At 41.6% G+C, this 144,179-nt stretch overlaps 2 protein-coding genes across 2 annotated transcripts; both read right to left on the reverse strand.

Moving 5' to 3' along the window:
- Nucleotides 1–18,570: 18,570 nt before the first annotated feature.
- Nucleotides 18,571–119,219, reverse strand: ntng1a (netrin g1a). The gene is given in 10 exon segments (XM_018698147.2): nucleotides 18,571–20,242; nucleotides 20,244–20,302; nucleotides 28,580–28,714; nucleotides 30,872–31,039; nucleotides 37,603–37,629; nucleotides 48,248–48,420; nucleotides 72,361–72,812; nucleotides 72,814–73,005; nucleotides 110,242–110,904; nucleotides 118,327–119,219. Coding segments are annotated over 9 exon segments (1,656 nt in total). The 5' UTR covers nucleotides 110,491–110,904; nucleotides 118,327–119,219; the 3' UTR covers nucleotides 18,571–20,041.
- Nucleotides 119,220–129,892: 10,673 nt separating this feature from the next.
- Nucleotides 129,893–132,119, reverse strand: prmt6 (protein arginine methyltransferase 6). The gene has a single exon (XM_018698187.2). The coding sequence runs from the start codon at nucleotides 132,046–132,048 to the stop codon at nucleotides 130,993–130,995; it is 1,056 nt and encodes a 351-aa protein (XP_018553703.1). The 5' UTR covers nucleotides 132,049–132,119; the 3' UTR covers nucleotides 129,893–130,992.
- Nucleotides 132,120–144,179: the final 12,060 nt, after the last annotated feature.

Genomic DNA, 144,179 nt, shown 5'->3' on the forward strand with positions numbered 1-144,179 from the left:
ATTTGTAGTGTAATGTTTAAAACATGCAGAAACATCAGTGAAGAGCACTGAAATAAAATGACCTGCTCAGCTGACTGAACTCGTTTCAGTGCAGTGCTGCAGTCATTTGCTGACTTTTCCCTCCATCTTCCTCTCCAAATCCCTGCATCTCATCAAATCTGCCATGTTTTGACTCCTGCGACTGCACTCCATATATTCCAGTCTATTTCTCACTCTGTCTCGCTCCTGCTTTCTCTGGGTTTATTGCTGTCTTTTGGGGCCATGAGGGAGCCATCATCATTGCCAGACGGTATGGCTGCTGTGTGTAAATATCAAGCAGCACTCTTTCCCCCCCTGTTTTCCTGGAGACTATCAGCACTGCATAAACACTGAGGTGCTGTCTACAGAACACATTCTGACAGCTCATCACCATAAAACACACACACACACACACACACACACACACACACTTGTTTTGGCTGTTACTGGCATCTTTCTCCACCACTTGCTGCTACATATTCCAGCCTTTAGTTTAGTTATATATTCATGCAGCGTTGATTCAAGTGAACGTATGTCCTCTATAGACCTGTGTGCATGGTGACATGTCCTGGCACTGCTCAGATGCAAAGTGTGTGCAGGGTGATTGCATTTATTCCAACTGGCAATCGGCATGATGTGAAGGCATACACTCATGCATACACTAGTGCACTTTTCAGAGCTGCAGCTCTCTGTTGTATCCATCTTTTTTATTCACACATACAGGCACAAACACACGCGAGCTGCACAGAATGTGTTCCCCACACAGACATGTATGCACGCATAAACACTGCTAACAGATGGAGGCACAAACGTTGCCTTCAGTAATAATCAGCATTATAAAACAGTTAAAAATGTATCATTTAATTTGCTGAAAGGCTCACACTAAGTTTTATTTAGCCACATTATACCTGCAATATTTAATACATTCTGAGATGGTGCATGAAGACTCAGTTCCTTACAGTGTTGTCCCTCTAAACACTTCTTCAAGGTTGTCAGGTAAAGAGCCAGCAGTGAGCTTGGTGCAGACCCATGTACATTTCAATTTAAATGCACTGAACAGTATCCTTGAGAAAAGCATCACAACAGGAGTCACATGAATAGATGATACTTGGAGCAGTTATATTCAGTATGAGCTGTAAATAATAACTCGGGTGTGATGACACCCCACACTTGAGTTTCTTCTTCTCTGTTTAAAGTGTGTGTGAGTCACACCTGTGTTCTTCTATAACATAACATAATATAAGGTAAAAGTACATCAACTGGTAGTATTATTGCATTTATTACACAACTGTTGCCCACACTATCAGCTAAATTATTCCAGTGTGCTGGCACATCAGTAACCATGGTTACGTGACAGTAAATTTTCCCAAAACTGTACAATGCTCTTTACAATGTGTATGAATGAGAAAGAAATAATACACCATTAGTGGTTGCTGCTGCATAATGATGCTCAGTATGAGCAGACAACATACTGAGTTAAATACACAGTGTGATCATATATTTCATTATGTTGCTTCATATACTTAACACACAGATATTTCATGAAGATTAAAGCCCATATAAAGTGTAAAGAGGTTACATGTTACATATTTATATGAGAACACTGATCATTTCTGATGACTGGTTGTTGAAGTTATAATCCATCCTTTTTGAAGATGTATATACAAAGTTCCCTCTATCACAGGGGTGTCACACTCAAATACACAGTGGGCTGAAATTAAAAAATTGCTACAAGTCAAGGGCCAGACAGGTTCAACATTTATTGAAAACTTATTGAAACAACCTTTTTGCAGATATTGAACCTGGAACTAAGAAGGCCTATAGATTATTGCCTATAAAACAACATTAATTATGAAATAAATGAAATAAAAACAATAAATAAATAAAAATAAAAGAAATAAAAACAGTTTCATTTATTTCTTATGGCTGTATCTGCAGTTTTTCGAGAATAATTTCAAGTGAAAACATTTTCTACAGGCAAACAACAGCCAAAAGTAATTTACTTCAAAGAAAAATCAAATGTTCTGTAGTAGCAAGAGAAAAAAAATTACCAAATAATAAACCTTCCTGTTGGTAGGCGACCGTTCTACCACAGCAGCCCCTGCTATTACTCTGCTTTAATCTCTAACCTGATGTACAGTCATTAGTAACCTTTGTATGCTAATGCTGCAAAAGAGGCAAACTCAACCATTCCTGTGCTGGACTGTAATGGTGTGCACATGCACAAGGGATTCTCAGAGAACAATTCATGCATTTAATGGACGAAAATTAAGACAATAACAGCTATACTACACATAATTTATGTGAATGTGTGTATGTCAAGTAATGAACAGCTGGCATCAGGCATTTTCAAGAGGAAACATATCTCTAGAAATATAAGTCTAGATACAGCTATTTTTAAAGACAGTTTTTTTGTGGCTCAGCAATGAGAGAAACTATATTTAAATAAAATACGTATAAAAATCAACAGTAAACATACCAGTACATAACAGTAAATGATGACATCCAGCTGTATTCAGGAGTGTCTGGGTATTTAAAGATGAAATTAAATTTTTGACAGATTAATTGTATTGATTCATGTTTTATTTTGTTCATTGCTTTGACTTCTCTAATTTCAGTTAAGAGGTTTTAATTTGACCCTTGTAGCTTTTCCTGTATAACTTAAGAAGCTAACTCATCAAAACAAAAATGTTGTGACTTCAGTCAAAGCACAAAATCTGTCAGGCTGATTTATTATTATTTATCATTATGTACATATATTTTTTTCTTCTTCTTCTTCCATTTCATGTGATGATGCAGCCTTAAAAACACAGTGTGCTGGATTTGAATATTTTCCTCAATATAAATGTGATAGTGCTCCGAGGCGCCGGTGGGACACAGATACAGAATATATACAGTATATGTGATGTTAGTTAACTGTGTGAAAAATGTGTTATCTAACTTTGAAGGAACCTTAGGGCAAATCTAAGAGAAATGTTGGGAACATTAAGTTTAAATTGGGTAAATGAACTTCAACTGCCCTTTTATTTTTACTCCAGGAGTGTTTTAAAACCAACACTGTGACTGTGACTCCGGTGAAATTTCAACACAGCAGCTGAGGTACTTGTACATGTCCAGGAGATCCTGGAAGTCTCCCCTCCCTTGTGGTTTGTATGGAATGCTGGAGCTCACACTGATCCACTCCAATTTGGCAGAGGAGATGAGGGAAACTATCAGTGTGTATGATAAGCTACTGTCTCGGTTACATTTCATTTGCCCCTGTCTTCCAACTGCATTAGCCCATCTTGCCTTGTGTTATTGAAGTGGGACTGGGAGGATTTTCCGGCAGCATAAACCTTGTGTTACAGGATCCTCACTGCTGAAATGACGATTGCAGACAGGCCATAAGCCTGACTTATCAATTATCTACATGACTATCACATTTCTAATTTGGCACATTGACCTGGTGTCTGCTCTTGGTTTTGCCCTGTTGTAAAATTTAATTTGGTCCTGTATAAGGAACTGTACTGATGTGAGAGTATACAGAGGCCTATATTTGTGTGTGTGTGTGCATCTTGTTTAAACGCTATATACACTTATTTTAGGTGCTGCTGGGAAGCATCACATCTATTATTTATCTGGACTGTTTGTGCAAAGCACAGAAACAGCAGTTCACTGTATGTTTGTGTGCATACAGTCATATGTAGACGCCTGGCCACAGTTGGCAATTACATTTTTGTTGATTTCTGAAGTGAAAGTAAATCCAACCCCTGCAGCCACATGCATTAAAAATATCTTCAGATGTTAATGCGCTGGTACTTTTAATTTAATCAGCTGAAAATTCAAAGTAATGAGCTAGTTTAATACATCAATCTTTAATTAAACACATTTAAATGTATCACATCAACTTGCATGAATTCCAGAGGCTGCAGAGGTTAAAGTAGGCTAGTTAGCTACCTGTTAGAACTACTACTGGTGTTACTTTATTTTAATCCATTACTATCACTACATATAGCTGCTGCCTTATTAATGTGGAATAATCCACTGATAAAATATTTTATAGAATACTTTGTTATTACAGGAATAAGTGGGTAAATTAGAACATCAAAATGTCAAATATGTCATTATATTGGGCAGTGTTTGTTAAATGTGTTACACGTGCTGTATAAAGACGAGCTAATGTGCTGATTAACACAAGGTCAACTGAGCTTAAATTCATGATTAGCTGTGTGAAATGTGTTGCCTGTGTCTCATCTGACACAGAGCTGCAGCCATATTTGATTGAGCTTTACCTCCATACTGTGGCTAGAGGTAGTCTAGTTGAGACTATATATCCATACAGTTCTCTATATTATGTATGCAGACCCCTGTTTCCCTCTGCGTGGCAGAGGGATGATGGAGATGTGGGAGGCAGAGCTTCTATTCTGGGGTCTTTGAGTTGAGCTCAGTCTTTGCTTTGCCTCTCTCTTTCTCTCCTAACCTTAACTGGCAATCGTGCCATTCGCAATGTGCCCATTCCCCAGTGTCCCCTGAAGCACCTCCAGATGTATTCAGCTTCCATTTGTCATTCCTGGGAATGTGGTGGCGTCAGCAGTTATGTCTCAACCTCCACCGACAGCACCACACCACCACTACAAGGAGCTCCAGCCCCGCCTGAGGTCACCCTACTCCCTTATTACAGTTTTATATCATCGACATGATGGATAATGATGATGTTGTTGCCCTATTTAGTCTGCTGTGGAAACCACGCTCACGCATCAACTGCTCATTCAGTTGCATTTCATTTATGTGCTGGCTCACCTCTCACAGATCTGTTATCTACACTGGTGCATTTAATGCTGAACAGAATTCCCATTTTAAACTAATAGCCTGTTTTCTGATTATCACTGACTACATGCAAACATAACTGAACCCAAAGAGTCAGGTGTTCAGTCTGACTGAAGGAGACAGGTGAGTGCAGCATGAATTTCCTGGCAGACATCTGACTTTTGGCTTTTCATAGTGGGAAAAGCACAACTTCCGTCAAGGACGACTCCATTCAAGTGTCTCACTAGGTCATGACCTTGAGTCATATAACCTCTGCCTCCAGGAAATAACCGCAGGCAGTTTCAAGTCCAACATGTCAAAGGTTCTCACCTTCTCCTGCTCAGCTCAGACATATGGAAGCATTGTGTTGTACATATATAATTACTACAAATCATATAAGTGGTCACCCAGATTATTTTTATTATATTATTCACTTGCACTTATTCTAGAAAATGTATGATAGGTTGGCTGCGGGTTTAGATGTCACTGCCATAGTGTCAAGTGTTAGTGGTCCAGGACCTGTACAAAGTCAGTTCAGTGGAAAGTGAACTTTGCTGAAGTTATGACACTATGAAAGTCTCAGGGGGGCATTTTTTACTGATTATGATTAGTAGAGAATCGTAGTCTGGTTTTCTGTGTAACTTGTCCTTAAGAAACCCAGGATATGACCTGAAAACTGTGGGAGTATAAATGAACGTCCTAACCTCTCAGAGGTTCCCTAGAGAAAATATGTAAGAAAGAAGTAAACTGTAAACTGTTTTGATTGATTCGGTCTGTTAAGTGTGGATGTCAAATGTTACGGTTATGCAAGTTTCCTGTTGTGCAAGAGCCACACAGAGTCAGACAGCAATCAAACACACATACACACACAAGAAACATGGTCATGGTCGAGCTGAGTTAGCCACCATCACTAAGACAGGTGATGTCAGTGTAGAAAAAAGTCATGAAGATGAGGGGTTGTAGTTTAAAGATCCTTTATCTGCACAAAAAGATCTGAGGTTGTGTTCTGCAGAAACCAAACTAGTTAAATTTCACAATACAAAACTACATAGTATAAACATCTGATTATTTATCCTCTCCCTTTGTTGCTATATAAAGTAAATACATCCTGTGTCACTTTAATAGCTAGAGTGTGTTTCAATTAATTTCCTAATATGGTATGAAGCTCTGCAAAACAGGATGTTTGCACAACAATATCAAGATAACACTTGGTTATTTTGTACTTTCCAGGAAGAGTTTGATTGGTTTTTGGCACTAAAAAGGGAACATGTTCTGGTCAGCGTGACCTGAACTCCACCCAGACTCTCCAAGGTCACTGCACACACTAATCCACAGTGAAACTAAGCAAAAAAATACATGATAAAATATAGATATTATGAGATTATGGATAAATATAAAAATATCAAAATAAGATACAATTGTCCACTACATCAGAAGTCAGGGCTAAACAGATTCATTCATGCACCAGAATCGATAGCTTTCTCACTCAGTGCCTGTTAGCTCGTTAGCTTTTTAGCCTGTTAGCCTGTGGATAACACTCCTGGTTTGTGTTGTCTGAGACTCACTGCTTTATTTACTGTATAAATAATAAAGATGTAGCACAAACACAGTCATCAGGGTAAGTTCAGTAAAGCTTTATTTCATGTAGCCTCAGCTTAATATTTTACCTCCACTCAACACTGACACATCATGTTGGTGTGACCTGCACTCTGTGCCACAACAACCAATATTCAAATACTTGATGTATTTAGGATAGTATGACCTGAGGTAAAACAACACTGCCAAAATTCTTCATCTGGTTTTATATTAGTTTGTATGGAAGTCAGAGTCTGACCCATTTCGTCACAGTCAGGCAGAGGCCGGAGAGTTAGCCTGAACAGAACTTTTAAATCCAAGTGGACACACATCTAATTTTTCTCTTTTTTTGGTTGGGATTGGGGCTTATTTGATCCCTCATCTTCCCACTCTACTCTTATGTTCTTCATTTGTATTTGTAATGACAGTATAATCATTCATACAGTGACAGATACAGAAACTGTTTAACAAAACATTTTAATGATGGATGAAAACATGCTAAAAAAGCTTAATAAAATGAGACACATTTTCCAACAGGAGACTTTGTTTTCTGTATTTAACTGATTTGATTCTGCTCACAAACCAAGAGATGTGATTTGTATGGAAGGATTACTTCACAATGAAGAATCACAGCCGCTGGTGAGAGGATGCTGAGGCCTCCAGTAACTTGTTGAGCAGCGAACAACGGCCCTCATTTGAAACTGAGTTGACAGCTCTGCTCTCATCCCTCGTAGCTACAACACTCACCGACGGAAACACAAAGGCCCAGCGGCAGCACACACTGCTGACGATCTAATAAATTAAACTCAATTAATTACCATGTTTAGCATAATTCTGGAGTTTAACAAAGGTCTTTGTGGTAGATGTATGCATTACAACAATTATTCATTTTGATGAGCAGGGATTATAAATGAGGCAATTAACACGCTGTCAGATTGGAGGGGAAAGAGCCTGGCTGCTCATTCTCTGAATCCTATTTTTTGCATGTAAACTTCAGACTTGAGCACAGTGGCGGCAGCGACTGGTGTCAGGCTGTCAGATGGGGAGGGCCGTGGGTCAGCTGGGCACTGGAGTGACCGGGACAGCAGCGTCTCCCACTGAGGACAGTTGACCCCATCAAAACACAGAGCGGCTGAGTTAAAGCGGAGATGCTGCGTCCTTCCATCCTCTCAGGTTAACCTGATTTAACTTAACAACAGAAACACACACACACACACACACACACACGCACACACACACACACACACACACACACACACACACAGGCTGCCAGCGAGTTAAGTCCCCAGGCGAGAGCTAGGGCTGCAGAGAGGGGGAACACATTAGCCTAATAAGGGCCATCTGGTGGCCATTCATTAACTTGACCATCCTTGAAGTCCCCGACCCAAAATGTCATTTTTCACTTTGCAGAGGAATCCGTTAGGTGACAAGATGAACTTGGGCCAAATTACCAAAGATGGAAAACATGAGCAAAGCAGGAAGACGGAGTGTGAGAGCAGAGTGAGGACGGATGTGAGGAAGACGGGTGATGGTGGAAGAGCTGATACTGTTTATACTGTGGGATGATCCAAAAACAGTGAAATGAAAAAACACTTTTTCACCGATCAGCCATCTCTTCATATCATCACCTGGATCAATTTGTGGTGAGACTGATTTTCCTAAAATAAGCTTCAGTTCCCTCGTCAGAACAGAGCTCTGAGCTGTGAACTTCACAGTTCTCTTTCTGCCTCTCGCCTCCAAACTCATTGTTTTCTCCCACAGTGATGAACCATGTGATCAGAGCTGATGCAGTGAACACTCAGGTCCATCCAGATCCACTCAGGTACTGGACACACAGACCAGAGACCTGCAGCAGGAAAACCAGACCTTACCTAACTGAGTAGAGTTTGGACTGACTTGGGTACTGGATGAGTCTCAGTTCCTCAGAACCAAGTGGACCCATGAACACCTGAAAAAAAAAAACATACTGGTGGAAAAAAAAAAAAAAAAAAAAAAGCAAACACTCCTTTTCTCTTCATGACTCTCTTCACTTTGTGGAAGGATTAATGAAAAGACACTGACAGATACCCAAGCAGGATCTCAGACCTTGACTGACATCATTTACCATCATAAGTGATTCCTAAATGAGTGTACGCTCACACACGTGAGCTGAGGCCTCCTCATGCAACAGGGGGCCTGCACGGCTTTAATCAAGCTGTCTGATTAGATGGCTGCTCAGAGAAGCACCTCTCTGTCTCATACCAAAACACCCCTCAAGGTCATATGCAAATACTCCTATTATTTCCTCACTGTCTTAAATTCTTTCAAGTGGTAATGTTACTCATCTGTATTTTTTTAAACCTTGGTGCTGAGCGGTCATTGCTGTAATGTTTTTGCTCTGCCAGCTCTCAGAGTTCAGCAGTGAGGGGATAAATGTGTTTTTATTTCAAACATCCACTGCTATCTTTGTTCAAGGTTGTTGTGAATTTATGGAACCATTTTTAACGCATTAGGTAATATAGTTTTTGTAGTGTGACAGTTTTACATCATTAGTGTTGTGTTGGGAGCCTCATGGAGGTAAAACTCTTTTTCATCTTTCCGAGACCTCTCCAGGATTCAGAGGTACATAACACAATCTGTCTCTCCAAACTGTCTTCTTACAGTGTCACAGTCTCTCAACATAATGCTTACATTAGCATATGGTGTAAACTTCTCTTATCTTCATTAGGATTACAGTACACATCTTGGCTTAGGTAACTGTAAATACCATATGGTTCTGTTTTTATGTGTATGACAAATGTACTTTCCTTAAAACTTCTCCTGACTTTGAACCCTTGTCTGTCTCACATTTCCAGTCACATCGCAAAGTTAAATCTATATAAACGTGCACTCACAGTAAGGTAAGTGTATGATTTGTAAATTAATAAATGTATGGACTAATATTTTCAGTGTGATTCAGGTTTAAATGACACTTCAGCAGACATTTTTTAATTGACCTCATTAGTCATGGTAAGACACTGATTTTTAAATGTGTTAATGGTGAAGAAGCCTCCATTTACATTTAGCGTTAAATGTGATCTGCATCTGGATGTAGTATCTGGAGACCCACACGGAGTATAATCAGATCAGCCAGATCACATCTGACTCAGTGTGACCAGATCTCAGCAAATGTAAATATAGTCTGAAAAAAAAAAAAAGACCTGTTCACCTGTTCCTGCTACTTCAGCTGCCAGGCATAAGTAGCTTACCATCCTTACTGACAAGTCTGCCAGCCTTGTTTAAATAATTTACATACTGAGATCTGATCACAATACAGACACATCATCATTATAATGAGAATATATTTTAACACCAGAGCCCTGTGGATCATTGTTCAGATAAAGATTACATTCATACCAGGTGCTTTAACTTTACTGATGTTTACTATCATACATTTATTCATTGTTTCCTGTTTTATTTTGATATACTCAACTCTCCTCTTGTTTCAGATACTTCACTTCCTGTCCTTTTGCATTTCCCTCCTGTGTGATTGTCTGCCTCACGCTGATTAGTTTCACCTGTGTCCCATTATCCTTCCCTCCTCTGTATTTAGTCTGTGTTCCTGTCTCTGTGTCAGTTTTCCATCTGTTTGTTTCTTTTTATCTCTGTTAGTTTTCCTGACCTCGTCTTTGTCTTCTCCTGAGCCAGACTTGTCTCTGACTGATCACCTGTGTACTGAACCTCTTTTGTCAAATAATTCAATTTTATTTATATAGCGCCATATCACAACAACAGTCATCTCAAGGCACTTTTCATATAGAGCAGGTCTAGACCATACTCTTTAAAATAGGTATTTACAGAGAGAGACCCAACAAATCCCACCATGAGCAGCACTAGGCAACAGTGGCAAGGAAAAACTTCCTTTCATAATTTTCATAGTCTCCAACACACAGCTTACACTACGTTTTATACTCGATGTCATTTGGACACTGCTTTAAAAATAGGAAATGATAGTTGTCATATAGGCTCAGATATATTTATATTTTCATCACTGAAGTAGCAGCAAACCAAAGCTGTGCAGAAGATTCCAGTGCAAACATGTGATGAATAATTATTTCACTCACACACCTGTTTGTCCCCTTGGGGATATGTGAAAGCAAAAAAGTATTTTCTACTGCTCCTTAATGAAGCTCTTCCTAGGCAACAATCTAGGTTACCAACTGCATTCACTCATCAGCGGAAACCAGACAAAAGAAAGATTCTTCACTGGTTGGACACGAGTTTCAGGAAACAAGCAAAAAAAGGTCTTATATCCTCTCCTTCCTTTTTTGCTCTGGATTTCAAAAATTCAAAGATAACGTCGCGCTGGTGTCAACACTTCCTGCACCGGGTCTCTACAACAAGTTTCTAACATGTTAATATTTTTTATTTTGGAAACATTTTGTGTGGAGTGTTTTTAAAGCATGGAGCAGGTGCAGTGAAGCAGGCTGAATGTGGCTTGCTCAAGGGCACTTTTAATTCCTGTAGATGAGAAGCAAAGAGGGAGGTTTTCATTTGCTTTGCCTGGTAGTAGCTGCCAACCAGCACGGTGCCATCCAAACCCTGGAGGTTACCCAGTGGTCTAGTCGCCAGGCCAAGGAACTTTTAGCCATGTTTGTCTCTTTATCATCCAATAAACAGCTTCTGTTTGATTCGTTGCCAGAGCCTTTGCAGAGATATTCCCATTAGTACGACTGGACCACAGTACGGCTGATTATCCTGTCCTTATTAAAGCTGCAGGGATGCCAGCAGTGGAACAAATTGTATTTACAGCACCAGAGATGCTCTTTTGTTCTCCAAATAAAGGGAAGTTGCAGGAATCTTGGCTAATGATGGCACAGATGACCATCGTGGCCCTCATTTGTAGTTAGCAGGCAGCGTAAGGCATCACTCTCTCCCTCAGCCCATCATCCTTTTATTCCGATCTCCCACTACATGGTGTACCTGCACAAACATCAAAGGTAGCAGGAATCAGCCTGTCTCTTTGAAGGTGAACAATACTGCAGTGATGCTAATTCTCTAACCTCCATCTCTTGTTCTTTACAGTCAAACAAACTTCAAATGAAAATGTCAGAATCTGTCAAGTGTGGCCTCATTTTGTTCAGAAAATACCAGAAAAACAAACTGTAAAATGAGGGATTACCAACGTGGCCAATCATATGAAAATATCACAATGACTGTTTTCTTCACTGACTGATTTTAAATTTGTAATTCAACAGCCAGTCCAGACCCCGCTGTCTGTCCTCAGTGTGGTTCACAAAAGCCAAAACTGTCGAGGCTCACATGTCTGAAACTGTTTCAGCACATCAGGCTATTTCACCAAATCAGTTCCATGTCTGATGAGACAGCTGCCTCTGGTCTTAGTGCAACACACACTGTGAACATTATGACTGTCTTTATGTGAATAAACCTGTTGCACCAACAAACTACTGTCAAAACAAATCCACCCTGACTGACAGTAACTTGACAGAGGTGACTTTCTCCTGTGTCTCTCATTCCTGTAATTAGCTGGTTACTGAGCACAAGAATGACTCTGACAATAAGAGGTTTACACTCTCTTTTACTTCATGTATTCAAAACAGAAAAAAAGACAGAAGAGGGAAAGACTCAGTTAAGGATTACTTAGGATGGAAAACATTCTATTTTCAGAGTTTTTTCTGTGGTGTAAGCTTTGTTACTTTTTATTTGACCCTGTGTTTGTTAAGGCTATCAGTGTATCAGAGTGTTGACCCTGCTTACACACTGTTTGTCCACAGCACACACATCTGTGGAAAACAGCCAGTGTGTTGATACCATACACGGTGCAGAGCATGACAAACAAACTGCTTGTTCAAATCTCAGCTCTGCTATATTTAGTCATTTGCTTTATTTTTGACCGTGTCGTGACAACAGAACGAAGTGTGACTGATTTGCTTCATCTGTTCTCACAGAGCTTCACAGTGGAAATCTATAGGGCAGAGGTTCTGTTCCTAAAAACACAATTTCTAATCATGTACATTTCTCAGTGAATAAGTATTGTAAAAAAAACAAGCCAAAAAAGGGCATCAATTCTCTTGGATCTCTCAATTTTGTCAAACACCACCTCTAAAAACAGCACTCTCAGCTTCTCTTTCAGACTGTGACACATGGAAAGTTTGACTATATGACTTCTGGGCTTTTTAAAGACTCTGCTCACTCAGGCTCCGCCCACACAGGTGTCACACTTTTACTTGATTAGACCTCCTCTCAGTGTGACTGTTTCCTCCTCACTCCTCCTCACTTTATTTAACATGTTAAGACAATTTGCACAACTCTTACTGGTTTGTTGATAACTGTGATCTCATGTTGTAGCCAGAAAAACTCACAACACCTGTGAGGATGAACAACACTGAACTCATGTTTCAATCCACAGGTCACACACAGGTGGTCGACATTTCCAGGAATTAGGTTTGTTGTTAAGATGGTGCAACAAATTCTCCAATACACAGTCCAAACATGATTTAATACATAATCAAGTCTCAGTTCAAACTTCACAGACAGAAGCTCATTAAAAATAAAATCCCAAAGAAGTAGATTGAAAAATATGTCTTTAATAAGTCTTTAAGATCAAACTGAACTGAATATATATTCTTGCTAGAAAGTATACAGTATATCAGTACACAGTGTGTCTGCGAAGTGTTTGTTTGCGTACCTATTTGGTCAAAATTATAATTATATATAATAATATTATAATTATCAAATCAAAGAAAAAGAAGAAATTGAATAAGCTCCCTATTATACAAATGTCTAGGAATTATGATATCCTTTTTCTGGGCTGAATGCATGTAATTTTAATTGAACAGAAAACAATGTGACTAAGCGTCAGTGTTTATACTGGTAGTTGGATTGGCGTGATGTCTGTGGGGGCAGGAACTAAAACTTACATCACCTCACTCAGCCTTTTTCACTGATCATTTTGACACGTCGCAGCAGGAAAAGCTCCGATGTAAATAATGAAATGAATGATGGCTGAATTCCATTTAGTTCTCAGGGTCAGTCTCAGGGTCCTGGTGTTGTTTGGGCTGAGCCACTGTCACAGAACCAAATAATTAAATTTGCTTCAGTGTACAGACAGTATGAGGATAATTTCAGTATCTCCTCTGTCGGTGCACATCAGACTCAGAATCAGTTTATTGGCTGTGTATTTCAACACATTTGCGGAATCTGACTCTGGTTTTCAGATGTTCTGTCCTAAATCACGGAGAATCAATTAAAACGACTGTGCAGGAAATGGGAAAGTAAAAACAGATCATATCTCACTGTGTGATCACACAAGCTGTGGGGTCTGTTATTGTATAGCAAAGTCTACAGAGAGGATTGATTGATCCGTATCAGGATCGCTCCATGAAAACAGCTTATATTTATTTACCATGTCTCCAGAGATGAGACTCTAAGTATTTACCATAATATCAAATGCTGCACTCTTCATTAATATTTATTTGATTTAACCCAAGTCATGGTTTGTTGTCGTTTCCACTTTGCATGTGCAGTGATAACATTACTGAGGCAGTCAGGCAGCTCAGATGTGATTATCCTTCAATCCTATTGTAATTCCATTCCCAGAAGCACCAGTTACATGTGGCTGTGGCTTCCAGTTATGGGTGCATTTATCAGTGACCCAGGAGAAGACATCAAACCTGCTCCGCTCATGTGATGGCGGCTGATGACGGTTCCCCTTCAATGCCATCAGAGCCGTGTTTGACGCCCGTCATCCGTGTTGAACCGGCGACAGGATTTCACTCTACAGATTAAACATTTCTTTGCTCATGAGTGTTAAATATCTCAGAGTACTGAAAGCATGATGGGTAAAACTTGAATCCCGATGGTTTCACTTTGCACCACAGCTCAGTGTTACCTCTTCAACAGGATGTCACCCTTTCAGTCTCACTTCTCCTTCACTTGTCTTCCATATGTTGTCTCACTCTGCTGATATGGCGGGGTAAACAGAGTGAAGCAACATTATGTGAATCACAATGAAGAAATCTTTTCATCTTTTCAAATCGACATAGTTCTGGTTCAGAACATAAAGATGTGTCGAAAGTTTTTTTTTTTTTTTTTTTCTAATAAAGGACACAGTGTAACACCAGTGCTGGATGTGTTTGTCACCAGCTCATTAAAACATCAGTAACTATCTGAAGATGTTTCTTCTGTCATCATGGTAATAAAAGGATGTCTGACCTTAACAATAACGTGCAATCCAAACATTGCAACACTACTTGACATTATAACCAAGAAAAAGAAAGGACACAATACCAATATGTTCCAGCTACATAAAAATCCTACATGTGTAACACTTAATCTCCTGCAGGGAGACATATTACCGTGGTAACATTACTGTGGAAACTCTCAGGTGTCCTGGTCTCCAAAGGAATCTGTCCCTTTGAAAAATGGAGCCTTGAAAGTATTCATTAGTTAAGCAAGCATTGAGATTACCCTGCTGATGCCAGTGTAATTTAAAAGGAGAGATGTGGGCCAGAGGGAAAAAAAAAAAAAAAAAACTTTTGATTTTCTCAAAAGAAGCATTTGTAGAGGAAAAAGGAATGTGGAAGTCAAACAGTTTCAGTGGAGCTGTGTGAAGGCTTCTGGCTGAGTTGCAGCTTTAGCATCCATTAATGGACGTAGTATATGTCTGGATTCAAGATTACCGGGCGATGGAAAAAAGCACCAACCACTCAGCACCCACTGAAGGAAAAAGAAACACTGATCAATAAGTGCTGCGTGTGGTTCAATAAGTGCATTGATCATTACACAAACAAACATCACAACCATAGCGGGAATAAGAGGGCCAGGGTGAGGTCAATACCTCTCAACCTGACCCGGTGGAAGTCTGCTTCGGCTGGTTTCCACGTCTCCTCAGAGTGGAAGAATTTCACCGACAGAGGATAATCTGTCTCCAGGAAACTGGAAATGAATTAACTGATATGTACATTTTGACACAGACTCTTGACTCTTCACTGGAAGAGTCAATAACATTATGATTTACTGTTAATTCTCTGACACATCCTGAGATAAAGGATTGAAAATCAAATTTTTTACTGAAGAGGATTAGACTATACTTTATACACACAATACAGTCTCATTTTACTCTGAACTGTCCTGGATAGAAAACCAAAAAATCTGACCATAATGAACAAACAGGAAGCCTGGACATTCATATTGAGAGTGAGGCCTAATATCAAGGGATAGTGGATGGAGAAAGTTCCCTGAGACATCAGGTGGTGACTTGGCTCTGCAGCAAATAGGAAAATCCCCACAAGTCACTAATTCACTGCAAACTGAAGCACTGAGAAAACCCTCTCTGAATGTAAATGGTCAAACTGTGCAGCTGCTGGTTTCTTGTAAATTTGACCTTTTTACCTGACGGATAAAGAGACCTGTCCCCTGGAGCTACGGTGGCCTGTGAGTGACACAGACGGTTGTTACATTACAGCAGAAATCTGGTTAATTACAACAAAGATCCAAAGACTCATTCATCGCCTTCGTGGCTGAAACTTCTTTGTTGAGTCACAGATAAATTCCACAGTGTTTTTGCTACAGGGTAGACATAAATAATAACACACACATTGGCCCTTTAAACACTTTTCACCAGTTATTTCCACAAAGCATATTACAGGGAGGAGATAATCCAGTGGCAGTGGATGGTTCGCTCCGAGGAATTTCGGCGATGCTTCATGGTTGGGTCAGCCAACAGCTGCTGGAGGTGAGATATCTAGGATGAAGCCCCGTCCCCAAACGACGTCAACTCTATTTTAATTCTCCACGCAGCATGGTGCATTGACACCTGGGCTGAACACGTGGTTAAAATTAGGGCCACTGTAGGGGACCTTGACAAACAAGTGACTTTGACTGAATTTATCAGGGCGTCCCCTGGAGTCACACACTCCTCACACACACACACACACACACACACACACACACACACACACACAGCAGAGACTGAGGAAACACAGCATGTTTGTCTTCTTCATTATTTCCAGCTTTAAACTGGACCTAAATGTGGAACAATCACTGCTGCACTTTTCCATTTTGTGTTAAATTGGCCACATTTTAATCACATTGTATATGTATAGTATATGCATACCAGAAATTGTACTGTATGAAAAATCTTCCCATCAATTTTTTTGAGAAATGTATGCTATGGAATTAATGGATACTGCCATATTCTCTATGATCCATTACAAATAAAGTGCCAGATAATTGAAATATTATATAAACTTTTCTTTTTTATTCAGACTAATCCTCTGCATTATAGAAGCAGAGCTCACGCAGAAGATCTCACTCAAAAGAAATTAATAAATAAAATATCAAAGAAATTAAATTAAATATCAAAGGAAAGAATCAGATATTTTTTTTAATTTGCAGCAGCATTTCCAGCTAAAATCTAAAGTCAGTACAATAAAGAGAGTCTTTTATTTTCATATTTGGCAAAAGTGCCACAGTTCACTGAGGTTTTCTGAAAATATGAAATTTGGAATTAAATTATTTTGTTGGATTTGGATGCGACAAAAACAAGAATATGAATATCTGAATCAATTACTTTGGCATATAAGAGACAATCTGCAAGGAAACAAAAATCTGGTATTCATTCCTCCTGCCCTATTAGATTTATTCCCTCAGAAATGACAAAAACCTGCACAGATACAAAACCTGTGACTGACTAAGCACATTTGGAAAAAGAAAAAAGATCTAAAAAAAAAAAAAAGTGTTTGTCATCTCTTAGTTTCTTAACATCATCTACATACTGAGTAACAGTAACATAACATAACATTCTCATTCCTCCAGATGAACAGTTTTTTCTCTTCTAAGTTCTCTTCCTTCCTCTGAGTCAAACTTTTAAAACAACAGAAGGACAGAGTGTGTGCAGCTGGAGTTGGGCCTGAATATTTCAGGTTATGGATGAACTGTCGAGTGTCTGACAAGACCCACTATATAAACTTTGAACACAGGCTCTCCAGGAGACATCGATAGTTGTAAATATTTAATTCAGTGCCTCCGACAAAACACGCCACTGAAACAAATCTTCACCAGATTGAATTCAAGATAAAGAGCACGGAAATATCACCAAAGCTGATACACAGCTTTTTATGTCATCATTTTGTCAGTGTGGCCTTGTTGGTGGGGGATGGGGGAGGGGGTGAGGGCGGGGGTGGGAGTGTTGTTCCACTGATCAGATCTTAGTTTATCCGGTGTGTCAGCATTTCAGCAGCATATTATACTGCAGGTGCAGCTGTGAATAAGATAACAGCACAGTATGTAAAGACTTCAGCTCACTTCAGTGATTTTTATAAGTCATAAATTAAGATTCAGTTAGTTTACCTTTATTTCTTCCATGTGAGAGTCATGTATCACAGACACAGAGACACCACAGTGTCAGACCCTGTGAATGGGATTTTAATGCAGTGATCATTTGGTTTAAAATCATTAAGAGCTTTATTCATCAGGACCATAGGAATCAGTGTTTGTAGAACTACCTGATTATTACAATCACAAACACAATTTTAATGAAATTAATCAGTCTAATTAGCTGCACTTAGTGTACTGTCAGTGTATCCTCAGTCTGCTGTGCAGCTGTAACATGAAGGAAAGGGTAAACAGACATTCACTGTCAGACACCTTCAACTGGTTCAACTCAGCTAATATCATAACATCAGCAGGTCATTCATTCAAATCAGAACATCTCACGTTTCTAAACCTCAAGTCTGAAAATCAAAACCAGAAATCATCATAAGTTAAACTATATATTTATACTATGCTACTTCACTTAACGTCTGATGTATTATAGTAAAACTTTCATGAGTTATGTCCTTTGGTAGAAATTAGAATAAAAATAAAAATGTCCTTGAGAGAAAAGCTGCATTGAAGCAGATATTCTCAGGTTTATTCTCAGTGAACACTGAGGGCTAATTTCACATTGTTCACCTGCTTCACACAGAGTTTCACTCTAGCTTCACTCTAGTATTTCATCTGAATTAATGATTTGAAATGTACCAACTAAACACTGTCTCTACTATCACTGTGACTGGCACCAAACTGTACAGTTGTTTTGAGAACATGGAAGAGGAGATGATTGGGATTTTTCTTTAAATCCACAAATTAAAGAGCTGGCAGACAGTGAAAATCTAATGCCTCCTTTAAATAACTTAATCATGTGGAGCACCAACCAAATGATCCAGGCCATTTAATTTTTAAACTTTTATTCACTTAAATTCTCAAGTGTTAAAGCAAGAACAAAACATTTATAATGTCCTTTGGTGGGATTTTATTACACTTTATTAATACTGTATATGTAAACTGATATTCTTTGATGCCAGCACGTTGCCAATACAAAGGAAAATCAACTGCACAACTAAAAGAAATAAGAACAAATAAAATAAGTGAATGAAAGAAACGGAGAGAAAAAGAAAAGAGAACCATAAACAGTTGCTTCTGCATTTGGATGTTTTAAATAGATACATTAAAGGTTGCCTTTTTTCAATCACAGTTCGGCAAAGATACAAAAGGACTACATGACTCTTTTTTTGTTTGCTCTGTTGAGAAAAGAACTTGCAAATACACTGATGGTTTTCTATGCACTTCTTGTCTGCTCAGGTGAAATCTATCCTCTGACCATGGTCGCAGGAGCGTGGTGGCTCTAAGATAGAAAAGAATCAGACAGATTTATTGGAGTATCTTTTTGGAAGAGAGGAAAGGAGGGAGGGAGGGGAGGGAGGGGGGTTCGTACACATGTGCATCACTAACATCGGACAAAAGAATCTTTCAACCAACAAGGGTTTACAGAGTAACGTTCACGAAAGCACAGGTCAGTGGCAGCATGGCGAGGGAGGGGGCTCAGCATGGGGGGAGAGGGAGGGAGGAGGATGAACAGGGGGGAGGATGAGATAGAGCTCTAAGGAGACACAGAAAGCTAGAGAGGGATTGACGTGGGCAAGGTTTCTGTGTCACAAAGTGGCAGTCCGGACAGATTTCCTTCTATCCACAATGCACTGACAGCAAAGAATGCGTCCTGTGTTTTCTCCTTGTTCACTTCGTCGTGTGTTGAAGTAAAATGTTTGTTTCAGAGGCCAATCTTTACCACTCAGCGGGGACAGTTTCTTTGAGATTTCTTCGGCATCAGTCCAGCCAACATTAACTCGCAGAAGCATCCCGGGGGGATCGGTGGCCGCTGTCGGCTCGTGCGAGAGCTGATTGGTTGCAGCTGTTGTTGCCGTGGCAATAAGAGAGGAAGTGAACAAGTCTGTCATCTCCAGTTATCCCTTCTCAAACTGGAAGGAGCTCAAGTACCTGGTATGGCTTAGAGGGGGAGGGAGGCTTACTGTTCTTTGCTCATTTTACTCTTGTTAGGCAAACGCTCAGTTTCTCTGTATTTTTTCATAATATCTGGCATTTTTAGACGTATATGTTTGTTCATCTCTATATATTCTTTGAAATTAAATGAAAAGTTTTTGACTCTTCTGTCTGGCACATTCCCATTTTGTCAGCGCGAGTATCCATTGAGTCTGGCGGCGGAGAAGCTCAGAACAGTACAGTCCAGAAAGCTCATGGTTGCTCTTGTTTAATGGTTGTTGATTATTTGAAAGGGGGGTGGGGTTGGATGGGTTAACGTGGAGGGGTTGGGGAGTTTATCACTCCCACCAGGTCATGGCTCTCTTCAGAGCACGGCGGGCCAGCAGGAGGCCTCTCTCAGCAGCGCTGAGCCCAGCAGCAGCAGCAGCAGCAGCAGCCTGAGGGAGGATGGAGGCGTCAGGGAGGCCTGGCCCGAATCTGCACCTCCGCAGCCCCCCAGCTCCGACTCGCAGCGGGGCTTCTCACACAGCAGGCCCGTGTAGGCTGAGGGACAGTTGCAGCGGACTGTTGTTGACACACACCCCATCATTTTGGCAGCGCAGGAGTTCGTTGTCACAGACCCGGGCTGCGGTGGGAGTAATGTAGAGACAGGAGAGACGGGTGAGCATCAGACAGACAGGAGAGATCAGGGGTGACACTTTACTTGATGGTTACTGTGCATCAACAGGATCAGATTAAAGTCATATGATCACTGTGGAGAAACTGAGAAATATCTCATGCTCTGATTCGAAACTTCAAGTAAAGCGTTACCACATTTTATTCTCTGTTAAAGGAACAGTTCAACATCCTGGGAAATACACTTCTTCACCAAATTCCAGGTAGCTAGCTTAGCACACAGTCTGAAAACGAGGGAAACAGTGCACCTGGCTCACTGATTAACACAATATATTTCATTTGTTTAATCCTTGTGAGTTGTTTCATTAACTTTGGTTTTGTAGAGATTAAATAGATAATACATAATATAATAAGGAGATGATGTGTTAGTCAATGAGCATTAGAGGTGCTGTTTTTTTTTATATCTTTGCACAGAGCTGGGCAGCAGTTTCCTCCTGTTTCCAGTCTTTGTGCTAATCTATGCTAATTGTCTGCTGGTGTACTGTACATTATGTGAGAGTGGTGTCAATCAGCATATTTCTCAAAATGTCAGCTATTCTTTTAACATTTTATGATGCAAAATACTGGATTTACAAAAAGGTTTTGATACATATAGTAGTATGTAACATATTCCATTTATTTTAAGACAAAAGATAAACTGCATTTAATAATTACAGCTGGTAAAATCAGGTTAGTGATGTTAGTGTAAATATAAAAGCATTTCATTTTCCCAGGGATTGTCTCAACTCTCTGCAAAGACAACTCATTCCTCCAGAATAATGACAAGATAATTACATGAAAATTTCACACACTGTGGTTTAAAAGGGGTTTTCTATCACACCTGGTATTCTAGTCTAAGGTTGTGACAAGCTGTCTATATTTCAAACATCCCATAATAATTTACTTGAACCTTTCTAGTATTTTTATAGTGAGCAGATTTTCCCTTGTTCTTTTTTTAAAATGTAACGTCTATAGAATTTCACATCCACCATCTAACAGTTCGACATGTAACTGAACATTATAGCACCTGACATTTAACCATGACAAAAGTGATGATTTTTTTTTCCGATACAGACTAAAAATATACACATCATCATCTGATAGTCTGAAAATACAACATAATTCTCTAACAAAACCAAAACCCCCTCTGTACAGATACCTGACGACAGAACAGTTTCACCTCATCTTTTTCATGTAAATGTAAAGTCATCATTCTGCCTGTACTCTGAGTAGATTTCCTTTGAATAATTTCCACCTCTGTAATAAGAACACAGATCAGATCAGTTCTGTTTCTCGACAGAAACCTACAGTTTCCTCAGAGCCTGTGAGGCTTTCCCCCCAAACAGCAGTGACTTTAGACAAACTGAACGTCAGGTGAAAATTGGTGTATATTTAGAGCTGGGACACCGAGGCCACTCTATTCCCAGCGGAGGCAAGCTGTCAAGCAAGCTGGAGGCAAACAAAGCAGCGGCGCACAAACTAATAAACCAACAGAGACAAATAAACAGTGATAAACACAGGGGCCACTTCTGCCCATTTCAGTCCTTTATGGGAGTGGAAAACAATGTGGTGAGCAATCTATGAACTCTATGGGACATAAATATCACAATAACAAATATCAGGCCTCTCTCTTAATACTCCGAATTGGAAGCATGCTGTCTCGCAGGAATAGCCAAATAGGGCGTTGATGGGAGGCTTGTTAAGAAACATTGACTCTGCGAATCCTATTTGTGCCACGTCTGTTTTGTTGGAGAAAAGGGAGATGCAGTTCAGCTCACTAAGTTCTGCTTCAGGCCACAGCTAACCAATTACCATGCACAACTGGATCCAAATGAGACATCTGAACTCTATCTTTGTCTTTTTTTTTTTTCCAGCTGACAGATCAATTTCATGACCAAGTCAGCCACTCAGCACAAACTAAACTAAAGACTCAATAAACCAAATTTCAACAGCTCCTTTCTTTGCAGAGCCTAAACTTAAAAATGTCTCCTCCAAGATGAAGGAAGGAAGAACAATCAAGTGTATTAATTAAAGAATCATGTTTTTCCCCAGGAGGCCTTGATATGATCAGAGACTCCTTTAATTAGTCAGTGACCTTTCATCTCGTCCATCTTATCCCTCCTCTGCCTTTATGATAAAATACTAACTTGTTGTGCTTTTCTCAGGATAATCAAAGTGGTTTGCCTTCCTTCTGTGCTCAAACTTTATCATGAAAAATCCTCGAAATGATGTGGAAGACATCATTGTGTGTGCACACCTCTTCAAAGTAAAAGCAGCCCAAGGTCAACCGTGTGCAACAGGCTGGAGCACGGGAGACACGGAGGCTGTGACAGTTTGATAAGAGATAGAAAATGACGGCAGCCTTCTACTGCACCTCAGAATAAAGGAGGTGTGACTCAGAAAGAGTCGTCTGACTGCACTATGTTTGATTTCCACCATACTCAGGGTGGTATTTCCAACAACCACAGCTGTGAATGGTAGGTAGCTTCAGCGGCATGGATGTCCTCCAGAAAGTAGGCTGAGCCCAAACACAGCAACATGTTAAATGGCTTATTTCTTCTACAGCCTGGACAGATGGGGGTATTTTTAAAGGCAGGGGTCAGTTTCCAATAAACTGATGTGTATCATGTTTACACACAGATATTTCATTTTAAGGTGAACCATGTTTTTAAAAATGAATCCAACACTGCACAGCACGCTGAGCAGACTTCAAAGGAGAGTTGAGGTAATGGCCGAGCCCCGCAGGCAGAGCGCCTCATTGGCTGCTCAAACACAGGTATTGATTATTTAAAAAAAAAGCATCAATAACAAGGTGTTGGGTCAGTAAGAACTGTGGCACTTTGAAGGGATGAGCCAAACCTGTGGGCACGTAAAGTAAGAGCATAGGGTATTATGGGTAATGATCTGATCCTTGTTCTATTTGTGTGGATTGAAAGTGTAATAGTTATACTAACTTTAAATATGAGTGAAGATTTGTGTTGAAAGCCTGAATTATTGTGGGAGCTCTGCACCTTTGTCTCCTTCAGTCCCTCACATTAACCATTTCTGTACAGATAAACAGAACCAGCACAGGCAATAAATGAGGAAATGAAGATTTGTTGCGTTTGCTTTTGATATGAGTGATAATATTTAGAGAGGGGGACTGATGAACTAGGTGTGCCTGTCTGGGACTGCGACATGTTTGATGAGAGATCTGAATTTTAATTGCGTTCGTCAGTCTGCATGCAGATAGAGTCTGGTCCACACACATAAATACTGCAGCAGCGGGGGACACCAGCGAAGGTCAAGACTACAAAGTTTTCAAACTCTTTCAGCCGTGGAATAACTCTGCAGTAGTAATTCCCTGGACAGGAATTATTTCAGGTTGTTTGCCATTTTAAACTTTTTGTGGAAAACATTTTGCGTGAAACTGAAACAGTTACTCTGGGTCCACTTATTAAGTTTCCTGTGGAAAACTGACTGTTTAAGTTACTGCCAGAGCACCAGAGATTTTCACAGCAAAAATAATCAACAAATGGAGTCCACAGTAGAGGCAAACATACTAATTTCTCCACTGTAGCCTCAGTAGACCAGAATGCATTGCAGTCAGGGCTTCCATCTTTGCTGCCTGTCCAGAGTCCTGTACACCAGACACCAAGGCTGCTGGTCGAATAGTCAAAATAATCTTCTTTCCCTAACCAAATACACACTTTCCTCTTATGGGAGCTTTGACCTTTTCCATACATTTGTTAAGTGGAGAAAATGATTTTTTTTTAGAGGGGGAAAGATTTTAAGAAGTTTCTGATCGTGTCATCAAACATAAAACAGGAGCTCTGTTGTGTCTACATGTACATGGATCTGCTGCTGTGAAACTACAACGGTGTCGTCGCTTTAAATGTTGCTGCTGCTGCAAGGAATCATGGGACATCATTCTCTCCTTTCCTTTGGTAAAGGAAGGTCCAGTGTCTCCTCTGCTGAAGGAGATAAGATAGGAAGCACTGAAGCTCCTTTCCTTAACATCTAGAGAACTGGACCAGCTCTGATCATAGCTGATACTTCAGGGTCATTTACCTCATTTAGGAACCTTCCATAAGCAAAAAGGACCATTGGATCACAGCCCTCATATAACACCACTCTATTCTCACATGTGCAGCACAGAGAACTCTATTGTTCAGGTGTTGTTTAATGGCATCCTGGGAAACACACTGATATGATGATAAACTGATATGAAAGTAGATTCAGAAAAAAGTGGCTTAAACAACATCTTCAGTACAGAAGAACTTGAGCAGCTCAAGGTAGATTTTTAAATTGTGCAGTACTAAACCTCTTCAGATCCGACTGCATGAGGAGGAAGAGTCTGACTCAGAGACAAACAAATACTTCACACATTAATGTTTGTTTGATTTTTTAATCACTGCTTCATAACTAATCTGACAAATAAAAATCACTGATCCATTAGGTTCTGCCTCTCTCTGTATGTGACTTCCCATCTGTTTGACTTGGCCTGCAAGAAAACTTGTTTTTTCACTTGTAAACATCTAATTACTGCTGTCGTCCAGGTCAGTATTCACAGTATTTCACATGGTGATGCCTCATGATTTATATGTACAATTATCATAAGGTACACCTTATCACACCTGCCTGTTGTGTAGAAACACATTCACATGATGACAGTATGTATTCACACTATACACACTGAATATATTTGTTAAAAACAGTGCATTTTAATGAATATCCCTCTCTATCAGGAACTATGAAAATAAAGTGATTATTCATTTTACACTGAATTTAAATCATAATGCATCTGACTTAACAGCACTTTTTATTTACACACTGCAGACTGACAAAGGCAAAACACTTAGATATTTACATATCTACAGTATATAATGGTATTAATTAAAATAACAATGTGTTGTTAAGCTGCTGAAATCAAACATCACAGTCCTCAGGCCTGTACTATGAAGCAAGTTCAACATACCCAAGATATCTTATTGTTATCTGGCTTCAGTAAACCTAACAACCACAGTCTGGTTAAGCGGCCTTACAACGCTGGTTATCAACTCATTAAGTCAACCCATGATTTCCTGAAATTTCTTGTGAAAGAGGCGGAGCTATTAGTTGAAAGCAGCGTTGTCAGAACCATGAGTAAGGCACCTAATATTATGTGATAACTAACACTGATAGCTGTATGTCGTTTCGGTTCTAGCAACATCCAGAAAAGACATTTAACAAGGGTGAAATGTGAACGATATAATCACATGACTAGAATACAAACACTAGAAATAATTTCCAATTATCAAAGTCAGGCTGAAAATTTATTGGAAAATAAGTGTATAAATGATTTTTTTTTACTGAGTGAATGTTTTTGCTCTTTAGTGAATTTCCTGTGCGGATTAATAAAATATCTATCTTTAGTCTGATGGTGATTTATACTGAGTTACTCTGAATATGTGATGCGGATAAAAAGCGACAGTAATGTCAGACTGTTTCTGAGGAGAGAGTTAATGTCTGAGGTCGATCTGACTGATATGTTCATTTATAGTCATCAGGAAATATTCAACAGTGTGAGGATAAAAGCATCTTTGCGCTATCAAAATGAAGATGTAATGTAACAGTCCACAAACTATAAAAATATTTATTGATCTTTATTATTTGTCACTTTATTGTAAACTCTATCCCTGTCAGGATCCTGTAGAAATGATGATGCTAGTTTTCCAGTCATCCGATTGGTCAGTAGTTGACAGGTTTTGATCTGATGTGCTGAAGTTAACCTGCCCAGAGCAGATTAGCTGTTCAGCATAAGTTACCATGGGGATTTATCCCACTAAGAAGTGAACCACTGACAAACTGAGTTACCTTGCTAACAGCAAATCCTGCTTTCAATTTCGATTATTTTGATTATTAATGTTCACATTAATGTTGTAATTCTCTCGTTGATAAAGCATTTTTCTCTCAAAACTCCCTTGTCTAGACAAAACACACTAAGTTGAGTGGTTGCAATGCATTGTGGTCTGCTGAGTCTCCGGTCTCTTTGTTTCTATGTGATGGATTTCTCTGTGTTTTGTTGAATATCAACAGCTCCTGCAGCAAGTTTGGAAAACTACCCATTTACCAAGTTGTTCAACATTATATTGATTATACCTGTATACTGATTTTTTTGTCCAATGTGGTATGAGAGCTTGTGCTGTCTGTTTGGAACCTTTAAAGCCTGTGCACAGTGGTGTTCTGTCTGAAAAACTCTCACATCCAAATGGTTCAGCTCTTTTTATTAACAGATTTATTGTAAGAACAGTCTGTGTAGTGGTGGATATTGCCCAGTTATCTGACGAAATATGCACCAAACAACAAAACTGGCTCTGTAATTACACCAATTTGTTGTTATTTTTAAAAGTTGAGTTCTACTTTAGTGTAGATGTTTGACATAGAGAAATTCTCAAGCTGCATTACAGTAGCCCTTCCTTTTCTCAGTAATCATACAATAAACTGCTGCAGGTTTAAATCATTGTACTTAAAAGATAACAGCATCCATTGTGCCCATGGCCAAGTGCTTCCTCTTGCTCGTGTTCCTCCTGATATATTTATAAATAAATGGGTAATTTTCCTCCAGTAGAGATGGCCTCATATTATTGTGAATAAATCAGTAAAAAGGGAAGCTATCATTTATCTTTTCTGAAGGTTTATGTTGTGCAGTTATTGTGCTGTGTCTGAGCTGAGTGTTTTGAAGTGACTGATCTTATTTGGAGGCGGCACATTGGTGCAATGATTAACACTGTCGCCTTACAGCAAGAAGGTTGAGTGGAGTTTACACGTTCACCCTGTGCTTCTGGGTGCTCCGGCTTCCTCCCACCATCCAAAGACATGCAGGTTAAGTTAACTGGTGACTCTAAATTGCCCGTAGGTGTGAATGTGAGTGTGAATGGTTGTTTGTCTATACATGCTGGCCCTGCAATGGACCTCTCACCCAATGTCAGCTGGGATAGGCTCCAGCCCCCTTGTGATCCTTAATGGATAAGCGGTATAGATAATGAATGGATGGATAAATGCTCTTATTTGGAGACTTCTGATTAGACATGAAAATATTTTAGACCAAATATTAGGATGAATACTTCATAGGAAGCAAACAAAACTTTTCACCAGTTGCTGACAGTCTTCATAATAATATTTCACACTGGTTATCACCTCACATCCACAGGAGGACACAAATGAATCTCTCAACATCATGCCACTGTACAGTGTTGGGTGCTGTATTTAGGATGCCTTTGTTACTCAGGACAGAGATTAATGTTGAGCTACAGGAGGCAGGCAAATAGATGTCACCACCTTGTGGAAAAGGTCTATAAATCTGAAGTAACCTAATCACAGTTACCAACAGAGATGGGTCATGGTTGGTCAAATACCAATTAGCAGCAATTATCAGCTGCTCTGACAATAACTAATAGTCTCAAGACAAGTAAGAGAGCTCAGTAATTTGTACCTAAACCGCTCACGCATTAGTCAGAAATACGTGTTGGTTTTATATCTGTAAAGTTCACAGAGTTCTTTCTCTAACTTGTCAAAGAGAAGTAAACACCTCATCATGAGGTGTGCACTTTATTTTGTCTACCTCCTGTAGGTTTGTCACTGAAGTTTGACTTGAAGGAAACAATGAAAAATTGGTGACATTTGAAAAAAAATGACTATGCGGGCCATGCATTGCAAAATGACCAGGGGCAATATAAAAGGTAGACAGTAATAAATGGTCTGGAACTCAGAATGACCTGCAATCCCCTTTGAAAAATGTTGGTTTTGGATGACATTGTCCTGTTGCGGACTACCAGGGGGGTTGGGGTGGGGGTGGGGGTGATGGCTACTCAAACAGATCACAGGCAGCCTGTCCAGCAGTCAATATTGACTCAGCTGTTGTGTTGTTGATGTGCTACATGGCTGGATAACTGAGTTACTGAGCAGCATGCTTCCCTGCCATGCCATTGCTTTCCCTCTACTTGAGCCATACAGTATGAGGCACCTGCTGACGTTACATTGTTAACGCAGCTGCAGCAAGTGTGAAAAGCAGGTTCGGTTAGTGAATCAAACGACTTAGTATATTGGGTTAGCTCATGTTGTGGGTTAGGTCTGCATTTGTCCTGCGCATGTGCAGCACACACCAAACCAGCCAAAGCTCAGGAATCACAGAGAAAGAGAAGAGGAAGGAGTCAGAGAGCAGAGAGACAGAGCTGAGGGGGAGGAAGACAGTCAGGAGCTGCGTGGGGAGGGTTGTAGTTCTACTTACATTTGCAGCCATCGTCCCACAAATAGCCGGGTAGACACTCCTGACACTTGGGCCCTGTAGTGCCCTCCTTACATATACAAAATCCTGTGCCATTACAGCGATCACTGACTGAGCCAAAGGGATTACAATTACACTCTGGAAAAACAAGACACACACACACACACAGGCTGGAGACAGGGTGGTGCTTTGACTTCCCGTCGCATGTTTTCACAGTGTGGACCACAGCCCTCGAGTTCAACTGGAAGCTCAACAAGGCGCTTTATTAGTTTTAACTGGTAAAAAATATGAATAGATTTAAAGACTCATACAGAAAAAATGCTACCATTTCAACTGTAATGGAGACAGAATGAGAAAGAATGAAGTTGACTCTAGATGCATGAACACATTGTTACATCATTACAGCATATTTGTAATTATTATAGAATTAATTTTAATGTTATATAGGTTCATAACGTGCAATGAGCAAATATGCAAAGCATTATCAGTAGCTTTGATTTACGATGGACATAATGAGCTAATCTGCACATGCTGTTCTAAAATCTGATTCATTCACACAGATAGATAGAGGAGGATGGAGAGAAGAGACAGGAAATGTGATGAGCACATATTACATGGATAATGGCAAATGAAACAAAGACAAAGAGTGGATGTGAAAGGTTTTAGAGTAATGAGAGAGCAATACATTGAAATGGGCATTGTCGTAATATGTTCTTTAATTCTCTCTAATTTTCTGATGGATGTACTTAATGTTATCCTTCTTAGTGAAATTCTTGTCTAAGAATTTTATATAACCTTCAAATGCCTCCTCACTACTAACAGAAGAGAACGGTCCTCAGCTGTGATTAGTTTGGAATATCCTTTAAAAACCTACTCTTAAAAAAAAAAAGAAAAAAAAAAAACACCTGTCAAGTCTCTAGTGTCCTACGCTCAACTGACCTTCCAGCTTTCCACAGCAACTGGAGCACTCTGCAGTCAAAGTGACACCTATTTTGACAGTCTCTGACCATCACATTGCACCTTCTGTGGCAGTGCTGGCTGCACGTGGCTGCACCCGAGTGACATCCGGGGGTCAGGCAAGAGGAGAGAGGAGATGGCAAGTGACAAACGGGGGGGTCAGCACGAGAGAGGCAGGGTGACAGTGGGTCTGGCACGAGGTAGCGCCTGGGTGACTCTTAACGCCTTGTGACGGGTTTCAGCTGCTACTCCTGAGGCCATCTCATGTATATGACATATGCACTTGCGTGGCACCTCCGACTGGCGGTGTGACTTCCCTGCCACATTTCTCTCAGAACTCTTGTTGCCTGTCAGACAGCCCCCTCCCCTTCAGGACTCACAAATGCACCTGGCACTGAGCGCTGTGAACTCACACTCCACATGCCAGCTAAAGAATCCAATGGGGAACTGAACTAGTGCCTTAGGAGCTATGTGAAATGCAATTTCCCCACATTTTTACACATAAGAAAAACTGAGTATGGCTGTCTGTATAAAGGTCATGGACAAAATAACAGAAACACCAGATGAAAATGGCCTTTAACTTCAAACTGTCATCGCAACTACGATCACATTCACTGAACTGATTGTACTGAACCAGTTAGTGGTCTGTAATTTTTTTTGCATAAGTTCTTAGAGAAGCATAAGGTTACAAGCTGAAGAGTAAAGTCATATGTCTTGCTCACAGTATGGCATTATGGGAAAGACAGAATGTGTTGCAATGTGTTGCAGAGCCAAGCTAGCTGTTTTTCCCTGTTTCCAGTCTTTATGCTATGCTAAGCTAACAAGCTTCATATTTACCGTATATTGCACATTTCTAAAAACTAGGACCAACATCCTTTTCATATATCAGGTGTTTCCATTAGTTTGTGCACATGCTGTATTCAGATCATTCAAGCTTTAAATCAATGTCTCGTTTTATGCTCTTTAAATACAAGCTACAAACCAACTGTGATGTGCTACATCAATAAATACAAACTATGACATATGGCATCAACCCCAAATCAGTCTGCACTGTTGCTGTCTGACTGAATCTTTATGTGAGTAGTGTCCTCTATAAAACGCTCATTCTTACAAGGGAGGTTAATGAGTGACACTGTTGTGCAAAAGCAGAAGAAGCAAAAGAGGAAGATGCGGAGACCACTGAGAGACATGGAGGGACGGGGGGGGTGCACAGTTGATGAAGCAGTGGGAGGATGACATGTGACACTTTCTCCGGTGAGTCAAAGACAGGAAGTGAGGCAGGGAAAGTGACTGTGTGGAAGCAGGGTGGCAGTGACAGGGGCCGGGTGGGGGACTAACCTATGCACACATTTTCATCGTCCAGTTCTGCCGAGGCATTGCGGTAGTAGCCCAGCTTGCACAGCTGGCAGTGCTGGCCCCTAGTGTTGTGCTTACAGCTCACGCAAATGACGGTGTTTAGCAGCTCGATGTAGCTGCATCGGTTGGAGTGGCCGAAGCATTCGCAGTCTTGCAAAGAGAGAGGAATTGTAAAGGGAAGAGAACAGAGAGAAAGAAAAAGAGAGAGAGAGAGACGCGGTAGGGAGTGTAGAAACTGTTGCTGTTGCTGCGAGTGCTACGGCGGTGGGGTTAGCAAGAAGTTGAGCGAGGCACCATGGCATGCGAGGTTAAAAATGGAGACTGCGCTGTGAGGGAGGAGAGGGAGATGTTGGGGGAATGATGAGAGGAAGGGTTGCCATGATTAGTCTGGCATGGGCACAGCCAGAGTTAGAAAAAGACATCACATAAAAAAGCAGAGCGTTAGTAGGACTCAGAGAAGTCACATCACTTCAAGCACACCACAACACGAGACGAGGAAGATTCTGAAATGATGGCACAGAGACACGGTCACGTCAGGAACACCACACAGCGTAAGGCGGGTCAAACCATGAATGAGATGGATCCTTCAACCCAGGGAATGGTGTGGGGGAACTCTGAATTTTTTTGTGTAATTGAGCTCTGAAATGTCATGGCATATCTGGTTTGAATTGACGAGAGAGAGGATGAGATGAAACTTTTAATGCTGCATCATGTCACAAATCTGTGTAAAAGAAATATCTGATACATTTCTAGTCTGAGAAAACTTCACCTCATCCAATAAACACGTCTAAAATATGTAGTTGTTTTTAAAGGCCTGTTGCAACCCAACTTCTTCGGACAGCAATCAGCGAGTCAAGAGAGCGTATGGTGAGCTGCAGTGGGGAGAGTCATTGCCTGCTACAGCAGTGTTATGTCATGCTAAATTAGAAATATGGAGTTGTAGCTGGACTGAAAATCCTTGTGCTACAGTCTGTGGTAGTCACTGGCAGCCCTGCCCTGAGGGGTGCAGGATGGGAGGGGGCAGCCCCAGCTCAGCTCTCTCTGAGCTGATCTGTCTGCCATGCTGAGTGACCACTGACACCATGTGTTACAGCGCGGACAGATGTGACCCTTAAGCCTCACTGACAGCCGCTTGGACAGAAAGCCCACTCACGGATCCAGAATAAGGGGGTTGGAGGATGGGGCTTTCATCCAAGGGATTGTGGTTATTAAGGATCTGTATTGAGGTCAGGTCTCTCTGTCTGGCCACTAACAACCCAACAAGGCTTGGAAATGAAGGAGCAGCAAGTCTAGTCCACTCTACCTCTCACCTAGAGTCTTGCCCAAGTGTAAGCTATCTGCATTAGATACCTCACTCACACAGACATACTCTCACAAGACAAATAATCTCTCCTTTCCAGAAATAGGCTAAGGTCATAAATCATGCACGCATGGGGAATAAAAAGTCTTGAGTCTTGGAAACACATTCCCCAGAAATAGTTGTAGGCTCAAACACCCACTTTATTTGCACTGAAAAAGATATGATTCCAAGGGACTTTTATCGTGTTTAGAAATGATTCCATAGACGAATGGATCCTCTACAGTGAGAAGCATCAGTCCAGCACTGAATGGTCTTGCATGGGGTCAGTGCTGCAGGGCTGGGGGGCTTAAACAGCAGACACATCAATTCATACAGTGAGAGGGTTTGGAGGGGTCATCTTGGGGGGGGGGCAATGTATTCAATGAATTCCAGAGCTCCTACCTCGCTTGCTGTTTGCAACGTGGACAGAAGGGGCAGTGGACAATGCAACTTGAGGAGCTACTAGACAAATTAAAAGAACAAACAAACAAAACCACAAAAAACATGATATCGCAATTAAACACAAAACATGTAATGTCAGAGAATTAAGAATATTGAGCATCATGCTTAATAATAATAAATGTAACTGTTAAAAAAAAAGAAACATACGCAATAATGATGAATGATGGCACTGGGAAATAAGGAGTGACATTGCCAAGCGAAGTTGGCTGCATGAGGCAGCATCTGTTACAAATGCCTTAGATGCCGAACAATTCAAATATTATGGTTCCTCTTTTATGCTTCATTTCATTAACAAGTGCTTTGTATAATTCAAAAGCCTCTGCATGTGTTTCCCCAGACAGAAACTGTCCCCTGACAAACTAATCTCCACCTCGGTGGAGGCTAGCCAACAATTTTCACCCTATAAATTTGTGCACAGGAGCATGGGTAAGGAAACCGGCCCGCAGCGAACACATCAATCCCTCAATTCCTTTCCGGTCATAAAACAAACAGTGGGGAAAAGAAATAATAGGCTCAGCCTCTGCCATTGTGCTGGGTGACATAAGCCCCTGACACATACACTATGTGCGCTTGGCTGCAGTCATGGAAACACAGAGCCGAGTGGTTGTGTGCTAGTTGTTTGCGAGGTGGCTGCACTTCACATCTACAAGATGGATTAAGCTAACCTAACATCAATCTGCATAAAACCACAGTGAAACCTCTCCTGCTTTTCTTCCTGATGTGCTCAGATGGGTCTGAGAATCTATGGAAGCACTGCACCTAATTAAAATCAAGTGTGTATGCAGAAATGTACAGTGCACACTGAGTGTTTGAGAAGATAATGCACGGCACTGCAGCGTGGCAATATGACTACACAAACCTCCACTTAAGGAGCCAGAACCCTTTATCATGAGCTACACAAGCAGGTTTGTCAGGAAAATAGGGGGAAGATTCTACCCACAAATACTCTTAGGTACCAGAGAGGATTTTTTTTTTTTTTTTTGCTATATAAACACCACGAGGTAAATGAATCTGTAAAAAAACATAGTTGTTGCATAATCTTAGATGCCTACCTTCTTTTCGGTTAGCGACACCTAGGGATGACACATTCGGCCGAACTGCGTGCAATTGAAAGAAACCAGGAGTTATTCATGTGCACTTGTGTGATGCACTTTACAGTCTACGGGGGGGGGCAGGGGGGACTACGTGATAGTGGACACACACAACTGGAGACACGAACATGTCCAGTATGACTCAAATCAGTAAATCAGGAAACAGCAAATACAATGGGGCAGGGCTGACATGGACGAGCAGAGAGAATGCATCCAAAGACCCATTAACAGGACATTGGAGAGACGTTGTATGTAATTTGTGTGACTTCCATGGGATTTGCTGTGTATGTGAATGTTTATGGCAATGACAATGATGAGTGAAAAACTGAAGAAAAAAAAGATAAAACCCTGTTAAACTTAGTATTTAAGTCATGATTTATGCAAGCGAGTCTAAACTACGTATAGCAAATTAAGATGTTAGGGGGTATTTTGTTTAATTCATCACATCAACTATGTAATCAATATCTAATTACAGTGTATTTCTGGTGGAGGAATAACAATGAATAAATAATGGCAGGTGTTAGGACTTGGAATGACGGACTACTGTGGGTAGCATAACCTCATAATTACATACAAGTCGGTATTTCCGTGTCAGGGAAATACTCTGCGGTTGGAAATGGAGAGGACTCAAGCAAAGGCAGGAATACGGATAAGTTTCTTCATCGTGCCCCTTCATCTCTTCACTTGATCTTTCTGTCCTTTTGCTATTGACTCCATGAATCATGCAATCTTGGGTAATTAACATCCAGTGGTGTCTTGGCAAGAAGCCTGTTAGTCTGAATATGACTGCTACTGTTCATAAGGCTGAATCATTTTAATGCCTTTCACACATGGAAAAACTGTTTCAAACCTTTTTTTTTCTGCACTGGAGTTTAATAATACATTAGCTTTGAGCCTGGCATGTCTACACTCTGTGACTATCTCTTTTAAACCCACCAAACATTGCCAGTCATTGATTTGAAAACTGCTTGAACAAAACATGATCATGCTCTATCTCCTGTCTCATCCTTTTCTTTCATTTTTTTATCTCCCCAAAAAATGTTCCACAGTTGATCCTGCTCGGGGATCCTGGCATCGGTGACGACTGTGACACCTCTGGTGGGTTAAAGTCACCTGAGTCACATGATGAGAGGCTCTTTGAAAGTGACAGATTAACAAATAAAGAGCTTGAGAAAGAAAGGGCACACCACATCAGCGCTCACACTCAGAGCTTACAGCTTCACAATGGTGAGGTGTTTTCTTCTTTATCTCTTTGTATGTCTTCTGTTGTGTATTTAGTGCTCAAAAACAAAACTGATGAACAGCTAATCTGTGACAACAACACGTCTGCAGTATCTGATAAAACCCAAAACACACATGAGCAAACTGCACTGTCCGGATCTATAAAGTCTAAATGGTAAAGTGAGTTCATTTTTAATTATTTTGTGTTGGCAATTGATTGGCTGTAATACACATCTGGGTTCCATTAATTATTTTGTTACGGGGAATATTCAGGTAAGGCGAGCTAAATGAGTGGTGACGGATTTTAATCAATGCCATACCAATAATGAAATGCAATCTTGCAGAGCCAGAATTGTTTTTTAAAATATTAATTTCACTTTAATGGTCTGCATTAGGCAATTCTGCCTGGCTTAATAAACTTGAAATAGAATTGAGAAAAGTCAATAAGGAATTCAATTACCTTCAACAACAACATGAAAAGTGCATTGCTTTTCTTTTTTGTTCACAATAGCGTTGCTTCTCTTCCGTTTAACAACCTCAAGGACATCCTAACCTTCTTTTTGTCCACTTTATTCTTACGTTTTAATAAGGCAGACATAAACCTGGTCTGTGTTTGCACGGTAAACAGCCTCATCCTCTTCAGTGAGTCTTAAAAAAACAGTCAGTGTTTAGTTTTTAGAGGCTGCTGTGACAAGACAGCCACTCGTGAGAACTCTTAAATCCCTGTGGGCCAATCTGGATGGGAAGTGAAGACTTTGGTTTGTCAGAGTGTCCTTTCTACACCGCCCACCCCCCACCCAAAACACACACACTCACGCACACAACCGCACACTTATCAGCATGCACACTCTCCCGGTAAAGGATTTGAGGACAGCCATTGGACATGGTCTGGCCTGGCATTTGGATGGGACAGAGAGGACTGATGTGAATATGTATACAGAGTGAGGATGAGGAGCGTGCACACATACTGAGCTGTAGGCAGGCCATGCATGGGGAGAGGGGGAGCATAATGTCTAAGGTGTGAGCAAGCAGTGGGTGATTAGCAGGGGGAGGACGGCGGTGGCTTTGTCCTCTTGGCCACATGTCCATTTCTGATTCATGAAATAGCATCAGACTTTACAACCAGTGTTCACTTCCTGTGTAAGCCACCACTCTAAAACCTGATTAAAAGCCACCTGGGAACAATCTGTTCCCACCCGACATCTCTCACAGCACGTTTTGGGAAACTTGCCCAGCCGTCATCTCAGTCCTTAACTGATGAAAACAAGACAAGTATGCGTGGGATTTGCATGTGTCCCTTGGGTAAACTTGACAAGGGCAACACCTGAACAGAAACTGGAGGATGCTAAGAAAATATGAATATTTTCTAAACAATGCTAGTATCTTACTTTCACATAGGAGTTTGACATTTAGAGAAATAAGCTTGTTCCCTTTTTTTAGTCAGAGTTAGATGAGAGCATCAATACCACGCTCATATCTATGAAACCAGGAGACAAACACATGTAACAGGAGGAACAGATAGCTTCTCTCTCTCTTTTTTGTAAAAAAAAAAAAGATAAAATGTGTAAATTAGCGAATATTTATTTATTTATTCAATCGTCTGAACAGAGGCTAGCTGTTTCCCTCTGCTTCTAGTGTTTATGCTAAGCTAAGCTAACAGTCTCCTGGTTTCAGAGAGTGGGATCAGTCCTTTCGTCTAACTCTCAGCAAGAATTATCATATTGAACCAGATAGATAAATAGTAATTAACTTGAAATTCTATGGACCATGCCATGACTCATTCCAATGTATGCTAAAGTGTTAGCATGGAGCACCAGAGTCAACAACTGAAGCTGTGACACATAGCTCACTGCGCATGTTAAATTTATCACTGGGCAAGTTTATCAGAGACCTGCATGTCTCTTTAACCAGCCAGTCTATGTGGGTCCAGGACTGGACAGGGAAGGGGCACTTAGCTAATCAGTCAGCTGCCCTGAGAACAGAGGAGACTCTGTGAGAACAAGGCAACAAGAGAAAAGATGAAGGAGAAGTGAGTCCAGGCTGTGGATGCACTTTGACTTGTTCAATACCATCCTATGGTTCCTGCATCACACAGCCTTCCAGGCAGCAGTAACTTGAGTCATGGCACCTCTCTTCCTCCTCCTCCTCCTCCTGAGGGGCTACTGGTTGACGAAGATAATACCAGCCGAGGCGCTTGTGGCTCATATTAAAATGACCTCCTGTGACATTATACTGCCAGAGAGGTCTTGGCACTTTAATAAAATCTAGATGCCATTTATTTATAATGCATGGGAGGGAGGAAGAAAAACAAATGACATTTGGCATGCAGAGCCAGGCAAGTGTTATCTGGTTGAGCTGGGTCTGGATAAAGTAAATTAATATGCCCACATCATGACAATATGGCCCCCAGCTACTGCTTATCTTTCTCTTCCCCTCCCAAAAAAAGGTTAGTCAACAATTGTTGAGCAATCCTTCGCAGGAAGATTGGAATCAGAAATGAACGCTTGGCACCGGGTTCAGGGGATGTATGGTGGAGAGTGGCACAGTAGGCAAAGCAAAGCATCAAGCATTCATAAGTTCCTCTGTTACTGTTTACTTACTAACTGGGCCAATGTTATTAGGAATACCTGCAAGACAGGAAGAGAAAAACAACAATTAAAACATGAAACTGAGTTTAAGGTAACAACAGAAACATTTCTCAAGTGTACTGTTAATCATCATGATGAGCTGTGTACATGTAGAGTGACATGTATTCTAAGTGTCAGTGTCCACCGTGATTTGAAGGTGTTGTCTGCTGCGTGTTTAGCTTCACATGTGTTCGGTTTTCTCTGGTTCCCTCCATTATTTCTGCTTTGATGTCTCTGCTGTTAGTAGTGACACTGCTGCCCCCTCCCACAGCAGAGGGCACAAAATGCCCTAACATCACTGAAAAACTAATTCTGGCCTGACAACAGGCTCAGCGACAGTCACAGACTCTAATATTTTACTTATTTTAAAGTTGCATACTGCTTTAAGATGCTTCTCAGCACATCGGCCTTTAAAATATGCATTGCCAAAGACACATAAGGCAGAAATCTCATGCACACACACACACACACACGCACACACACATACATATCAAATGGCATCAAAGATGGCAAACTCTGCCTCTGACGCCAAACAGGGACATGTCTTATCCTGCTGCCTGCCTGTCTGTCTGTCCCTCCATCAAGCAATCCCTTGTGCCAGACAGCCACTGAGCAGATAATAGAGTCTGTCTCATCCCCATGGTGACCAGAGCTCTCCCGCACCAGGACGTTGGCTGAGGAGATTGAGACGTTCACAGGCTTCCTGTGCCAATCATTTCCCCATCTGATCCAACCACTGACATCTTGGTTTGGGTATTAATTAGGTCTGTAAATATGAATGGCACACTCGCTCACACTTGTGGTGACTTCACACTCTATGAGACTCACACAACGTCAGGGAGCATGTTGCCATTTTTCTCTGTTTGGCTCTGTGTTCTTCAAACGCACGTGATCGGTGTATTTTTGGTCGACATTTGTTTTCAGAGGAATTTGCTTCCAGGACATCGACGCCAGCACCACTTTTTCTGATCATCTGTTTGAACAGAGGCCCTCCCTCCCATTCACTCTACCCCCTGCCCTCAATAAGGCAGCCTGCCCACAAAAACAAACAACCTCCTCACCATGGGACAGGAAGCATGCTGGGCAGCAGGAGAAATGTGCCCACGTAAACTGGAGAAGGAGAAATGAAATAAAAAGGCCTCTCTCTCTTCCTCTCTTGCTCACATCTCTCTCGTCATCATCTCACCACCAACCTACGACGGAGGAAGCTGAGGAGGCAAGCAGGCATCTGTACAGGATTTTTGGTGGGGCCTTTCATCTAATGGAGCCATCATGAAATATCTCCAAGTACTCAGGGGAAACATGAGGATTTCCTGAGTGTGTGTGTGTGTGTGTGTGTGTGTGTGTTTGTGTACATGGACTTTGATCAAACTCCCGTCATCCAATCACTCCTCCTCTGATCTCTGCCTGCCAGTCGTATTTAGGAACCAAAGGTGTGACCTGTCTGAGAGCTGTGAGGTATAGGAGGCTACGCTGACATACAGAGGCGGAGCGTAATGGATGTCAAACCTCAAGGGGGTGGGCAGATACTAACCAGGAGACAGGAAGGATGAGGACAAGGACGATCTGCATCACAGAGTACAGTTTGATTTGGCAGCATTGATGTCACAGTACATACTGATACAACAACACAGTGAAAACCACACTGTGGAGACTAAACACTCCACATATAACTAGAATTATGACTTTCTGAATGATACCAGTATCTGCTGGAGTGCAGCTACCTGTAGCTGAAACCTGGATATTTGTTATCTGACCAAATGTTATGCATTGATTATTTATTTTCAGGGTGATCAGGATCATTTCAATTCAAGTGACAACAGTGCTTACAACTACATACAACTCACTACATTAAAATATGTTGTGTATGTAACATGTAACTGACCACAACCCCTCCCCCAACAAATGCTTGTCTAATCATTACTTAGTAACTGCAATAATAATAAGTGTGTGTTAATAACAAGTGAGTGTTAATCTTGTTAACATTACAGGTTACATTCACAATGAGTACATCCACTGTGTGGTAGCCAATCCTGGACTGCTGTCAGAGTTTAGGGTCAAGTTAGAGGCTTTGCCCTGCTCTGACTTTGGTCAAACCTGAGATAATATTACATTTGCTTAGACCTTATCTTAACTGTCATTTCTCCTGTAATTGTAAAAAGTGAAAATTGGAAGAGGTAAGCTATGTTGGAACAGTCTGATCTTTTATTTCTCCATGTCATAGCTTTAATACCAGGACTAACTGGGACTAAGCCAAGTTTGTCCATGAAGAAAATGGAGAGCTTGACAGGCATAGCAAAACAGTAACCAAGGGGTGAATTATGTATATTTATGTAATAAACCATCTGTCATTCTGTCATGTGTAAATCTGCATCATCATATTCAGATAGACATCCTTATTATCTACATACACACATACACTGCAGAATGTATTTATACACACACTGCTAAGCAAAACACACATTAACAAAGTTCTTCCAGTTATTCACAAAGTACAAAATGTGAGACTGGAAGTGTTTTAGCTCTGTAACTGAACTGTAAGAGAAGGAAAAAAGGAACAGTAATGCAGTGCTAAAAAGGGCCTGGTTAAGTAGCTGACAGAGCAATAACACACAGACGCTATCTACATCTCGTCTGGAAGATTAGCAAGGGAGCCACTACATTAAATGGAGAAAGAGAGAGAGAAAGTAGGGGGTGTGTGTGGGGGGGGTGTGACTTGCTCCTGTTATTATGGTGCAGACTTCCGTGAGCGTTAAGTTCACAGTTTGAGCAGAATATACTTCCTAACAGTGTTTATACAGAGAAAGTGTTCACAAAGCGCTGCACTGTAACTGCAACACTGACGCACATAACTCCCGAACACCTCAAAATAAAATGACGTTGGTATGTCAGTGTATTGTCCCCGCCTTGGCTGATGTAAATATAAATCATGATTTATACAAACAACTTAAGTGACTGCCCATTTGACAAATTACACTTTGCCACTTTGCTGAGTTCGGGGCCAAATAACCTTCTCTTCCGGTTCATGACCTGAACACCGATGGCCGGTCAGAGTAATTATTCGCTGCTTTGTGAACAACCTGTGGGGTTCGAGCAGATGTCCAGGATCCCATGTCGGGTCATTCGATTAATTTTCAATCACCGTCATTTCCAATCCCCTTCACCTGCCTGGCCCTGCCATTATGGGGCACGGCTGCAATCTAATTTTGTCCTATCGCACAGGAAGAGCATTAGGAGCTGCTTATGTTGACGGTGTGCTCCATTGATTTTTATGAGTTGTGCTGGGATCATGGCTGCGAGGCGCTGGAGTGGTGAACATGATCTCTGAGGGCCGTGCGACTCACTGAACATGATCTGTGTGCACGTGGAGACGGCACATGCGACACACAAATGTGGCCATTAAGGTACAGTAGAGAATCATGTGGTGCAGCAAGTGATTTACAATGAATGTGGATACAAGTCCCGCTGCTTGGCTGTTCATACATCACTGGTTCAGTTCCAATTATGCTGTCAATCATCCACAACCATCACTGTAACCTTACTAATCGGATTATCAGAAAGCCACAATGAAATGTTCTCCCATGGATCTATGGGCTCTAAACATCTCAAACCAGTCAATTCAATTCAATTCAGTTCAGTTTAATTGTATTTGTATAGCACCAAAACTCAGCACACATTATCTCATGGTAATTTACAGAGTAAGTTGTAAACCCAGCAAACAGCTCTTGGTGACAGTGTAGAGGAAATCTCTGTCTCAGTGTGTGCACACGTGTACAGAAAGAAAAGACAATGTGCCACATGGTTCTACTGTATTCAGTAGCTGGTGATGGAAGTCAGACTGTGTGAGTTTGTGTGTGTGTGTAAGACTGTGGGCATCATTACATTGTTTCTGTCAGATATCCATTCTATACTGACCTTCGATGTGTCTCACCTGTTTGCCTTGGTGCTACCTGCACTGCTCTGGAAAGGGGCTTATCTGCTGAATTTCCACCGCAGGCAAAGTTGGTAATTACTTTCCCTGGCTGCCATTATTTCATAGCAATCCATCATCATCTGGAGCTCTTTGGCGATACAGAGCCCAGTGATGGTGACAGCCATTGCTAACTGGTTAGTAGCGGAAAGGCTGCCAAAACACAAGCACACGGCGTACAACCTGATTGAATTCCTCAGGAGGAAAATTATGGCTTGCCTTGCCGGAGTGCCCAGCTCGCTCGCTCGCTCTCAGTGTGTAGATCTGAATTGAAGGTGGCAAGTCTTAAAGTGCCCAGGAACCAAGTTGGAAGAAGCACAGTTTAAGGTTTCAGGGATGGAATGAGGTGTGCGTCGGTGGTGGCAGAAATGGTGGAAGGAGGAAAAAAAAAAAAAAAAAAAACTGGAGATGGAAGAAACAAATATTTGAAAGAAAGATTACCGTCACAGCTGCACAGAGCCGAGATGTGGAAAAGACAGAGTAAACAAGCTTGGTCTCTGGGGTGGTTGGGGGTGTTGGGAGTGTGGGGGAGAGAGAGAGAGAGAGAATGCTAGCATGAAACAAAGCCAAGAGAAGGAGCAAAAACAGACGGAGGCAGAGAAGAAGAAGGGCAAGAAAAAAAGGTGGTGTAGAAGGAGAGCAGAGGGATGCAAAACAACAGGCGATGAGTTTTACAGAGGAAAAAAAAGAAAGAGAATGGGGATAAAAATTGAAATTCAAATAGCTGTGGAAAGAGGAATAAAAGCAGAAATGAGTGGGTGAAGGTAGAAATGAAGCTTTGTGTGCACAGTGAGCATGTTTACGAGTGTAGATGCATAAACACTCGCTCTGAGTGAACACACACAAGAGCGCTGAGCCTCAAGAAAAAAACACTCATTTAAAGGGTAAAGACACTCAAATACCCTCTTTGTTTAATGGCAGTAATGTGATTACATTAGTGCTTCATTAGTGAAACAGCGTGCAGAGTAATGTGATTACATTAATGCATTAGTTAGTAATGTGCTACACAAAGCTTATTTAATTACTTATTTAATTAATGGCCATTTTCAAAAATAGTTTGTACGGTTTGCACATACATATAACAAATACCAGTCAAATCTGAATGTCTGTACAGATGTGATATAGGAAACACATCCTGCAGACCCACATATTGTATGTGGTACAGTCGTTTGTGTTCACTCACAGAAGAATGAGATTTATTCTACAGTGGCATTATCAGCTCCTCTGGGATTTGGTCTCACCATTAAAATATGTATATACTAACTCTGCAGGAGGAAAGATTAATCACAATAATCTAAATTTGTGTATGTGCATCTGTGCAAATGAGAATGACACGTTGTGTCTACGCGTGCATCTACGTGTGCATGTGTGTGAGTGTATTTGGTCACATTTCCATGATCAGCACCTCACAGTTGCACTGTAAGGACTCATAATCAGGCTGAGGCATCTGTTAGCTCTGCATTAACAAACACTAATTAGAGAAGAACAGCAGAAAAATGACATTTGTAAGTTATATTAAATAATATGTGCTGTTATTGTGACTGACACATCCTGGTGTGACGGTGCTTCTTTTCATGTGGGATGCAGGAGATAGAGGATTTGTCGGTGGGATGGAGGAGGGCTGATGTGGATCTTCTTTCCAGGCAGGGGATGAATCATTACAGTGAAATCCACTGCATGTCCACGCCTTTTACTGCTCTGATCAAAGCAGATCCATAAACTCTGAGGCTGGCTTCAGCTAAATCTGAACAAGTGTTTCCTAATCCTGCCCTGACAAGGAAATCTATTCATCTTATCAAGATTCAAACAGAACAAATGAGGACTTTTTGCCTGGAGAGGGTTATATGGAAAAACAGAGGGACCCTGTTTCACTACATCATTATTTGTTCAGTTAGACAGATTTCTGATCAAATGATCTCTCTGGAAATGTTTGAATAAGGGCACAAAAGACTCCTCAATCTATTTCTCAGAAGAGTTAAGATCAGCAAGTATTGATTATCGATTATTGATAATTGATGATTGATAAAATACACTCTTTAGAGTCAGAGCCCAGACCCAGACCCATCAGAGACATCCTGACAACAGGTCTCAGCTGAAGCAGTCAGTCCAAAATTCCTCCTGAACATTATACTATAGTTTGTAATGAATAAGAATCTTGTCAAGAGACTTCAGATCATAAAGCTCCTTGTCTCTGGATTAAACTGCTGAGGGAGTCAGATGTTTCCTAACACTGACATTACTCTACAGTTTCTATCACTGTCAACAAATCCCATAAAAAGACGTTTTTAAAAGCTCAGTAATATCCTAAACAGTGTTAACTGACTGAACTACTTCTTATCTGACTGGAGCACCGATGAAAAGTCAGGCCATACTTCAGACAATCAACCTTCCGCTAACTAGTTTGACTGAGATAGACAGGACAGTTGCATTGGTTTAGCTCAATGTGCACTGACTGGGAAGTGATAACTGTCAAAACCAAACATCATTTCAGTTAATTAGAATCACGCTGAACCTTTATGTTCTTCAAATTATTACTCTGTCACAGCTCAATCTAACATTTACAAATACAAGGTACAAATATTTAATTAATATATAAATGGAATGAACTTGTATAATGATTGGGTTTAGCCAACACTACTCAAACAGGAGTAAACAGTACATTTGTTGGGGGGTATTTTCAGCCATGTACTTAGTGTGTTATCTCTGGAAGCAGAACAGTGTATAAAACCTGACTCAAAATAAACTACAGCACTCATTCAACATGTCACCTGGCTCATCCATGCGTATTTAAGATCTTAGGTACAAGGGAATTATCTAGGAATAACAATAATCTCCTGATTTATCATTTAAAAGCAGTTTGAAAACAATGTAATCGATTGCCAATATCCAATGTAATCGATTGCCAATATCCAATGTAATCGATTGCCAATATCCAATGTAATCGATTGCCAACACAACTTCTGTTAAGTCACAACTGAGTGTGAAGTTTTAGTTGAAAAGGAAGTTGAAGCCAAATCCACTAATCCATTTTAAGTGTATGTTAGGATTTTGCCTTTAATGTAACATTCAGGGACACCCAGCCACCCCCCCGCCCCTACCCCCTTCTGGCCAGCCCCTGTCTCCCTCAGTATCCCTCAGCCCTACAGTGAAATGAACTGCCATGGTTAATTCTCAAACTGATCCCTCTCCTTCTGTCTCCACACAGGGTGGAAGCGAGAATGAGTGAGGCTGAGAGCCGGTTGGTGGGGTGGGGGGGGGGGTGAGAGACATAGATGGAGACAGGGAAAGTGAGAGCGACAGAGCCACCCCAGAAGGCTGAGTTAGCTGTGACAGAGAGTGATGCCCACTTCCCCTCCCTCTATCTCTGCCATCCTTTTCTTTCTTTATCACTTTTTATATCCTGCTCTTCTCTGCTCCCAACACAGCGCCACTGTAATACGACATATCATCCCGCCTAACTCCACACCCCCTCCAGATGATGATTCATCGATCTCCTTATCGCATCAGACGACTTGATGGGCATAGTAAAAAGAAATTAAATCTTAATTAAATTTTCATCTTTGACAAATTTGTCTCCGCAGAGCTGCCATATGCTCACTGGGTTCAGGGGAAAACATTGAGAGGGAAGGAGTCTTTTGGAATTGGTGTTGAATGAGCTTGGAAATTACAAAATAGCACAAGGTGCAGTTTTCTGTCAGCCTTGTGCATTTCTTTTCTATTCAGGAGGGATAGCCTTGCATTTCTATAGATTTTTCACAGCGTTATTACATTATGGATTTTTTCCCTCCAAGACAAAGTATAATAATGCACTTTATACTAAGACTGTTTTTCATCACTTGCAGGGCAAAGGGAGTGTGTGTGTGTGTGTGTGTGTGTCCTTGTGAGTGTGGATGCTTTAAGGAGTGTGTGTGAGCAGGTCTGGATGAGCACCTGTGTGTGTGTGTGTCACCTTTTTTAATAATGTGCTGTCAATCTGGGCTCTGGGGATGGCCATTTCACTAACCCTCCCTAAGTCTCATAACGCTGATCCTCTGGGAGGGAGAATAAGTCATCAGCCGGTGGCCGAGAGTCCTCAAGCACCGTTGAGAGAAGCAGAAATCACAGTGGAGGCAATAAGGAGACAGGGCGGGATGAAACTTTTAAATTAATGCCAGCACACTCAGACTTATGGTCCTGCTGCTCATCACGCTGCTGTTTTAGCTGATTTACCGTATGGCGCCTGTGTTTACGTGGTCTCACAGGAGAGGACAACAAGACACCAATGACACTGACTGTTTTTATGTTAAACATCAAATTTTTATCTACCCATCCTCTCATTCATCTATTCATTCACTGACAGCTCATCTGCCCTCTAGTCGCCATTAACACGTACTGCAAAGTCTACATATGAGACATGCAGGGAGTTTAGTTCATTCCCCAGGACGAACAGCTGTTGATTTTTCTATTAGAAATCCAAATAAATAATAAACAACTAGAGTGTTGGAAACAAAACCTTCAAACAAAGGAAATGAGATTAGAATATATAACAAAGCTTGGCAGTCCGTCTAGTCAAGGAAAGTTGATCTATATGTGGGCGTCACGCAAGAATATTTTCTCTTGGTTTGTTCATGAGGTTTGTTCAAACCAGCGCTTAAGATCACATTCAGAAAACTCTCTTTAAGTTGTAAATCACTGGTTTTAACGAGATGAAAGCCACTCGTTTGTGAGGGTGTGTACATCCATGAGATGTGATCATTAGTGTAAACAGCACATGAAGCCACCAGCTCTGCTCTGTTTGTTTCATTTATGAAAACATCACACAAGAGAAAGAACTTTATACTGAGAGAGACAGGAGCATATCATATTATCTGAGGTTGTATTAACTAGAAAATATGAATATAAAGACTAATCATTCCCCTGTGCCACAAAAAAACAAAAACAATCTGATGAAACACACGGTTCCTGTATGAGGGCCAGTGTCAGATACAGGCCCACATGCACAAAGGTTCCCACCACAGCCTGAGCTCTGGAGGATGACTGAGAAAAACTTCTCATACGATGTGACGTCACCACAGGAAGTGGCCCACTTTCTTCAGCTCAAACAGGAGTAAATAATTGGTTCTATCCTACATTAGCACTGCAGCTGCAGAACATTATTTATCAACTCCAACATGTTTAGTGCACGAGTGTAGAGCAAAGCTTGTGTCCACTTCATACAGTGATGATGCCAGATTACACAGTCTGCTGCTGCTTAGAGTAATTGTGTTTCCCTGTCATGTCTTGTTTCTTCCAGGAGTAAAAGAGCTGCACTATGTGGCCACTTACGTATATTTTCAACTTCATCTTCTGAAATCCCAAATAATCAGTGAATTAAAGATTTTTTAAAACTATGAACAGGAAAGCAGCACAAACAATCCAGGCTGTAAGTACTGACAGTTCTCCAGGCTCTGAGCTTCAGCACATTCAATTTGAAATAAAATAATGGATACTATAAGTCCCAGGTCTCAGTTCTAATTTGAGTTTAGAAAGAACTGTGTGAGAGATACGTACACATGAAGGCAAACAAAACATCTATGATATTTTGTGTAAAATCATTTGTAGTCAGTGACTGTCTGAAGTCTTAGACTCTCTGTATATTCTCTGGTGATTCTCTATTAGACCAGTGTGTCCATTGTAGTTTTTTAATACAGGTTTTTATTCTAAATTTGTACTGGCCCCACCACAAACCTCCAGAACTGCAGAGCAAGACACTGACTTTAAAGATTAGAAAGATAGAAAACACTAAAAATCGATGTACAGTCATAAATAATCAAACAATAAAGTTACTGCTGTTGACACAGAAGTTTCATCATAGCAGTGCTTATCTCATGAGGTCTACAAGTCACTTCCCCTGTTGAATACAGGTCATAAAAACTGTACACACACAGTGGAGAGAGAGCTGGCGTGGTCTTTTCAGTCAAAGCTCTGACTTGATGTCATGTTTTTTTGTAAAGGACAGGAGGATGGTAACAAAGAGTGAAGTCAGACACAGGGCACCTGCTGCTGCTGCAGATGCTACAAGACAGCCTTATCTTACACTTGTGTTGACACGGCGGTCAGGTGGAAGGACTCACACATACAATAAGTCTACTGCACTCTGCACAGTTTTCTTATATTTGTGATGATGCTATAGTGTGTGGTTTCCCATATTTAACATAAATTGACATGATTTTGCAAATTGTTTGTCCAATTCCAGGGACATTTTCATGTCAAAACAACATATTTTTTAGGCTAACTTACAGTTCTTTAGCAAGATCACACACTGGTCTTGGATTTGGACATGTTTGTTTCCACAGGAGGCGACATATCAAAAATACAAAAGTTAGACTGCTGTCGTTTCTTCTTCTTTCTTCTTCTTATCTCTTTGAAACATTGTTAATTGCTTCACGTTGCTTTGAAACACCATAACTCAAAATCTCACAATTAACATGGTGATTGTCAGAACTCTCAGGAGATGACACACAGGATACTGCTAATTAGGATTCAACTTTTTATCACCTGTCTGTGCAGGTGCCTTTGTTAGTTTGAGTCAAAATTTCATGGGAAGACCATGCACTAATTCCTGACCCATCCTTTTAATTAGCCTATGTGTGTGTGTGTGTGTGTGTGTGTGTGTGTGTGTGTACTCACAGATATTAGCAGTGCCCTTAGGGATGGGCAGGTAGGAGCCAGCGCTCCACGCTCGCCCCTGGTAGTTCCTCTTACAGCGGCCGCAGTCGGGCCCAGTTGTGTTGTGTTCACACTCGCAGCTCAACTTCTCTTTGTCATACACGCAGCTGTTGGCGTGAAGGTTGCACTTGCACCTGTCAAAGAGGAAGAGGGGCATTTGGGAGGGGAAGGGAGAGAGTTGAAAGAGGACAAACACGTCAACATGGGTGAATTTTCCAGCACTAAATGAAAAACAGACAGCTTTTATTTTACTGGAGAATGCGGCTGAAGGGCAGCGTGTCCTTGACTAGTAGTGGCATTGGAACACAGTCAGAGCAGCAAGCTGCTTCTTTAACTTCAAGGAAGAGCTAGTTCAAAAGGAAGCAGGCAATTGCAAGAACAAATCTAGCATTATTATTTCCTTGCTTTTCTTTCTCCCCTCTCCACTCAAGAAGGTAGCTCACTTTTAATTTTCCCACTGGAGGATGCATGATTTGTGGTAAGGTCAGGGTCAGTGGACAAGGGAAGATCAGGAGGGAGAGAGGGACAAAGAGGTGCGAGGACAGGCTGAGGAAAACAAGCCGAGTTAAATTGTGAAACAAGCACTGGGAGAATGAAGGCATCGAGGCTTGTAGCTCTGCACAGCAAAGAATAGCTCAGTTAGCCAAAGGGCGGCACGGAGCAACAGCTACGTTCTCAAAGACAAATTAATATGAGATGAGAGCTCAGAAGCATATTTTCACTCTGGAAAGAGGGACTCCCTGAAGGTGCACTAAATCCTCACTCCCATCCTGCTCACCAGAACCTTCATTTAACAATAAACTCAGCAAGTTCATTTTATGCTGTGGCTAGATGAGTATAGAGGGGATATCTATCTGTTAAATTAATTTATGATCCTCATGCAGCATAATGTACTCTGAAGGAAAACTGAGAACTTTGGATTGCTAGACCTCTTTTTGAAGAACTTTACAACAACATAGCTGAGTGCAGTGAAATTTTTCTACATGAAGGTTGTGATGAAGCTTTGGGACAATTCCATTCAGTCCAGTGGGTTTTAAGTGGTCCATTTAACAGTAAAGGTAAACTCATGAGCAGGATGTTCCTTTTCACACAGTGTCTCCATCATTTTGATTATTTATTTCCTTTTGTACTAGGATCCTACTACAAGACAATGACTGAGCTGGAATCACTCACTAGCTGTGATTTAAATCTGAAATGTTATACAACGTATAACATTTATACAACACCAGCATGACGATGCTCGATTCTCAGAGATAACCTTACTGTTTCTAAAGCATACCATGAGTCATGATCCAGCGCCAATGCCAACACTGGCTGCAACTTCAAATATAGACTGGAAATCTGACTTCCAACAGACATGAGTCATCGTAGATTAATGGCGCTGTGGCTGTGTTTGTTTAAGGAAAAACACTGAAAGGCAGACAAAATGGCACTATTCAAGCCTGTCTGAGAGTGCCCTTTCATTCAGAGGTTTTTTATTTTCTAAACTGGCAGCCAGGTGAAAAGCAGCTCTGCCTTCATTCTTGAGGCAGAGGGAGGGAGACCGAGGGAAGGTGTGGAGGGGGGAGATGACACAGATAGCCCCACAGATGTGCTCGCTAACGTCTCAGTGAGAAACTCCTGTGACAGCTGGCCTCTGTCACCCTGTCCATTCTGCTCCACCACAGCTTAGCCTGATCCTCGAATTAATATAATCATTTGGAGAAAAAGCACAAACCACTCGCTCCCTCTTAACCTTGACACTCAAACTATCTGCTGTTTGCCCCAAATTGAAAAGCTGTGCACTGTTAGTTAGAGTCAGAGAGCTGGTTTCATTTTAGATCCAGGCCCGGTTGATGAAATACCTGATTCACAAAGCTTCAGATCTTTTATTCAAACACAGTCAATGTGCAAAACATTTAGATGTCAAGAGGCTTTTTGTTTCTATCCAGCACTGATCAGAGATTTCACTGGTTTAAATTTAGAAACACTTTACTCAATGACACTTTACAGCCACGTGACAACTTGTTTCAGTAACTAGTGGCCTAAAAGGTTACAACCAGCTATTACATTACAGTTATTAATCCCAATAATGCTGCATTACTTTGACATTTTGAGAGTCGACTCGTTTGCTATCGGAGTTGGTTGAACGGTTGATATCAGTGTGTTCTCTGTGTTCAGTGGAGAAAGTGTAGAGCCTCTCAGTTCGGTGCAGGGATGGAGGTGTGAGACATTTACAGTGTTGCTGTAACTGCCGGCTTAACGACTAGATTTCTTTTAAGACCCTTTTGTGACTTTTTTTTTTCAAAAATGCATCTAACAACAAATCCAGGGACTTTATGAGCAACCCTTAAGTCTGCTCTCTTGAGAGTCACTAATATTTCTCATTGAAGGTGCTCTCATGTGGCTGTGGCTCTCTGGACTGATGCGGAGAGCAGCAGCACGTTCAGTCGACCAATCAACAACCAGACAGACATGTGAATGAGCTGTGAATGTGTGAACCTAATGACCAGTCACTGATCCCTGTTGTTTGAGTGGGGAACTCCTGCTTTGTTCTTGTTCCACTGACTGAATCTCTTCAGTTCCACAGTCTGTACAACAGCCTTCAGGTAGATGTACATTCATATTCAAGAATAATTTAGAGTTAGAGTTAGAGTCAGATATGTTTAGCTAGACCTAGCTAGACTGTTCAATCATGCCTTATGTATTTTCTATTAAAACAGCTGGTTACAGTGGGCAGTTAAACTTTTACCAGAAGCACAAAAATAAAATTCCCACAGGCAAATTCGCTGTTATTGTATTTACATGTTGTGTATCCTTAGCAGGCTTGCTACTGAATCCTTGTGTTTCAGTGAAGCAGTTGGTTACAAGTACTGAGAACTGACCAGAAATGGATCCAGTATGGGATACAAAAGGATTGTGATTAGATACCTGAGTGACAATGCTACTGTCAGAATAATGTGCGCACACAAAATCTAAACCTTTAATTACTTTTAGTGACAGGAAACAAAGGATGCAGACACTCCAGTTCATTTCAGCTTGTGACACTATAATCACTGATGTTTGTCTGCTCACATCCAAAGAGGGTCAGTCTAACATTCTTCATAATATTTGAGCACATTGTTCTCCAACAGTTTTCTTTTGCCTGATTTAGTCACTGAGACTCTCATGTGGTTCTGTAGAGGGAAACACTTTGTTGATGAGAGAGTATTGTTGCTGACCATGTTGATTGCTTTATGGCCACAGTTTACCATCTTCTAATGGCTACTTCCAGCTGGATAATGCTCCATGTCACAGTGAGTTCAGTGAACTTCAGTGGCCTCCCCAGTCCCCAGATCTGAATCCAGCAGATCACCCTCAGGATGTGGTAGAACAGGAGGTTGGCAGCATGAATGTGCAGCTGACAAATCAGCAGAAATGATGTGATGCAGTCAAATCAACATGGAGAGATCAGAGAAGTTTCCAACATCTGGAGGAATCCAGAGCAAAGACAGGAACTACCCAGTGTTACTGTGGTGTTCCTAATAAAGTACTTGTTCCATATATACTATTATAATGTTTTAAAGAAATAAGAGCAACTTTCCATTTCACAGCCACACCTCTGAAGCCTCTTTAAGAGTCCACTTTGAGCTTGATTGACTCTTTAGAAACACTATTACAGTAATATCCAGTTGTCATTGAGGCTGATTGAGGAAAAAGTGGCTCCAGCTGGATCAGCATCCATAAGTGGCTAAAAATCAAAGTCCCACTCAGCCCTGTTTCATGAATTTTCTTACTTTCTGTTACAAAGTCTGGTTTGTTAGTGTGTATACGTGTGTGGGTAAGAGAAGTGTGTGGAGGATGTGGTGTGAAATGACTTCACATGGAGCCCTTTGTGGTTTAACCTTCAGCTTCTTTTAACGTCGCTGACATTTTAATCAGTGTCCAGAAATGATAGCGCCGTTGGCATAATGATGGAGACCGCCAGTCCAGGCCCACAGGGTCTCATGCCCACCAGCACTGTTGTGCTGCCAATCAGCAGCGGCTCCTGAACGTGGATACCAGGGGAGGCCCGCTCACCGCTGCACCAGCAACAACAGCTTCAGAAGGAGCCAAGTAAATGTGTATTTAGCAACATTTTAATAGCAAATTTCCTCCAGGATTCCCCATGTGTTCTACGCTGTGTCTTCATTTCCTATTGGGCCTGCTCAGTGGGCTGTCTCCTCTTGACTCTCCATCAGTCTTTGTATCATTCTCTTCATATCTCTCTCCTCCATCCACCTATTAGTCTGTCATTTCTAACTCCACTCCAGTATCTCCTACTCATAAATATTCATGGGGCTAAGGCATCTTTGTTTTTGTGTGGTGCTCTCAAAGTGATATTGCTCAAGGCATTATTGAGTGTGCCAGCCACTGCCTGTGAGCTAAAGGTCCTGATATGTATTCATAAAATTACCCACGAGGCTATGAGCTCAAATTGCTAGACTGGCAAAAAAAAAAAAGAGGAGAAAACCTCGACTGAAGTTTTGATTCTATTTTGTCTGAGAGAAAGGAGGAAACATATTCTTATATCTGACAAGGGTTTAAAGTTCTCCTTGAAATGTGGGAGACAGACGATATTGTTGGAGTAAATTTATTATTTTTCTTTATCCTGGTGGAAATGTGAGCAGAGCAGCCCGCTGAGACTTAGCTTACCTGGAGCAGTGTGTCTATGACCTCTGCAGTAATGGGATTCTGATTGACACTGTGGGTGCAGACGACATATTGCGGCTTCCCACTGATGATGCCAGCAACAACAGACAAAAACAAGGCGATGTAAAGCCTCAGTTTACATGAAAACGCCCTTTTTCTTTTGTATCGCTTCAGCCATTATCGGCATAATTCCATTCAGCCGAGTTCATTCCCCAGCATCACTCCATTTTGCACATTGTGGCTTCAAAGCCAAACGTATCAGCCACTAATTAATAGTAATTATCTGCAATCCAAGCCTACAACATCCCTGACGCACAAAGCTGCTGATCCCAACAAATTGAGCAGACTAAACTCAACATGGTCCTTAAGTGGGTTAACTAAGTGAAGCAATTAAATTTCAATCTAACGCCCAGGTGTTTTTTAATATGCGAGCCAATTGGGTCAAACACTTGGTTAATAAATGCCTTTTTTTTTTTAGCTTGTGTCTGCTGTAAATGAGCGAAAACACACTGGGGGTTGCAGGGGGCGGGCAGAGGGTGGTTCAGAGAACACTCTGGCTTAATTATGTGTGATGAAAATGAAATAGAAACACAGGAGTGGCTTGGAAAAAAGGCCGTGTGAGGTGTGTTTCTGTGTGTGAGTACATGTGCAGGTGATTTGTTGTCGGTGGAACGGATAATTGCCCAACATACACACAGAATGAAATTTACAATACAATATATTTGTCCCACCTGATCTCCCCAGACACACACACACACACACACCTCTGTAGTGATATACACTGTTCTTCCCCGCTGACTTGCTTGCATGTGCCATCTTTATTGGTTTAAAACAGATCAGCCTGTCTGCTAACGTGGTGCCTTCTAATTGCCCCCCCTGGTCTGCAGTGCATTGTGGGAAATGGAAGGAGAATGAGATTTCAGCACCAGCTCTCCTGGGATGCACATCACCCCCTCCAGCCTCCCCCCAATTAAATCCTTCTCCCCCATCCTCCTTCCCTCCTTCTTCAGAAAGTAGGAGGGAAAAATGGAGGCAGATTCTCTGTGTTATTTTTCTCTTAAAACGTCAGTTTTTGGTTCAATTACTTGAACCAACACCGCATGGAAAGACATTACAGACTGATTCAGTATATATGTACAGTAATCTCTGTATGAGGTCATAATAGTTGACATGAATTTAATTTGAAGTCCTTGGTACAGACTGGGCCTCTTGAGTAACACTCACATGAGAATCTCTCCATCACTTTGTAAATTTTACATTTTGGTCTGGTAAGTCTGCTTGAACTGACGACAGAAAAACTCAAAGAAAAAGCAAGGGGAATCTGTTCTGCATGTGATATAATGCTATTTCCGTCTATACTTTATAACAGTTGCACAGGTGGCATCATTTATTTATTGTACAGTTTATTGTACAGTTGACAATAAATTTGAAGAAATTACTGGTAGCGATGGCAAACAACAGTTTTCATTACAGTTTGTAAAGATGCAACATATATGAACACATTAATTCATATGGGATATTTTAGTCTCTACAGAAGCTTCAGTCGTAACTGCTCAGCTGCACTGCCTGATGGTGCTGGTATCAGAAAAGTACATATATATTCTTAAGCCAATTAAAACCTTGGAGTAGCACACACAGTGGTGACCCTGATGCTGAACTATGGCAGTGAGCTTAAAAGCTATAGCACCAAATTAGTTTAATGATTGTTTGGTGAGCTGATGACTGGTTCTTGTTTCTGTTGTATGTTCCTCTCTGTGAGGGTTCTCAGTCATCCAGGTCATGGTCACCCTCCAGTGAACCCTTCTTAAAATAATTCATTATAAATCTGAAATATAATCAGATCTTGCAAAACTAAGACACCACAACAGCGACTATTTATTGTGTATTTTCATCACCCTGCGAGTTCATCTCTGGTTCCCTGCAATGAGGTAAATGTGCCTCCTGCCTGCATCAATCCATCCAGGCCATCCATCTATTGAATCCTCAGCATTACTAATGTATGGAGTTGGACATGCTATCCAAGCAGGAGTCAATCAAGAGGTCTTTACTGCCTCTGACATGCCAAGCCAGTTCAATAGAATCGACACGCGGGGCCTCACTGATACTGCTCTCAGCTAAAGACTATTGGCGACAGAAAATTCACTGCAGAGGAGTGAGAGAGCTCCATCACTGGGAGGATGGTGTGATACACGTTCAAAGGTGGAGAAGTGACAATAACTGATCTTGTCATTTTATAAGTGGCGTCACTGATTGGAGACTTTAAAGTAACTCCGCAAAGATCCTGCAGCATTGATCAGATTGAGTCGGCAGCTTGTTCGCAGACTGCCAGAGGTTAGACTGTATTTGACCTCTGTGTGTGTGTGCTCATTCATAATCTGAGAATTCTACTGGTTTCTCTTCAGTATCACCAATTTATTTAACTATTATCCCAGCAGCACAAGACAGAATGTTCGTCATGTTTCAAAAACAGAAGAGGAGGATTCTGAGTGGTGTCATTATTTGCCTGAAAAGCAATCTCAAGGATTAAAAACAAGATTAACTCAAAAGCAGGAAATATGGAAAATAATAAAAGCCACTGCTTCTTAATTGTCTTCTGTTATCTTGTTGCTTCTAGCTAATGTCACCAGCCATTAAAGTCTGGCAATGCTCTCCCTTGTTACTTAATCCTGATGTCTGGAGCAGGCGTTTCCCATGGCTACACCCACCAGGGGCCAGAATCTGAAACCAGGGCAGGACCCAAAGAGCAGGTGTAATTACAGGAAATGTTGGCAGTTTTCCAGCTTGAAGACGAGTTAACTCTTAGTGCTTTTAGCCTCTCCTTTCCCTCTCAGACTCTGGGAGAGGGTCATCAGAGCGGTGATGGTGTTCACTGTCGTGTTTTTAACAGACAGACCAGAGGGGGCAACGTTTCATCTAAATTAAATGAGAGGCTGCATGGCCTCCTGGTGATTAATGACAGCAGCATGAAATGGAAAGAATGACAGAGGGTGTGCAGGTGTGTGTGTGTGTGAGAGAGAGTGAATTCTTAATTTTATTGGACACAAAGATAGAGAGATGTATAGAGAAAGAAAGAAGGAAACATTTTAGCACTGAAAAATACAGTGAAAACTGTAGTGACAGAAACAAGAATACTGCAGAGTATTAAAAGACATGCAGAAAAGTACTATATGGGATATCTCTGTTCAAGCAGTTCATTTATAGTGAAATAGTAAAAATGCATTTTTTTAGATTTCAATGAGAGAGGGGATTCATTTAAATTTAATTTGGGACCACATCAAAATTATGAGCTGAGAGAAAGACAGAAAAGCTGCACTGCTGAGAAATGTGTATTTGGTTTAAAGTGATTTGTATTGGAAGGTGTTCCAGTAAAACAGCAGAATATGAAAGGATTTGATGAAAAGTTATACAAATAGCCACAGAAACTGATTCATCATTACAGATTGAATGCTACAGAACAGGAACTGTATTTGTGATTTAAGGTAGAAAATATGCAGCACATAGTTTTACTGAGCAGAGAGAGGAGAAGAAACAGAGAGGTTAGAGACTGTTTCTCATAATCAAGGCTTCACTACCAGTTATATTACAATGAAAACTATGTCAGTGACAGAAAGAAAGAAAGAAAAGAACACTGCAGCAGAGGACAAGATGGATGTAAAGTGCCCTTTAAAAGGAGCTGTCCAGTCAGCACCACTAAACCACAACATGAGCTTTAACAGCAGTCTGATCTACAGATCTTCATCAAATCAGCGACATGACAAGTTTAAGAATCACAAACATTTTCATATTAATTTTTTTTGTAATTCTAGGAAGCCTTCTTAATTAAATCACTGACCTTTTTGCTGAGTGCTGACAGCAATATTTAAGTAATGCACAATAACCAATGGAAAAAGGCTTCCCTGACAGACCAGTGATAACACAACAGACAGAAAGGAAAGCAGCTGCTGAATGCTAAGAAGTAATATGCCAAATATGCACAAAAATACAGGAAAATAAGAGTCCACCCCGCGGCCTTCTGTCTTATAGGTATATGATTGAAATTCAAAATGTGTTTTTAAAGCAATATTTTAACTTCAGCAGCAGAAAACAGTGTTTGGCTCAGTTGTGCTGAGAGTTACAATCCTTAAAATCCTCATCATATCAAAAGAAACAACTGTTTATGGCAGGAACTGATTCCGCTATGATCATTAAATGAATGTACACTACATCTGTTGTTTTCATTATCAGTGGTGCATCGACCATTCCCATGCACATGGCATACATATCCATGTACGGGATGGAATTCAGAGGACAACAGTGAGGACAAGTGGAACAGCCAGTCCCAGGAAAAGTATCTGCAGAAAACTCTAAATGTCTGGAGTTTCCTGTCACCAGTGATTGATAAATGTGTCATTAAGACATCCTCAGTGTTAACTCCAGTAACTGCTGGAGTCAGGCAGTGAATGGACCAGAGCAGAAATCTTGAGGATTATAACTTTAAACAGCTGAGGGTGAAGGTCTTAAATATTGTCAGAACACTCGGATGAACTCAGCTTCAGTGTCAGTAAACTCCTGTTACTTCCAGCTGATTTGTGGTCAGCTTAGTAAGTCAAACCTACTGAGCTCTGGCCAGACCCACTAATCACCCAACATCATAATCACCATCACCTCAGTCATCAGCACTGAGTCATCGTGCTCCAGTAAGTTACATTACCTTGCTAAAGGAGCAAAGGTCTGGTAAATTCAATACAGCACTTTTTCTTTGTTTGATTGTTATTCGTCTCCTCCTTTGTCAGTTGCCGCTCTATTGTATGCTCCTGTTCTGCTTGAAGGCAAAAGCACCGTCCGATGGACATGCATAATGAGCGCTTGCATTCATTGGCCTTCCGCAAAAGATAACTCACTCAGAATCGATTTTCATGACTCAATGATCCCATTATCAAGCAGTTTTTATTCATCACTCCCTGTCGTCTTCAGATCAGAATCAAATATCTCGCTTGGGGAGGTTTAGGATCGTACCACGTCACCGCTGTTACCGTGTGTGTGTGTGTGTGTGTACGCAAGGTGAATTAGATGAACAGAAACAGTATCATGATGACGCTGTCAACAGTTCCCCGTCTGTTAGAAATGCTGTGTCTGCTTTAGCCTGTGAGTGGGAAATACAGCCATATGGTGTCTTCTTCACTGACGAGGCTCTCTTCTCATGTCGCCCAGGCCAATATGGCTGCCTCAGTGGGACGTCTGACTGATGAAAGGATGCGCAATTTTTTTTCTGTATTTCGGATACTTTGAAATTTGTCACCACTTTCGTTCACCTGGGTCAAGCTGAGCCCTGTAGTTATATTAGTCGTTTTTTATTCTTTAATTTTGCTTTCTACAATATCTAACTTGAATCTGTACATTTATAAATGTACAACATTAAGATGTACAAGATTAATGTGAAGGAGTCTAATGTGGCTGTGCACATATTAAATAAAACATGGGTACAAATTGTTTTTCGTGCACACATTTTGAATTCATTTCTTCACGTTTTACTATTTCTTTGAACGTTTACTTTTTTTTCTCCATAGATTAAAGCACTAAAACACTTTTTTTTGTGTGTGTGTGTGTGTGTATGAAGCACAGGGAGGAGGACCAAACTGCAGACACAAAGCAGGCTGCCATAAACATTTCAGTGATTTCAATGGAAGAGGCGGTGATATTTAAGACTTGCAGGCAGACAGGTACAAGACCAACATGCAGAACATGACTGATGTGACAATCTGGCAAATGACTGGGGAGAGACGGCTGGTATATGTACACTCTGTGAGCTGCTAAGGGAATGGGAAACAGGTGAGGGGGTGTGGGAGTCAGGACTGGGTGATTAGGTGATGAGAGACAGGTAAGTAGGTGGGTGTGTGGAGTCAGGTGACTGAGACAGGGAGGAAAGTCTGAGGACCTCTGGTGGGAGGATGGAGAGTGACAGGAGACAGGGGCAGCAGAGACAGGAATCATATCGGCTGGGGGAATGTGACTCCTTTCACACACAACCAGTCATATGATCCACTGTTAAAATAAATATATTGGAACTTTATTTATTTATTTTTATCTTGGATTTGTCCTTTTTTGTAGCAGGTATTACTGTATACTGTATACTGGTTATTGTTAAGACATGTTCTAAAGATCAACATCAAACCAATTTGTAATCATATTTATATGTTTATTTCCTCCTAAACACAAACATGCAGATTTTTCAATTAGCCTAATTAGCTCAACCACTCCACAGTCTCTATACAACCCCCTGGGCCAATCATCTCTTTATTTATCAAACATTAAATCATATCTCAGTTAAATCTGAATGAATATACTGGTTTCAAAATGCCGTACATGGTACTTCCTAAAATAAAACTATTCTACTAATAATCCAGTCTCACTTGCTTACAGTACATAATGAACTGCAGTGGGTGTAAACACACTTTTGGAGGAGTGTGTTGGGTTTTTCCTGATGCTGTTAACTATGCAAGCGTTGTCAACATCTCCCCTGCTCTCTATTAGTTACCGAATCTTCAGCAAGGAGGTGGGGACTACAAGTGAAGGAGAGGTCAATGTGGGGATTAGTCATGAAACCCTGACAGGAGAGCCCATTATGGAGGCGGCTGCAGCTGACAAAGATGGGGGGAAGACACATGGAAAAGGCCTCTCCATTAATGAAATGGGTCACCACATGAATGTTGAATGTGCTCTGTCGACGGTGAGGAAGAAAGAAATGCCTCTGATATGACCAAGACCCCTTTTCTACACAATAGAGGAAACAGCTGACCCTAACCTGGAGATAAAAAGGCTTTCTGAGAAACCAGATCAGGAAAAGGCTCATTGGACCCAGTGAGACTGTGGTGATGTTAATGTAACTCCATGGTAAACAGTGCGTCATCATTTGGCTTGTGTGACCAGCGGGGGAGATTTAGATTGAATTCCTTGAGGGTGTGTTTTCAGAGTCACACACACACACACACACACACATGCAGGCCACGCACAGACCCAACATCAGCTGTGGAAACACTGCGTGAAGCGTGAGTTGTCTGGTCATGCAGGACACATCAGCAGCGCACTCTTCCAGTCCAAGACATAAATCCAATTTGTTGCCTGTGCTGGTTGCTAATAATGGTAAACCCATTGGGAGAGAAATCAATGCTCAAAATATAAGATCTGCATTATGCAGCGCTGCAGCACTCAATAGGAAAACAAGTGATACTGTATCAAGCTGAAGTGTAAGCCTCAGCCTCTGAAGTGAAAAATGAAGGTTGCCTCATCCCTGAGACTGGGAAAGGGATTTGTTGAGGCGACGTCTCCTGTCCTCTGCTCTGCTGATAAAATCTTCATGTCACTTGTAGCTTTGCTCCTCATATCTCTGGACCCGGTTGATTCCTCTGGCCTGTGATAAATAGTAAGGGATTGGCTCGTACACCTTCAGCGGGTTCAATGTCAGTGACATGGCAGCTTATCGCCTGATTTTATTTGTACATAAAGCTTTCAGTGACTTGATTTTATCTCACAACTGGGCTGTTCTGTGCTATTGACTCTGTTCCCAGGGTTTGATTTTTATGTTCATCGTCAGAGATGCTGACTTCAGACACCAGCACTGGCTTTTTAGATTTGAACATATAAATGTTCTTACCATAATCAAAGGGTAGCCTGTGGAATTTTTGACCTCTTGTAGTGTTTTGCAGTGATTTGCAGTGTTCCTGCTGCAGGTTTCATGCTGTTCTCATGAACAACAGTTGGTGGTGAGAATGTGCAAAGAAGCGTAGTGATGATCCCACAAAGACAGGAAAGAAAAAGACTGCACACCAGTAAACACTGATGTAAACCGCATAAAAATCTAAATATTGAAAAAGAATTCAGATTTGCTATATATTCTATGAGGAAACTGAATTGAAGATATTTGTTCAACCTCAGTGAAACACACAATTAAACACACACAAAAAAAAACTGTTCCCCTTAAATATCAAACAAAGCAAAAGACAAACATTTTCTCACACATTACCAGCTGTATTTCTAGAATCTCTCATCAAACTGTGATGGTTTAAGCAGCTGCTAATTTTGTGTTTTGTGAGGTAGGGGAGACTGATGGTCAGTTGTACCAATTCCAATTTCTCCCATCAGGAGAGTTCAAGTTACAAATCATCTGATTCACTCTGTATATGCTCATTTTAGTCCTTATTCCACATGTGAGAAAGTAGCACCGTGTAGCAGATCACAGCCAGTTTCAGAGTGAAAAAACTCATTTGAGGTATGAAAGTATTTTTTAAAAATGTCTTTTATTTTGTGCCAGTGCTGCCTGCTTTGTAGTTAAGTGCATCAGACTTAAATTATTATTATAGTATATAGTTATTATAATGTTTTAGCTGTTAGTTGTAAGATAAGCGTGTTCATGACTATAACAGTCTGGGTTAGTTGGAACAACCATGAAAATGTTACAACCGTACTCCAAGCAAAATTTTTACTCACATTTATATGCATATGTATTTTTGAATTTCAGTATGCCTAGGTCTTGAAGAGAGAGCATCAAATGATGTAAAAGAGCAGAGAAAGTCAGATCACTCTGTACAGATTTTGTGCAGAGAGGAAGACGTTATAAGACAAGGGATCAAGAGAACTTCCATATGTAGGCTACAATAGTGGAGAGAAGGTCTTCACTGATGAACAGGAGAAAGAATTGACAGAATATCTGATGAGGGCTGCTGATGCATATTATGGACTGTGTCCATGTGAGGTAAGCAGATAGGAATTCGTAAAGCATAAGTTAGTTAATATATTAGCCCATGAGGCCTGCACTCCAGGAGTGCCATATGTCTGACACCACTGTGACTGATGGTACAAGACAAACAAGCACACATCAAGCACACAACATACACACACATACTCACTAATATTTAGTTGGTGCACATTTTGAATATGGGGTAATTGTAACATTTCATTCCTTGTGTTTGAGACTATACCATGCATTTTCTGTTTGTGTTTGCATAGATAACACCTACACCATTTAGTAGCAGACATGTGTAACTAGTTTCTATCAAATTTTGAGCACACTGGCTTAAAAGAGCTGCAAGATACAGACAAAAGAGAGCTGTCCATGGCAGCGATTGTTATTGCGACTTTCTTGACTTCCATCAAGTTCTTTTTCAGAGCTGTAGCTGCATATCATCTGAAATCCTTTAAGTCACCAAAGCTATTTGTTATTTGTTCCTGTCGTTTGCTGTCACATGAGCGTTTAGGTACAATAAACCAGTAAGCGTCTGCTGTTGGCCGGATGGCCGCACATTAAAACATTCACGTCACAGACACTTTATATAATGTTAGAACTCTAATCTTAAACCAGATGAAGGGTTTTTGTCATCAGACGTGTGGATCTTCAGTTATCAGAGAAACAAGCTGAGCAAACAGCCACTCTCAATGTCACATGTCCGCGTCGCAAAGAAACATTGATTTTTTAAAAATGAAACTGCTTTATTGAATAAGGCCTCTGTGGATAATTCAGCTCCCAGTAAAACCCTCCTGAACGATGAACAGTGAGGGAATCCTGACCTAAAAACAAGCTTGAGCATCAAGAAACTACGTGAGCTAATGCTAGCAGCAGCTCGGTTAACAGCTACTAGAACTACTAGAACAATAACTCTTGCGAAGACCATTAAGCAACACCCCTCACCCTCCCACTCGCCCGGCATAATACCTAACTCACTTCTCTTTATTGCCGACATCTGTTCCAGTCTTTTGCTTGCACTGTACAGAGCAAGATGCAGCAGAGAAGCAGCACTCGGCAGAAACAGAACCATAACCATTAGCTCCACGTCGTTCCTCCCACCTCCACTCAATTAAAAATTAGTCAATTCTTAAAAATAGATGTCGACTATGTTTACTGTGTTGATTAATCGACTCATTGATGATTCATGCACATCCTTAACAATCCATAACATCAGATTTCCAAGCTCTCCCTTTCACGTACACGTTTCTTTAGGCAGCCTTCTTTAGAAAATACTGCTTCAGCTGCAGCAGCTTCATTCAGACAGGAACCAGCTAAAGCAAACACTCTGCTGTTTGTGTTATGATTATTAAAAAATGAAATATCAGGGGCCTTATGAAAGTACAGACCAGTAGGTTTAAGCTGGATTTTCTATGGAATGGGGCAATTCAGCAAACAGAGACTAAGCAGTCAAAATCCATCCTTCTTTCATCCTGCCATTTGTATGTGAGAGTGGTCGAGGGAGTGGGGGGTGGGGGGTGGAGAGAAAAAGGTAGTTTATACATGGAAACAGTCGGAGACTTAAAAGTCCACCTTTGCGCTCACACTCATATTCACCCTGTGAAGATGCACAGGATGGATAAAATGTACTGCTCAGACAGATGCTGCCCTTGAACACTGAGAATAAAGTTTGTAACAAAACACATTCACAATTTAAACAAGTGACGTTTTTTTTCTCTACAACTTCAGCAACACACAGTTTGTCTGGATTCATAAAGAACTTTTCTTTTCCTGAATTGTGGATTCATGTTTTTCTTTTTTCACTTCTCCATCCACATTGTGCACTGCTGATACTGACATAATATCTTCTACTGAGACATACATGTATATTCAACTGTATATGAATCCCTGCGAAGACGGCACTGTTGGTAACAATACTGTTGCAAATGAATATATGAATATAGTGAAATGAATATAGTCTGAACATCACCTGAGTGTTTGACTAATTTAATTCTCCAAATAAACAGGACTTCAGTATTTACTTAAATGAATAATAAAATCAGACACTTTGGTTAAATTTAGTTGAAAATCATTTAAAAATGAGACAATATTTTTTTTCTATGAATCATGGAGCTTCCTCTGTGAAGATAATGAAATGCCTTTTCTCTTCAGATTAACTTGAGCCACTGTTGTGTTTATGCCTTTTGGGTTGGGGAACATTTCCCACTTTAGCTCCATTTTTCAGTGTATCTTCCAGCAGCAGGTGCACCAGGTAATTTAAAAATCACATTTGAGACAGGTTTGTAAATTACACAAAATTCAAAGTCAATTGGTTGAGAATGAAAAATATCGTGTTGCATTTCAGACCGAATATGACTGTAAATATGACAGCAAGAGTACATACAAAATGTCTTTGGTCAAATCAGGTGCTACTATTTGTATGGTATTAAATAACTGTAATTTAATAACACCCTCAGATGTAACCCTGTGGGAGACAGCTGAGCAGTTGTAGCACCAAGTTAAAAACCTGAGCAACATCTTAAAATCTTAACAACGGCCCAATTAAAAACATTTCTGGAAGAACAACACTTTATGAATTGAATAAAAATTTAATTTGAAATAGCCAATTTCACCAAAGGATGGCTGTGTAATCCCTTCATATAACCCTCATTATTTACATGATGCTGCTGTACAAAGAGGCTCCAGCCATGCTCACATGCTCACAATTACAATGCCAATGTGCCTTTGTTTAACAGGTATATTTTTTATTTTATTTTCTGATAATGATGCTAGATGAAAAGTTAGGAGATTAAAATTCATCCTCAGGATATCTGTACCAATGTCATGACAACCTATCCAGTAGTTGTTAGGATATTTCAGTCTGGACCAAAGTAGTGAACAGCCTCGATGATGCTGATGCCCACAGAGTCACGCCGCCAGCATGGCTTAAATGTGGCCACTCTCCTTAATAAAAGCTAATTAAACATCTGAACCGAGGCTTGATTGACAGGAAAAACATCACCACACAGAATATTTTGGTCCCGCCATCCAGGAATATGCCCCGTTTTTGTCCATTGCTATAAAGGACACAGACGTGGCTACGATGGTCCAACGTTGCCAGCAGCCATATGCAGATGACTGTGCACAGGCAGCTGTGGCCTCCAGATACGGTGCACGACACTCTGCTGCTGCCAACACCACACACTTCACACTCTGCCTCTGCCTATTCAATACCACATTCTTCAAATCTGCCCTCATTTTATTTTTTCATTTTTTTACCTTCACGGTTCACATGTGTATTGCTTGAGGAGATTTCTGCAGCTGAGAATATCCAATTAATTAGATGGGGGGAAGGGGTGGGTGGGGTTCTATATTAATACTGCCTCACACAGAAACACACCCACTACACCTGGTTCTAGATGGGTACATGTTTGAGTAAATGACTGTAAACCACTGGTAACAGATTCTACAGTACTGTTCTCAGTATCTACATTAAAAAGTGAGAAGTCAGAGCAGGAGGTGCACGAGGACAAGGAGGGGCCTGCAGGTGGCTTTATGTTGAGGCCGCTTAAATCTCCAAGCACAGATGGAACTAATACATCATATTAGAATTTATTTCATGCAGGGATTCTTCTGTTTGCCAGCTTGTCCCTGCTTCTCTGTAGCTGGAAGGTTGGTCCCAAAAACTTTGAAATGCTGTTGTCCAAGCTTATGCATACTTTTCAAAGACGTGATCGCCTCATCAAGGAGGTGCTACCTGAGCATAGGAACAGGCTGTGCAAAAGTTCCTGCCCCAACTGATAAAAATTTCTTTTGAGCTCCTCAACCTGGCAGACTCAAGCAGGGAGGGCATCAGCTAGAGACGAACTGAGGCTGGAGGATCAAAGGCAGAGAGGTGGAGAAATGGCCTGGACAGAAGTCAGGAGTGGCAGATGATGTAGGTGTTGATGGAAGCAGGAAGAAAGACACAAAGGGCACAGACAGGCAGCAGAGGCTTTTGGTTAGTGTCTGAGGCTGACTGAGTTCTGTCAGTAACAAGTAACACAGATGCAGGGAGATACAGCTCCGCTGAGGTAAAGTATCATACTGAGCTAAATGAAGGTTCAGAGCAGGTCACAAGCAGAACACCTCCTCACTGACATCACGCAAGGTGTCAAATGTCTTCACAGGTCAATAGTTACTTCGTCCTTTATCTCTCCAGGTCGGGCACTGATGGTTCTGTGTTCACATCATGAGTAAACCCACTCATTTATCGCACTTATCCTCCTGTAAACTAAATTTAAAGCTGGTCAAAGCTGAGTAAAATTTAGAAACAAAGACTGGACCTGCTCTGTATGAATAATGACCTGAGATAACCTCTGCAATGATTTGGCTCTATGTAAATAAAACTGTCTTACTCCAGTGAGGAGAGTTCTGATTTCAGCTGTAAACTAGAGGTCACCAGCTGATAAACCATCCTACGCTTCCTCTCCCGGTGGACTCACATGTGTAGGAGGGTGGCTCGGAGCTCCAAACTCAAACTGACTCAAACATGGCGGAAATAAATAAAAGAAACATTTCCTACACACTTTGAAGTCAGGAGGGTAAACAAGAGCAGGGAGGGGGGAAGGCAAGCCCAGGTTAAAGGACAGAGAATCACTGAGTCACTGCAATACACTTGAAAACAACGGTCTAAATAAATTAGATGTGCTTATTGGCAGTGGTGGAAGGTAACTACTATATCTATTTAAAGCAGTTTTATACTTACTGCAGTACACTTAAGGAGGGAGATGATTTTTACTTCGTTACATTTATCTGATAGCTGTGGTTACTAGTTACTTTACAGATTCAAATTTTATATTAAAAATATGATGAACTCATAAAACAGCAGTAGTACTGGAGAATTAAGTACATTTGTCTGTACTTATGTAGTATTTTTGAACTTGTTTAAGTAAAGGGTGTGAGTACCACCACAGCTAACAGGTTAGTTGATTGGAAAATCTGCTGCATTACTGCACAAAGTGAAATTATATTTACATTTCCTCATTTGTCAGGTGCTGTTATCCAAACTGAGAGACAACACCATAGCTTCAGGGCAGTAGGAGACACAGAAGTTAAGTAGAGTATGGATCAAGTGTAGGAGATCAAACTACTTCGTGGCACAAAGTTGTAAACATGATGGTTTGAGTCACAATGGTTTGATAACGGTGTCATCTTTACATGAGCCAGGCTGGTGTATGGAAATAGAGGCAGTGTAGACAGCAGAGTGACAGGATGATGAATCGAGGAGCAGAATGAATCAGGTCTGTGATTAAAACCACTTTATAGCTCTGCCTTTAAGTGGCAACTACATCACCACTTCCTGTGCTTCCTATTTGATGAGTCACCCTTGGACCCTCCACCGTCATTCCCCCGCTCCGCAGTAAATATGACGGAGACGTACGTTAGACACTTTGACTTATAGCCTCATTGACTTTTGAAATACCTCACTTAACTCATTTTTTCTGGGCTAACAAAAGAGTGTGGGTCATTTGATTACAGCCATTAAACTAACACGTGGTGTAGATGTTAACAGATGGTCAGAGTTATCTGGACCAATCACTCGGCCTGTCCCACAAACATGGCGTTCTCCCACACAGTGACTAATGCTGACTGCTGATTCAAAAAAAGGCTGAAATGCAGAGAACAGTGCAAGGTAAATAGATGCTTATGGTGGCACAGAAAGGGAGAGAGAGAGAGAGAGAGAACAGAGCAAGAGAGAGAGACTAAGGAGGGTAGACAAGTGGAATGACTTATTCAGGGGGGAAGTGGGCAGCAAGAAACATGAAATTAGCACAAATAGATTATCTGTCGACTACAGGCAGGCCTAAAAGCAAGCCAAGCACTGTGGAGGGAGAGGGAGAGGAAAAAAGCAGATTGACTTCTTGTTTGTTCCTCCCTCAGGGGACATCCGATAGAGCCATCACTCACCAAATTGCTGATCTGTAGTTGAAACAGCTGTATCCAAAGCACACATGCACTGAACTACGCACCAATTAGAATGCACCAATAGCATGACCCGTGCACTTTGGGACAGATGAAGTGTCTAATCTCCCACAGATGGTATATTTTCTATGCCTCAGATAAGAGCTTCTCTTTATCACACTTTAGAATAGTATTGATTTGTGCTCGCATGGACTTGATCCAGAAACATAAAGAGTAGACGCAGGGCTTTAGTGATGATAATTCATCCCCAGTGTTGGTGTAACATGCTGTATTACACTTGACACATCATCATAAATGTGCAGTCTTCTTACTGTAAAACACGAAATTAAGCAATATGCCAAGAAAATTATGGATTTTATACCAGTTCTAGTTCATATTTCAATCCCTTTTCACATATGATTTAATATTTGGGGAACTGATCTCATTCCAAACAGTGTTTTAATATTGTAAATATATCCCTTAATTAAACATCCACATGATTTCACATATTAGGTGAGGGATCTTCTTACACATAGATGTATATTTCTGTTTTTTTTAATTAATTAATTTATTTTTTGCTGATCAAAAGTCAGTGCCACATAGGTTTAGCGGTGTAGTCCTGATGATATCAAAAAAGATCAAAATTGCTGCAGTAGAATGAGACATCGTTTTTATTCCACACACTTCCACTCACTCTTCTTTCTTGTCAAAACCTGGTGAATATATTATCCACAATGCAACTTGACCGCAGATAGTGTTATGCTTGTATATGTGCCTAACATAGCCTGGAGCCTGTAGCCTGCAGCAGAGATGAGGGGGGGCTACAGAGGTCTGCTAAACTCACTTCTTTCTCACTGCACACACCCACATTTGTTTGCTCTTCAAACTTGTAGTCTTCAGACCCAACTGACACTGTTCAGTTGATCAGATTTCATACAGCTCTGGAGACACTAAAGGCTTCACACTGCACACCCAAACAGCCTTTGATGTGTACTATCCCCTTTAATGGAAAGGTATCCTGCTGTTGGTAAATACCTCAGAAAGCTTGAAATTTACCCTGTCTCCAGTCCAAGGTCAGTTGGACACAGTTTATCATCAATAAATCTTGTCCACTTCAATATTAATTGAGAGGACTATTACTACAACTCCATGTCCAAATCAGCCATGTTCTGAAATTGGTATGTGTTGTCAAGAGATCCAAAGTTGGGAAATGTTGTTTGTATAATCAACTGTTGTCATAGATTTAATAGCAAGAAAAACATAAGAAGATGATTTGTGAATTCTGTTTCCTTTTCTCTTGGTTGGTGGATTTCAGTAGACTGAAGAAAAAGGCAACAATTAGAGCCTGTTCTTCTCTTTGTTTAACATCCAAAAAATCTTTTCCAGGAGTTTTAAATGTGTGAACTTATGCTGTATGTGAGCTGAAGCATACAGTAGCAGTTCCGTGGACAATTACAACCAGACCACGAGTCACCTACAGTAATATCCTGACATGTTGGCATCAGTGTGGGGATTTGACTTTCTTTCCAAGAGGCTGAGGGAAGTCTAGACCTGAAAAAAATTGGTCCATCTAATAACCAGTCCGCCCCTTCAAGTGAATTACCTGCCTACCCTGCAGTCAAAGTGACTGTGAACCCTTGGGGTTGTTTCTGACCTTCCCTGATAATGTCCTGCGGCACATATATGCTTTGGAAATTGAATCACAACTCCCACTGTTGCAGGTGTAAATTGGAGAAACAAACTTTCCTTTCCCTATCTTCTGTTTGGGCAGAAACAAGTCGAGGTTTACATTATTATTCATGCACCAAGTGCAGGGAACAGATTTGGAAATAACAGCAACGACAATTAAAAATCTGTTGCCAGATTGGGAGGTTGTTTAAAACTTCAGCCTACAACAGGATTATTTTGGTAGACTTTGCAAATTAAAAACCATGACAGTGATTAAAAAAAAAGTGCCACCTACACTTCTTGTTAATAGGTATATTCTTTGTTTTGTGGTGGGTAGTGGGTTTGCAGCAATGTGGTTAGTGTTTATTCCTTGAATAGTGGTATAGGAATGGAAGACTACTCTATTCTGCACAGGAGAAATAGAGCAAGACAGGGAGTGGGGACAGAGCCCAACAGAGAGAAACCAAGAGCCAGAAAGAGATCCTTTAGTAGTCTGAATCTTCTCCAGCTTTAATTACACTGTATTGATCACAGGCAGGAGGCAGGAGGAGGGGGAAGGGGTGGGTCGAGTAAAGGGGGAGAGACAGTTGGTGAAATTGTAGGCTGTAGTTACTGTAAAGCATGTAAAAAAAAAGAGAGGCAGTGCAATTATGCCAAAGTCATACAGTAGATAATTAGAAAATCCTCCCAACTCTCCACACTCTCTCTCTCCACACACCCGTTTAACCCGTTTTTGATACAATGGAACAGTGAGGGTGTCAGATTCATTAAAGGCACGGGGCAGTATGCATTGTTCACATCCATCTCACAGCTCCATGCTCGGTTTGATTTCAAATTCTTTGCATTGATTTTTTGCCCCCAGTGCCTTTGGACCAGGTCTTCCCTGTAATCAACCACAATAGGATGGTCATGCATGGCATTTCTGGCTTCCCTGTAACAACTTTAACTCTATGTAACAGATGCAAAGACGACTACTTCTGCAAAGTTGTGCTCCTTCTCTTCCCTCTCCCAATTTTTCTAGGTTGACCTACTTTGGCAAAGAGCTTACGTTCCTTCTTTTGTTTCTCACACTGTTGTGGCAAGGACAGAAAATCTGCCAGCTCTCCTACTGTATTTCCCCCCCACACCCCCTCTCCCTCCTGATCCAGGCCCATGGTAGCTGAGTCCAGCACAGTGAAATATGCCAGATTCAACCTCACTGCCCCTGCAAAATCGCTCCCGCCGAGTCTCACAGAACTGTATTCTGGGGGTTAAGGAGCTTATGTCTCGTATACGACGCATGGAGAAAGGGGCTGAGCAGTGATTTGCGATGGGAGGGGGAAAAGGAGAGTGAAGCCTCTCTGTGTAGAGTGTATCTCATTATGGCTGAACTGTGTGTTACCTTTGGTAAACAGTGGAGAACATTTCTCAGGCGAGCGTCACTCTTAAAGCAGCGGGCTGGTAAACGGCCGCGGCCCAATGGTGGCGCGCAGCCATTGCTCAAATCTACAGCCCCACAGGGATGTATGAGTTTGGTCATGATTAGTCAGATAGAATAAATAATCTGCACTTATGACAGCCCCCTTCATTTCAGCGGGTGTTGAATGGATGTCCCATCCAACTCTTTTGTGTTAGTAAATTCCCTCCAGTTATTTTTGCTGAATGACCTTCTCAATCATGAGAAAAGTCAAAAATTCAATTTCTGAGCGAGGCATTTATTATCATAGACCCTTGTGCTCAAGGGTACCTGCCCATTTACAGTGCATTCCAGCAGTGTGCAGTAGGACTTCGCTCCATATTAATGGCGTATAAAAGAAATCAACAAATTAGAGATTCATTAGAGCTTGAAGGCTTTTGACAATATTGTAAATAATGTCACAGCAACAAACATGTTATTACAGTACAATGGTCTATTAGCCAGTGTAGCATGAGACCATGTGATCAGCTGATGCTAACCCTCTTATTCAGCCGAGAAAACCTTGATTTATTTTGATTTGTTTGCTGTGACTTGTGATGTTTCTATTTGTAGTCATCTTCCCAAGTCTGTCTGAGCCGCAGCCTGGCAGCCGACTTCACCACTTCCACCCATATCCTCCAATTGTTGTGACGTTCCGCCACTCTGCACTTCTGCACTGTGAGCCTCTCATGTGTGAAGAGCAAAACAAGAGTAATTAAATCTTCATTCCTTCACCCCTTACAACCATATTCACATCTGTTAAATTGAAAAACCACACAGTGTAAAACAGATCCACTTAAGTGTATGCCCCAGTGACTCTTGTAGTAGCGTCAGGAAGCAGAGGAAGCTTTTGTGGGCCTTTCTTCTAACAGCATAATGGCGTCTTGTTTTCATGTTATATGACCCTGTGTGGATTTTGTAAATCAAACACTAATTACAACGTGCAGTGACCTGACGGCTGAAATGCTGCCTCTAATGTCTTCCACGGGCTAATAGACAGCTGAGTGAATCTGGCGTCCAAAGCAGAGTGCCTCAGCAAGCTGTAAGCAGCTTGGTTAATTAAGACATGCTGACAACTGGTGAACTCTGCACATTGTTATGGATCCACTCTCTAATTGGAAAGAATGGTAACGGTAAATGCATTTTTCTTCAATAGCGGGTAGCTTTACTGTTGCTGCAGTAAAACCACAGGAAAACCGCTGAGGTATCAGCCTATAGAATCATGATCACATTATCAATCTTAAATCCCTCAGGGAATTAGTCCATCCATGACTGGATCAGCCTTTTAGGGCACCCAAGGGACAGAAATCTCTTGTTGGACCCGTAATGACCTTTAGTTGTAGGTGCAAATAATTTATTAGTTACCAAAAACAATTGACATGCACGCCTGGGACTTATGAGGCCCAGGGGCTGTTGCCCACTTTACCCAGTTTGTAATCCAGCAGCATTTTAATGTCATAACCAGTTAAAATGCAGTTCACTTTAACTACTTTATATACTGTTGGCCAGGTTAACCTTAATATGTTTTGTATGTAAAATATTATTCTGCAAAATAACTGTTCACTACAGCTGGCAGGCAAATGTTGTGACGTATAAAATATTGGGAAATGGAAATACTCAAGAACAAGTAACTCAGCCCTGAGTCCACTACATGAAGTGTGTACAGATGAACTGAGGTCTTACCTGCCCTGCACTTTGATGTCAGAAATGGCATAGAAGTATCTGGACAGGTTGTTCTCGTCCACCATCGTGGCTCCTGTGGCGGGCCGGAGCAGGCGGATTCTCAGGTCTGTGATGGTAAAGAAGTCCCTCAGGTTCTTGGTCGTGTCCAGCTGGCCGTAAAGGGAGGCCATGTTGTGGAGCCGGGGTCCAGCAAACAGCGCAAAGCGGTCCTTGATCTCAAAGCGTACAGTTTTGTCATACTTCCACACATAACCCCGTGAGTAGTCCTCAGTGCAGATGATGTCCAGCAGGGTATGCTGGGTCAGGTCTTGCACCGTCTTGGGCTCCATGGTGAAGGCGTCCAGGCAGTCAGTGGCATAGAACTGGTAGGGCTGCCAGGTTCGTCCGTAATCCAGAGACTTTTCCAGGACCATCTGTTCAGGCCGGCCTGACTCAAAGGTGAGGACGATATCAGTCGGTCAGCTCGATGGTCTTGTTCCAAGATAGCGTGATGTTGACCAGGAGTGCCTTTGGGTACTTCTTCCAGGATGTGGACTGCCAGAAGGTGGTGGGGTTACGGCCCTCGATATCAAACATGAGCTCTGGAGGGTGGGCGAGCTCCTCGGTGCTGGCATCACATTCATTATTACACATGTAAGGGTTCTCCTACAACAGAGAGAGGAAGAGGAAGAAAGGAAAGATTGTTAGTCACGGTGAGAAATAAATCAAGTCTTTTTCAAAGTCAGTTATTAAAAGAACTCAATGTAAACAGGGCATTGTATCTCTCATATACTAGCCCTAAGCTCTGCATGAAGGAAAAGCTGGATCTCAGTGTCAAGTACATACATGTGTGTATAGTCTGCATTTTATGTTACGCATGCATCTTTTAGGAGTCTGTTAACTCACTGCACATTTCCTGCTCTCTGTTACATCATCTCTTCTCATTCACAGTCTGACTTTGATGTTTGTTTAATTTCTTTTGCTCAGAAATACTGGAGCACTCTGCCCTGTGTGTGAATTTATTTTATTGTGTTTGATAAACTGAATAATTGTGTCTTTTCAGTTGTATTTTTGCAGAGAGTGAGATCACTGGGTCTCACATGTCTGTACATATCTTGGCTTACTTTTCTTAATTTATTTGTTACCAACTTGATTCATTAACACTTACACGTACACCTGACTTCACCTAAATCTTTTGCACCATTCAATCATCTCCATCATATCTTCTTTCATAAAGGGTTAATTGATGTCAGTATTTGTCCTCTCTCATGTCTGAATTTGACTTGTGGTTTTAAATTCATCAAGCCCCTTGCTTGAAAGAGGTCTTTCCAAAAGCATTTGTCCGATTTACCACAAATCATTACCAGGCGATGTTCTCTCCTTGCTCCCTGGGGGCTCAATCTAGCTGTCAGGGGGAGGAGGCACTCCTCCAAGAGGACCTTTCAAGTGCTACAAGCTCCAATTTATCAGGACAAGATAATCCACTACTTGATTAGGTGGGAGATGTCATCCTGTGCGTGTGCATATGTGTGTGTGTGTGTGTGTATGTGTGTGTAAGTGGCGGTGAGGAAACAGGGAGAAGTGCGGGCCTCTGATGTAAGACAGTCTAATGAAGCGGTGAGGCAGAGATCGAGTAAGTTAGAGGGAGAAACAGCTCCATTCGGCTAATAAGCTTTGCAAGTTTTTCCCCGTCCTCCAAGGCAAGGTGACAATGAAACAGGGCTCTGTCAGGCCTTCTGACTGTTGGAGGGCCCCATTAATATCCTGTCTGGACCATCCCCTACAGGCTTCTCCCAGCACTGGACAGCAGTGGCTGGAAGGAGACGGAGGAGGAGGAAGGCAGTGGAAAATTCCACTTGGGTTTTAGTGTACCATCTCATGGTGGGAGGTTAGGTGTGCCATTAACTGCAGCATCTGGTGCACTGTGTATCCATAGACAGATGTGTAATAACTCATATGCGACAGTTATGCCTGCTTAGGGGGAGTGGACAGTCTCTAAAAAACACACTTGGCATGCAGGATGGCCGACTGCGTCACTGTGGCATGTTGGGAACATTCATTCGTCGAGGGAGACCTGAAGGTGTTATTCAGTGACAGAGGAGGGCTCTGCCTGGATCACAGCTGTAGATCTGCTTCTTTTCATGCCCTGTTAATTATTGTCACTGTATTATACTAACTGAACAACAGTAGAAACACTCATGCATTCTGGCCTTACATGCTTAAAGTACTATTAAATAGTCTCACAGAGATCTATATTTTATCTAAATCTCTGCATCAAATTCATTTATACATCATTCTATTTTTACACTGAGCAAACATCTCCTTGTTCTCATATACACAAAATAAACAGAGGTGAACACAGTACTTAAATAGGAATACGAGAATGTAAAGGTTAAAGTCACCCATCCAAGCATTATAAGCTTAATTTTGTATCAAAAGTAAAGTGCTTTAAATCCATCAGAATGACACCAGTTAGTGGTATAGAATTACTGGATCACTATTACTGATGCATAAATACGTCAGCAGCATTTTAATGTCATAACCAGTTAAAATGCAGTTCACTTTAACTGCTTTATATACAGTTGGCCAGGTTAACCTTAATATGTATGTACTTAAAATATTAGTCTGCAAAATAACTGTTCACTACAGCTGGCAGGCAAATGTTGTGACATAGGAAATATTGGGAAATGGAAATACTCGAGAGCAAGTAACTCAAAATTGCACTTTGGTACAGTCAGTCAATTAGTTATGTTGTAGCACAGTTACAGGTACAGACAGCTCTGAAAAGACCAACTGTGAATAATACGTTTGGTTTGAAGAGTAAAATGAAGCAAACAGTTCTTTATGTGAGAAACTGAATCATGTCTGAGGTGAAACCTTTTGTACCTTTGTGTCTAAATCAGGCAGATCCAATGATCAGCCTTTACTGTAACACACGCACACACACAAAGTGCCGTCCTCACCAGCACATCTCTGTAATCAGACAGAGATGTATCCTTATCGATCGCTGTGGCTGAGCTGCTGGAAATCTGCTGCGTCTAGCACCTGGCAACCTTGGCCAGTCGTCCAGCGCTCCTCCGAACACACAGGTTAAAAACCTTTCATTACTGTCTCCTCTGCTTCTCGCCTAACGACAAAATACTGCCTTTATGAAGATCAATAAGCTCACCGGTCAGGCCGGAGAAGAGAAGGGAGATAAAATGCTGAGTGTACGGCCTCATTTCTGTGTTTTACTGTAGGGCACCGCTGAGGGCTCTGTTAGACGATTAATGGTTTGGCACACATTAAAATAATTGACAGCACCCGGCACGGCGACGCAGCATTTCTGTAATTACAAAAGTTGTTTCTATTAATCCCAGTGTGATGATAAGTGGCCAGGATGGGGGACAGCCATCACAGATTACAGAGCCAGCGCTGAGATCACTGGAGTGGAGAGGTCGCGTTAAATTGGCGCTAATAGAGATGCAGTCGACCCACCCAAAACACACCGGCTTAATCCGATTATTAGCATTGTGATGCAGTGATAGAGTGCGAGTGCAGGTGGATGCTCATGTGCACCAGCATGTATGTGTCTGTGGGTGGATTTCACCGAGCATCAGGAAGCTGCTCTAAATTCCTTTGGCGTTGTCCTCATTATTGTCAAACTGTTCAGGCTAATTTTACCAATGGGCTTGAGGAATAAAAATCAACAATGCTGCACACAAAGGATAATGAATTCAACTAATTCTATTCAGCTGCATTTGTAGTGTTTAGGTCATGGGGAGGTGTTTTTCTCCTGCTGTGCCAACCAGACATGTCACAGGTGGAATAATTTGCCTGAAACAACTCTTAATATCATCTGTCTGTGGAAACCTGGCTCTGGAACATGGAATTATTGATTGTGATTCTGTCACAGCCACATTTTAATGAGAAATAATCAATCACTCTGAAGTTACAAACACCACCTGAACTTCATCCACTGAGACATTCTTCTCACATTTCTACTCTTCATTCCTGGAAGTCATACCATACTGCATCAATTCTCTTTCATGCGTGTTGTCTTATTGTGGTTGCATATACATGATGACAAGAGGTTTGTGTTTCAACTCTAAAAAAAAAAAAAAAACTGGACAAGGGTGATATTCTTCTTTGATACAGACCCAATTGGAGTCCATGAAGAATAGACAGAGGTAAACTGTACATAGTTACTGATGTTATGACTGTGTCTAGTTTTAAAATAAGATATGACCGTGGTGGCTGACAGCCTTGGCCCAGCAACACCGTACCCACTGATGGAGGATGGGACTTGGGGGAATATAAATTTACTAACTGCAGACAAGCCATCTAGATAGATGGGCTCCCACCAATCAAACCGATCTGTTTGTGTGACAGATGTCTTGGACTTGTAACCCACATGGCAAATTGAATCCATCTTTTCTCCTTTCTACCTCTCCCTCCTGTCTTCCTCCTCCCAGTCTTTATTTTCTAATCCTGAAACCTTTCATTTCAAAAGGTGATCAGAGAGGACGATTAAGAGAAATAAACCTAAACATGTGATCTGAGGATCAGGATTTATTTCACTATACAGCAACTATGAACTTCCTTGAGTTGAAATGAATTGATTTGCATAAATCCAAAACTGACATAAGCGACTTGTTAGCAAACAACTTGGCTTTACTTATTACATTTTTCAGTGATGTAGATATTGTGCCAAAGACATTAAAATCATGTGAGTGAAAAGATCCTAGCCTCCTGAGGGAAGTGTTCTGTAGGTGATTTTATGTTTATTTATGCTCTATAGCAGAAAACATTAAGGGAGCATACACAACCAGCCTAGACTAGAGTAAAACATCCAGAATTCCCTCCAGTAAAATGTGGAAAAATATTTTTTTGTTATAATTATCCCAAAGAAAACTCCTGTTACAACTTTGTGTGTACATTTCATTGCATCAACAGAGCAGAGTTCCTCCCAGGTTCTCCCCAGAAATGCATCATCTCTTCTCTTACATCTATGTCTATCTCTCTACCATGTTTTTGCCTCTCTTTATTCAACAAGGGGTGTGTGTGTGTGTGTGTGTGTGTGTGAGAGAGAGAGAGAGAGAGAGAGAGAGAGAGAGAGAGAGATGGAGGTGGGGGTTAAAGATATCCCTGCTGCATTAATGAGACCTTGTGTTCCACGATAGATTTCTTCACCCCGACCCAGCAGCTTGATTGAAGCAGTGCTCTCTCAATTTCAAAACCTCTGTCTCTCTCTCCCTCTCCCTCTCCCTCTAGTCATGCCAACACCTTCACTGGATCCCCCTCTCTCTCTCCCATGGTGATGGGTGGAGCAGACAGAGAGAGGGGCTTAACCTGGACGTGGAATGAATATTGGATGCCAGTGTGACAGATTACAGTGGTAATAGACACCCAGGCCAAATCCTCACAAGGATTACAATCATATTTTCAAATGGCTCAGGGTCGGCCGGAGGTCGACAGGCCTGGACCCTGGTCAACAAGACAACAGGGGGCCCGAAATCACACGCTCACACACCCTCACACACACACACACCACCTTCTCCTGCCAACTGTATTGGAGATCAGGCATGGATTAGCATATATTTTCATAGATTTTAATACAGCATTTTGACAAAACTAATTATTTTTTACAATTACCTCGAGTTCAAATTGCTTAAAGCAGAGGACTGGATTTGAATTTAAGATTTTGAAAAACAGCCAGCAGAAGGCAGAGATGAGACACATTAAGTTTTACAATAATATATTACAACACTGACATGCTGGGAAATATTCTTATTGTTACATAATAAGATTGATGCTGCTCTCACATCCGTACAGTACATATGTAACTTGAGCCAGGTGCTGGTCAGCTTAGCTGAGCATAAAGACTGGGAACTGAAATCTCACATAAATGACTAAATACTTTCCCATGAAAGTTAAAGCTGAGACTCATTATGCCGTTTGTAACCCCACCCCTACCCCCCCCACCCCAAACACACAGTTACACAGAAAATGTTGGTGCTCCACCAGCCCTCATCAGCTTGAAGTGGACCATGGACTGACAGCTCAAAGAGTCCAACACATGAAATATGCTGTTTTGTAATGCCACAGGCAGAAATCCAATAGTCATCTAAGGCAGTGAGCTGCACCATTCAACCACCTTAAGCACCAAGGAGCAGGCCGTCCAGTCAACTGACGGGGGGTTATGAGGCGAGACGATGTGTAAACGTCCTCGTGTTGCGTTCATCGCGATCTGTGTTGACGATTTAGAAGATTCATGAGCGCTAAAACAATAGCAGGGAAGGCCTTCAGCACGCAGCCTCCGCACATTCAGAGGATATAAAAACAATTTTATATTCCATTATCTTTTATGTGGTAGTGCAAGCCCCACCAGGCACCACTGTGACACGGTCTGCAGGACAGGACAATATCCCCTGCTTAAGAGATGGTATATTTGTGAGAGCAAGGCGAGTACACACATCACGGGCAACAGCCAGCACTGTGTGATGGCTGTAAGTACAGCTTTAACACAGGCAGTTAACTTGACAGGTTAATGGTACAGTACAGTGCTGAGGCACAGTTAACTCTGAGTTAAGGAAACAAATCCATGCAGCACAAAATACACTGTTCACTGCATCTTTACTGAGGCAAGCAGGTATTTTGTGTTTTAAGACAACATCCCTGGTTTGAATATAAAAGAAGTGAAAAGGTGAGTTATGTCTGGCAGCAAAAAAAATCAAGTGGCGGTGGCAGTGTATTAAAATGGAAGGAGTACTATGCAAATTAAAGCCTAATCCTTTATTCAAATGAAGAGAAGAGAAATGGAGCATTATTAATTTACGAGTAACTAAAACAGAAAAGTTAAAAAGTAATAGTTTTTGGTTGAGTGTCTGGAGCTAGTCATAGATATTTGGATTATGCATTATATTTGTTAAATTAAACTGTGACTCATACAGTGAAAATTTGACTGCTCATCCTCCAGGTACACTGGAAGTTTGGTTCTTTGTAGTTTGAAATAAGAAACTATTTTTCAGAGAGCTCCATCGCTGCCTCCACCAAATCAGGAATGGATCACTGTTATTTTCCACCATTTTCAAGACAAGTGTCATTCATCTGTTATTAAGACGTCATTTCTACACTGAGCCAATGCACCAGGGCATAATCGATCTGCCGGCTGCTGCAATGCTACATCTCTCAATCAAACTGTCAGATAACATGAAGACTTTGGCATTTTTCACTGAACATTAAAACTTGAAAACAAGACTAGCCTGTAGCCATGATCATCCCTCATCTTTAGCTGAGAAATCCCTCAGGAGTTGACATCGTGAAGCAGAGGCTACAATATACTCTCCCCCATCCCCATCCCCCATCGCCATTCCTCTCTCCCTCACCATCATCTCTCCATCCACTGTTTTTTTTTAATGGTATAATTATGCTACATATCCTGTGTATAGGCCCTCCAGAGAAACATGGATCAGTGTCACCTTGGCCAAGCTAAGAGGCTAACCCCAGCGCAGAGAGTTGCTCCATGTCCATCCCCATAGATTCAAACCTCAACCTCCTGCAGCAGTAAGGCTTCCTTACAAATGAGTGCAAGACCATTTGCTTTTGTGCTGCCAGTGGTTCAAACTCCAAAACACAAAGGAATATTTGAGCTACAGCAAAGGGCAAGGATGTCAATAATGGTTGGTATGGAAACATTAGCAGTGGCACAGTTACACCCTCAACTGTTTTAGCACATTAAATATAAATCAAATATGGTGAATATTTACTAATGGCTGATATAAACTATGGTTGCTATTTTATAACAATCAGTCAACAGTCATTGCTAGTTTTATTCCCACATGTTTTTTTATTGTTTTTGTTTTTGTTTTTTTTTTAATCTTTGACACTGCAGGAAAAACATTAATCCAGACTAAAGTATATCCAACACCTACTGAATGTACAGACATTCATGGGCCCCAGAGGATGAATCCTAATCATTTGGGTGATCCTGTGACTTTTCATCTAGCACCACTAACAGGTTAAATGTTTAAACTATATGTATGTTTACAGCATTAGAGAGAGAAACCCAACAGTTCCTACCATGAGCAGTGTAGAGGTTTAGATCTGTAGCTTAGATACAGAGGTTTGGACTAAGGTTCCTGATGATGAAGTGAATGTAAAGACCATGTTTCAGTGAGTAGGTTTAGTGTCAGTAAGAAAAATCAGGCCTTTTACTTTAACCAATATTTGATCCTCCTGTTAAATGGCTGCTCCGACCCTCAGGCCCAAGGCCAACAGACAGATATGGGTTTTTGGACAGATGCCACAGTTTTTAGGTTCTGATGTGGAAGTGTTGAGTAACAGATACACTTTAGTCATAAACCCTTAAAAAATGAGCAGCGATGAAAATAAATGCTTCCAGGAGAAATCACTTCTCATCTGTTCTGCTGTCGTTGGGGAACAAGTGGAGCAGCATCGTGTCCGTCACATGGTTTCAGCTCTGAAAGCTCTTACAGTCATTTAAGTGCCATCACATTTCACTCCTTTTCAATCAAACTCCCGTCATCAAGCTTCACCCCTCATTAGTGGCTCTACAGAGCGCCATGAGAACATGGAGAATCTATTCCTGTTAATGAGCGCTCGACTTGGTCAGCAGCAGCCAGAGCAGGGGGTAAATTTAGGACACTATAATTATCTCAAAGGGTCTGAAGCATGAGGTGGTTGGGGCGGGGGCTGAGGGTGGTGGGGACCAGTCCTCATTTTCCAGATTCACAAGATTTCTATTTTCCTTACTCCAGTCTTTAGGGTCTCTTATTTTATTTATTTTTTTAAAGTCAGAGCTTTTAAGAGATGATTAAAATCAATAGTGTGGTAAAGCTCGGCATTCCCAGTGTGGATATTTAACTGTGCAGAGCGTAGTTGGGATTCAGCTCCAGGCCTCTCTGTCAGATCACTGAAGGTCTATTTAGTCATTCTACAGGGAGACTTTCTTCTTTTTCTTTTCCCTTTTATTCTTCTTCCTCTGTCTCCTTCCTTCCCCGACATTTTTTTTTTCTTACCACTGAATCTGAGAAAATGATTGGCAGACGACTCCTGGGAAAAAGAGTGCAGGCCTTTTCCTCTCTCCCAAGCTCACAGGATCACGACACTCAAACACACTGACAGGCAAAGTGGGTCGCACACGCATACGCACACACACACAAATTCATCTTAAAGGCAAGTCACACAGAAGACTGAATATAAATAAGGACAAACACACACTGAGGCACACACAGGAATTGAGTTGGCACTATTCCTATGATCCTTGACAGCTTAGTATTTTTTACAAAAATGAATGAAACTCCTAAACTTGGCCAAGAACACACTTTTTGGACAGTTTTTTCTCTTAAATAAAAAAGCTTAATAACTACTATTATCAGTTATTGTAGCCTTTATAGAAAATAATGTTATCAGTGTGTCAGCATGACAAATTCTTTCTTTAGTTTAGAGATATAGAAATCACTTGTGAACAGTCACCAATAAGAAGGCAACCACCAGAAATCCCATGAATACCAAATCAAACAGTGAAATATATAATTCCCCATAATCATATATCATTAAACTTTGTTAAAGGAACTGTTGAGCAGCACCAGCAGCAGGATACACTTCACACACTGACTGTCTGAAATAGACCGATTATCGGTCGAGACGATTATCGGCGCCGATATTCGCATATTCGATATATTGACGTGTATAAATCAGATCTGATAAGAGATCAATTTAAAACTGGGTTATTTAGGCTCTGATGCAGCCGCGCCTCTCTGTCTGCAGTCACTACTCTGTCTCCAGCATTGTCCCGCCCACAGCACCATCTGATTGGTTACACACAGACCTACAGAACGGGTAACAGCCAATCAGCAGTGAAAGCTGTGCATGCACAGTGCTCACACACACTGCTGACCCTGGCAACTCCCTGCACTTTTTGTTTTTGTCTGAACTTAAAACAAAGATAAGTGAAAGATAAAGTAACATTTCAGTTATATTGAAATTTTGGAAAACTTTATTTACTGTAGAAAACTTTAGCTATTTATTTGTTTTCATTTACTTTATAGACATGCTGCTGAGCCTGGGAGCTCCCTGCACTTTTTGTTAGAATTCGAAAACAAAGATGTTTATTGTCTAAGATTAAAAAAAAAAAAAAATTAACATGTTGCAAATCTGAAAAGCTGTTTAATAAACATATGCTTAAAGGCATTTAAACAAAGTGGAGTTTGTATTCAAAATTTTGATGCTAATATTTTCACTTTTACTGCAAATGAATATCAGCTCCAAATATATGTTATCAGTCCTCCTTGACTACTAATAATTGGTATCGGTATCAGCCCTGAAAAAAACATATTGATCTATCTCTAGTCTGAAAACACATCAGTCTTCCTCTTCACAGCATTTAAGACAAAAAAAAATTGGCCGCGGAGCTAAAAGGAATTAATTCAGTCAGTCTGCAGCCAGAAACAGTGACACACAATCCACTTGATTCCATGACAGTAACTTCAAGCATCCATTGTAATCACAACCCTTAAAAAGGAGTCAAGGGTGCTCCACCAGCTGATTGTCTCTGAGCTCTTGATGAGCCACCATTATACAAGATGAGAGAGAAGTGAGGGGTGGGGAGGTGGGGGGTAAAAAAATACAGAAAAGGAAATCAAAAACTTTAACAGGGCCAGAGGGAAATACTACAATAATCAACTCCACTCTGCTGAAATTATAGATGAATTAAGCACTCTGTTAGTGATTAATTAAACCAAGAGATTCAATCTAATGAGACCACACAGATCTGTGTGTATGTGTGTGTGTGTGTGTGTGTGCGTGCGTGTCTGTGTGTGTGTACATTTCTGGAACCAGACACACACAGGTTTCAGGCTGTAACCCACTTTAGGAAGGATTAGATGCAGTGGTCGTTACACACAGGCTGTGTTCATTAAGTAGCCAACAGATAGACCTGAAATAGAATATCAGGATTAATCAAAGGATATCTGCAACTGGTCTTGGACTTGAGAGTGTAAATGGACTGCTGAGTCTTGTCCTGATGAGCTGGTATTGTGCATGCGTTTATGGAGTGGTTGTTGATTTGTCTATGTACAGGTTTGAGCATTTCTCCCAGCATTGAACAGCGTACACAAGGTTACTCAGCTTGTGCTTGGGAGTCTTGTCCTTGGGATGAAGTAGTCTCTGCCTCAGGGTGTTGACAGGTCTGTTTGGAGAAAATTCTTTTGAATTTCTCTGACAGTCCTGCCACATGAGGTAGGACAATGTTGTTTCGCCATACACCTGAAGGAGAAGGGACACTCTTTTGAGGACGACAGTGTCCACATTTTGGATAGAGAAGACAGATGGTTTGAGAGAGGTGTAAAGGAGGCCATCTATGTCCATCTGGAACATCCATCTCTAAACAGAGGTGGTGGCTTACGAAACCAACTTTCAGCCACTTACAGTGCAGTCCTGAGATCCTTGCCCAGGAGATTCAACCCCCATTCACATCTTGAGATATGTGACCCTAACGACTCACATGATGTCAGGGTGGAGCAACGACCCACCAACGAGTCACACCTGGGCTCATGAGACCCTAACGACTTGCATAATGACTGGGTGGGTCAACAACGTCTATAACCAACCCCAACCAGTTTTCAGAACTGAAGAAGCCTTTTGGATGAGAGGTGAAACATCTTCAAACCAAAAAGTCCAGTTGCCTTCAATCTTAGCACTTCAGACTACCATGACCTGGATGACTGAGAACCTTCACAGTCAATATTTAATGTTCATATTTGCCTATTAAGAAGTAGTGAAGGTTTCACTCATGCTCATGCTCATTTCACACAATGCTGCTAACTGTCTTGAGGTTAATTTTAGATGTGGGCAGAGGACACAGTGGACATTGTCAGGAATCATGTGCACTGCTTGAGTTTATGAATATGTCTGAACTGTGTCTAAATAAAAGCTTTGGTACTGCCAGTGGTTGAATAATGGAATTAGAACATAAAGGAGTTTTTAACTTGCACTGGGCCATGCTGCATAACATTTATTTAAAAACGTTGTGTATGTAATAGAAGGAGGCCAAGGTGAATGTAAAATTGCTTTGAAATGTCTGTGATGGAAAATGAGAAAACTATTGACCTCAGCAGTTTGTTGGTTTATATTATTTAAAAACTTTGAGGTTGAACAAAAGCAGCAGGTCAAACAGGAGAAAGGTTATGTTGAATGTTTAAAGGTTGTATTCTAGTTAAAACTCCTTTAAAGTTTAGATCTTTTTCACCTAAAGTTCATGTAAACAGGCTACCTGCTGTTTACATGCTAACTAGCGCTGTTAACTAGCGCCTCCTCTGATTGGCCGGCGGGGAGTCACACTAACTTAGAGCTCATTGGCTGATGAATGATTTATTCAAGTTGATTTTTTTAGTCAGTGACTGTGGGGAGATGGTGTGACAAACATGATTCAGATTTTCACTGTTTAAGCTCAAAGTAAAATCTACAGAAACATTAAGAGCTGCCACGTTGAAGCAGATCCTCCTTTCTGAATGAGCTGTCCTGGGAACGTGCTGTCATCACCGACACTTAGGCCTTTTCTCCAGCCTTTAATGTAGATACAGGAACTGCTAAATTGTCTTCTTACAGTGTTCATTATGATCTGGGACACAGAATGAAGAGATATCCCCTGGATATACAGTACCTTTCCCTGTTTGTAGAGGTGTTAGAAGTAGGTTTTTGTAAAATGAAAGAGAACAGTGCTGACTGCAGTTTCCCATGTCCTATTTTGGTGCTTGACTATTTATGAACTCCTACAGAGATAGGTGCAATTGAAAATGAATTTGTGCAACCGCAGTGAGATTTCACCTCACATTTAAAATTCTAAAGGAAGGTTTACTCATTAAAAAAAAAAGCTGAAAAAATATTTCTGTTAGCTTTGGATTTAATTAAATCCTGTAAAGAGGAGCACTGACATTAAAGTAAACATGTGTGGGTCTGCAGAACAAAGACTTCATTGTGGTGTCCATGTACACATTTTCAACTCAGCCACTGAGTAGTGACAGATGGACTTGTTCATTAGTGGAATCACATGATATTGAATGAAAGCCAGTGTATCTTGAAGGCAGAGGAACCTGAGGCCTTTTCATGTGTGCAGCTATTTCTCTGCAGAGAATCTGATTTATCAGTTTCCTCTTGTTTCTTTATATAGTGCCACTGCTGATGATGTATACCAACACACCCCTGCTCTTACACATGTTAACATGAAAAAGAAATTGTTTCAGATTCAGAGGATGTGTTAGTGATAACTGTAATGAATCTAATTTGTAATTAATGAATTCCTGTGTAGTGCTGGTGTACTAAACGTCTATTCATCATGTCAAGTGAAATCATTTATTACCTGTTCCCATTCAGTGTACGATTTATTTTTGGATGAGTTCCACGTGGAGGTGTCGCAGTGTCAAAAAACAAAGAATAAAAATAAAGTAAAAAATAGAAAATGGTTTGCTTTGGCAGAACTTTATGTATTGCTCTGGTGATTCAGAATTCTCAGCTGTAGCACACATTTACACACATGCTTTGAATTAGATCCCTGGTCTTTTCCAGTTGTTTTCAGGCTACGTCCCATTAAGGATACTGGTCTCATCCAGGACACTAAAAACTATATATATATATATATTCTCACCCTCGGCTTCCTGTTCAGCAATTCTGCAGCGCCCACACATCCAATCACCCTGAACTAAACTTTTTTGCCTGTGACTGGCAACAATAACAATGCCGACTGAAACTAGGGTGCAGCTCCTGTGTTTCCAGCCGCAACAACGTCTCAAACCCCCACTCGCCAAGCAGAAAAGATCTCTCTCTTACTCCTGTACCTCTACCACCTCCTCCTTTACTTCTCCTCTCCCAAAGTTGATTTCATCTGACGTGACAGAGTTGTGGAAGCCATGGGTGGAGGTGTTACAAATGCTTTGTCACCACGCTAAACATGGCAGGAAGCGAACGCCTCGACAGCTCTCGGATGCAGCTTGGGAAACTGGCGTCGATGCTCTGCCTCGCCACCGCCTGTTTGACTTCAGCCTTTATCTCTCATTTCAACTACACCGGCAAACTGCTCTGTGCCTACCCTGTTCAGCTGGCCTAGTTTTGATGCTGGCGAGGGAGAACGTGCTGGAGGAAAAGGGAGAGGTAAGGCAAGCTCTGGGTGATGAAGGGAAAAATTTATGGTTCAAATGATGCATAGAAAAGTAAATAGAGCTCAGTGTTTGGTTAAACAGACCTATTGTATGTTTCAGTAAAACACTAAAACACCATCTACAAACAGGACACATTATCAGAAACTCTGTGCAGCACAAAGCAAATAACAGCAGCTTTTTATGATGCAACAGGGATCGACTATGTCAATACCACTCAAACTGGCGTTTCATTTCAACGTAAATAAGGTGTCACTGAAGCGGTGGTGGAAAAAATAAAGTTAATGCATACCACTGCGGAGTATCAAACTTCCACCTTTCCTCTGACTCAACAGTATTGGGGGGCTGGGGCTGAGGGTTGGCTGTAATTCAGCCCTCCTTATAGATCTAATCTCTGTGGCATTAGCAGCCCACTGCCTGCATTTGAAAAATATCTGTGTGTGTGGGTGTGTGCGTGTGGAAAGTTGCTCTAGTGTGTGTGTGTAAGCAGATCAATTGTGATTCAGATTTTGGTGGTGACGATGTTTTGGCCTCAGTTGAAGGATTAGATGATGTACAGGCAAAGAGAGTGTGTGGGGACAGGGCTGTATAGAGACTCTCTCACACACAGACATGTTCATGTGGTCACTATCACTCATTTCAGCTGTTGCTAATTAAGAATCCTGTGAGCAAGATGAGAGGCCAACATTAAACTTGTCTGTTGTGCGGTTGAAGTGCTCTCTGCAGCCGGTGTCTGTTCTCAGCCAAAGGGCTTTTGTGAGGATGCTCCACTCTCTAACACCACTGCACAACTACAAGTGGATTGAGTATCACATCCTCCCAGTTAAACTGTTATCCATATCATCATCAATTATTTATGCTTAAAAACACTCCAGTTTTGAGTCAGGACCTCCAGTGTACCAGTTTATTCTTTACCACTTTACCAGGACATCCCTAACAATAATATTTTAGGCAATAGTTTGTTTCCAATCTTCAGTTTAACATGACAGTTGTCTTGTGCACAATGCCAGGTCCCTAAAGAATTAACTTCCTAGTTCTGGTTTGGTTTGGAGGAATTTAACTGACTTGAACAAAGCCAGGTCTCAGAGCCCAGCCTTACTAATACTCTTGTGGCTGATTGGTAGAAAATGCCTGCAGCCAGGTTCTTAAATCTGGTGGAAAGCCTTTCCAGAGGAGAGGAGGTTTGTGTAACACCATGTATGAACAATCACATATGGCTGTAATAGCCAAATACTCGTTAAACTAGTTTTAACTGTGGATAGAATGGCATCTAGGAAACATGAGGCTGTCAACAACAAGAAAGCCCAGACACTGACTTCCTGTGTATGTCAACACACAACTTCATTTTTCTTATTTTTTCTCTCCTTGTGCATCAACAAATGTTTCCCTGGTTCCCCGGTGTTGAAACCAGCAAATGTGGTTCACGGAATCATTCTTGTTTTTTTACCAATTAGTGAGACAAACCAGGGAAATGGAAATGGTCATAAACTATTCACTGGACATTTTTGGGTTATAATATTACTCTAATCCACAAAATCATGCCCGAGCACGAGGCAGCTCACACAGACACACACAGTGAAGCCGTCTCGTTTCACTGGCTCTACGCTGTGAGTGTGAGTGTGTGTGTCTGCCTGCAGTTCCAGACTGAAACCCTCAGAGAGAGTCTGTTGGCAGTGAGACAGAACAGCCTTGCCAAACCTCCTTCCAGTTTTAACTTCTTAATGGGAATATGGCATCCAACCCACCTGAATTAATAAACCTCCTAAATATCAATAAACCCCAGAAAGCAAACCATGCTGCTGTGTCAAAATTTAACATAATTGCAAAGCGTAGGTATCAGTTTAATGTGCAGACAGTGGGTGTTAGTGCCAGTGACTTCCGCTGGTCCTGTTCGCGTTAACAACACTGTCTTTTTATAAACTCTGATTGTGTGTTTGGTGATGCTCCTCTCTCAAACCAAGTGCTGCCAAACAAGATTTTCAAGTTGGGTAAATAGTATTTCATTTATCCTCTATTTTCTCTATCAATAAAAGCCTTAAGGCAGAGTCAACAAATAGTAAACAAACAAATCATTATGTAAGCTGAAGCTTTGCAAACTGAACAACTATTGAGCTGATTTTTTGTCTCGGATAGGTTTCTATTGTAAGTCTATGAACTGCTCTTCAGAGGTTTTTTTCAATGTTTCTGCTAAAGCTCTCTTGATTATATGGAAATCTTTGAGTTGATGTTTGTTGCCCACTGGCCTTGTGTCTGAGCTTTGTAGAAGAATATAATGTCACATACTATACTTTCATGTGGGAGGAATAAAGTCTGCTGTATACAGGTGGTGTATTTCCAGTTGGTGTAAAGGCCTTGAAGTCGATCGTAAACAGTAATGTTCCTCACTCTGTATGTGACACATGAACACACTCACCCCAAGCACAGTAAGTATGTTATGAAAGGGTGAGAAAAGTTAACCCTGAATATATACAGTCTAATTAAATCAAAATACATAGCTTGTGTAATTTCCCACCACAAACACACAACACTATAGAATTTCTTCCAAATTGCAAAAGATCATTAGTATATTGTAAATGAAATGATTTCTCTCTGTCTTCCCTCTCTCAGTCTGTGCCTTGTGATGTTGAAAGAGGTTGGAGAAGTGACCTGATTGGATTCTGAAGGCTTAGCTCTCTGGCGAGGGAAGGTGTGTTGTTCTCTGCTGCGTAACAAAAGGTTGCGTGCTTGTGCTCAGGAGCAATTCAGATGTGGAGGAAAGAAAACAGATAAAAGATGGGAAAGAGCAAAGAGGAGACTGAGAGGGGAGCTGCAGAGTGTGTGATGTTGTGCATGGTGTATACATGGCAGCTTTTATTGAAATATGCATGTGTGAGCCTGGATATACAAGAACAGCAGAAGCAAAAATTCTGCTAAAAATAGAAGTTTGTGTATTTGAGAAAAGTATAAATATCTCTTATAATATATGAGTTTAATATCTTTTTACTGAAACCTTGAACAACAAAATAGAGAGGCAGAGAAACAGAGAGATGGTCAGGAGTGTTACTGAGAAATCCTGTGTTTACCTCAACCTGAATCTCCTCACAGCAGGATCTCTCCACCAGGGGAGGAGGAAGGGTGTGATCAGCAGCCAGGCTGGATCTCAATAATTCAGCTTGGTCTGCTCCTCACCACAGCCTGCTTCACACCCTGCTCACTTCCAAATGCTCAGCTTTGGCTGGTGTACTGTCCCATCACCGGCCAAGGTGACATACTGTACATCCATTTAGCCTTTACTCTGTATATCACAGCAACCACAAGTCACAGGTCACGGCTGCTGTTACAACAAACAGTGCAGACCTGGTTGGGGGTAATCGCAGAGGTGAGTGATTACAGGTTGGCGCGCCTCAGCCCTGCAGCTCTGTCAGCCGATTAAATATTATTGTTTGTTGCTTTCAGAACATTAGCTGATTACTCCACAGGCTCCACTTACGCTGTGTTTTATGGCCCACAATAAGCCTAAATCATTGCCATAATGCTGGTGTAATTCAACATAATGACTGTTCTGCTATTTTACATGCAGCTGAGGTATGATACTTCCCTGCACATATTTTTATGTTGATATGACGACCTGTACCTCGGCTGACATCTGATGTTAGTTCAGAATATTTGAATGCAGACACACACCTGTCTCACTGGCCTGTATCGAGGCATCAAATCAGACGTTGTAAAATTCACCCTGTTTGCCAAAAATTGAATTCTGGCTTCAGATGTGGACAAAGCAACTATCCTGAAATAAAACTCTGCCTCTAAAAAAACACATTCTTGTTGACACCTCACAGGATGAGATTGAAATCTTTTAAGTTTCAACAATGAACTGGATAAATTCAGATTCAGTAACAGACAGTTTGTGTCATGTACAGTGCAGCATCTATGAGCATCTACCAGACAAATCCAAACTGAAACACTCAGAACTTCAATAATTGCAGCAGCAAACTGCAGCAAATGTCAAATCAAACTGCCTGTCAATTCTCAGCAATGTGAACAAAACTCGTTGTATGCCTGGTTGCATTCCCTGAGGGTGTATTCTGCCTTTTTCAGAAGAGGAAAAACAAAGACCACTGTGAGAATATCCACTTGCTAATTTGAAAAGCAAACTAAACAGTGAACACGGCTGACTTGATGACAGCTGTCAGTGTGACAAGAGGTATTATCAGGTGGGATTTAAATTGTTATGCTGGAGGCAGCCAGGCGGTGTCCAGAAGGGATTTGAAAAGACATGGTTTGGGAGGAGAGGAGGTGTTTAGTGGCTGTCACTCAAACATATATCGTATTTCTACCAGGCCTTTATGTAGAAGTTTCTGAGCTGAATATTCATAAGGTAGAACTTATAACTGCCCTGAAAACACGTAAAATCTAGAACTACGCCACAAGCAATTATATAACAAAGGTAAACACTGGTTCAGTGTACAGTAGCTGAAAACACAGCAAGTTTTAATTTTCATATCTGCTGTAATTGCCTCAGGGAGCAGGAGGAACAGCCAGGTTCGTTATGATTAGATAGATGCTCTGAGCTTAACACATTAAAGTATAACAACAACAATGGGAATCCTCAACCTACAGCAATGTTATTTTTGGCTGGTTTAGAAGGTACAGCAGCTGCCTGACACACAGTTAACAGAAACATGTATTTAGTTAGTCAGTGAACACAATCTGCCCCAACAGCAGAACTGGACATGTCATCTACTGTAGCAGGGTTCCATAAAGTCAAAGGCTGGCAGGATGGAGTCTGTGGAAAACACTACAAAACTGACTTTATTACATTTTAAATGGCAATGTATGGTCCCTATATTCTTAAACAGGATATAGCCTCTCCTAATAATTTGAACATGATCTGATTTTAACATGTGGTTAGAAATCATTTAAAACAGCTTTGGGGAGTTGTGGTAAAACAGAAAAAAACAAAAAGAAAAGCTAGATGTAAACATCTGTCTGTCTAACAGTCATCAGAAAAACAAACACAGAACATGAACTAACATGAGCATAATAATAATGTGAATCACTCTCAACGTTCAGACGCCTGAGCTTCCACAAACACACCACGACAGAACACTTGTTGTAAACTGTGAAGAAGAAGTGATGAATTTGACAATGTGATGCCTAGGCAAGTATTTAACAGGACTGTGAGTTCAAATAATCACATAATGAGCTGCATCAATGAACCAAAGTGTGAGCATCATATTTGTTGGTGGTCAACCTGATCCACAGAGGACAGACAGCACATAGGCCCAAAACAGATATTTATATCACTTTAATTGGATGAAAGCCTGCAAAGAGCACAGTGGGTTTTACTGTACTGTTGTTGACTGACCTTCATTTTCAGAGTTTTTTTTAGGAGAATGTCAACTGTACTAAAATATTTACCAGAGAGCAAAGTTGGTAGTACCTTTTCTTCAGCCCTGAGTAGTGTCTGCAGGTATTCACGTAACCCCAACCTTTACCAGTGTGGTAGTTCAGCTTGTCCAGCCCTCAAAAGAAGTCTGCAGTGGTCATTGCTCTGACTCAACATTTCCATCACCTTAGATCTTCTCTCATTGGGACACCAGCAGCAGATCAGTAAGAGGACAATGTCCAGTGAGACTTTAGTAAGAAATCAACCTGAAACAGGGAGCAGGATTAGGATTTTGTAAAGTGAATAAAACAAGTCTCCACCCAACCCAATGGCAAGTATGCCCTTTAACACACAAGAGGAAGTAAGTGAGTAAGAAGGACAAGGTTACAATTTGTGAAAAACAAGTCCAATCTATTTCTGATAGAAAATCAGAGACACTAGGAATCGGAAGTTGGTAACAACTTACATAAATGCCACGTTTCTTGTATCCAACCAGCCTCTCTCTGCAATTAGACTGCCACTGCTCCTCTTCACCTATTTACCAGATACATCCATTCCTACTGCTGCTGACCTTTAACAAGGAGGAAACCACCAGAGTCACTTATTACATCAAATCTGTGTCACTGTATTGATACAAGGGTGGTGTAGTGGTTAGCACTGTCGCCTCACAGCAGGTTTGAGCCTGGGGCCTTTCTGTGTGGAGTTTGCATGTTCTCCCTGTGCATTCTCTCCAGGCACTCTGGCTTCCTCCCACTGTCCAAAGACGTGTGTTTAGGTTAGTTGGTGACTCTAAATTGGCCGTAGGTGTGAATGTGAGTGTGAGTGGTCATTTGTCTGTATATGGTGGTCCTGCAATGAACTGGCGATCTGTTCCACAACACAAGACTCTACATCACCATTACAGGATTGAATTCTCTCGGCTCTGCACACTCGAAACAAGAAAAAAAAAAACAAGCCTAACAAGGGTAAGCACTGGTGAGGCAGAAGCCTGTGAGCACCGTCAGCCATATGCCAGCCACCGCCTACACTTCCCAGCAGGCACTGCCCTCTTGTTGCAGACCTGTTTGCTGACTGCTGCCAACATTTCACTGGCAGAAATCTTCTGCAAGGCATACATCCAGTCAGCACAACAGTCTAACACCTTTACTTCAGGAGCCAGTCGCCTTTTATTTCACTGTGCACTGATCTGCAATAACACACCACATTAAACAGCATCTCTCACATAATCTTTGTGGTGTTATAATAATATAAAGTGCTTAAGATTAAAGCACTTACATAATCAAAACAATTAGCCCAGCCTATTCCATGCTAATATTCCTAATCGCTATGTGAAACTGTCCTCCATGAACAATGCTTTAACAACCTCACAGTCTCCAGCCGTTGCAGGATTTAACTGCTTTTTCGTCTCTCTCAAGTGCTTTGTCGTTAATAATCTATTTCAGATTTCAGTTCTCACACTGAGCATGTACAGCATATTAAGTCAATATGGCGTTCTGCAAGAACTGTCACATTAAAAAATAGAGCAACTTCCAACAAAGACGATTCAGAGGTGAAATCCAGTAGGCTGGCACAGCGAGTGGTTTACCCTGTGTTCTTATCTCTTGGCAGAGCAAAGCTGAGTCGCTCAGTGCCACATGGCACCCGGATACACAGTGAGACACAGTCACACACACACACCCCAACACACATATAGATACACACTGGCTTTTATGATCTGTTCCCCAAAAGCACTTCCGCAGGTTCAAAAGAGCCAGCAGCAATGAATCAGGTTTTCTCCATTATATCATTAACAGCAGGGTAAGAGCTGGAAATATGGTCGCTTCCTCTTGGTTCTGTCATCTGATCTAAGTATGGGTGTTTTCCTCTTTGTAAATCACTTCAATTTTATTGATGGAGGAATAGAATTAAGACTGGTTTTAGCTCCAAGAACAGCTGGCGGAATGAGGGTGGGTTTAAAGTGAATGGGTAAAACTCAACAGCTAAAAACATACTAAATCAACTGTTCAGTCTAATAATAACAGTTAAAAATAATCTCAGGTATGAAAACTAAAGCTGAGAGACATGGTGGTTAAATTACGTCTAGTGTTTAGTGGGGTGCTCTGGTGATCCTCCATGAATTAAAAAAAAGGTTATTGTATTAGCTAAAGCCTCCTACAGTAACAGTGGTTACTCTGTTTAGCCCCCTCTGTGTGGCTAAAAGTCTCCTCATCAGTCAGACAGGCAGCAGGGAGGTGGTGGCAGGGCTGAACAGGCTCCAACCTCAATTGCACATGAGAGGGAGAATTTTGGGGGTGGGGGGCATACATTAGGGGAGCTAATTAGGATTATTAGCAGGACGTATTTTATTCAGTTGGGACTAAAACAAATTGCTCAGTAGTTGCAGAGTAAAACTGAAAATGAGTGGCAGAATTACTGACAGCCAGAGTGCACTCGCCCTGCTCTGTATCTGTGTGGCTACACACCCGACCTCAGACGGATTCAGTGACACCAGCCATTTCACATGTGATTCAAAGTGAGTGGTGTTTGAGCTGCAACTGGCTACACTTCACAGCACAATGATTGTGACACAGCTACAACTTCCCATCATCACTGCAGCAGTAAATCAGAGGTGTTAATGGCTTCAAGCTCCATCCTAACTGTCTCTCTCACTGTTCACTGACAAGATGATTCTCTGCCATGTTGTCTCATGACAGAGAGCATCACTACAACATGGCTACAGTGTGCGAGGATCCTGCTCAACAGAGGAATAGTTTTGGAAATACACAAATTCTATTTATACTAGCTTTGTTTCCAGTCTTCATGCTAGGCTAAGCTAAGCTAACCAGCTGCTGGCTTCATATCTAGCAGACAGATGTGAGTGTGGTACTGATACAGTTGTATAGGCACATCTCTCTAAATGTTGAGTTTTAATCAAAGAATAAATAAATCACAATGTCCCTGACTCACAATGTCAGGAGCCCCGAGTGAGAGAACAGAAATACACAGAATCTTTGGTGATGAAAGCACAGGGATCAAATCTGATACCAGGTGGGCCTGACTACCTGTTGTCACACTGCTGTTTGATTGGCAGCAATTTTCAGGAGTGAGTTTTTCTTTTAAAGAAGAGAGCAACTATGGCTCCATGAACAAAGTGGATTATCATCTACAGCACAAATATGAAACTCCTCCTTTTGAAGTAAAACTGGAGATTAAACTCTGAAGTGTCACCAGCTGCAGGATATTGTTATAAACCAAACCTCTGTAAAAAAAAAAAAATCTAATGTGCATGGAGTATTTCTCCAGGAAAACTTGTCTGACTGCTAGCTTGTCAAAGAAGGAGCATTCTGCTTCCTGTGTGTTATTGGGTGGGGATGGTACCTGGGCAGGAACAGACTCTCTGGATCTCAGGCATCTGTCTGAGAGGATTACCAAACAGCAGCAAGATTCTCCAGACAACACAGGAAAATTGGACTCTGGTGTGGAAAATGTGAATAGCACAGTCTGTCAAATTGTAACTCCTGAAATTTTCTGGTTTTGTATCTGTCCAAAGTAGTTTTTGTTGCCTCTCCATTTTTTTTTTAACCTGAAACGCCACTACAACACCCTGAGGTAGAGCTGGCATACATGCAAGCAACAAGACACTATTTCAGTACCACACCAGAAACATCAGGTATTCGTGTAATTGACAACTGATCTGTAATGGTCTGCCTCTCAGTATTTCTCTGGTATTCTCTAAAGCAGTAAGGGTGATGGCAAGACAGCAAGCCAGCTAATAATACGAGTAGAAGAAAGCCCTTGATGAGATCCAAGGGAATTCAGGCGAGGAGGGGGAAGCAGACTCATATCAAACGCCAACGCTCTCTGCCACAGAGTCTGCAGTTTGGCGCATCGCCCTCGTGTTTACGGTGGGGGAATAGTCTGAAGCCATGCTGAGTGTCGTTGAAAGAGAGCCTTCAACATGACAACAATGTGTGTCCCAGAGTAACAGCTAATGCCTGGCACCTCTAACTAAATCATTTCATTTAGAGCCTCTGATGCGCAGACAGAGGGGATGTAAAATGCATTTCCACGCCAAGCCTCTCAATCGCTCGCTGTCCTTGCGAACATAATGAACAGATTACCGTTTGCACCCTTGTCACATCGTGCTTCTCTGACAAGTGCCTGGCACCTTGTGGGAGATGTTTTCAGAGCCTGTCCTCCCATCCCATACAGTCAAGCCTGAACAAAATGACTGAAACTAGTTTAGCAGCCACAGGAAATAAAACAACTTGCTAATTAGGCGAGCAATGGACCGAGGCAGACAGTATTGCCTGAGTGGATGGCTTGGGAGATGGAGAGGTTGAAATGCCAAGTGTCTATATCTGAGCACCCTTAGGCCAAACTCCTGCAGACACTGCAAGTCTACCCCCAATTTACCAATTCCTCTCTCTCTCTCTCTCTCTCTGTCCTGACTCGGGTTAATAAAATGCTAACCATCTCAATATCCGTGATGGCACTTTGCTAACCACCTCCCCTCTAGTTACAGTCAGCTTCTCTCGTCCTTTTCTCTCCCACAGAAAGAGACTGTAACTCTTGCCTCTGCTTAATCAGGAGGATTGCTTATTAAGGAAAAGCTCTCGGGTGCCTCCTAAATTGGGGAGAGGACAGTCTCTCTAGTGCGATAACTGCAGATTTATGTCAGAATTAGGTGTAAATAGCTGCACTGGTTATTCCCCTTCTTTAATTAAGCAAGCACATTTTCCAGGCCTTCGTCGTGTACGCTGACCACTCTAGTTCCCTCTGTGGGGCAGATGTTAGCTTACAAAGCAACTCTGTCATGTGTAGGACAGTGCACAGAGGAGCCATTTTGGAGCTCTAAAAATCTCAGTGACAGTTCTTACAGTTGTGCAATTTTTTGAGTGTGTAGCCCTGTATGAGTTGATAGTGTTCCTAGCAGAACTTTCACTTGATTTGACTCGGTTTGTTGTCTGTCGTCTTTTTGAACTGGTAATCCAGCCTGTTTGCTATCAATGAGTCATCCAAAATGATACATGGCAGCAAATGTCAAATTACTTCTCAGTGTGAGGATCAAGCTGAGCGTGCAGGATAGTGTAATATCACTTTAAAAGACTGCCGACTCTGTACTTTAAAGACAATTCCATCTGTGGCCTCTCATCTCCCTGAGTTCTATTTTTGATGCTCCAAAAAGGTGCACGTCCCGACAAACTTTACACTCTCTTCACTGTGACTGTGCTCATATCTGGCAGTGAGAAAAATACCTGAGATGAGCAGCGGAAAAATGCTCTCATGCAGTTCATGAGGGGGTACTCAGTGTTCAGATTCAGCATTCAATTTCCATCACTGATAGCGTTGCTATTGATTCAGAGTTTGCCCTATGCTCAGTGAGGGCCAGACACAACAGATCTCAGGGTTTGGGAGCTGTCAGTCAAGGTAATCCAGGAGTCTTTTTCGAAGGCTGTCAGGGTGACAGCCTCACATTTCCTTCAAACAAGAGGATGACAGAATGGGCCTAAAAGCTGTCTGAGAGAGAGAACACTCCACAGGGGGAAGCCAGCGAGACCAAACAGGCAAGAAAAACATTCAACTTCTGTGAAAGTGGCTTCCACTTGTAATGTTTCCCTTTATTCCTCTGAGTTAAATAAGCACTCATTAATGCTTTGAGTCAACAACAAGAAGTACAGTGTTTGGCATCAGGTCAAATCCCATTTTGCCTTTAAAAGCATTAATTATTTGATGTGTCCTCAGCAGGTTTTCACTTCCTCTGTTTGTAATTTTTTGATGTCAAAACAAGATCATTTATAAACACATGAACTCTCTAAGGCTGTAGCTGAAGGTTCCACATGTCTCAGGTCTGAGTCCTGCTTTCTGATGGTATCTAATACGTCTGAAATGCCAAAAAAGCTGCGACTGCATTCACTCACTTCCAGTCAGGATGACTTGAATATGTCACATAAAACTGATCCCCAGGTATGTGGCCTACATGTGACGTGTGTTTGAATGCTGCAGTCTGGATTCATCAGCGTTGCCATGACAGTGAGTAAATGTTTCTCACCTGAGACAACCACCACAGCAGCAGTGTAGCTGTAGTTTGGCTGAGAGACTCTGTGGTGTTAAGGAACTGTTATTTTGCATTTCCTTGTTTTTTACACCATCATATTAGTCTGACATGTACAGTACCTTACATCCTAAAATAGAAGTGAACAGTCATCTAAAACAGTGAGACATGAGCTGCAGTTCTGAATCCATGAAAGCCTGTGGTGTGGAAGTAGACAAACACACACACACACACACCACACACACCTATTTATTGCGCTGATAAGGGACGGAAGGTCCTGCTGCTTTGAAATGCTCAGTAGAGGAGGGAGAGTGTCTGCCACGGCTGTGGGAGCATCTGAGCCCCCCACCATGGATAAAAATGAGGGAAGGGATTACTGGGATTGCTCCATTCACAACACTCCCACTTATCTGCTGCAATTAACATTAAACCCCCCCAACACAAATAAATGAAATCATGAGTGCCTCTAAATATGAATGCCACCGTATGCCAGGCTCTGGGCTCTGTAAGCTTGTCTGTGTCAGCCTGTGTGTGTGTGTGTGTGTGTGGTGCACTTTCCATTTGTTAGCCATGTCCCAAAGAGGGAGGGGGATATTGTGAAGATCAGTGTTGAGGCAAGTGAGCTCTGGGAAATCTGCCCCAGAGGTTCAAAGAGCAATTAAAAGTCAACACATCTCTGCAGCAGCCCACCACTGTACCTCCATCTATTCTCCGAGCCTTATGCACAGAGGTGGAAGGACTACAGGAGGATGATTGGGGGGGGCTTCCAGACCATAATTTTCCATGAGTGATGAACTGTGAAATGCAACAAAAGCCCCTATTACTGCACGAGGGATTTAGAGCCTGAAGAGCAGTAGAAGAGGAAAGGGGGTAAAAATGCCTCCATCAAATAAAAGCCTGTATGTGAGAGAGAGAGAAAAAAATCCCTGTGTCATAGAAATCAGACTGTGCAGGCCCATATGGCTGGTTCATATTATACACAGGTCCTCATATCCAGTGAGTGCGGTGAGCATTTAACCATGAGACAATGTGATATTTCTGGGTGACTTGTAGTCAATAGCGAGAGCCTTTAAGATATTCAGAGGCTAAATCTGAGCTATGAGAGATCATTCCTTCCTTGACTTATATTCAATACTAATTTTCTGGGAATTCATCATCTCAGTATCTGGAAACCAAAGCTGAATGAGAGTGAAATATAATGTTTTTGTTTCCCAAAATGAAACATTAGCCCTTCTCCTATTGACTCCATTCTCATATGTGCAAGAGAATATTTTCCAAGCGCCTCCTTCACAGTCTAACATATAGTTTCACATCTAAACATGTACAAAAAAAGATGCTGAGATTTTCCATTCTGCAGCCTCTCCAAGCTTTCCTCCCCATACTTTATGGCAAAGGAGGAAATGTTTTGCTCCAAACTCCTTTTTTTTTTTCAAGAGTCAACAGAAAACCCTGTGGGAGGCTGGAGTCAAGGAGGCCCCCTGTTATCTTGTTATGGCAGTGTAAACGGTGAGGCAACACTGAACGCCTTGATGGAGCCCAGATAGACGAGTGACACACTCACAGCACAACATCACAGAGCAGCACCTGATATTGTCTGCATACCAACTTTTCACTAACTTCACTTTTACTCAAACTTTTCTCCCTGGAAGTAAACACATCCTCCTGTTTTCTTTTTTAAACACAACTCTCATTTCCATTCAAATCTTAAAAATAGGAAAATAAAATCACATCATAATGGTGTGGAGGCAGGAAGGGTGAAAATGATGGTGATTGTGTTGAAGGTGATAATGCGGCTGCTCTTGTATTACAGTGAGGAGCTAGTTAGTCCTGGCATGTGCCACTTTCACTTTATATCCTTTTAACTGTAATTACAGGCAGCTGAACAGGAAAAACTCTTCACGTCAGCCTCCAACTTGTAATTGTGGGTTAGAGATACTGTGAGTTTCTGACAGCCACAATACTGTATCTCCCACTGGGTGAAAAGATATATATATACTATAGACACATCAACAGACTGTTGGCAGAACAGCTCCTAATGCACCAAAGTAAAACCCAATATTAACACTAATACAATCCATTCAGCTCATTTTATAGGAGCTGTGCACGGTTTATTTGACTCTGGTTTCACTTGGTAACAAACTGCTGCAAATAGGTAACACAACAAAAGAATCTAATGTATTCTGTCTATCTGCTGTGACTACAACACAGCTAATTACCCGCCCTGGAATAAATGTGTCAACACTTCTAGAATAACAGGTGTTTTTCCTTGTCATTCCCATTCATTGTGTGAATGCAGTAGTATTGCTGCACTTTGAATTTCCTTGTTGCTGACAAATAAACAAGCCATGTCAAGTATGATCAGTGTCTATCTTAAGGTTTAACCCTGATTAGCTGGTTCGCTAACATACTATGACAAAGACGACAGAGGAGAGAGAGAAACATGTGACTTTCTCTTCTAACATTACCGTGTCTCAGATGACAACTCAGCTGCTAATATGTGCATCATTAACAGGACTTTTGTTTTAACAAAACTGCAGTCAGACAGGTCCAGATTCAGTTCAGTTCAAACCAGTAAGGTCTGGTTTTCCTGCTGCAGGTCTCTGGTCTGTGTGTCCAGTACCTGAGTGGATCTGGATGGACCTGAGTGTTCACTGCATCAGCTCTGATCACATGGTTCATCGCCATCACTGTGGGAGAAAACAATGAGTTTGGAGGCGAGAGGCAGAAAGAGAACTGTGAAGTTCACAGCTCAGAGCTCTGCTCTGACGAGGGAACTGAAGCTTATTTTAGGAAAATCAGTCTCCACACAGATTTCTGCTGTTAAATGACACATTCGTTCTGATTTGATTGATAGATATTAAACAGCTGAGAACATCATCCCTTATTGATCCATCGTCCAGTTTTATTGTTGGAGGATTGTTTATTGTTCTACTGTGCAGCTGCTTGTTGATTGGTTGAATTAACTGATCGACCATCATGCTGCTGCAGGTGTTTTTGTTCTCTCTGTTCAGGTCGACAGTATTTTGGATCAGGTCTAATTATCCTCCAGTCTATTTGGGTCAGGTCTGACTGTGCTCGGCTCCGAATCAGATCAGGTCTCTGTTTTTTGATTAATTTATATAGGTTGGGTTCAGGCAGGTCTTCCACAGGTCCATTTTGAATTTTGTACTACAATTTTGGACCTGTGAAGACCTCCACCTTGCATACCACTCAAACATGAAGACATCCAAAAATAAAGTCACTTTGTACCTAATGATCCCTGAGCCATGACTAACCATTCGCCTGAGGCCTGTACTACAAAGCGAGGTTACTGTCTTATCAGGGTAACTTCAGGAATAACTTAGTGATGTCAGGTGTACCTTCCCAATTAACCTGTACTACGAAAGGTGGATAGGTTTTACCCGGGGTCTGTTGCCATGGTAATTTACGCTGCATCTCTAAACTGCTCCAAGCAATTTATGTTCGTGGTTAACTCAGTGTTACCAGTGTTACTTTTACCTAAGCTCCGCCCCACAGGGGGAAGAACCAATCGATATTGGCACAACGGCTGAGAGAGGCTGACTCTGCAGGACGGGGGTTGTCTAATGACTGCTCCACCCCCATTTAAAATCCTTTAAACAAGTGGGGGGGGGACAATATCATGCGACAGGCTGTTGTAATCGTAGACTACAGACCAAAACATGCAGTATTAATGATGGGAAATATGAATGTGTAGCACTTTATAGAATGTTTCTATTTGATCCAGGTTCAGTTTCCACTGAGGCTGAAATACTGTTAACATGAAGTTCATACTGAACACAACAGCATTACATTCATACATATACAGCCTGAGTGTTCCAGGCAGAACATCATTAACAGGAACAGCTCATTCTCAGACATGTGACCCACGTGTTGTCTGTAATCCAAGTATCTGAAAATTCATCACATATTTTCCATGTCCTTACATCTCATGTTACAGATAAAGAATCCAGAGAGTCTCCCTGTCTTTGTTGGTTTTACATTGTGTTGTTAGAGTCTCTTTACATTCTTCGTAATTAATGTGCGCTCTTCATCTGAGAGATACGGCGCACGCCAGTTTTATGAACACGCACTAAAGGGAGGTTAAACCCCCTTTGTCCCTTCAGATCACACTAATCTAATTTTTAAGGTTTTCAAAAGACCCTCGTTGACTAGGTAAATGTGGCACAGACATACACCCACCCACCCACACACACACACACACACATACACACACACACATACACAGACAAAATGAATATGTGCGAGGATATGTGAGGCTGGATGTTTCCTGACTCAGTCTAACGCAGACTGTGGACTACGCTGAGCCACAACATGCCCATAACAGGAAGGGTGGGATTTTCTGCCAACACCTGTTTAATGGACTTCTCCTGAGCCTGGTCTCGGCCGGCTGACAAGTCTGTGTTTGTGTTGGCGCTTGAAGGCCTGGAAGAACGAGTGGTTGGAGGAAATAAGAAAATGATAAAAATTCAGACAGTGCCCGACGCTCATGCAAAGTTTATGACACAGGATGGGTCGGAGAGAATATGATGAGATCCTCCTGTGACCGCAGTGAGTATAACCTTCACATTGGCCAGATAGATACAGTCTAACAGTCTGACAGCTCAGTGCTGTGTTAGACAATACTCGACCTATTCTCACTGCACTGGTAGTGTTTCAGCTGAATGTATCAGGATACAAAATGAAAGCTTGTTATTCTGCTGGGTTCAGACTAGGGGAACATTGGAAAAAGGTGAGCAGGCTGCAGGTTTCAAGGAGTCACATTTGGAGGTTACAACTGCAGGAGAATCTGACCAGTGTTAGAACTAGTCTTAGTCTTAGAACTAAGAATCTTTTATTTGATTGAAGGCCTTGTTCAGCATCTCTGCTTGGATTTAAAAATATTTATTATGTCTTAATAATGACAGTGTAGGTTTCTTGGTTTCAGGAGCAGCATGGCCTTTCACCCAGCAGTACTTCTAAACTCGTATGGGGTGGTCACAGTGAAGCATTTCATCTATTCAGCCTCAGTACAGAGATACTGTGGCTCTGGGCTGTGCAGCAATTTTCAAGTGTGGCCACAGTTGGAACTGCAGGTCACATGACTCAAGAAATGGCAGTAAAACATGAATATATTGTCTTCACAACCAACCCTTTGCCAGGTCAAACCAGCCAAATGCAGACTGGTCAAACTTAGTTTAGCCAAATTTGACTGGGGTCCGACATTGCAACCATTACAGGTTTTTGTCATTTTCAGGCTGGTTTTGTGGATTTGGAGCTGGTTGTGTGTAACAGTGAAACTCATTACCTGGAGAGATGGGAAGGAGATTTACATTTCTTGCCCTTTTCAAAACCAAAATCAAATCAAGTTACATTCCTTGTTAGCTACGCCACAAATCTACAAGTCTGTCTTCAGTCACCATAGTTCTGTAAAATCAATCTAAACCACTACCTCCTCCTAGTTTTTACTCCATTATGTTTCCAGATGCTGTGTTTGTGTGCATGTTGTGAAAAAGTGAACGCACTCAGTTCTACCATTTTCCTTTTCCTCTGGGGCGCGGAACTTCTAAAGTAGCAGTGAAGGGAGGGGTGCGTTTGTTTTACTAATGATAATTAACAGACTTTCTCCAGGATGCCTTACTCTGCGTTTCATTTCACAGTCTTCAGTCTGACATTGTGATCTGTGATTCAGCTTCTATCTTTATCTTTTTACCGTCTGTTTGAAGTCCTGGATAAGTCCCTCAAACACAGACTGAGGACCATTCTGCCTGCCCCTGTCTTTCAATTTTCCAAAAAATGGATAATATTTTCAGGAAGTGCAGTTACAATGCCATGCTAGCTCCAAAAACTTAACGGACTAGCTGTGCTAACAACAGAGAGGTCTGTATGTGTGCTCAGTGTGTAGGAGAGGCTGTAATCAGTGTAGGCTACATTGCACCATGATGTTGATGATGAAAAAATAGTTCGGTGATTGACCTCTTTTTATTGATGAAGTACGGCCTAATGTTGGACTATCAGCACCTTGTGTTTTTAGGGTAATTTGGGAGCTTCTGTTGCTACAGCAGCTCAGGCTGCAACCAACCCTTATCTTCATTATTAATGAAACTGTCGATTATTTATTTAGATTATTAAATGTCAGGAAATAGTGAAAAAATGCCTGTTAAAAATGCCTGAGTGTTACCTGTTAAGAACAATCCTGAATATACAGAGCAGTGTGTGCCACTTCAACTAACTTCAAATTGAAAATGTTTGTTGAAGGTTGATTAGACTAATTAAATCACATAAAAAGAATTCCCTTGAGCACAAATTAAGACCATGTGTAAAAAATTCAGTCAAGTCTCAAACGCTGCCTGTTGGTGAATTATGCAGAAATAACAACTCCAGATAGCTATCACTAATAAAATGAAAAACAATGACTTATGCTGCAAAAATTTGTGAATTAGCCGTGTCAAGAATTTCAGTAAAGCTTTGATTTGGTTCGGTCCGGCAAAGATGAAAAAGGATACATAAAATGGATCAAGCTGACTTAATCTTGTGATGTTAAACAGTTCTATTGAATGAGTAATTAGTTTTTCAGTGGTGGTTAATTACCACTACATTGGTGAAAACTGACCTTTCTAAACTAAATCTGCAGGTCTGAAAAGCTGCAGCTCTGCTTGTTTTTGCAATCTCGCCCCCTCACAACAGAGCCAGTATAAACATGTTTACGAGACAGAATGTCACAGACAACAGTGTAGCCCTGAGAAAAAGCTGCCATCTCTTTTCTCTCCTTCTCATCCTCCTCTAACCCTTGCATTGACTGAGTGTTACAATATGAGATCAGACATATTGCTGCTGACAGCGCACTCGTTTCTCAAGGAAATGTCAGCGTGGAGCCTGTTGAGAGGCAGCACGGTGTGTGAGTGTAGGGTGGGTGGGGTATGGGGGAGTTAAAACGCTTTGTCTGTCTGAAACCTCTAATCAGGATCAGCTTAGGAAAAGGTCAGATTTGTATATCACGATGCCTCACTTGCATTTATTGGCCAACGCACCTGGAAAAACCCAAAGCCTGAAGGGTTCTCAGAGTTTAGGCTGCTCATGGAGACAGCAAACACATGTCCAACACGGTGTGGCTACCAGCACATGTGTTGCTTTTGTGCCAGGAATCTTATGACAGAGCTGATGAACAACGCACCAACACAGAAGAACAGTCAAACTAGACCAAGAGGCAAATATATAAATAAAATCAGCAAAAACACACATAGAAAACTTGGACTTTCACATGAAACTGCTGCGTTCTCTCCCCCTATACAAAGAAGAGCAACTCTGCCAGCATCTCAGCCTGATTTAAAAGGGAGCGTACCATCTGCTCAGGTAAGCACAGGGGTCACTCAAACAGATACAACCAGGTAAAAGTATAAAAATCTGTACAATAATAAAATAAATATATATAATAGTAAATTAAGATTACACAGAATGTGGTGCAAACATAAACACCCCAAGTTTTATAGAGTCTCTTCAACTATCTGTAACAGTTTTACCCTTTCTTTACTTGGCAGGGTCCTGTGACTGCTGAGAAACTACACAGACCTGTTTTCACGATCACTTGATGAGCAGATGATCAGAAACAACACATGCAGAAAAAAAAAACTCACATCTGATCCTCACCACATTATTTTTAACCTTTTTAACAATTCCCAGCGTGAGCAACAAAACATCTACATCTATATCATACAGCCTGTAAACATGCCTGTGCTCTGTTCTTTAATGCTGACTGATAAATCAACCGTTTAACGGGCACAGAGACACAGAGTTGAAATTAATTTTATATATATATATATATATATATATATATATATATATATAACCAGATCATATGATCTAAGACAGAAACAGCTGTCTGTTGAACTATATAATTACACTAATATTATATATACCAGATCAATCTGATCCTAAGACAGTAAGGCAAACAGCTGTCTGGTTGAACTCTGGTTAATTAATCGAGTAATGTTATTATTGTTCCATGCTGCTGCTTTAGTGCAACAAATACAACACCACACACTCCACTAAGGCAACCTCTACTGACTCGTCCAGCATTGTTAATGGGTAGAAAAAAGCCAGACATCCACTTTTTCAATCTTTAATCAGTGCATCACTTTACATTTCTTGTTAGCTCAGCAGAAGAATTAAGACAGTACTGGTGATCAACCTCCTCTTATCATGGCACAGTGTTAATGACCTCTCATTGGTGCTAAAATAGGAAAAAGCCACATGCTGCACACGGCCTTTTTAATAATCTCCTTCGTTTCCTCATTTAGATTTGATTGGCTATGAAATGCACCAGCCTGCCGGGACTCAGGTTTCAGCATTCATCAGCACTTCCTGGTTGTAAATTGATGGTACAAATAGAGACGTTCAGTACTTGCACAGCAATGCATAAGGACACACACACACACACACACACACACACACACACACATACAAGCATGGTTTATGAATGTAATATAAATTATGGAGTTACACCTAGAAAGGTGGTTCTTCTATGTTTAATGCCATGTGCATTAAAGAAGCACCAACACATGCAAGTTATGTGTTGGCGTGCTGGATGTTATTTCAGTTTAAACCACAGGTCTCTGCAGCAGAGTCAATGAAACACTGATGATTCCCTCAACAGTCCTTCTGTACTCTGTGCAGCACAAGAGCTACACAGAGAGGAAGCACTACAGCTCAGTTTAATCTACCTGTACTAACCAGCACAGACTCATCTGAATGTAACGTCATTACTCACACTGACTACCAGGTAACTTCTTGTGTTCTCAGGGTTGAAGGTTTTCAGAGCAGTCAGTGAGTCATTCTTGGGACAAGTTGGTTAATCAGACAATCAGCTTCTTCTGCAGTAATACATCATTTTAGTCTGAAGTCAAAGCTGCTCTCCTGAACCCTTTGCAAACTCAATCATCAATGGGTTGAGTGTGTGCGACCTGTCCGGCTTTTAAACTCCAGTCTGAGTCTAACTGGAGGGGATGGTGAAATCTCATATGATGGCAGATTCATGTGCCAGAGTTCAGTGAATGCCACCTTATTGCTATCGAAAAGGTCACTGGGCTAGAAGCAGAATAAAAAGTCTTTACTGGGGAGAGTTGGCTGTGTGTATGTGTAGGTTAGTGTGTGTATGTGTGTGTGATGCTGTCTTCCTTTATCTGTGACCCTGGGATGAAGGCCGCAACCTGAGATAACCATGCTCATATAAGCACCACACCCTCGAGCTGCTGCATCTCCCTCTGTCTCTCTCTCCTCTCGTCAGGCTCTGGTGTCTGTTACCCTCAGCCCTCCAGGAAGCAGACACTCTGCTTTAAAATACACCCGCCTCTATGAGCGCAAAATCAATTACCAGAGAGATGAAATTCTCCGATAACACGGCCTAATGATAATTGCCCCGAATTTGCAATGATCTGACTTACGATACAAACCACTATTGGCATTGCAGCAGCATACTGGCAGCCAGAGTAGCTGGAATATCAATGATAATTATTCCGATGTTGATTTGGAGCCACGTTACTGCCTGGGGTAAACATAAACCAATTGAAGAGAATTGGATTCTATGGTAAGCGGCAGGGGTCATATTTCACTGATGTTTGTGTGATTTGTGATGAGTAGAGTACAGTAGAGAGAGGAAATGGTTATGTGGGAGTGAACCACTGCCTGTTTAATTGAAGCACTCCTATCACATTGACTGCCGGAGACATGAGGGCGGCAGCGCGGGGCAAACTCCCGCTAATTCAATAAGAGATCATCAGACTGTTAAAAGGCTGGCAATAATAATAACAACCTCAGTTTCAACTGTGTGCCCAGAAATAGACCGGCTCCAGTGAAGAATCAGACACAGCTGACCAGCTCTCACCCAGGATTCAATCAATTTATTCACAACACTGCTGCCGCCGCACAGCTAAAACCAGACTCACTTCAGGTCCAAATGTGGATCAGTCAGAGGTCACTGAGTCACCCAGAGGGAGAAAGGAGTATGACCCCGTTTTGAACACGACCTCCTGGTCATGGGCCTCCTCAAACCCCGCCCCCGGCCTTGCCTTCAACCAACCTTCAACCGATCATGGGAGTCAGCATTTTTGAAAAGTGCCTGAGAGATGTCGGGCTGAATAATGTGTCCTATGAATAAAACACATTAGCTACAAAACATGTTGAATTATTCACATTTTGGAGCCTCCATCCCGCCCCACGCAGGAGATATTAGTTCTTCAGTCACAGTGTGCTTTGCACTGAGTCCTCTGAGTCTCTGTCTCCCCTATGTTCACTCACTCTCACTCCTCTCTTGATCATTCACTCACTGTCTTTGTCATCAGTGTTTTGTTAATCCCTCTCTGTTCCTCTGTCTCTCCTCTCAGCTGACTCTCTGCTGATGATGACTGTCTATTTATATTCCTCCAGTTACTACTTTTCCTGGAACATCTCACTATTTATCTAAAGAGCTCTTGAAGCTGTTGAGGAGTGTGTTTGTTCTGAGAGAATCTTTGATGACTTGGTAACACACGACGGCCCAAAATGGACTCATCATTTAGCGTTAATCTGAGGCAACCAGCTGTGAGTTTCAAAGGGAACAGGACCCAGAATGAGGAGGAGGGAGCTTTGCTAATTAAATACTTGACCTAATATGCATCTTCTGCTCATTTTATTTTCAGCTCCACCAGGAATCTGTGATTTTCATGATTGCAATATAATTTGCAGAATCAACAGCATCACAGAAACTTCAAAGGCTAAAACAAATCAACCAATCACTGTTTTTTATTGCGCTGTTTAAATATAAAACTCCTCTCAATCTACAAAATATCACTCTAAAGTCATCAAGATTTCACCAGTATGCAACAATGTGGAGCCTTTTCCACAGAAAAAGAACTAATTAGTTCGTTATTTTAAAAAGCTTCCTTTACAAGTCAAGTGGGTTTGGTCATAAAACAACTTTAAGCAAAACACAATTAAAAAAAAGCTAATTGGTCCAATTTTTTTCCAAACAAAAAAAATAATTCAGATTCCTTCTCTCTCTGACTTAACAGTAAAGTAATGATTTGACTTGTTGCCAGTTCATGAAAAACAAACACAGGAAGTAACGTGTTCTGTCTCTAGACTGTTTAGAAAATGCAAGAGTCTACAGCTTTGTTAACAGCTCTGTGAGGCTCCACTTGTGTTAATGATGCTTTGAGCTAAATACTAATGTCAGTGTGCTAGCAGTTTAACAGCTACAAATGTTTACCCTGTATAATGTTAGCATGCTGACTTTTGCTAACTAATTAGTACTAAATACAAAGTACAGCTGAGGCTGATGGGAATGACATTTGCTTTGGTCATAAACCAAAGGGAAAGCTAAGGAATCACCACAGGAAGTTTGTACCAGACTTCATGTGTAATCCAGCCAACAGATCGTGAAGATGTGTCAACTCAAAGGTCAGACCATCACTAAAGTCATTCAGAGTCATCCTCAGAGGACCGTGAATGCCTGAAAAAGTTTTGATGGCAGTCTGTCTGACAGCTGTTGAAACATTTCAGTCTGCACTGAAGGTTCAACCAGCTTACACTGACACCCACACAGAGTCACTCAGCTAATTTGGCAAAAAAAAAAAAAAAAAAAAAAAAAAACAGAGATAGAACTGAGAACCACTGTGGCTGAAGAGCTGCGCTGAAAACCAGATATCTGCTAACTGTCTTCAAAGCAGAGAGTGGCACTGGATTAAACATGGATTATTATTATTAATGGATTATAATGATATTGGGTCACTGTGTTGTTGTGAGTATAACCAAACAACCAAACTTACAGTACTGCATCAGGAAAGGTGCTAAACTAACCTTGTGTATTTGCACTTGAAATAGTTCTCCACTATTTTTAGTCCACCTGTGCACTATTTCACCCAGAGATTTTTTAGGCCACTCACTCATCCAGCTCCAGTAAAAGAAACTTCTCTCTTTGAAATCACAACGACTGACACTGGCAACTGTATTTCTGTGTTAGTCTTATTTGTGTGGGGAGCGAGATGTGTGTTTTCACTGGTAAAGTCACATTATACAGTGTTTTCTATAGTAAGCAGCATCAACAGCACATCAGACAGTGTTTGCAGTGCACACCGAGAAGCAGCTCTCTAAACAGCAGAACATGACGTCAGTGGGCACAAACCTCTATTTCTTCAGCTGCAGCCACGTATCTGAGTCACACAGGCTTTGAACGTGTCTGTTACAGCTCTGGGGTCAGAACAAGCCAAGTAGATACACGATACACAGACACAGATAAGAAAGCTGCCTCTGTGTTTTTCTAACTAGGTGTACAGTTTTTTTAAGAGAGAGATTTCTGGGCTTTTGTGTGTACTCACCAGGGCGCAGTATGTCTCTGGGGGGTCTCCACAGGTGATGTTGGGGGGATCCAGGGTAACCTTCAGGTACTGGGTCATGTCTGCCGCTTCTGGCTGGCATGCCATGTAGTCCCAGGTTAGGCCTTCATCTGAGTAAACCTGGGACTTACATACATCGTAGTGGCCCCACGCTGCAGGGTAGTGCTGCATGGCCGCCTGGCAAACACTGGTCCACAGCGCCTGCAGCGTCAATGCAAAGTGGAAACGCATGACTGGTCCTCTCTTAGCTCCCTCTCACAGAGCTGTATCTCCTCCTGTAGGTGTATGAACAAGGGATCCCTCTTCTACTTCCACTTACTACAACTCAGTCAACTGGAGTAAGGAGGCATGCCAGACTCCCCTCAGGTGGAGTGAGGGTCAGTTCAGAAGTGTCTTGTTGTTTTTTTAACACTTCTCTCTGTCAGGTTTGTGGAAAACTATGATGATGCTGAGGTTACCAGCCCATTGAGAAGATAAGAGGTGAGGACCGAGGGAGGGAGGAGGATGGTGGAGGAGAAGGTGGAGGAAGAGGGGGGAGGTGAGAAGGAGATAGCCCCCTGACACGCTGATAGGAAGATGAGTGACAGGTCTCCTCAGCTCGCCTGGCTGTCAATCATGGTCCTCGTCCTGCGTGGCGATCTGGTGCTGCGGAGAAATGAGAAACAGAGGAAGGAGGGGTGAATATACCTCCCTTATGGGACTAGAAATTGACAGTGAGGGAACATTAGCTGGCGCCATGGTGTGGATGAAAGGTGTATGTGTGAATAGGAAGCTGGATGGGTGTTAGAGAGGGGTGCCATGTTGGTGTTTGTTGCCCATCAAAACACAGAAAATCAGTAAGTGAGGCCATCAGGGTAAATTGGATCCTGCTGCTTTCACACCAAACCCTCATCTCACTCAGCGGTATCAGGCCCACAGTGTTACAGCTTTCCTCACCCGCCCTCACCCCCTTATACACTCCTCACACCCCACGCTGCATGGGCAGGAATGATAAAGAGCATACATCAAGATAAAAGAAAAAAAAAAAACATGAAGAAACGTCATGTTTTATGCAGCTGTGGTCATCTTTAACCAACATGTTCTGATTTCTAGCATCAAGTGAAATGAAACCACAGGTGCTGTCTTCATCATAAACAGTGGTGTGGAACACTCTGCTTCACCTTGTAAATTTCCATCTACAGCTCTCTAATGAGAATCATGACACTGACAACTGTTCACATAGAATTTTACAATTAAATACTTGTGTTTTACTGTGTCTATAACAGGAGGAGTAGTGGGAGAGGAGAGGATGGACACAGCTGCACCTGAAGCAGTTCAAAAATAAAGGTTGGCTGCGTCAGCTGTATTGAATTCTGATATTTGCTATGAGTGCTATCATGGAGCTGAAGTAGGTGATCCACAGGGACTCTTGAGGTGACTGGGTGTCTGTGCTGTCAGTAATATATACTTCTCTCCAGCCTGATAATGCTCTGGAGTAATTAGTCTTTTCATTTGAATGTCATGAAAGAAAAGTGTCCAACAATGAAGATAACAACTTAAGACTGAATATTAATAGATTTTTTGGCCATTTGGAGGCAGCACAACGAGCGGTAAACATAATATTCCCTTATAACATTAATAGGACAAACCTGTTATCAGTTATGAAGCTCATTTTCATTTCATTCATTTTGTTTCCATCTAATGAATGAAAATCCAATATTTTCTTTCCTTTTAGCTGCAAAATCAAAACAATGAGTTGAAAGACACTGAGAGGGTCAGTCGAGCTGAGGGAACATCTGATCCATAGTTCATATGAAAATACTGATTATAGCTGCTTTCACTTCTCTTTCACTAAACTGAACAAGAGAAAATATCAACACCAGACTTTCACTTGCACAGAGTAAAGTGGTCACTTACTTTATATAGACCCACTTTACAATTTAAGGTAAAAAGAGTTGAACGTTAACATAAATATCTTGTGACTTTTTTCAGGTTTCATCTCTTAAGTGGTGGATCTGTCCACAGCAGGAAACACTGCACTTTATCACATACAGTGATTTACTTTCCAGGGTACAAAGCATCCATTTATAACTGCCAACCATTGTGGGCCGTGGCCTCACTTTTCCTTTTGTCTAAAGTTTTTGTATTGAAACATATTTCAAACACGGCTGAGCATCAGGCTTGAAAACATTTAACCCTGCTGCCTGTTTTTTTTCACTGGCACCAATCTGAAATAAAATCACAAATCATCTGCTTTCACAGGTTCAGTTATTCCTCTGTTTCGGTTCTCAATTGACCTTAAAAAGTCTTTTAAATTAGGCAGTCTACCTTCATATCTCTCTGGCCAGAGACACAGCAGGAAGCCATTTGGCTGAACCTGTGGAGGTACGCACAGACAGCAGGTGATTGATGGAGAGCAGAGTCAATGGTCAGAGACAGGAGGGACAGACATTTTACTGCTGCTGAATCAGTCAGCTTGAATTAGTGTGTGTGCGTAGACAGACTGCTTGTTTATAGCAGAGATGGTGTTATTACGAGGACACACAGTGAGTAGATTAGATTAAACACTGGGTCACCACAGCATTAAATAAAAAAGTGATGAGTTAAACTGACAGAGCGCAGAGATGTACACAAAGTTAGACCTCAGAATTAACAGGAAAGCTGTTGAGCACGTGTTGTGACAGAATGATGAGGTGACGTGTGTGTAATGTGAGTGTGAGAAAGACAATGTGTGAAAAATAATATACTGTATACACGATTGTATTTAAATTCAATGTAGAAGCTACAACAGACGTTGTTATAGAGAGACCATGATAAACAGATGAAGGGACCCAGCTGAAGAACGACAATGTGACTCTTTCACATGTGTATAAACAAGAACGTAGTAAAATCAATGTCTTCGACGCATGGTAAACCAGGTATAATAGATCTGGATCTGCATCTGTGTCTTTTCAACCTGCCCTGTTCAGAGTCTGTTCAATCTGACACCATGTAAATCATCATTTTAAAGAACAGCCAAGGTCAGGGCCAAAGGCTGAGACGCATACAAACACACCATGTCCCATATAAAGCAGCAAATGCGGAAGAAACACACTTTCATGCTGTTGGAATATAATATAATATAATATCAACTAAACTAAAAGAAGATAATGATAAGTTCAAAAATAGTCCGCACAATGTGGACTGAAAAATGATGGCATATGCTATATGCAGAATTTGATATCATTCATTCTGGTGTAAAAGAAAAAACATCACATCAATCAAATTGAGCATTATCCACAGATGTGGTTGGAAACTGGGATTAAATTTTGCAGAGGATGACAGAGAAAGACAATGTAAAATAAGTACAAAAAAATACAAGAGCAACTCTTGCAAGTCAGAGGACAGAGGAAGGAGGATGAGGTTAAGGGGAAAAGAAATGAAGCACCTTAAATGTAAAATGTAAGAATGTCAGTGGGGGAGATGTCAGCAGGTGAGGAAGCAGCCAATTATCCAGAGGAACTCTTGGCACCGAGCTCCCTGTTCCCATTAAGAGACATAATATTACCGTGTTAAGGAGGAGACTAAAGAGATGACCAGAAAGTGTCTGCATGTGTGTGTAGGAGTGTGTGCACTTTACATGCAACCTTGGATAAAGAGAGGTTGGAGTCATGGGTAATGAGACAACAAGCACTGGCGAGGCTTCAATAACAAGCAATAGAGATCACAGGAGCGGGGTCATTATCACTCCACCTTCCTGGACACAGTGGCCCCTTCCTCTCATTACTCCCTGCTTATAACCCTCCGCCGCCCCAGGGGGAAGAGGTGAGGGAGAGAAAAGAAGAGCAGATGGAAGAAGTGTGGATGTGCATTTTAAGTGAGAAAAAGGTTTATTTTAGGGCAGGTCGCTTCCTCCAACCATCGATCAAGGTTCGAGGACATCAGAGGAGGCGCGCTCACAGGAAGTCTGAAATTCTGCCATGTACAGGAATATACATTGCATCATAGGCACAGAACAATAAACACTTACAGTAACAGTGGGAGGTCGCTGGGTGTGAGGGAGGGTGTCGGCCAGGAAAACTATTTCTGTGTTAAACTTCAACAACAAAGTGTTTTTCCTCTGCACTGTCGAGAATAGAAATGTCTGTAATGTAGATTAACCTGCCGAGTCACTGAGAAATATATTCACCAGTGACACCACCTGCAGTGTTGTACTGAGTACAACAAGCCAAATATTAAAAATTAAGATATAAAAAATATATAAAGCATGAAACATTAAAGCAGAAATTTGAAGGTGTAACAACAAGGGAAATATAATCCTCTCAACTACGATTTAAAGCTATTTACAAAAGGAAAGTTGTGTAAACCAAAATGTTAAACACCTATGTGGGTGTACAACATCAGACACAAGTAAAATAACCCTGAAAATCCCCTGCAGACATACTTTAATAACCAGAAAAAATACTCTGCTCTGAATGATCATTTGTGTCTGATGTGATTTTTCCACAAAAAATTGAATTACCTGGTTAAAAAAAATTCTTAAACTGACATCTTCTCCTCTGTGAAGTGGACTGAACTAACAATAAGCAAACACAGTCCTGACTGAATGGATTCTCTAAAAATCCATGCATTGAAAATATTTTAAAATACATATATTAAGCCCAAACTAATTTTAATACTAGAAAAAAATTCATCTAATTCTAGTGATACAGTGGAGCAGTTTGTGATGTGCTCACTCAGCCTGCCTGGAACGACTGGGGACTGTCGCTACCAACCCACCTGTACTGGAACCTGCAAGCTTGATTTAAAATTCAAACACATGAATCTTTCACAAAGCCTGTGAGGGTTTGTTTGCTGGGCATAGTCACCCCACCCACCCACCCAAACAGCCACCCATTACACCCGACCTCTCGCCTGTCTCTGGCCTGAGAAGCAGCCCCTGGTGTCCACTTCCATTTCATCCCCGGGGCCACTCGAGCATGACTGACTGTTTCTCCAAATCATGGGGGAAATGTTACAATGTCCCCAGAGCCACTCGTTACAACCAGAGGGAGTCATTTGTAAATCATGCATATCATCAAATCAACAAATGTGGGAACACATCCTTCATTTTATTCCCTGCTCTGCCTCTTTCTGCATCTCTTTCTCTGACTCTAAACCTCTAAACCTTGTGCAGGTCTACATGTCAGCCTCTACCTTTATATTTCAAACAGGAAAATAAACCGTTTGTTGTTTTGGCCCACAGTCTACCTCCCTGTCCCCAACCGCTTCATCTCCCACCCTTCTACTGTTCAATTTTTACCCGTATTGATTGTTTTATTTTTTGTTGACCAGTGGTTTGTGTGGGTTCAGCATTTTCTCCTGCTGCTGGCTGTGTGGTGCCAACATTTCCAACTGCTCCAGACTGCATTTTCACTTCTTCTACAATCAAAAAGGCCCAATTGTTCTCATCCAGAGCACACCGGTGAGAAAGAGTCATCTATGGTGGCCCACAGGGGGCAGTACTTTCACACCTGCCTCCCTTACTATTAAGCGATTCAAAAAATTAAAAATGTCCTAAAATGAAAAAATGAAAAAGTGAACGTAGACTGTAAAAGGATGTGCTCAACCCAGAGTAAGGTGGAATAATTACAAGGTTACCACTGATATCTGGGCTATTTTTCCCCCTTTCATTTTTAATTTCACGCATTTTATGCACTTTCAAGGGCAGTTTCTGACCCTGCTTCTGTCCTGTCTCTACCTACTTTCATCTTTTCTGACTCTACCTGTTTCATATTCCCCACCAGTGCCTTACTAAAAGAGAAACAAGAGTGCAGGAGAGAGAAGGGCAGAAAGACAGGAGGGCAGACAGTCAGAAACAGATGAAAGATAGATAAAGATAGAAGCTGGCCCAGCTTCACAAAAAAAGAGCCTCCTGCCTGCTCTCTGTGCTCCACTCACCAGATTTCTCTGCCTGCTTTCCCAGAATCCCTAATCTTGCCTGTTAACAACCTGCCAATAGGGCGGCCGTCCTCATGAATAAACATATGGCGAGTGGAGCATGGTCCTGCAAACATGACAGCCAGCGTTCCCGTAGAGCAGCGAGCATGCCTATAATGCATCCCTGGGGCTTGCCTCCAAGTCAGCCTATCACTTAGAGCTCTTTCCCACTTCTTGAAATGTCGCCGCCTTCAATCGGCAGGCGTATGATCTTTTAATAATGACAACAGGTAGTGAATGGGTGGGGTGCTGACAGCTGGTTAACTGACTGACTGTGTGTTGGGGGTGAGTGGGCAGATTCAGAGGAAATCAAAGCTGAGGCTCTGCTCTGGGGTTAGACAAATAGTTTGCCTGTTTCAGTTATCCAACACCGTTCTGCTGCTGTGGTTTGTTTTGCACCTGTGATGTGATAAATTATCACTTGTCTGTGAAATCAACATGCAAGAAAAAATTCAAGCCATAACAGGTTTCTAACCCTGAAAGAATTTAATCAGTTTTTGTTTCTCGTGTCTGAGAGGCTTCTCTACCTGAAAAATAAAAAGTAAAAATTCAGATGAGTCACTGACAGGGTTTTGTGTTAGCTATCAAAGAGCCATGTTTGAGCTGTACCGAGGTAATCCTTCCTCTAACAGGACGTGTCTGCAGCTTCTCCTCAAATCCAGAGTCTACTGGAGCCAGACAGGTCAGGCCTCTGAAGACGAGCGAGTCCCTGACTGCTCAAGACGTGCTTCACTTGCCTCCACCAGCTGTATCTGCAACAATCTTCTATCACTCCCTCTCTCTGACCCCCCCCCCCCACGTACCCCCCACCCCCGAGTGGCTGAAGCTGCCATGTGCATGCCGTGTGTGCGAGAGCAGCACTTCTGACAGGGTGAGTGTGGCGATGCTGCCCCAAGTTGAGCTGAACACCCTCGGGCATCAGTTACTCCAGAACCACATATACAGAAACACACAGGGCGCCCAATGAGACAGTGAGACAAGATCACGCCTCCACCACCCTCCCTCCATCCCACCACTCCTCCCTCTGCCTCTCCTTGCCACCAAGCATGCTTCTCTTTGCGACACAGGAACACCTTATGCATTATTAAAGACACTTTTCCTAAAAGGCTGCTAGCACATTATTCTGCAACCACAGTGACATGTCTGGAGACTCAAAATGTCCACTTTAGCTCTGAAGAATGTGCTTTCCCAGGTAGCTGGAAATATTGTGAAAAGGCTGGAGCAGCCAGATGGTTTAAAGCGACAGCTGCTTTAACCACACAGAGAATAAGAAAGAAAAGTTCAACAGACTGCAACACTGTTAGAAAGCAGGTAAAATGACTATTGACTGTGACTAACATGATCAGTAAGTCATCTGTTTCAGCTGCAGGTGTAGTCAGTGCTGTAAAGGAACAGCTGCGATCTAAATTTCTAAATACTACTTTAAAATCACTGTATGTTGATCCATTCAGCGTGAGTCTTCATCCTGAACTCCGGGGCAATCATGTTTAATTATAATGGTTATGAGTACGTTCTTAAAAGAATAATTGTTGGGTATTATCCAACACAAGGCCGAGGTAAAATCATGTGGGTCTTTTAATTTCTAACTGTTATGAATATTATCATAACCACAGAGAAGGCACAGCCTCAGATTTCTGTGTGGAAAAATCAGCCTAAAGCCTCAGTGACAAAGCAGCTCTGAAACCAAGCAGGTCTGAAATAAAAGAGAAGCTAACGCCAAAACAAATCTAACTGTAATAGGCTGCTCATATCATGACGTATTAAACGTAGGCCAATTGGCTCCAGCATGACACAAATACAGTTATGCGTGATAGATTGGCAACGATTAGGTAACAAGTTCCACAAGGGGGCGCCTCTGGAAACGACCTGAGGAGACGGCGTTAAGTTGTAGATGCATTCAAGGTCGCCTCATCTCTACGTGTGAATAAGTCCTTCTGTGCGGTTCACAAAGTCTGGAAAGTTGTAAAACTCTGTGTCCGCTCCTTCTTATCTTCATCATGTGAGGTAACAGCATCCAGGCCTGAGCCAAGTCACCTCCAGCAATGACACGCAGCTACTTTAACGCAGGAGCGAAACGTTTACGCTTCGAGACGTGAAAAGTAAAGTTTACAAGGAAAAGGTCAAACTTACATCTCCTGGAAGCCCCTGTTAGACCCGGTACTCCGCGTCCCTCTGCTCTTTAACACTGTTCAACAAGTTCAGAGCAGCAGAATGAACATGAATGAAGAAAGAAGCTCTTTAAGACGCGCTCCTTAACTGGAATGTGATGAGTACGCACGTCAGTCTCTGAGGAATCGCTGTGCGCACCATCTCTTCTCTTGTTTGGCGACTGAGGGGGAGAAGGGGGGGGGGGGGGGCAATCAATCGAGGATATTCCTGCCACTTCAATAGAAATGACTGATCGCCGTCCAGGGGGCTCGGTCAGCACCGTACCTCGTGTAAACGGGGGGGATTTCTGGGCAGGAGCTCCGGTGCCAAAGTGTCCATCATCCTCTCTCCAAGTGTCATTCCATCACGGCGTCAATCTGAGGCACAGTGATGTCCGCAGAAAAGAAACCCACACTACTGCAAAACAAACTTTGACCTGCTGTCGTGCGTGTCCCTCCTCTTCCCGCCCTGTTTATAATTCCTTTATTCCAAAAGACTCCTGCGTGCGAACCTCGTCCTCACTCCCCTTCCCTCTCTCCTTCTCTCTGGCTACGAATTGGTTTCAGCCACTCAACGGGGACATGAATCACACCAATTAGACTCGGCCGCTGAGAATATCCGCCCGCATCAACGCATCTCCTCCTGGCCGTCTCCCCGGCACGGCGCAGCACCGACCGCCCAGACCGAGATGACGGGGAAGAAAATGCGCTCCGAGGCTCTATTAGATGAGACGCACACTCAGCTTGTTTCCCCCCCCCCACCACCACCACGCACACCTATGGTTTCTCTCCCCACCCCTCCAGCCCGTCTCCACCTCGCTACCAACCACCACCCCCCCCACACACACACACATCTACGCACGCCATCCTCTTTCGGGACCCGTTAGAAACTCAGGAGGGAGGAGAATCGCCTGTAGTTGAACCTCTTTTGGTGGAGTTCACCTGCTCGCGTTAAATTATCCAACGGATGCGGGTGTTAATGGTCTCAGAGGAATGACTGCATCCGGGTAAAACAGGAGGAGGAAATTCTCTGATTCTTGGTGATTATCAGTGGACATCCAAAAGTCTTCATGTATTTGTTTCTCTCAAATGACCAAATCTTAGTGCTTCATTCTGTTTATTACTTATTGTTATTTCTATCTAATAAATTAAATGTAATATTTGAATTATTTGTAAGAATTCACAATACTGCCTAAATCTTCCACATTCTCTGTCATGTGGATAAAAAAAATGTGGGTAACCTGGGTTCAGGTTTTAACAGTCTCAGCTCATCCAGTGTGTTTAACTCTAAATAAATAAAGGGAAGGTGAACATCACAACATAACACAACATAAAATAATAATGACGTCTCTCCGGTGAATGCGCCCGTCCAAAAAACAAAGCTTTACATTGACCGTGGTTAACTGAGCAACTAATTCATATCTACAGGAGAACGGGCTCATTTATTTATTATCTTTTTATATCCACACTCTCAGATCCGCTGTTATAAACTCGCGTGGTTTTCTCGGGATAAAGTGGATCAACGACTGACGAAGAGGGCTTCAAATAATCCCATCTTATTTTTTCCTTCATCTGCACCATCCAATAAAATTCCCAATAAAAGGAGAGAGACTGTTTAACCAGGCAGAGGGCGAAGCACATTCTCTCACCTTAATTGATTCCTACAAACCGTGAGAGGGGGAGAGAGGAGGGTGTGAAGGAGTCAGGTCATGGCACTTGGCGCACAGGTTAACCTCACAGCAGGTTGACGAGGCTCCACACAGCTGAATGTGTCCATGTTTACGGTCTGTGTGCAGCATCTATAGGCCCAGAGAGGCCCTCATCACCCCCGCACACACTAGCCTGACCTGTGCTGATGCTTCAACAGTCAAAGATGTTGTCGGAGAGATAGAAAGAGAACGTGCGTCTAAGTCTCTTTTTTACCAGAGGGAGGCTGGTTTTAAAAGATGAGATAAGGATTAAATATGAATGTTTATTTAGAGAAAGAGAAAATCCAGCTGGATGACTGGAGAACTGTGCTCTGTTGTTTCCAAATGACAATGAATTCTGTGTTATTATCAGCACACAGCAGCACTGACTCATTCCAACAGACTTACTATAAGATGTGAAAATGCAGAGCACATTCCGGTGTGGACCTGTGCGCCCACAGCGCGTCCACGACCCCCTTTATTTTCTCTGGTATTCAGGTGAGCGATGCACTAAACTGAACAAATTCACTTTGCTCAGAGAAAGTGTAAAACAGCTCTGCCCTTCACAGAGTCCGGAGACAACAGCACCGGGAGCTGCACCTGTTTTCTCTCTGCTTATCGAACCAAACGTGCCGCCTGTGTTGATCAGTAATTTTCCTTTAAGTTGATGTAGGGTGCGAAACGAAAGAAGAATAGATAAACTGAGAAAATACTACCTGTTCTCCAAATAGTCGTCTTACTTTTTCTAATCACGACGCTCAGTTTGACCACCCACTCGGAGCGCGTCGCAGCGAAAGCTTCAAAACTTTACGCGCCCCAGCTTCCACTTGGAGATTAATGAAATGAAAAGAAATCGGCTGCCAAAGCCTCTCACCTTGGTCTTCAGAGCTTCATACCGTCGAGGACAGTCGGTCACGTAGCCTGTTGCAATCAAATAAATCCGCTTTAAAACGGGACATCTTAGCTCGGCGCAGGAACCGGAGACTCGCCGTTAGAAGCGACCCGCTTGTCTCCGCCGCTCCCGGGGAATGCAGGAGAGCTCCCGGTACCCAGGCGACGTCACCTAGAGCCGGACACACAAGTGGAGACGACGGGGAAAAGAAAAAATCCCTCCGAGCCTGATGTAACGTTTTAACAAGAGTAAGAGTAAAATGAGGCGATAAAAGAATAAAATCTGGTTCCAGGTGGCTCCTTGAGACGAGCCTCAGAGACAGAGTGACCAGGCTCACTGCTCTCAGACACAATGAGGCGGTGAGCCTCTGACAACTGACTTTCACCTGAAGTTTATTTCTTAGCTGAAGCCCGTGAGCAGCAGCTGAGAGCAGACCAGACCGTGCACATCTGGAACCGCTGGAATTCATTTAGAATATATCACAGTTTTTAACACTTGTAGTTTCTAAATATCATCAGATCACATACACATCTGATCGACAGCAGCAGCTTTACATCAGCTGCGGGAATTCTGTTCAACTGCTTCATGAAGTAAAGTGAGGTTGTTTTATTACACAAAACAGCGGGGAAAGACCGAGGGGTACATCATTTCAGGATGATGTAAACCCCAGCAGATACTGTGGTAAATGTGGGTTTTAATGTTGAGTAACTGTTGGCAGATAGAAGCTGCCAATCACTTTGATCACTGAGTCATTATTCAAGGGGATGATAATTGATTTGATAAAAATATTCAGATGTTTCAAACTGCTACACAGAGACTTTTAAAGTTACATTAAGCAGTTTCTATTGAAGCTGGAACATTCTCAGATCTCTGGTACAGTAACAATCTACAGTAGAGGCTTGAGCAAGCAAATCAGTGAAGGAATCAAACAGAAACACGCAGTGAAGAGAATAAGCAGCAAATATTAATTGCAATTTGCTTTGTAAAATATAAAATATGTTGCTAGTTGCATCATCTTCAAGTTTATTTGTGACAGAGTGGGGAGGTTAAGGACACTGTGCCGACTATCTGAGCTGTGGAGAAGACAGCTCTTCACGCAGCTGCCTCTCTCGTTCTCTCTCCTCTGTGAGCCCAAGGGCAACTTGCCTGACATGAACCTCTTTTTCTAATTCACTCAGCAACAAGAAAGAGGAGTACACAGTGGAAAGCTACCAAAGAGAACATTTAATTCCCACTTATTGACTCACTACAATGATACTGTATAATATGTGCACTCACAGTACATTTCTGAAGCTCATCTCCACTCTGTTAAGCTCTTTTCTGTCTTTTCTCCAAGGCCTAGAAACACTAAGCTCAGGCAGACCACATGTGTTCACTGACTCTGGAAATGAAAACAGGCACCAATAAAAGGCTAAAGTACTAAAGTGTTAAGGTAGAACTGTGTCAAACAGGAGGTCAGCGAGGAGAATGAAAGAAGGATGTATTTGGATGACACACACAAAGACAAGCACACTCCCACACACACACACACACACACACAGACACACACAACCATGTGCTTTCAGATCCATCAGTGGGTTCAATACATGGCTCTTTAGCTTGACAGACCAATAATCACGTGGCTCCCTGTTCCGATATCTCACCTCCACCCTTGTGTGTTGTAAAGTTTCCATTTTTTTCTCCTTCATGTCACATCTCACAATGGTTATTAGAAAATTGATGGCTGAAGCTCTTTTTGCACATCCCTGCGACGCCAGGCTCACAGGTATTGGATTTTATGGAGGGTAATGTTGCGTTCATCCAGAGGAGTGTGTTTGTTAGTCGACGGAGTGGAGGGAGGAGGATGGGAGGGCAAGTTATTCATAAGGAACTATTATAGACTAAGTGAGCACTTTATTAGGAACACCACAGTAACACTGGCTAGTTCCTGCTCTTTGCTCTGGATTCCTCCGGATGTTGGAAACTTCTCCTCCATGTTGATTTGACTGCATCACATCATTTCTGCTGATTTGTCAGCTGCACATTCATGCTGCCAACCTCCTGTTCTACCACATCCTGAGGGTGATCTGACTGGATTCAGATCTGGGCACTGGGGAGGCCACTGAAGTTCACTGAACTCACTGTAACATGGAGCATTATCCAGCTGGAAGTAGCCATTAGAAGATGGTAAACTGTGGCCATAACTATATACCTAGGACCTATACCTAGGTCTGCAGGATTTAATGCACTAGTGCCATGTGTTTGGCTGATTGGATAATTGTATGAATAAGCAGGTGTACAGGTGTTCCTAATAAAATGCTCACTGAGTAATTTTTAAGCTTGTGTACAAAGGACTTTTATGTTGTAAAATATGGCTATGTTATCTGCCTAAATATAAACATGTGCAGGGCTGGGACAGACAAATGCAAGTTCAGGCAAATTTGCACAAAACACAGGGTGGTACTGAAAGAAGGATTCAGGATTCCTGAGTAAAGTATCAGTACAATAATGTGAAAATACTGCATTACTCATGGATATTATTACTGATGCATATGTTGGAATATGATGATATAACATGAGGAAATGTGTCACTCCTCATAGACGTGTTTATACTGAATGTCTGGTTGTATCTGACCATTGAAGTCAAAGTGGACAGTTATTCTGTAGAACTATATCATGGCAGCACTAGATCTACCAAATGATGTAAATACAGTTTAATCTACGAAACCACACCATATTTCAACTGATCTTAAGTTCTGCCTGTCAAATCTTAATCTCCAAACTAAGTTAATGTGTAAAATAAATGTTGAGGAGGAAGAAGTATGATATTTTGTTGTCGAGTAGAAATATAAAGTAATATAAAATGGAAGCAGTCGAGTATCATGTACCTCGAAATTGTGCAGTACAGCACTTGAGTGAATGTGACTTCAAAACTATGGCAAATTTATGAATGTTTAAGATACAAAAATAATATATTTCATTAAACAGTATGAAGTTTGTTTTGCCTCTTGTCTGTATAGAGTCCATATTTTGTGGACATGCACAGATACAAATTCAGTGGAGGTGTTTTTCTTTACAATCAGTGCCAGGAAACGTTGTAGACTTTGAAGTCTTTGTGGACTTTTGATATAATGCTAGCATGATATGGACAAGGTGAATCGAGATGGCAGCTTCAGAGTTACTATCTTTACTTCTGTGTGTGTGTGACGACACAGAGCATCCAAACTTCTACTGGGAGACAAGACACAACACAGGGCTGACGCAGCAGTATGGGACACCTTGGAAGGACTGAATCAGGTCAGTCTCACCACCTTTATGCACCTGCTATGTTTGGACTTTGTGTCAAAGGTTTATCACGCTTCTTTCAGCCTGGCACTAACCCTCTGCTCCAATCTGCTGCCTGCAGACCTCTGCTGCTTATCCAATCCTGCACAGTGTCCTAAACCCATAACCCAACTCGCCCAAATTGAAATATCATATTAAGTTATAAAACAATACCTGAGAAGAATTACATAGATGCATAATCCAAAAAGTGCATGATTGAAAAAGGATTAGTGGGGAGGAGGAGGAGGAGGAGGGGTGGCCACACAGTTTGGTGGATTTGTACTTTGGTCACAAGCTGAGAGCCGTCTGCCTCGGGCTGATTGTGAATCGAGGCCATCCTGGTCAGATTTACGTGGTCCTGTGAGTGATTTGGGATTTACTTTCTTAACAGGCACCATCCAGATCTGTCCTTGTTGTACAGTGTGTGTCCGTCCGTGAAGTCACACCTCAACGCTTCCAGCTGGATACATTTGTGATAGGCAGCGGCTTTCTCGACCGAGATTTTTGCAGTTCGGGGCCAGAACAAATACTGTGTCTCATTTAAATAAGCGTACTGTTTTATTACTGTAGAGAAAAAACTGCAGGGACATATAGTTGGACAGAGTTATTCTGGGGTTTAGCAGCAGGCACATGGGTCAGTTCCTGCTGCTAATGATAATGATGACAAATGGTCGGACCTGCTGGGCCCCAGAGAAATGAAGTCCACATCTCTGGAGGTTGGTCCACAAATTAGCTTTTGTCAATACCATGTTCCCAATTTGTCCTCACAGGAAATGCTGACAGAAATATCGGTTACTGTAACCAACTATGGGAATTGAATCCTATTGGCTTATTCATGGTGTCATTAGCATACAAGGATGAATGAGCGGCCATGATTAGATACTGTGTGCCACCAGAGTCCAGTCAGGTTTCAGCTGCGATCGAAAATGACACTGCAGAAACACAGTCAACGATTCTTCAGTTTTTATGTGATGACCAAAGTTTAGCACCATTCATACTTTATGACCCACAGAGAATTAGATATGCTTGTTACTCTGTCACTAAAAACACCAACAGGAACTAATTCCTGCAGGAATTTAAATACTGTCGACAGTTATCTCCAATCAAACCAAATTACACGATGGAGAGTTACACTTTTCTTATTTCAGTTTCAAATGTATAATTCATGCTTTTTGCCACTGAGGGCACGATTTCATTTCATTCAGGTGACAGTGAGGTGTTGAATGTTTTATACAGTGAATCCTCAATTTTACAATGTGTGGACTGGTTTACATATTTCCACTTTTGTGATATAGTAAAATATCTAATGATGTATTATACGTTTTCTAATATCAGCTTGTTATAACATCAGTGCTGATTGACATTAAATAAAACCCTCTCCTAATTTTCAGAGCAATAGGAGCCTTGTAAGAGGAGTTTAACAACACGGATGTGAGGAGCTGCACTCTGTGTTCTCAGCATTTAGAGGCTGACAGCTCAAGGACAAACCCATATTACCACTGTCACGTAAAAACCACCTAACTGCAGGTTCTTTTACATTGTCACTTAACTGACCACAGCAGTCTGTTTAAACCATGTTACCAACTCTCAAAATCAACAAAAAGTGATATTTTCTTCATCGTTCCAACATTTGATTTGCTCTGATCGAAGGCACCTCTCCAGTATCTCAACATGTTGGTCAGTTGGACTGTGGTTACTGCTGACTGACTATCACGGTCATTGGGTGTGTAGATGTTTCCTGTGGTTATTGCTTTTACTTTACTTCAGATAGTTTTGGAAAACCAAACATGTTCATGCGCATCTTAACTGAATATTATCCAACTCTCTGCTGGTGTGTGACAGTTGTCTTTACCTCTTCATGTTGCTTGTATTCATTTTTGCTGCACTCTTGGCCAGGTCTCTCTTGAAAAACAGATTTAGTCTGTCTATTGAAAACTGAGAAACAGGACTTTGGAAGTCAAACCTCTCTGACTGAACTCCAGAAACATTTTAACAGGACAGAAACAATCAGTGTGTTAACATACATGTGTAAGAGAAGCTGAAGCTGTTGATGTGATTGGATGAAACTGAAACTGAACTTCACACATGATGTAAAATACTCAGCATCTGCATCAGCTGTGTCCTGACAAGCTGATCCTTTGGCAGAAAGGAGGTGAATTCTAGCAGCAGGTGACACAATAAATAAAACCTTCCGTGCATGAAACTTTGTAGCGGTCCATGTATGTCTTCTGTCTGACTAAAGGAGTTTGAGCCAAAAGAAAATGAGGAAAAAATATCCTGAGCTGACCATGCAGCACAGTCTGTTTACAGCAAATCTCCTGCTATTCAAGAATCTAAGAGGCTTTATTGACTGTTGTCTATCATTCTTTAAAGCTGTGATAAGGGAAACTGATTTATTCAATTATACTTTTATATTTTCAGTTAATTTTTAAAACCCTGTGAGGAATTTTGTATAATGGGATGTTCTGTGTAAAGTAGCAGCAAATCACAATTTTATCTGATTTGACTTAAATATGCTGAAAAATTCAAAGAGGCTGAATCATCTGTCTGCACTGTGCACGTCTGGTCCCAGACTGTCTGTCTCATCCTCAGGGCTCTTCAAGGTGCTGAACTGGAAACATTATCATATCAACAAAACATTGCTTTTGTATTTGATCACATCATTTATTCCTACTCACTAATTGTCACTTTCATTGTAAAAAGGTGAATCACAGGCTCTGAAGATGACTGCATCTGTCTGCTTCAGTCGCCCTCTGCTGAACAATGAGTCTTGAAATCAGTTAGATTAAGCACATTGTCTATTGATTGGCTCCTAAATTGCTGTGTGATACAAGACAAATAATCCCATTTCAAGTTTCAACACTTGTTTCTAATGGTTTCCAAATCATTTCAGGCAGGAATGGATCACAATTAGTTTAGCATTTAGCAGCCGAGAGTGGCCATGCATGCACTGAGTGTGATTCTGGGCTCAGCAGCGGCTGCCTGCGCTGCATCTGACGTTTCCATTCTCTGGACACCTTCCTTTGTTCTGCCTGCGGGGTTTTCTTTTTGGCACCTGTAGAAGCTGAGAAGAGATTCAGCCTCTGTGGCTGCAAGAGCAGAATTTCGTCTGACTCAAAGAGTTTGGATTTGTTCTTCTTGTATGGATTTATTACAGATTTTCTCACTGGAAGTTACCACCTCACCCTGTACATCCCTCTTACTGCAAGACAATGACGTTTCAGGTCAGATCATTGTTGCCAAACATCAGTCAGGTATGGTCACAGCCATGGATTATTAATTCAGTCCAAGACAAGAACATGATTTACATAGTGTAGACACAGTCTGTGAGTCAGCAATACAGTGGAAGACTCCTGATTCCAAACATGCTTAAACATAATTTTAAAATGCAAGATGTGATCATACACAACAAAACTAAAGGTTAAATGCTAATTTAACATGCATTTAACATGCAAGAATTAAGCCCCCTTTAGGACCATGAACTGCACCAATCAGCCCAGTGTGACAAGACACTATATTAACTTCAATATTACATGGCTGGCTAGTCCATTTTTACAAGCTCTTACAGTCATTAAGATACTGGGTTGGAGTGTCCTGTAGTTTAAAGGTAAAACTGTGTCAGTAAGGACATGTATTAAACAACAAATACAGTGGGCTGGTCACATGTTCAACTACATGTATTGAAGTCTGTATTTTCCTGTCGACTGTGTCCTTCACTGTGTTCAGATTGTGATCTGACACCTAACTCAGTGTCTTGATGTCTGTATGAACTTGTAAAATGGCCTGGCCAGCAGATAGAAATGCTAATTCAGTGTATTTTATAGTAGAGATGAAAAATGCTCCAAAGGAGCAGTTAGTTGGTCAGTTGGCTCCATATGGTGCCTCCTGTCCACAGCATGCAGTGACAGGAGAGACTTAATGAAGTTCTTACTGTTAATGTACTCACACTGATCACACACATCACAGTCTGATTACTGTACTGTACACTGAGCACAGGGCACATTTCTGTCTACCTGTATCTATGACAGAGCATCAGGTGACTGAATCCTCTGCGGAAGACAAAGTCTATAAAGTTTTTGAGCTCATTATCATCATCAGTGGTGAGATAGTGATGAGGTGACTGACACTCACGCCTCATGAGTCACGTCTTTGGCTGCTTCATGTTTCAGAGCTGAGCTACAATCTCACATAAACTCAGCATCAAACTCAGATGAAGGATTTGGCATTTCCACTTCCTAACTGGAGGTTTGGTGCCAAGGTTTCTACATTATTAGAACATTTAGGGTCAAGAAAACCATTCGAGACAGTTTAAGGCCAGATTTACTCTTCAGATAACTAAACAACTTAGCTGCCTTTTCTCTATTTATTATGATCATCACTAACATAGTTCATCAGTTTGTTTTATTTCACTGTGAAAAGGCAGTCAGCAGCCTTTGGATGTGTTTTCTTATTTGTTTACTCTTCCTGCTTCTATGGTTAGGTTTTAAGTTCAAGTAGTGTTTGTTTCTGAAGGATTACTTTATTATTATTATTTTTAACAACAAGATGAATAAATCACAGGACATGTAAAAAGGCAAAGTATGTGAATTATGTGTATCTCACCCCAACAGGCTTTCACACCTTAAAGCATCTTCAAATGTGTCCAACAGAATCTGATGTTGTATGACAGCCACACAACAACCTGTGAAACTTTAAATGTGGGTCGTATTATTAATCTCAATCCAAATGGAGACCAGAAGTTACAAAATGTGACTTAGCCATCATTACTCTTTACCAGCCTGACTGACAATGCTCCTGATTTGTGGACACTGCAGCTGATGATTAATTTCAAATGTGTTCATTAGAGAGCAGCTTCACATTTGTACTGATGAAACTGAAGCAAATGACGACCATATTTCAACTGATGATGAGACTTCAACAATCTCTGAGTGTCATTACAGTGTAGAAAGGTGCTTTATGTTCAAACACTGAGCCACAGCTTATGGCTTAGTCAGTGCACCAATCAGCACAGTCTCTACTTATGTTACATAAAGGTTTAATCAACTCATTGTCTTTGGTTTGACCTGAGATTGACATAATATCTCACGAGAAAAAACAATAATGCACCTACAGAGACAGAGCGCTGCTGCTGCTGTAGACAGGTCAGGATCAACAGCAAAATGTTCATCATACAAAAACATATTAATATTCATTACTTTTCAAATTTAATCTCAGACTCTTTTTACATACATATTTTCTAACATTAATAAAAGTCAAGGTAAGAAATCTTTATTAAAGTTTATAAAATGGTATTTTATTTTGTGTTTATTTAGCAAAAAAGTCGTCATGGCGACCATTCTTATTTAAAGACAAATAAATAAATAAACTCAACATCAGCACCTGTAATACTGTCATATAAAACACTGACCAACATTTTTATTATTCTGAAGTTTTATCTCCCATCCCTCAGATACAGACAGTAAACAAAATAAGTACTTTACTTTAGCTGATAAAAGCTAACACAGCTCCCACAGAGAGGACACAGACCCATGTCTGAAGTTCACTGTCACAACAGTAACTGTGTGTTTAAACCTGCTGGTTCCTGTGATTCAGGTTACGCATTAACATTGAAGATTTACTGCCTCAATGAAGAAACACAGAGGAATCAGAAGACTCAGGAAACATGAAATATTCAAACATTTATTATGACCTATTTGTTCAGCAATGAACACAAACAAACAATTTCTCTTTTACACACAGAGGACACTCCATCTCTGTAACATCAGCTGTAACAGACACATCCAAACACTCACTGTGAACTGACTCTGAATCAGTGACCACATACCATCACATTATCACCAATCAATTACATCAAACTATTAACTTTTAGAAAATAAGATTTATCCCTGGCTGCTGCAGCCTGTTAAAATGATAAAAACTACAGGATGACTCCTCAGCTCGCTGCCTCAGACCCAGTGAAGCTGTGCCCACAGTGGCTGAGAGGAAACAATACAACCTCTGCTGCGCTGCACAACGCTGAAGAGGAATAGTAAGTTTTAATTAAGTTGGTAGTTTGTGTCAACAGACGACAGTGTGTGCTGGTTTTAAACCAAAACAATGAGCCAATTTGTTCCTTCATTAAAAAGTAACTGAGAAGCAGCCAGAGTGGAGCACCTCCTGTCCGACGCAGCCTCCTCCCTGACCACAGTCCAGTCCAAGTCAATATATCGGCCCATCCTCATCTGAATGCAGCTTTTTGATCAGATTCCACACAATATGCATGATTGAATTTATTAGAATATCAGATGTCTGCAGCGTGGCCTTGAATTTATTCAACAGCTTTGTAATGAAACCTGCCTCACTCTGCTTTAAGGAGCTCCACACCCACCTACAGCTACTCCTCCAGTCTGACTGTCGGGAGAGTTTCAGTCTCCTGTGAAGCTTAAACTCTGGTTCAGATGCTGTTTCCACTGTGACAGGAATACAGAAATGTTCTGCCTCAACGCCACTGCAACGTTCTGACACGAAATAAGTAACACAAACACATCAGACTGGCTTTCTAAACACGTCCGTCTGCTGCAGTGAGGTTTCCATCAATGCATAGAGGAGATGTTCAGGTGTGAAAACAACCAGAACTGTAGTCCTGCTCAGAGAAATGCACTAAATGTTAAACTGAGAGTGTTAATAATTTCCCTGACTGGTCTGAAGAGTCTCTGCTGTACAGTGAGTCCACACTGAGACGGTATGGTGAGATCAGTGACAGGTGATGTTACAGAGTCTGCTCACATCAGGGCTGAGCCTCTGAGCTCCAGTCCGGGATGGAGAAGGTCTTGGACTGTCTCTTCTGCTCTCCTATTGTGTAGTCCACGTGGATACATATATGTCTGGCGCTGTCCTCAGACGGATACATGCTGACCTCTCCGCTAACCACCGTGTCCTGCACCACGTCCACCGGGGCGTCCAGGTACAGCACCGCCTGCTTCCAGTGCGTCTCTGGTTTGAACGGGGACGTAGAGAGCACGAGCGGCTGCGGCTTGTCCGGGCAGGGGAAAGTGACCGTGAAGTAAACACAGAGAGCGTTCACCGCCGCCGAGCCGAACGATTCGCACCTGAACTGGCCCTTCACCGAGCGCAGCTCCTCCGCGGTCACCGAGTACAGGTCGAGCTCGGCGAAGCGGGCCGGGTGCGACAGCACGTCCTCCACCGACACCGAGTTCACCGTGATGTCGGAGTTCATGATACACCTCCGGGCGAAGTCGGACATGCAGGACATGTCGACGCCGTACTGGTCTTTGACGGTGTACCAGAAGTGCAGCCGGTCCTCCACCACCGGGTCACTGACAGGTGTGATGTAGAGCTCGGCTCTGCTCGGCAGGATGAGGCCGCCCGGCTTCAGCCACTTGTCGCGCGCGTACAGGACCGAGTTGAGCATGGACTCGTGCAAGAGGGCGTACCCCATCCACTCACTCACTATCACGTCCACCGACTCCGGGAGGTCCACCGTCTCCACCGTGCCCCGGATCACCTCTATCCGGTCCTGCAGGTTGTTGTGTCGGACTATCCTCACCGCCTGCTCAGCGATGGAGCAGGCCTCCACCGCGAACACCCTCCTAGCTCCGGCCTGTGCACAGAAGACGCTCAAAACGCCGGTTCCTGCTCCGACATCCAGCACCACCTTCCCCCGGATGGACTCACTGTTCCTCAGGATCGCAGTCCGGTACGTGTTGGTCCGGACGTGGTCCGCTATCATCTCCTCGTGGATGGTCACATCGGAGTAGCTGTCAAAGTAAAGTCTGTCCTGACGGGTTTTATCTAATTTTCTTTTCTTAGCAACACGAGACATTCTCTCCTCCGCGCTGCTGCAGCCTCACTCTGTTTTGTTCCTCTACTTCCGCACTGACAGATCTGGAACTTGTAGTTTCACATAGACAATTGTACGACAGACACTTGGTTTAAGAGACTACAATCCCCACAACCAAAGGACAGTGACGCAACGGCTGGGTTTTTGCGTTCAATGTCCTGGGGAAGATGGTAAATATGAGCTTCTACTAATTAGTGAGAGTGAAATCCAGAAATCTGTGAGCGGGTTTAAAGCTACAGTTTTTTCAGGTTGTAGTTGGAACATGTTTCAGAACATATCGCAGTGCTGTCACATGCTCATTAACAACCAGGCAGCAGTGCAGATAGACTCCTTAATGTGGACCTCCTTTGATATGGACACGTGTTTAAACACAGGCCTGGTTTTAACTGTCCTCCAGCACAGTAAATCATACAGTTTTCTGTGATAAACTGGGAGATAGATGGGTGTGTACCAGCGCTGATTGGTTTAAATCTTAGTAATCATATTCAGTGCGTAGATGTTAATGGAACATTGTCAGATCCAGGTGTGGTTACCTGTGGTGTTCCACAGGGATCAGTCCGAGGACCTTTACTAGTCCTGATATCTAAGTATAAGTAAGTGTTATGTTCTTTGCAAAATGTATCTGGTAAGTCTGTGATTCAACACAGACAGAAATCTAATTCCTGTATGAGACTTTTAAATGTCACTTGTAAGAGAATGTTATGTATGTTATATAGTGCTGTCTTTTTATACCACAACAGGCCTGTGTGCAGATAGACAGTACAGTATAAGAGGATAACAAAACATATTTACTTAAAGGACATTTGAAATCACTCCAGTGGTTAAACATTGCTAAGAATCACATGTGTATAAATATCTAAATGGCACCAGTCTACTTTTAAAGATATGGATTACGTTTGGATCTAAAACCTTTCAGTGTTTGAGGGCTGATGTTTGGAGCAGCTGATCAGATTATGTGCGATCAGTGGAATCTATTATAGTTTTTAAAAATAGCTGTAAAAACAGTTTAAGACATGAAAACATGAGATATGATTGAACATATTTAATATTTGATCTGCATGTTCTAACTGTAAAAATTATCAGGTACATCCCAGGTCCCGTTGCTGAGCAATATTTAGTTTTACAACACTTTGTCAGAAATGTCAGATTGAGTCAGCTGGTTTTTGCTCTTTTAGCTCTGGTGTGTCTTTGACCTTCGCTGAGAGACTCAAATAGTTTGACAGTAGGTTTAAATCTTCACCAAAGCCTCCTCTCTCTGTTCAGTAACGAGGAGTTAGAGGAGTAAAAGGAGTTTCCTAAGACAGTTTGACATGATTTCTCTCAGACATGTCCTTGTTTTGAGTCAGGGTGGTTGAATCTGTGTAAACCAAAGCAGGTCTATAAATATGTTAATACTGACGTTCACCATCACGTTCCCTGTTGTTTAGAGTGACTGAAATAGTACTGAGAAGCTCCAGGCAGAAAGATGAAATCAAGACAGTTTAGTTGTAACCTGTTTCAGCCATTTGGATTTGGAAATGCACCAAATTATTTCATGTTTATCGTTGTGTGAAACTTTAGGGTGACAGAGGCCAGTGTAATCAGAGTCTTGGTGAGGTGGTTTACTGCTCGTGCAGCCTTCGTAGGGCTTTACATTTCCAGTACGTCTGATGAGAAATCAACCAGAGCAATAAATTGTCTGCAGCATTTCACTCTCTTTAAGTAATACAGGATCCAATCATCTGCAGCCCTTCACAGTGTCCATCTTCTAACAAGCTACACAGTACAACATGGCCATTACCATTTCTGAGCTTTCCCAAAGTTATGGCAGGCAGAACACAGCTGCCTGTGGCTCAGCTCCCTTCTCTTGTAGACAGTCCTGTGGGACCCGTTCCACTCTGTTTCAGAGATCTTTGGCAAAAGATACTGGACAAATGAGCAGGAGCTGTATCCCATTTATAAAGATGAAAACACAGAGAAGGAAGCAGCAGTTTGAGAGGAGAAATACAGCGAGATGCCAGGTAGTTTGTTGTTTTCAGAGCTGCCTCTTAAAAACAAGGAGACAGTACAGTGTGATAGCAGCGAATATGAAATAATAGCTCTGCAAAATAAGAAGGAAATATTGCAGGGGACTGTATGTGTGTGCGCGCATGTGTGTGTGTGCGTGTGTGTGTGTGTGCGCGTGCATGCACATTTACATGCTTCTTCTAAATCTGTATCTAATGCTGCCTTTAAAGCACTGACACTCCGGGAAAATGTGTGCATTTAATAATTCAGTCTTTTCAAAACAATACCGGAAACAAAACAGGGAAATAATTCTAATAAGTTTTCAGCCTGAGTAAAGGAAACAGCAGCCATCAAGGGAAAACAAGCCATACCTTTGTAGTAAATATTGACTTTATGTTCAAAGCTGCAGTTTTCCTTCTTGGAGATATTTCATTTATGTTAAACCAAAAACACAATAAAGTCAAACATTATGCAGTGTGAGGAAAATATCAAAGCTGACCACCCACAAACATGTGGTCAGAAGTAAAACTGGACTAAGTGCAAAGGAGGAATAGAAACAGGATAGATTACTGGACTGTGGAAAACAGACAGTGGAATTCACATTGTGATTCTATGCACTTGGCAGGAGGGTTTGCAGGCGTTGTAGCTGGTAGACAGAACAGACAGACAAGCAGCTGTTGGCCATGTTGTCCTCTCCTCTTCTCAGGCTTCAGGTAGAACTGATGCCAGGGCTAGACACAGCCAACACCCAGCTCCCACTGAGATGGCTGGCACCATTTACCTTTATCCTTAAAGTGAGTACACCGCACTGTGTCTGGTCATGCACAGACAAATCTGCTTTCCAATAAGTTGTCTCAGGTTCGGGTCATAACATGCAAAGGTCATGACGGGATTAGAAAAAAAAAAAAAAAACTGGTGAGATTTCTGTCACGTACTAAAAATGATATTATCCTGTTTGTGGAAAGTGTATATGTGGAAAGTTACAGTAATAGTTGGGAAAGGGGGACTAGCTCTTGACCATCCATCCAAGCAGCAGTTGTACCCTTTACACTCAAACCTAATTCTAGTCCTAAATATTTACTCTAGACCCAAATCATAATCCTCAAGTGTCTCTGCGAAAAACTGACAAACAGCCAAGATTTCACCCTGACCAGACATTCAGACTGAAAAGGCCCGGGGCTGTGCTGTTGGAGGTGTTTCGTTGTTTCAGGTACCAGTGAGATAATAAAATACAACAGTACAGTGCAGTAGATCCATTAGTTTGAAGGTTTATCAAATGCTAAAATACGACATGATACATTCATTGAGACAAAGGCAAAGTAAATACAGAATTAAATCACTCATGTAACAAAGTAGATGTTTAGCTGGGTTTACCTTTTTTGTTGTGCCTCATTGAAATGAATGAGGTGGTTTAGATGAGTCTGTGAACTCTAGCTTACACTCAGAGCCAGCTTTTTTTGTGTGTGTAAATTTTCATTTTCCATAAATATGGTATGTTTAAGGTCAGGAAAATTGTGGTTATGGTAAATTGAGTGTGGTTAAGGTTAGGTAAAGATCATGATTACAGGTAATAAAAAGACAAATGTTAATCTCAAGTCTGTGATTGGAGAGGAAGTGCTGCATCAAAGTCAGGCTCACTACACGTCAATCCACCTTTCTCATATGCACACTCTCACACTCTGCCTACTGTCTACATAAAATACATACAGTACACTACATATGATAAGGGGTTCACTGCCTCCTCCATTGGAACTAAACCATGACCATGGACATAAATCATAAATCATTCAGTATGGATCATTTCACCAGGATCCTGTGCTGTGTTTTCCCCCACACACTGTACATCACACATGTACACACACCTCAGATCATGGTTCCCAAACACTGCCTGTAAATTCATTCCTGTTTGCATCCTCACTCTCACATGAGAGCAGCATTTATTATATTTGCACAGATATACACAGCTCATCCTCTTTAATTAAACTTTCTGTTTGCACATCTAAATCATAGTCGCACATACAACCGATTGGGGATATGATCAGGTCTGAAGAAGGCAGAGAGTGTCTCAGTGTGTGTGTGTGTGTGTGTGTGTGTGTGCCAGTTCCCCGTTTATGCCTGAAACATGTTGAGTAAATCCAGAGATAATGCTGAAGGCGGGAGAGACGGTGGAGAAAGCAGTGGAGGTGAGGGTTGGTCAAGCATGGCAGGATGGGTAGAAGCCTAATCACTTTGGACAATGAGGGGTGTCGTGTAAAAATCGATAACCAGCTTTTTTTCCCCCTCCTCCTCCTCCTCCTCCTCCTCCTCCAAGCACCAAAAGTTGTGTGTGGAGACTGAATCATAGAAGTCATGGTGTGTGTGAGTATCTTGGAAGTAGAGAGGGAATGTTTTCATATTGTAAAGAGAGAGGGAGAGAAAGTGGGAGGTTATATATCAGTAATAAACAGTAAGTGAGAAAGTGAAGAGTATCTGAGGAGAGAGCACTGTGTGGGCTCTTTGTACTGGAAGCCCATCAGCTTCCAGCATGTCAGCATGCACAGCCTCATGGGAACTGCCTGCGTCCTGTCAGTACTGGACCTGCTACTACATCGACTACTGCAATACACAAACATGCACACATACCAACCTTACTTATACACATACTTATATACATATCTACACACACACACACAAAGCAGCCTGCACAAACAGAAGCCACCTCAGCCCACAGAGGCCTGATACTCATACTGTACAGAGGATATACGTGCACAGGCACGTGTGCGCACTGCCTTCAGGTTTGGTGTTATGATCACCCATTTCAGAGGAAGGCAGACTGCGGAGCAACAAATACTAAGGTGCAATGGCTTCATATTGATTGTTCCTGGGGATCAATACCAGCCTCCTTTGATGTCTCACTCCCAGAGAAAGAGCCCACATCTGTGAACGCTGGTGTGTCATAACACACTTTCCATCTCTTATTCACCCCCGTATTCATCTGTTTCTTACAGCAAACATAATTCATCTCACCCAAAAGACTGTTTCACGCATGGATCCATCTGGATGCCTTTTCCAAGTGTGTGTTATCTGGTTTCATGCTTTGACGTCTCCCTGTGTGGACACAGTGTGTGCCAGTACTTATCAGTGGAAAAGTTATAACAATGGCCACAGCTAAATTTCTTGCCCCAGGCATTTTCATTCCTCCTCCTTGCACAGTCCACGAACCACCACACACACACTCACCCCTCTCCCAAACCCACCTCCTTTCAGTCACCCCAACTAATCACTTCATAGGGTCTTGGCCAGTCAATCCAGAACCCCAGTAATAATCAATTCATTAATTACATCCCTTCCCCCACAGATTCTCTTCCCCAGTATCAGTTACATTGCACTGCAATTAGATTAAATTACTAAGTATAACCTGTATATGACAGCGGTTATGGCAGCGTTGGGGGGGTATTTTGCTGACTCCAATCTGTAAAATGGAAATATTGTCTGTTTGTTAATGGAGGTTATTTGATAATGAGGAGATACTGTATTAGTCCCATTAGGATTCCATAAATAAAAATCCCAGAGTCTGAGGAATTTATGCGCCTTGAAAATAATATCTTCCATGTTCTACAGACACAAAATAAAGCCATAATGACCAATTCATAAAATATAAGTTCATTTATTGATCAAGCTGATGTAAAAGGTCTGTCAGACACATTATATCTCCAGAGGAATAGTTTGACATTTAGGGAAATACAGTTATTCTCTTTCTTGCCAGGAGGTTGATGAAACAATCGATGGCACTTTATTCCAAAAGCTAAATATGAAGTTGAAGTCAGTGACTGGTTAGCTTAGCTTAGCATAAAGACTGGACACAAATGGAAACAGCTAGCCTTGCTCTGCCCTAAAGTCAATAAAACAAAATACACCGAGCAATGTTAATGCATTATATTCAGTTATACATTTTTGTTTATTCATACATTAAACAAACAATATGTCATGATAACAACATCAGGACACAAGAAACTTAATTAGAAACTCGACTAAAACCATTAATCTACCCTTAATCTGCACATACTGTATGTACAATGTTAATGCCTATTAAGACTCTGTACATGGTTAGTATATACTGTATATTGTCTTATATTGATATGTCATTTACACTGAAACTGCAGATATGAGTATTAAAAATAAATAACAGTCAATCAGTATTCTTTAATCTTTGGACAAAGTCAGGTTAAATATTTGTCCCAGTTCCCAGTTTGAGGCTGAGCTAATCATCTGCTGACTCTTCTCATCTAATGCTGCAAGAAAGGCAATAAACATATCTCCCAACATGTCAAAGACCAGAGTCTGTCAGAGTGTGTCTTCATGTTTCAAAGCTGATTTATCATCAAGATGAGTCAAGAGTCAACAACTCCACTACAGCGACTTTGAGGCTGTGATAATGTAAAGAAAACCAGATAAACTACTGTATCTGATAAACAAAGTATTTGTCATTTTGACCTGATGATGGTGCCACATTAAATTCAGGGGATTGCTAGCTGGGCATCTTCCTCTTTGCACCAACATCTGTACAAAAAGTCACAGCAATCCATGCAGTCAAGATATTTGGAACAAAGTGTTGGACTGACCACGTCTGTCTGACCGAGCTGTGCCACTGACATGGCTAAGGTCCAGAGACCCAAACCTCCACCTCTACAGACAGTAATCCACTTAACTCTGGGAACTTAAGCAGAATGTGCTCGGTTTATCAAACAGATACACAAGTCTCCCACAAAAACCTGCTCCACCCATCAACACCTCTCCTCTGTCAACAGGAACCTGCAGCCCAGTCATTTCTATCAGTACAAGTCTGTAGAAATAAAAGTACAATAATTCTGTTGGCTTCCTATTGCAAATTCCTAACAATAGCTCAGTGAAACCGTGCTGGGAATAAGTGAGTCTGGGAGTTTCTGTTCAATAACCAGTCATGTTCTATACAAACCAGGTTTACCCGATAGTCCTTCTGCTTCTCCTACTGTTACATCAGGATGAGGACTGCGCCTCATCAGTGATCCACACCAACAGCACACCACTGAAAAAATCAATTCTGCCTCCATTCTTTTTCTATGAGAGGCAAGTAATTCACTTGTGGTGCAAAACGGGCACGCAGCATGAGGCAAAGGGCAGAGGGAGAGCTGAAAATTCAGTTAGCTTCATGCAAATGTGTACTGTGTTTGCCATGAGAGGTTCAATCCATTTGACTGAAGAAGATTTTTCGAAGGTCTCATGTTGAGGACATTAGAGTCAGAGTCTTCTTCTGGCTGTAACAGACTATTAAACATATAGTATATTTACATTTACATATTTAACTGACATATTGGAGACGTACATATTTCTGTTTTGCTGTTAGCTGAGGATCATTACACTAATTATCATCATCATTTAATACATTGTTTGACATTGGAATACACACACATACATATAGTGAGCAACCAGTTCTTTTAGCTTAGCATAAAGACTGTAAACAGGGGAAACAGTTAGCCTGGCTCAGTCCAAAGGTGAAAAAAATCCACTTACCAGCTCCTCTGAAGATTACTGATCAGTATATTTTGTGTAATCTAAAGTGTGAAAATGACAGAGTGTGGGTTTAAGGCAGATTATGCGTTGTGCTGTTTCTTGGCTGTTTGCTGGACTTCTGCAAGTCTCCAGTCCAAGACTTTAGAGGTTGCTTATAGGTGTATATTTCACCTTTGGACAAAGCCAGGTGAGTTTTTTCCAGAATCCAATCAACAGTACAATCTAAACTAAGATAATCAAACTGCCAAGATTTAGACAAAATCGTGAAAATGGTGCATGTCAGGACAGGTACTGAAGTAGCCTCGTGTTATGTTTGACATGATTAGATGTTTTTATGAATCAGATTAAATGTGATCATACAGCTGTGAAAACGACGATGTGCAGCATGTTAGTGTTGATTTGAGAAGAAGAAAGATGAAACTCAGGTTGTAATAATTTGTGAAATCCATCATGATCCAAAAAACAAACAAACAAAAAACATAAATGAGAGCAACTGGTTTTTCTAAGTGTGATTCATACCATCACATAGTGGTACTCTATATGTCTGGGGAGTTTCCATAATAACAACAACACAGTCACGTACTGACTAATGTCTGTGTTTGGACAATTTGCATCCTCTTCGTTCCCTCTTTGATGCAACGTTACCTCCTGTGTTCTGCTGTCAGTTCTCATTCTGCTCATGTACTTTGGGCCAAGTTTAACTCATTCACTGGGAAATAATAAATTTGTAAGTGCTGTCACCTGCCACGATTAGGCCCATTATTTGTTTACTGCCTCAGAGGCAGTGTGTGTGTGTGTGTGTGTGTGTGTGTTGCCTTTTGTAGCGTAAGTATGATATCACAAATGGAGGAGATAAACAGGCATGGAGCAATCTGAAAACAATGAAATGCATAGCTTACAGCAGCAGCAACAAAATGAAGAGATATGTAACACGTGGTTCAGTTTTCTTTTAAATTCAAATCACCGCACTGGTTCAACATTTAGTTCTGTGTAGCTCTGCCATTATGCAAGGTCACCATAAGTCAGACAGCCTGTGTTCTCCACTTCATTTGTGTTTATTTTCCCTTCAATAAATAGACTGAGAGACAGGCCTGTACTCTGAGGTGATAAGATCCACCCAGCTTGTTCTTCGCACTGACCTTGGGTGCAGCAAAGTAAAAATCAATGCTCTTTCAGAAGGACAGAAGGCTGTATTCACTTTCTGTTAAGGTACTGTGCATCTGCCACAGAAGGCAAGACAGGGGAAGAGAAAACCTGTAGTGTTAGTCAGGGTGTGTCAGTGGAGGCTTTATCTGAACAGACACACACAGACACTGGTTTAGATGTTATGGGATAGGGTTAGATTATAGCTCAGCAGTACAGGCACTCAGGTATTAGACGGTCAGCTTCATTTATCTCAAATCAAACCTGCCTCCCTCTGCCTTTAGGAGCTGCTAACACATATAGACCGAACCTCAACAGCAGCTTTAATTATCACTGTCAGTTCCACAGAGCTTTGTGGAGTCTTTCAGCCCTTTGTTTTGGTTTTGTACTTGGCAGCTTTACTGTTTTGTTTCCCTCCAGCTGCTCTCATCAGTGTCATGTCTACACGCAGTAGACAGCCTGAATGAACCCACTGTCCACTACCTGCCCAGCACAGTGCAGCAGACAGGCACTGTTAGAGAGCAGCTCTCAGATAAAAAGACAGATATTTCCCCCAAGAGCTGCAGCGACCGCACAGAGCTACGAGGAAAGTCTGTATTGGTCTTATATTCATCACTGAAGGACACTGAAGCTAGAATTATGTGTCTTTGAGTAGGACATAGGTGAACACACACAGGTGTTGCTCAAACATGCTTGCCTGGTTGTTTCTTATATACTAAAAAATACGTGAAGGTTTAAATGGAAACTTTTACAGTCCCATAATCATCGCATTTTAAAAAGTCACTGTGTCTAGCTGTGGAGAGCAATGCCAATGTTTTCGCTTCTAGTTCTATCACTTCTTTTCTTCTACTGAAATTAGCATGCTAACCAGCTAGCCCGGGCCCATCTCGTCGTAGAATCCAGACTGCCCTGACGAGGCAGCTCTGCTCAGAGGGAGCAAGGGACCATCACCACCACCTGCTCCCCCCAACAGACCACATTCAGCACCAGAGGAAACATACAAATAGCCCCTTTAAAAATCCACCTTGCAACCAGTTATGGCACGGATGCAGTAATTTGCTGTTGTTAGCAGGTCTCTTTAAAGGTAAAAATTCACTCGAGCGACTACATCAACCCTAAATCATAATTTGTTGCATCCTTTGAACACCAGTGGAGACTCCACTGATTCTCTCTATAGGCTCAAATGAAATTCTATTGAGTGTTTTGATTCATTCCTGCCAGCAGAGAAGTGGTGATAACAAAGTCCCAAACTCAGCAGTGGTCTCTGTCTCTATTGTGTCTTTTGAATCCTGAAGAAAGACTGGCAGGGCTTGTAGACACACATGTGCTGTGTGCAATGTCATGGTATCATCTAAGATGATCTTTTTAAAAATATTTTTACAATACCTCCTTTATTTTCATAGTGTCACCAACATGAAAAGGCAACTGTAAAAATCCCCTTTTAAAGTTTACACAGCAGAGAAGAAGATCAACAAAACAAAACAGATCTAACCTGAATCCTTTGCAGGATTCAGCAGTTAGCCGCTGTCCAAATCACTTTTCTATTCAAAGACAATTTAACTGAAAAACTGCAAACCACCAGTCAGGCCAGTTTAAATGTAAAATCCTGCTCTGCCTTTTTAGAAATGATCAAATGTTGCGTAGAGGTACTCCTGTAGTGTGTGGGTGAAGCAGAGGTGCTGTGCACTGTACTGTCAGGGAGACACTGACTGAGGAGCGTGGCTGGAGATTTAGTTGTACAGTATTGCTTTCCTCCAACGAAATCAGACAATCCATGCAAGCACATTAGCACAACTGCTAATTGCTCAGCTCTGTGTGTGTAATTGCATACATTGATCTGTCTACAACCTCCTCCAGTTGAAATGGAATTGTGAAATTAAAGCCTTTAAGTGGACAGAGAAAGGATTTCGTGCCACGTGATTCAGATATGATGAATACAAGTGGTCACTGCAGAGCCAGAGGTGGATCAGCTCAGAGTGACACAGGCTGTTTAAATTCTACATGAATAATTCAGGTCTATGGACATGAATGTGCCCTCTGCACAGATCACTGCTGCACTATGCATGTGTTATTTTAAACATCCTGCTTTACTCTGGAACTAATTTATTAAATACAGAGATCATCTGTCAGTCATGTTTCTCTCTGATATTGATTTAGTTGATTTAGTTGATCTATTGAATCACCCAGCAAGCATTTTACAGCTTGGAAAATGTCCTTTACAACAGTATTTATTGTACAGAGCCAGAAAATCTAGATCTGAACACCTAGACGAAGCTCAGGTGGCTACAAGCTATCAGTCAGTTGGTCAAGGCAGACACACCCCAAACATACAAACTCATTATATAATGAAAAAAATAATAAGAATAATGATGGAGAAAATGATGAAATTAAGTTTAAGTTTTTTAAAAAGATCAGTTTAAAAAAAGTTTTCAAGTTTAAAAAATTGAACCACTTCAGATTTAGAACCTAAAGTGAGACAGGTACCTACACTGCTTTGAAATATTAACTCACCCACCTGGACTTTACTGTTTAATAATACAACACAACTATGAAAACACTCACACCCTGATATGACCCTTTGAAAATAGTCTCAAATAACTTGAATCAGAGCAGCATCACTCAGTGGAATCAAATGTAAAAACCTAAACCCTGCATTTAGGCACACAGCTACACAAGTTGTTGTGTTTACGTGTGTGTGATAAACTGAGCGTGTGTGCGATGACCCAAAGTAAAATGTACAGTCTTGCCTTAGGTGGTTCTGATGTCTTTATTTGAAGCTGTCATGGCGGCTGTGTGGGCCCTAGGCAAATACAGCCAGTGTCTTCAGGCAGAGTAAACAAAGTGCTACTGTCCACCCTTAACACACACATAAACAAACTGTTTGCTTTAAAGCTACATCTTAAATGTAATGTTTCTTGTCTTTGTGGCATGTGAACATCAAGTGTCCCACAGAGGGAAGTGCCTCATGTCCTTTCTCTGACTCTACCTGCCTCACGCTGACACTTCAGGAGTGTAGTAGCTGTTTCTCACTGAGAGACAGCTGCTGGAAAAGGCTTTGCCTTCACTTTGAGCTTCCTGAAAGTTTTGCTTAGGGAATCCAGTGTGCCATGACCCTTCATTTTGCTTTGTGTTCATCCCCAAACAATGACATCATCCATCTAAAGCAGTGCTCAGCAGAAGTACCTCCATTCTGACCTCTAATTGGAGAGGCAGTGTGTGCCAGAGGGAACATTATGCTGCATTCCTAAATGGCTACTATGGGCCACTGCTCAGGACATTTAGTTAAAGTTGGTCATTCTCCATCCCCAGAGAGCTGGTAAAGAGTTTGCCACATTGCCTGGAAGAAAGTGCAAAGACATACAATGTGCTGTAGATGACAGGATTCTGCTGCGAGGTCCCTGGATGCAGTCATGATGGCAGGCTGCGCAGCATGGAGCTAAGTAATGCCCTACTGC

Source organism: Lates calcarifer, linkage group LG24, assembly GCF_001640805.2.
Source record: "Lates calcarifer isolate ASB-BC8 linkage group LG24, TLL_Latcal_v3, whole genome shotgun sequence".
In the NCBI taxonomy this organism is placed as follows: domain Eukaryota; kingdom Metazoa; phylum Chordata; class Actinopteri; family Centropomidae; genus Lates; species Lates calcarifer.

Bases quoted from the DNA above. Each gene is read 5' to 3' on its own strand.
- prmt6 (XM_018698187.2), bottom strand. From the start codon at position 132,048: ATGTCTCGTGTTGCTAAGAAAAGAAAATTAGATAAAACCCGTCAGGAC.